General features: G+C 41.8%; 3 protein-coding genes across 4 annotated transcripts in view; 1 reads left to right on the top strand and 2 right to left on the bottom strand.

Moving 5' to 3' along the window:
* Window positions 1–4,255, bottom strand: part of DCAKD (dephospho-CoA kinase domain containing) — a 21,732-nt gene extending 17,477 nt beyond the window's left edge. The window contains exons 1-2 of one of the 2 annotated variants that reach the window (XM_063425554.1): window positions 4,129–4,255; window positions 1,811–1,927 (exon numbers count right to left, since the gene is read on the bottom strand). The gene's annotated coding sequence lies outside the window, so the exon portion shown is untranslated. Of the gene's footprint in view, window positions 1–1,810; window positions 1,928–3,936; window positions 4,064–4,128 lie in introns of those variants that run through there. The other variant, XM_063425553.1, reaches the window with a different exon arrangement.
* A 12,439-nt stretch (window positions 4,256–16,694) lies between these two features.
* NMT1 (N-myristoyltransferase 1) lies at window positions 16,695–36,120 on the top strand. Its single transcript, XM_063459318.1, has 12 exons — window positions 16,695–16,858; window positions 21,467–21,557; window positions 26,614–26,758; window positions 28,810–28,928; window positions 29,755–29,846; window positions 30,078–30,194; window positions 31,232–31,402; window positions 32,130–32,238; window positions 33,304–33,474; window positions 33,646–33,813; window positions 34,063–34,200; window positions 35,756–36,120. Exons 1-12 carry the CDS (start codon window positions 16,749–16,751, stop codon window positions 35,774–35,776), a joined length of 1,452 nt encoding a protein of 483 aa, XP_063315388.1. The 5' UTR covers window positions 16,695–16,748; the 3' UTR covers window positions 35,777–36,120.
* A 2,171-nt stretch (window positions 36,121–38,291) lies between these two features.
* PLCD3 (phospholipase C delta 3) lies at window positions 38,292–116,524 on the bottom strand. Its single transcript, XM_063459321.1, has 15 exons — window positions 116,269–116,524; window positions 91,747–91,905; window positions 81,171–81,399; window positions 80,580–80,709; window positions 70,967–71,192; window positions 49,644–49,845; window positions 47,974–48,118; window positions 46,428–46,580; window positions 44,597–44,680; window positions 44,178–44,307; window positions 43,805–43,921; window positions 42,076–42,242; window positions 41,237–41,369; window positions 40,939–41,088; window positions 38,292–40,335 (listed from the first exon to the last, which is right to left on the bottom strand). Exons 1-15 carry the CDS (start codon window positions 116,393–116,395, stop codon window positions 40,247–40,249), a joined length of 2,241 nt encoding a protein of 746 aa, XP_063315391.1. The 5' UTR covers window positions 116,396–116,524; the 3' UTR covers window positions 38,292–40,246.
* Between the last annotated feature and the right edge of the window lie 27,655 nt (window positions 116,525–144,179).

Raw genomic sequence — 144,179 nt, forward strand, 5'->3', positions numbered from 1 at the left:
TTGCAAAAGAAGTGAATTATCTGTATAAAGCTCCAATTATTTCTATGCAGAGGCATTAAAGCAGGCAAGATCTGGAAGGAGCTTCAAAACCATTACACACAGGCTTTCAAAGGGGGATCCAAAATATACATGATGGGTGGATATCGTTCCTCTGGTCAGCACTTACCACAAGGAGAAGAGTTAAAACTGCAATACAATAACTCTACTGTTTATGTTGCACAGTCAAACTGTTTTCTAATATAGACAACATTTATTGATGGGGTTTTCTGAAGGGGAACCAGGTTGACATGCTGTCTAGGGCTCTGGGTAATCGTAGTCTGGCTCTAAAGGAGAAGTTCTAAAGTGGAATGATTACAAACCATCAACTCTTGGTGTGTTTTAAGTCTTTATTCTAACGTGTTACTTTGATTGTCGACTGGCGTCTGGAGACTTTGCCTCTAGGCTTTTCTTTTTTGGCCTCCTCTTTTTCTTCTATGGGCTTCGTATATTTAGCTGGTTTACAATAAGCTTTAGAGAACTGTATCCCCTGCAGTTCCCGAAGTTTCAAAAAGTCATGTCTCCAGTCATGCTGTGTAATAGTATTCATGATGGGTCTTTTTACTCAAATCAACACCTCTCCGCAGGTCCCACAGGTCTGGCTCTGAGATACTTCCTATAGTGCACCTCAATTGTTGCATCATCACACATCGTCACACATCGTCAATGATGTCACAGCAGGTTTACTGCACTTTACTTCAACTGGACACAGCGTATAAACATTGCTCGATTCCCAATATTAAAAAATAGGCAGCTCCAAAATAAGTTAATAACGTGGAGTTTACAGGACCCACTTTAAGATATGTAGGGTTTTGGTTTTCTTAAATTGATGTTAGCTCAAAGATAGCTGGAAGTTATTCAGAGTATGGGATGCTCCTTAAAGGGTTATTCCAAGCAGCATAAAAAGGTTGGCTCTTTTTAAAAAGTAACTCGCTAGAATGAATGCAAAATACTTTACAAAGAGTGTCCTCTAGTGTTAGCACTGTCAACTTGCAAATCTGAGGACAATGAAAGATATGTGAGAATTCCCACTTAATTCATCATTGGTTATGTTTGGTCTATCCCTTCATGTTTATGCAAGGATTTTGCCCGCTATAAACAAAACAAAATAAAATGAAAAATGTTATCCTTTCATCTGCACTCCACTTCTTTTTACTTTCTTCACTAATTGGGGAATTGTGGAAATTGTAATTTAAGGCTGAGAAAATAGCAGAAGTGCAGATAGTTTTCCCATTTGGCTGTTTTGGTTAAATATTTACAATTACCTTCTCAATTCTATCCAGTTCCCAGTTTAATTCACAGGGTCATTCTCTAAACCAGAAACGATCAGTAACTAACCAGACAATTGTGAACTCTGAATAACCGAATGCTCTGTCCTGTGAATGAGGGTATCCGAGTGTTGTGTGTGGAGGCTGAATGCTGTAAATGTTTGGGAGAGACAGAGTCTGCGTGTGAGAATGTCTATAGTGACCGAGTGTGTGGATGGGGCTGAAAGATGTACGTTTGAAGAAAAAATTAGTGTGTGTGTGCTGGTTGAGTGCTGTGGCTGGATTTTATGTGTAGAGTGGATTTTAAGTGTTGTGTGTGGTGAGGGAAGAGATAGAGTACATAACTGACAGCTATAAAGCTGATAACCTGGTATAAAGACAATTTTATTTTATTTACAATAATTGTGCGTTATAGGAAAAATATGACAAAGTTCCCAATAATAAGATATTTTCAAAAGATGTAGAAAAAGACCTTATCAACTATATATGATGGAATTTGTACTCACCTGGGTAATATTGATTGTATTACAGCTCTGTAGTATACATCCACCTTAGTTATCAGTCATTAAAGGGACATAATGGCTCCAGGGTACGGTATGATGAGCTCACTTGTCCTTGCCTCCCTTTAAGACAAACAGATATTGATTTCATAATTTAAAGGGACACTAAGCACCAAAACAACTTTCGCTCAATTAAGCAGTTTTGGGGAATAGATCATGTCCCTGCAGTCTCATTGTTCAAAGTATCTCCCACTCTCTCTCTCTACAGCCATAGAGAAACACACATACACTATAGACCACAGCCACAAACATACCCTACACCACAAACAGACCCCTCTAGATACATTGCAACCTCACAAACAACTTTGACAGGTCTTGAGCTTCTGTGACATTTCATATAGGAACCAATCAGAATGGGGAGCGTTCAAGAGCTTTTTAGACTGGTTTGGACTAAATGATTTGCTTGGGCTGGGTGAGGGGGAAAACATTTTGCAAACGATGACGACCTGTTGCCTGCTGCCTTTGCAAGCCCACACCTCTTCCCCCAGCACAGACTTTTTAAGTCATCGAGAAAGCCCCAGTGCTAAAGCCATGAGTGCATGTGGCTTTCCAATGAGCTGTAGAACAGCTCACAGGGAAAGGGGAAGACAGGTGCACTCTAGCCTACGCCTGTCACTTTCATTAGCTCTGTGGAACTTTTTGAGTGACAGCCAGTGAGGTGTTCCTGCCTGCAATTATAAAAGTGTCTTTGTATTGTATTGAAGCTTATATAAAGTGTAAAACAGATGACAGACTCCACTCAGATAAGAACTCCAGCAATCTGAAATGCATTATGTGTGTGGAGTGTTCCTTAAATAGTAAGAATAATGGCTGGAAATAATTGTGGGGTGTTAATGAGAAAATAATATAGCACAGTGAAATTTCAGCTGAAAATAGAAGGTTCAGGGAGGATAAATGGTGTAAATAAATGGATGATTCAAGAACGTTAACTATTCTAATAATATATTACAGATTTTACTGAACCACCCACTGAGCCACCAACGACAGCGATGTGAATGGGCTTTTTAAAGAGGGACTCCGGCAGGAGGGTTTGCAGGGACCTTTTGCACAATGTCAATACTTTTTTTTATTGCTTTTTACCCCTGAGGAAGTACCACATTGAGATGGAACATGTTGGACAGATTTTAATATTGATTTTTTTTATTTTATTGTGCCAATAAAACACTTTCCTACACTGCTCACCACTGTAGTTTGTGAGAAAGAAGGGAGAAGATGCACTTTTATCAATTACAAATTGTAACAGTATTATCTACACTAAGCTGTATCCCCATAGTGTTTTTAAGTCTATTTGGTGACCAATTGTGGAGTTCTTCTGGGGAAGCTACCACCAATTACGGAAAAAGTTAAGTAAACAGTAGCAACATTCTATTTTAATGTAACAGTCTATTATTTGGGTGGTGGTCAGATTTTTGTTTTGGTAAAAAAAAAAAAAAAAAATTACAATAAATATCCCACTTTTCTCGCAGATGTGTCACAGCTGACTGTCTGCAAATAGTGTGTCTACCATGTACTTTGAAATTCAGCGATGACAGGGATAACAATAGGACTACAAGTGCCCTGTGTGATATTTGGACTCTGAGCACCAATAGCCACTACAGCTTATTGCAGGGGTTAAAGTGCAGGTTCAGTGAGGTCCCTCCAATTATGGCAAACCTGGTGGGTTTCAGTGGCACGAAAGCCCTACGACATGGGTCATCAAACTCTGCCCCCCCCCCCCCCCCCAGATATTGCTGAACTACAACTCCCATGATTCTCTGGCTATCTATGTAATTACAGAATCATGGGAGTTGTAGTTCAGCAACATCTGGGGGGCTGGAGTTTGAGGACCCATTCCCTAAGACAAGACTCCTTGCACCATAACCACAACAGGTTGTAAGTAATGGTTATTTTGCTTACAGTGTCTCTTTATATGATACCACCAATGATAGAATTTGTGACCAGGTTTTTCTATGTAGTTATTGAAGATCTCTGGAGCCAGTGGAGAGTGCCTTTTTCACATTAATCAAGGAAAGTACTGCCTGTTAGTGAGAGATGTCCCCTCTGGGGGTAAGTGGCAGACACATGGACCTTACCTGGCACCTCCAGACAGTAAAAGGGTTTTTAGTTGTTGTGAGAGTTTCTCTCTGAAGTCAGAAAATATCTTCTCTTTGGAATCAGCAGGATTTGTAGACAACCCATATCTTTTATAAATAAATGTAAAAAAAATAAAAATAATTATAAAATATATATATATTATATATTAAAAAAAATGTTTTTATACTAACACGTTAGTTTGAATAAAATAATTAAAAGCAGCACAAGATATCACACAGGCCACTGCCTTCCACTGAAAATGTCAGCTGTATGTCACTATAGCGCACTACATATCCCGGAAGTCTTTGCGCCCCTTGCCATCACGGCTTCCGCCTGCCCGGGGGATCACGGGATGTTTTGTTGTTGTCAGTACTCAGACAAAGTAATGCGGGCAGGACTACAAATCCCGACCTACCCTGCAAACAAGCAGCCAATAGTAATTCACGGTCCTCCCAGATTCTTCATGATTCGTCGACAGAGAGGTGGTCCCGTGTGATCTGATTGGTCCTGGCACCTGTCACTTTGGGATCAGTGTTTACATTGCAGATTTAGCATGATTATTACTAGCCATTGGTTTCAATTTCAATGGAGGAAAAATATCACCCTCAGTAATATGGAATACTATTATTTCCTGCTGCTGTATTGCCCAAATAAACCTTGTTTTATATAGGTAGATTCTGCATAATATAATAATAATAATTATTGCAATGTGAATATTAAGTTAATTCACTAGTACTTTCTAGAACAGTGTTCTTGTCATACAATTAACCCCTTAACCCCTTCAGGACGGAGTCAATAGTGCACGTTCTGATCAAAACAAAACGTAAACAAAAACTGGAATTTGCGCTATATGTCTGTTCAACCGTAATTCACCTCTTTCATATTAAATGCACCCACACTTATTATATATCATTTTGTTCAGGAGAAACAGGGCTTTCATTTCATATAAAATATTTATATATGAAACAATTTATTATGAATAAAAAAAAAAAACTGTAAGAAATTAGAATTTTTTTTTTTAATTTGTAGTTCCGCCTCACATTTTAGCTGTAAATGTCATAATACTGTTAGGTTTTACTGCAACAAAATGCACATATTTGTAATCAGCGATGTCTCACGAGTACAACAGTACCCCCCATTAACAGGTTTTATGGTGTTTTGGAAAGTTACAGGGTCAAATATAGAACGTTCCATTTTCAAATTGAAATTTGCCAGATTAGTAATGTTACCTTTGAGACGGTGTGGTAGCCCAGGAATGAGAATTACCCCCATAATGGCATACCATTTGAAAAAGTAGACAACCCAAGGTATTGAACGTGGGGTATGTTTAGTCTTTTTTAGTAGCCACTTAGTCACAAACACTGGCCAAAGTTAGCGTTCATATTTGTTTTTGTGTGAAAAAAGCAAAATACTAATATTTGGCCAGTGTTTGTGACTAAGTGGCTACTAAAAATGACTGGACATACCCCATTTGCAATACCTTGGGTTGTCTACTTTTGCAAATGGTATGCCATCATGGGGGTAATTCTTATTCCTGGGCTACCATACGGTCTCAAAGGCAACATAACTAATCTGGCAAATTTAAATGTAAATAAAAATGAAATGCGAGCCTTATATGTGACTCTCTAACTTTCCAAAAAACCATAAAACCTGTACATGGGGGGTACTGTTATTCTCGGGAGATTTCACTAAACACAAATATTAGTGTTTTAAAACAGTAAAACATATTACAACAATAATATAGTCCAAAAAAGTGCAGTTTGTTTGTAAAAAATGCAAAAAACGTCACTTTTACTTAAAATATCATCGTTGTAATACAATTTACCAGTTTTAAACACTAATATTTGAGTTCAACGAAGTCTCCCGAATAAAACAGTACCCCCTATATACAGGTTTTATGGTGTCTTGGAGAGTTACAGGGTCAAATATAGTGCTTGCGAATTAAATTCTCTGCACTTTCTCCCTGTGTTGTCAGGCATGTCAATCAAATTTTAATTAATTAAATGACATAATTATGTAAAAAAATTACTTAAATATACACGTAGAATTTTAATATATATGCATTTATAGGTATTTAAATTCTACGTGTATACTAATGTAATCTTTCATGTAATTATATGTATTTATCTATCTATATATATTTGCGGTTATTTGTATTTTATATATAGATAGATATATAGAGAATGTCATTCTAAGTGTATTCTGTTTCCAATATATATATATTAATAACAAAATACAGTTAGAATGAAATTACATATGAATATATAATTTATTTTAAATTTTGTTTCAATATTTTATTTATTTATTTTATTATTTTATTTATTTATTATTGTAATTATACGTATATATATATAATATATATATGTAGATCTATTATATATATAATATATATATACATTTTATATATGTAACGTCATTCTAAGTGTATTTTAATACTAATATATATACTAATATTAATATTAAAATACATTACGTATGACGTTACATATATATAATATGTATATATATTATATATATAATATATATACATATTATATATATATAAATACTTGTATTTTATTTTAACATGTGTATTTAATTTTTTTTTTACACTACCTACCAGCAGGGGGACTCTCTAATATTTTAGACAGTCCCCCTGCTGGCAGATCCATAGCCAGCTATAGGGGGCCATGTGATCGCTCTTTGAGAGCGATCACATGGCCCCCGGGGGCCTCATTTGCCGGAGGGGGGCTGCCTGGGCTCTCAGGCAGACCCCCAGAAGAGGATCGCGGCGGAGGTGAGTATAGCTTACCTCCTGGGGGCTTCAGCCGTTACGGCGTTCTATGCCGCCGCAACGGCTTTAAAGCCCTTTAAAGCCGCGACGGCATAGAACGCCGTAACGGCGTTAAGGGGTTAAGACCGCAGCCAAATGTACAAGTTGTGAACGAAACAAAATGTAAACAAAACCTGGCATTTGCGCTATATGTCTGTCAAACCGTAATTCACCTCTTTCATATTAAATGCACCCCCCCTTATTATATATCATTTTATTCAGGGGAAACAGGGCTTTCATTTAATATCAAATATTTAGCTATGAAACATAATTTAATATGAAAAAACATGGGAGAAAATAAGATTTTTTTTTATTTTGTTAGTTCTACATGACATTTTAACTGTCAATGTCATAATACTGTTTGCTTTAACTGCAATAAAATACACATATTTGTATTCAGCAAAGTCTCACGTGTAAAACAGTACCCCCTATGTACAGGTTTTATGGTGTTTTGGGAAGTTACAGGGTCAAATATAGCGTGTTACATTTGAAATTGAAATTTGTCAGATTGGTTACGTTGCCTTTGAGACTCTATAGTAGCCCAGGAAATAAATTTACACCCATAATGGCATACCATTTGCAATAGTAGACGACCCAAGGTATTGCAAATGGGGTATGTCCAGTCTTTTTTAGTAGCCATTTGGTCACAAACACTGGCCAAAGTTAGCGTTAGTATTTGTTTGTGTGTGAAAAATGCAAAAAACGCCAATTTTGGCCAGTGTTTGTGACCAAATGGCTACTAAAAAAGACTGGACATACCCCATTTGCAATACCTTGGGTTGTCTACTATTGCAAATAGTATATCATCATAGGGGTAATCTTCATTCTTGGGCTACCATAGGGTCATAAAGGCAACGTAAGCAATCTGGCGAATTTTAATGTGAAAAAAATGAAACACAAGCCTTATATTTGACGCTGTAATTTTTGAAAACACCATAAAACCTGTACATGAGGGGTACTGTTGTACTCGGGAGACTTCGCTGAACACAAATATTTGTGTTTCAAAACAGTAAAAAGTATTGCAGCAGTAATATCGTCCGTGTAAGTGCTGTTTGTGCGTGAAAAATGCAAAAACTTCACTTTTACTGGCGATATCATCGTTGTAATACATTTTACTGTTTCGAAACACTAATATTTGTGTTCAGCGAAGTCTCCCGAGTAAAACAGTACCCTCCATGTACAGGTTTTATGGTGTCTTGGAAAGTTATAGGGTTAAATATAGTGCTAGCAAATTAAATTCCTTATACTTTCGGCATGGGTTGTCAGGCAGGTCCCGCTAATTGTAATTAATTAGGATACCTAATTATGTAAAATTATTACATAAATATATGTGTAGAATTAATATATGTATATATATACATATGTGTATATATACGTATATATATATATATATTTTTTAAATATTTTTATTTATATATAGGTATATATATAGTGATATATACGTATATATTTATGTATATAGATATATATTATTTCGTTCTACGTGTATTTTGATATAAATATATATATATTAATATCACAATACAGTTAGAACGAAATAAAACACATCTATATATTTTTTAATATTTTATTTTTAATTATTTTTTTTATTTAATTTTTTTTACGTATTTACATATTTATTTTTTTTATATTATTTATAAATATATATATAACAATAATTATATATATATTTAATCAGTATCAGTCTACGTGTAATTTGATATTAATATATATATATATAATTATATATATATTAATATTAAAATACACCTAGACAGTGTATGTGTGTGTGTGTATATGTGTATATATATACTTAGATCATATATATATATAATATATATATATATATGATCTAAGTATATATATCTTTTTTTTTTTTACACTTTTAACTTTATTTTATTTTATTTTCAGCCAGCAGGGGGACCAACTGTCATTACAGTTGGTTCCCCCTGCTGGCAATGCCTGAGCCAGCTATACCGGCCATGTGATTGTGAGGTCCTCGCAAGGACCTCACTCTCACATGACCGGGAGGGACCGGAGGAGGCAGATCTGCCGCAGGGGGGCTCCCTGGGAGTCCCCCTAACCGCGATCGCCGGCGTGGGACCACAGAACACGCGAGAGAGGAACCAGAGACCTTCTTTTAGGTTAGCTCCCGCTGTTCCAAGTCCTGACTCCACGATATCTTTGCTTACTGAACCTATGCAGAGAGGGTATACCCGCCTCTCTGAGGAGGAAAGACAGCACAGGAGAAGAGAGGGTTTGTGTATGTATTGTGGAGCCAAGGGTCATTTACTCTCGAACTGTTCTAACCGCCCGGGAAACGCTCGCACCTAAGTCTCTCTAGAGGACAGGCCTTGGGTGTTTCTATTTTGTCCTCTACTCCTGATTATAAAGATCACAGGCTTCTGCTACCAGTTTCCCTAACTTGGGGGAAGGAAGTAGTAAGGGCTATGGCATTGATAGATTCCGGTGCTGCTGAGAATTTTATCGACCAAGCCTTTGCTAGTAAGAACAATTTCCCATCCCAGCTAAGGGAGACACCTTTGGCCGTTGAGGCCATAGATGGTAGACCACTACTAGACCCTGTTATCTTTCGTGAGACCATACCCATTAATTTAAATGTGGGTATCCTACACGTGGAGAATTTATCTCTTCTGCTCATTTCGTCTCCTTCCGTTCCCATAGTTCTGGGGTACCCATGGTTGAAAAAACATAACCCTATTATCGATTGGGAGTTAGGAGAGATACTCTCGTGGGGCCAGGGCTGCCAGGATCGGTGTTTGTGCAAGGTTTCTCCATTAGCTAATATTAACATACCGGAGAATCCTACTCAGTCCACAGAAAGACAAATACCAGACCTTTACCTAGACTTAAGGGCAGTGTTTGACAAGAAGAATGCCGATTCTTTGCCTCCACACAGGTCATTTGACTGTAAGATTAAGCTTCTACCCGGCACTATGCCTCCGAGGGGCCATGTATATCCTTTGTCTGTTCAGGAAAACTCGGTTCTAGAGGAGTATATTCGGGAGAATTTAGAAAAGGGATTCATCAGGAGGTCTTCTTCTCCGGCCCGGGGCTGGGTTCTTTTTCATTAAGAAGAAGGATGGCACGCTGAGACCTTGTATCGATTACCGAGGCTTGAATAAAATAACTGTCAGAAATGCCTATCCTATCCCACTGATTACCGAGTTATTTGATCGTCTTAAGGGCTCCAAAATCTTCACCAAGTTAGATCTCAGAGGGGCTTACAATTTGGTGAGAATCCAGCAAGGTCACGAGTGGATGACGGCATTCAATACCCGGTATGGCCATTACGAATACACTGTTATGCCATTTGGACTATGCAATGCTCCTGCAGTATTTCAAGATTTGATTAATGAGGTACTTAGGGAGTTTCAGCATGATTGTGTTATTGTTTACCTGGACGACATACTAATACACTCTAAGGAGATTGAGACTCACCATAGACAGGTCAGAAAGGTATTACACAAGCTGCTGCAACATGGTCTATATTGCAAATTGGAGAAGTGCAGTTTTGATCAGTCTCAGGTAGACTTTCTTGGATACGTGATTTCTGGGGAGGGTTTTAAAATGGATCCTGTAAAACTTCAATCTATTTTAGACTGGCCCTTGCCCAAAGGACTCAAGGCTATCCAAAGGTTTATTGGTTTTTCCAACTACTATAGGCGCTTCATTAAAGGATACTCCTCTATCATTGCGCCTATTACCAATATGACCAAACAAGGGGCTGATACTAAGTTCTGGTCTAAGGAAGCTCTGGGTGCTTTCAAGACTCTCAAGGAACTTTTTGCCTCGGCTCCCATTCTAGTCCATCCTGATACGACTCTGCCTTTCTTGCTCGAGGTCGATGCCTCTGAGACAGCAGTTGGGGCTGTTCTGTCTCAAAGGTTAGGGGTGGATAAACCGTTACACCCTTGTGGTTTCTTCTCTAAGAAATGTTCTGGGCCTGAGAGCAGATATGACATCGGGGAAAGGGAACTGTTAGCAGTCATTAAAGCCTTAAAGGAGTGGAGACATTTGTTGGAGGGGACCCTACACCCTATTACGATTTTGACGGACCACAAAAACTTGTCCTATATTGGGGAGGCTAAGCGCTTATCCTCTAGACAAGCTCGTTGGTCCTTATTCCTGACTCACTTCAATTATGTACTGACTTACAGACCTGGTTCTAAAAACTCTAAAGCCGATGCATTATCTCGCCAATATGAACCTTCTACTGTACCTGAACCAGTTCTTTCTTCTATAGTTCCGAAATGCAATATCATTGCTAATACGAATCTCAGGATTCATTCTCCATTACTGGCCGAGATCATTAAGTTGCAACATCTAGCACCTAAACAGACTCCTGCGGGCCGTCATTTCGTTCCTCCTGCTCTTCAACTGGAACTTTTACAGTGTTTACATAATAGCAAGATGGCGGGACATCCTGGTATTCGCAAAACTTACGCGTTGATCTCTAAGGACTTCTGGTGGCCTGCTTTACGGAGGGATATTGAGGAGTTCATCGCTGCATGTGAAGTTTGTACTAAAACCAAACAACCCCATACGCTTCCATGTGGATTCCTGCAACCCTTGGAGGTTCCAGAAAAACCATGGTCCTGTTTGGCCATGGACTTTATTGTCGATCTACCTATCTCTAAAAGACAGACTGTTATCCTCACCGTGGTTGACAGGTTTACTAAGATGGCACACTTCATTCCCCTGCCTAAACTCCCGTCTTCTCCCGAATTGGCAGAGATATTCGCTAAGGAGATTTTTCGCCTACATGGGATACCCTCTCAAATTGTATCGGACAGAGGCTCCCAATTTGTTTCCCGCTTTTGGAGGTCCTTCTGCTCTCAACTTGGTATTAAATTAAACTTTTCTTCGGCCTATCATCCTCAGTCTAATGGAGCTGCTGAACGTACCAACCAGAAAATTGAACAATATTTACGATGCTTTGTTTCTGAACACCAGGATGATTGGGTCGGTTTGATTCCTTGGGCGGAGTTTGCACACAACAATCTCGTTTGCGATTCTACTCATTCAAGCCCCTTCTTCATGAATTATGGTTTTCATCCGTCTATTCTTCCTTCGGATTCCCCTTCCCAGGGGGTGCCGTCGGTTGATGTTCATGTTGCCAATTTGAGGAAGTTGTGGGATCAAACTCGACAAATCCTTGTGCACAACTCTATGTTGGTCAAGAAACACGCTGATAAACGTAGAAGGGCGGCTCCTGTCTTTGTTCCAGGTGATAGGGTATGGCTGAGCACGAGGAACATCCGTTTAAAAGTGCCCTCCATGAAGTTCGCTCCTCGTTATATTGGACCCTACAGGGTGCTGACCCGTATCAATCCAGTTGCGTATCGTTTAGCTCTTCCTAATACCTTACGCATCCCGAACTCGTTTCACGTTTCATTGCTGAAACCACTCATATGTAACAGATTTTCCTCCACAATAGCCCCTCCTCGCCCCGTTCAGGTGGAGGGTCAGGAGGAGTATGAGGTTAACTCTATTATTGATTCTCGAATCTCCCGGGGGAGAGTACAATATCTGGTTGATTGGAAGGGATATGGTCCTGAGGAGAGGAGTTGGGTACCTCAGGAGGATGTTCATGCTCCCCGTCTCCGCAGGGCGTATCACTCTCGCTTCCCATCTCGTCCCGGTTCATTCCGCCCGGTGGGCGTATCTGAAAGGGGGGGTACTGTCAGGGTACCTGTGGTCTCTACCTCCGAAAGAGGTAGAGACTTAGCTGTTCCTCCATCCAGACGGTCTGATGGCTCCCTTCCCCGCGGTCTATCCGGTCATGCTAGGCTGGCCGCGAGGGAGTGACTGCCTTTTACAGCATCTAGGCAGGAAGTAGTCATCAGGACACTCCCCCGGAACAACCTGTCAGTCAATGGCTGCAGGACCAATCAGGACGCCTTGGAGGCGTGGTTACTGCTCTGAACAGGGTATTTAACAGAGCTTCTTTCATTAGCTCATTGCCCTGTCGTGGTTCTAGCTTGTTCTAGTCACTCAGTGCTTGTGTATTCTATTATCCCTTTTGGTTTTGACCCGGCTTGTTTACCTTACTCTGCTTATCTCTGTTACCCTTGATTCGGCTTGTCTCTCGCTTACCTGTCTTCTGTTACCCTCGACCTCGGCTTGTCTTTGACCATTCTATACTGTACTACTTACGTTAGTCCGGCCATTCTAAGGTCCGGTATACGTATCTGGCTACTGTTTGTACTCTGCGTGTTGGATCCCTGTCCCGATCCTGACACTAGGAGATGCATCCAATGGGGATTATTAAAGCGTCCAAAAGCCCCTAGGCTTCCCTAGTAGTTCTAGTCCCGAAGCAGGACAGAATGACCCGCTTCTGCGTAGACTACCGGAGGATGAACAATACGACTGTCAGATGCTTATCCTATGCCCTGAATAGACAAGCTCCTGGACCTAATGGACTGGGGATAGTACCTCACCACGATATTTGTGTAAGTGGTACAGGCAAATTTCCCTAACCGAGGATGCCATCCCTAAGTCGGCGTTTGTCACCCTGTTCGGCCTGTAGCAAATTTGGGTCATGCCGTTTGGTATGCAAAATGCTCCGGCCACGTTTCAGCAGATGGTTGACCAGTTCCTAGATGGCCTCCAGGATTATGCTTGCGTGTACCTGGACAACATTGCAATCTTCAGAGACAACTGGGAGGAACACTTGGGCCACATAGGGGCAGTACTAGACAGGACGCGGCTCACTCACCTAATGCTCAAGCCCAGCAAGTGCCATATTGAGATGGTCGAGGTCAAGTATCTGGGAAGGAAAACCCCAAACCAGCTAAAATTGAGGCAGTAGCCCACTCACCAACTCGAAGAACAAAAACCCAAGTCATGGCCTTTAGAGGGACCGCAGGATATTACAGAGAACTTGTCCCGAATTATAGCGCCCTAGCTGAGCCCCTCACCAACCTGACCCATAAGAAGCTACAGCATCAAGTAGTATGGGCACCAGAGTGTGAGCATTCATTCCAGCAACTGAAAACGGCCCTCATGAAGGCCCCTGTCCTGGCAGCCTTCAATACAACTAAATGCTTTCTTGTCCACACAGATACTTCTATGTTTGGATTGGGAGCAGTGTTGAGCCAGGTCGCAGACGGTGGCAGAGAACACCAGGTAGCTTACCTCAGCCGAAAACTTCTACCCAGGGAGATGAGCTATGCCACCATCGAGAAAGAATGCCTTGTGGTGGTGTGGACCTTGAAGAATTTACAGCTTTATCTCTACGGATAGCAGTTCACTTTACTCACGGATCACAACTCTTTGGTGTGGCTGAACTGAGTGGCTGGGGACAATGCCTGGTTGCTGTGCTGTGTGAGCTTGTATGCTTTGTATGGAGACCCCATGCTAGTGGTCCATATATAAAAGAGTGCATTGTTTACAATAAAATCACTTATCACTTAAACTCTTGAGGGAGTTTAAGCATGCGTGGGATAGGCATAAGGCTATCCTAGACTTAAGATAAGTCCAGGGACTAATTAAAAGTATTTTGAAATATTGGGCAGCCTAGATGGGCTGAATGTATCCTATCTGCTGTCACATTCTATGTTTCTATGTTACTTCCAGAATCATGTATCGTCTGATTAATAGGACCAGAGAGCTATATTCACTGAACAGGGCTTCTTCCAGGTAAGAGGGGATTTCAGCAGATATATCCAGCCGGGACATAGGAGCTCCGCTACACCCTATGCCAGAGCTTCCTTTCTACCACCTTAAAACTATTCTGTTCTCCCCTTGGTAAATATTTCTATTGATGACCAATAGCATCTCTTGCTAGTGGCGACTATTACTGGCAGTTTGAAGGCAACTTCCAAATTCTAGTTAATTTTTTTTTTTTACTACACCTGAAGTAGAAAGGTGCAGCTTTAGGAGACTTGACTCAGCATGTTTAACACCTGTTGCCAGGTTTCAAAAACTGATGTGAATACAGAGTTGCTTGTAGTGATAATATAGGAACCAATCAGAACTGGGCGTTTTCAAGAGCCGTTTAAAAAGGGTGAGGCTAAATTATAGCTGGGTGTGGTGTAGTCACTGAGCATATGGCAGGCTTAGTGATGTGAGAATGATGGCTGGTTATAATTGAGGGGTGTTAATTATGTAAGAATATAGCACAGTGAAATTACAGATAGAAACAGAAGGTTCAGGGAAGGAAAAAATTTAAACAAATGGATGATTAAAGAACGTTAACTATTCTAATAATATCACAGATTTTACGGAGCATGCTAATGTTAAATAATTTGTTATCCCCTATGATGTACCTTTTATAATTGAGCATAATGCATGATTTATCATAATGGAGGTAAATGAATGTTGTGGTAAATTGTATGCACTGTACACCTATATGACTAGCAACTGTATATTGGTTATAAAAAATAAATAAATAAAAAGTACACACATATCATGACCCTTTTATGCAAAAATCACACATTTACAGACGTGGGTGTAGAGTGTGTTTAGGGAGAATGGGGCTGTAGTGTGTTTGTGGAGGTAATTGCTATAGTGTGTTTATATGAGGGGACAGGGCTATAGTTGTATTTGAGGGTAATAGCTGTAGTGTGTTTATTTAAGGGGATAGGGCTATAGATAATGTGTGTGTTTTGAGGGTGTTTGCAAGTGCGTTTATTTGAGGGGGCAGCACCATAGTGTGTGTGTTTTGGGGTTAATGCCTATAAGTGTGTTTATTTGAGGGGGACAGGGCGTGCATGTGTGTTTTATTTGAGGGAATGGGGTACAGTGTGTTCGTTTTGGAGTTAATGTCTTTATCGTTTTTATTTAAGGTGATACGGCCATAGTGTGTGTGGAGGGGGGGTAATGTCTATAGTGTGTTTATTTGAGGGGACACGGCCATAGTGTGTTGGGGGGAGGTTGTCTATAGTGTGTTTATTTGAGGGGATACGGTCATATTGTGTTTTGGGGGTAATGTCTGTAGTGTGTTTGAGGGGATACGGTCATAGTGTGTTTGGGGGGGATAATGCCTGTAGTGTGTTTGAGGGGATACGGTCATAGTGTGTTTTGGGGGGATAATGTCTGTAGTGTGTTTATTTGAGGGGACAAGGTCATAGTGTGTTTTGGGGGGTAATGTCTGTAGTGTGTTTATTTGAGTGGACACAGTCAGTGTGTTTGGGGGGGGGGGGTTAATGTCTGTAGTGTGTTTATTTGAGGGGACACGGTCATAGTGTGTTTTGGGGGGGTTAATGTCTGTAGTGTGTTTATTTGAGGGGACACGGCCATAGTGTGTTTTGGGGGGGGGGGGGTTAATGTCAGTAGTGTGTTTATTTGAGGGGACACAGTCATAGTGTGTTTTTTGGGGGGGGAGGTAATGTCTGATTATGATTTAACAGGAGCATAGTCTGTTTTTTTGGGGGGGGGGTTATGTATGTAGTGTGTTTTATGGGGGGCTACAGTGTGTGTGTGTTTGGGAAGAAATGTCTGCACTGTGTCTCTTTAAGGAGTAAGTGCCCCATAGTGTGTGTTTTGGGGGGTAATTGCTGCAGTGTGTTTATTTGAGGGGATTTGGGAGGGGTGGGGGCAGTATGTGGTCTGGCCCCCCAGGGGTAACGATCACTGGCCCCCTGGACAGCCAGCATTGCACTGACTTACAGGTGGGAGATCTAAAATCTCCTCAGAAACGCCCAAGATAACTTATATTTTTATACTAACTCATTAGTTTAAGTAAAATTCGGAAAACCAGAACAATGAATATATAACACAGGGTCTAAAATCCTTCAGGAAACCAGGAGGTGCCACTCCCTTTGACTAAAATTGGCAGTTTTCTGTCACTATAGCGAACTACATGTCCCACAAGTCTTTGCTTCCCTTGCTATCATGGCTTCCGCCTGCCCCAGGGCATCACGGGACTTGTTGTTGTTGCCAGGGCTCAGACAGACAAAGCAAAGCGGGCGGGACTACAAGTCCCGGCAGACCTCGCGGCGGGCAGCCAATAGCAGTCCGCCGCCCTCCACCTTACCCGGCTTTGGATTAAAGATGGCGGACCAGAGTGAGACAGCAGCGGGCGAGCGGCTGGAGGAGGACGAGAACGGCCACGGGCACTGCAGCGACTGCGAGAATGAGGAAAAACACAGCTACAACCGGGGGTAACGACTCGCCTTCCCCGTGTGAGACCCCCGGTCCTCCCAGCCCCAACATTGTCACCCACCGTGTTCTTACAGCACAGTAAACCCGCCTCTCCTCCTCACTGATTGGTGGAGAGAGAGGCGATCCCGTGATCTGATTGGTCCTGGCACCTGTCACTTTGGGATCAGGGTTTATAGTGCAGATTTTGCATGATTATAACTAGCCACTGGTTTAAATGGAGGAAAAATATCACCTTCAATAATATGGAATACTATTTATTGCCTACAGCAAAATAGACATAATAAAAATTAAATATATATATATATATTCTGTATTATTAGATAATGTAATAAAATAATAAATTTAAATAATGATTATTACTAGCCACTGGTTTAAATGGAGGAAAAATATCACCATCAGTAATATGGAATACTATTGCCTGCAGAAAAATAGACAATACAAAAAAAAAAATATATATATATATATATATAATTTCTGCATTATTAGATAATGCAATAAAATAATTAAATTAAATGTTTATTATAATATCATTACTGCAGACTGTATATAAAGTTATTTTATTAATACTACATAGAACATTATTTCTCTGTCATACAGTAAAATGACTGCCTTTCAGATAAATCAACAAATGGCTCTTCCTATTGTGTCCACAGTCAAAAATGTAAAATAGAGAAACACAATTGATTTTGATTTTTTTTTTTATAGCAGTGCTATAAGAAAAGATTATTCTTATAAAATCCTCCTCGTATAATCTTTCAATACAGTTAATTCTAGGCTTTACTAAAGCTGCAATTAGTATTGATCATATCCAGATAAACTGTTTTGGTTTCATGCCCATATCCTGGCATCTCCAATAGCGTGTGAGCACAGTATGCTTAGCACCAGGATACATTATTTATGACTTGCTTATTACATTACGATAAGTGCAGGCCAGTACTTCCCTCTTGGTAATTGTATGGGTAGTATTTGGCCATTATTTCACTGTGGCGTCCTATATTTCACTATCCTTGTGGGGATGCTAGGCATTTCCTTGTTGAGTCTTTATTAGTGGGGGTCCCACACACATTTATGTCACAGCAGAATAAAGTACTCTCCTATGCGGTGTTGCTGAATTGTGAAATATCCAGTAATATTGGCTTCTTTTTACACTGTCACATACACGATCACATTTCCTCTTTCTTTGTTCCCTGTTTAGAAAGGGCATTTTCCAGCACATTTGCTGCTTCCTCTGCTGAGCACATGTATGTGTGTGTTCTTTTTTTTTTTTTTAATGCAGGTCCCATGTCGTCCACATGTCATCTTGGCCTTTTGGTTGTCAGTTCAGGAAATTGAATACTTCACAGAATTTCAGTACTGGGTAGAATTTTCTCAATCTCAAAAGCAGGGCTGTCGTTCTGAATTGTTAGTGCCTAGACTAGAGCATTGTTCAGCGTTGTATAATTTTAATTGGTAACTTGCGTGTTGTAAATTAGAAGCCTAAAACTGTTCATGTGTTATGGTGCCCATGGACTGAATTTGACACCCTTTTTATAGGAAAGTAGCTTTTTAAAATACTTATAACACTTGACAAAGATGGTTGTATGAGTAGCCTTGTTTAAATGCTGTTTGTGTGTGCGCACAATCATTTGCCGTCTCTCCCACAATGCTTTGCGGGTGGGATAGATTGCAAGAATGCTGAGCTAGTTCGTTATCTTTTGTGTCGAAACGCCTGAAAATGACAGAGAAATATTAATATTCACATTACTGTTTATCTAAACACTTTCTAGCACAATGTGCAGCTGATAAGAGAATATTTCAGCAGGATTCTTCGTATTCGGATCTTATTATCTTTGTGTAAAATATTACCAAATAAACAGCATTGATATGTGCGGCAATACCCCAAATGTATTTAGATAAAATGGCGTGACAACCATTCTCCAGAACTCCTGAAAGGCATTTATTTCCAAACTTTAAACCATTGTTCTGTGATCTCATATCTTCTTGGTCATCCAGAAACTTTGTTTGTGTGAGCGTAGAATTATCATTAGGTATCTACTGCACACAGCACGAGATATAGGTCAGCCATTATCTTTGATATCTGAAGTCAATGGGAGGGTATATATATGGGGGAAAAAAAGAAATATCTACCATTCCTAGCCTTATTATTTGCCTGTCCGTGAAAAGCATTGCATGGATCTAATCGAGAAGGCGAATCAGCTGCAATTACAAGACTGTTCTTGTACTGGATTACAGGGAATTGTTTTTATTTTTTTTTATTTTTAAGGGGGTCCTGTAATCTAACTAGAACAAGGCACACCATTTTAATGTTAGTATTTCCTTAGTCTGTTGTTAATGTGATATTTGATTTTTGTCTGAGTCACAATGTAGTTTAATCCTGGTACAGCCAGGGCATACAGTTGTGTTGGACTGCAAAATTTGAGGAAACAACATTGTTTTGTTTCTTCTCCTTTGTATATGTACTCTCTGTTCCATATAACAGGTGCAAAGTATCACACTAATAACCGTGATTGACAGTGAGCCAACATGGCTATCTAAATATCTATCTATAGATAGATAATATAGGGACTAGGTAAACATAACATTAAGTGGACTCTATATGCACCAGACCCACTACAGGTTAATGAAGTGGTTCTGGGTAAAATAGCCTGTCACTGCATGCAATCTCAGCAGTATAAATGCTGCCTATTCTAAGGTCACCCCTAGTGGCTGACACCGCAACAGCAACTAGAGGGATTTCCTGGATGGAGTCTTGCAGAGATTGCGCTCACTATAGAGATGTGTTGACTCTGTAAGGAGATACCTATTTGGCACAGTGAGGGGATATTCCACATATGCACACTAGCCTCCTATGGGTAAGCATTGGATTGGCAGAGATAATCAGAATTGTTGATCTAAGCTGGGGAGAAGGGTCAGCTGTACATAGTCCAGAACTGCGTAGGGTTAAAGGGACACTCCAGTGCCAGGAAAACAATCAGTTTTCCTGGCACTGCAGGTCCCCTCCCACCTCCCATTCCCAGTTGCTGAAGGGGTGAAAACTCCTTCAGTCACTTACCTGAGACCCCCGCCAATGTCCCTCGGCGGTGGTTTCGAGTTGCCGCCGCTCCTCCCCTTCCTTACGTCAGCCGGTGGGTGAGACTGATCCCGCCGGCCGGGGAGACTTAATGCACATGCGTGGCAATGCCGCGCATGCGCATTAGAGCTCTCCATAGGAAAGCATTGAATATTATTTTCAATGCTTTCCTATGGGGAATTGAGCGACGCTGGAGGTCCTCACACAGCGTGAGGACGTCCAGCGACACTCTAGCACAGAAAACCTGTGCTATAGACACGGAGTAGTAGACAGCCACTAGAGGAGGAGTTAACCCTGCAAGGTAATTATTGCAGTTTATAAAAAACTGCAATAATTACACTTGCAGGGTTAAGGGTAGTGGGAGTTGGCACCCAGACCACTCCAATGGGCCTGTAGTGTCCCTAAGTAAATCGCTTAACTTCATATGGGGGAGGGGGGATATCTATATAGTGATTATGACACTAGCATTAGGGATATATATTTGTATACATAGCACTCTAGTGTTCCTTTAATACGTAGAAGTTACAGTTCCTATTTAACATATTGATCTGATTAGCTAACTCCCCTCCTGATTTGTAAAGGCATGGATTCTATCACAAGAGACCATTTACTCCCAGGAAATTCATCTTTTCCGCTTTGTTTAAAGAATCTATCTATTCATGTACACTGAATGAACTGAATTACCATTTTCTTCAATGCTTGATTCCACCCACTCTTCAAACATGTGGCTAGAGCCCAAACAGCTGATACCCCCTGTATCTCTCTGGCACCATCTCTCACTGCATCTGTCACATGCAATAGGTCTTTAAATAGGTCTGTGTCACACCCTCCCAGCTCAGAGGCTCTAATAGGATTAACAGGTATGTTTCACGCATAAGCCCCTTCTTTCTGCTTTAACACTGTATCTCCTATCCGTTGATATCCTGATGCTGTGGGCAAATTACACTTGATTTGCTACATTATCCATGCTTTACTTGTACAGACTTGATTATGTGTGTGCGTTTATGTAAAATAATATATCAGGGCTTGAAAATTATGAGATCACAGAGAATCCTTGCTTAAATTACTGCCGGGTGATATGCACACATGTGGAAGCATTAAAGGCACTCAGACCACTTAATGTCAGTGTAGTGGTCTGGGTGCAATGCCCTTTGTCCTTTGAGCCTGCAGTGTGAAACATTGCAGTTCGGCAGGGTTATCACGCCTCTAGTAGTTGTCAGGAAGATAGTCACCAGAGGTGCTTTCTCTGCTATAATCGAGTAAAACTCTTTAATAGATGGCATGCTGCTCCACTTGATTGGCACTGAACGGCATGCACATTGAATTGGCTGAGATCATCAGCATTGACATTGATTTCTGCCAATGAAGTGGAGTCGCAGTGAAGAGATCGGCGTGGGCTTAAAGGTGAGCAATACTCACCTTTCACACCCTCACATGGGAGGAGGGTACTCCTAGATGGGTTTCTGGACATTATAAGCACATAGTATAATGTACAGTAGTATAAACTATATTTAACTAATAAAGTCTTCTGTTTCAGTGTGGGGGATGAGAGCGGTGTTAAGAAGAAAAAGAAACAGAAACGCAAGAAAGAAAAAGTAGTGGACAAGTTGGAGACTTCTGAGGCTCAGGTAACATGTAGTTGCTCAAAGTTGTGTTGTTTTTTTGTTTTGTTTTTTGTCTCTTTATGATTTGTTTTGTTGTATGCGCATGCACAAAGTAAGTGCCTGAAGATATTTATTCATTAAACAAACAAACTGGGCAGAGGCATCTGCAGTGGGCAGTGTTTGGTAAAGTTCCCTGGCAGGTTGTTTATGAAGAGAGAAATGGCTGTGATCCAAGTCACTCGACAATACATTGTTCCATTGACTTGTAGCTTTGTGCTGATATAAGTGCCACCCCACTGCACTAACACTTGGTGTTTCACCAGATTGGCACTCTTCGTATCAGTCCCATCTAATAGAAACCTACCTTCTCAGTCTCATTAGTCCCCTTGTTTCCAAATGTCACAACCCCCCCCCACAATACTACAAGCCTACAGCCACTTTATTTTTGTTTTGCAGTAGCTAACTCCAAATTTCACTAGCATGTTTACTCGTAGTGTCTCTGTGCTTCACCCTCTGTGTTATACTATCTGCCATTGTCTTTCCTAAAATCCCTAAAAGCCCTCTCACTAAACAAAGTTAATAGCAGTGAAGTGGATGATAAGATGACATGGCAGACAAAAAGGTTAACAAGAGGATCGAGGAAGCGTGAATTCAAATACACATATCAAGTTAAAAAAAAAGTAAACTAGAAAAGACAAAATTAAAAATAGCTGCTAATTAAAACAGATCTTTACACTTGTTCTGGGTGTTAAGAAAAGTGTGCGTGCGTGTCAGAACAATTGATGGGGAACAAGGAGCCAACCAGCGCCTCTCCCCTGCGGGGTCCGCAGTTCCAGAACCCCCCGGGCTGCGGCCCCACTTTCTACACAACGTTGGGTCAGTCACTCTGCCAAGGGGCATTCTTTCCAGCGTCCCCACGTTTTCTCAAAAGCCGTCTGGCTGCCAGTGTGATTTTGTTGAATAGTTTTAGGTCGTATTTGGGCCAGTCGTCTATTGGCCTGCCTAGGAGGTATGTCTAGGGGTCTAGGGCGGGTGCCCTCTTGAATAACTGACCCAGTATGTCTCTAACGTCTTCCCAGAACGTGCGGATGATGGAGCATTCCCACCACATGTGGAGGTATGTGCCCCTAAGGCCACAGTTCCTCCAACATAGATCAGTGGGTGTCTTTCGCATGCGGTGGAGTTGTATTGGGGTGGTATACCATCTAAAGAGGGTCTTAAAGGACTGTTCCTGCATAGACACGCAAATGGATGATGTAGCTGCCGTCTCCCAGATATCCTGCCACTCCACTCCTTCTAATACCTCACCTAGGTCCCTTTCCCATTGGTCAGTGTATGTAAGGTTGCCCCATTCTTTGGTTTCTGAGCATATGTGCGCATATAACAGTGTGATGAGGCCTTTAGGAGATTGAGTTTTGAGACATATGTTTTCAAAGAAGGTGGGGGGTTGTGAGAGCGGCCTTTTTTGTGTGCGGTTGCCTAGCGTAGTCTGCGATCTGGAGGTACCTGAAAAAGTCGGCCGGGGTTAAGTGGTGTCCCTGCTTTATTGTGTCAAATGGGGTGATGGATCCTTCCACATATAGTTGGCAGGCTCTCTGTAGGCCAGTATGTTCAATGTTTCTGAAGGCTTGTGCCACCAAACCGGGCGGGAAGGCCCTGTTTCTGAGGTAGGGCATGAGGGGAGAAGGGGAGGATGATAGTCGGTATTTCTGAGTTGCTTGATCCCAAATATGAATGGAGTTTGTGATGGCAGGGCAGGCTGTAGTAGTATGGGTCTGAGATCCTTTGGTACCCAAATAAAGTATTGTGGGAGGTCAGCTCCCATAAGAAGAGTTTCCAGTTCTACCCATTTTCTCATGTCCATTGGGGAGTGCCACATCACAATCTGGGCCAGCTGGGCTGCAAAGTAGTAATTATGTAAATTGGGAAGGCCTAAACCTCCCGTTTGTTTTGGGCGGTATAGTGTGTGTCTCGAAACCCGGTGTCTTTTGTTTTGCCATATAAAATTGCCAATGGCTCTTTTTAGGTGGGCCAGGTCTGTTTTTGCGAGTGGGAGGGCTTGAAATAGAAAGAGCATCCTAGGGAGAACGTTCATTTTAATGGAGTGAATCCGGCCCATCCATGAGATGGGCTTATCGACCAAATTCTCCATGTCTCGAATTAGGGTGGCTATCAGGGGAGGGTAGTTGTATTCGTGCATCTTGGATGGGTCGGCAGTCAATTGGACTCCCAAATATGTGAATGATTGTGTTGCTATATGGATGCCATGAGCTCTGTGTATGTGTGTTATTACGTCTGGCAATAGCCCTATAGGTAAGGCGCTGGACTTGGACATGTTGTGTTTGTATCCCGAGAGTGGGCTAAATAGTGCTAGGGTCTCCTGTACCGTCCTCATTGAGGTGACCGGATATATGAGGGAGAGGAGGACATCATCGGCGTATGCCGAGACAAGGAACTCCCGTCCTCGAACTGTTACTCCCTGAATATCGGGATGTTTGCGTAGTGCCTGTAGGAGTTGTTCTAGTACCAGAGCAAATAAGAGGGGGGACAGCGGGCAGCCCTGTCTCATACCATTGGACAGTGGGAAAGGGCGCGAGTGGGTCCCAGGGATGCGTACCTGTGCCGAGACCCCATGGTATAGTGCTCGTATTGTCGCAATGAATGTATCTGGGAGCCCCAGGTGGCCGAGGAGGGTAAACATATACGGCCATTTCACCCTGTCGAAAGTTTTTTCAGCATCGAGTGTAACTATGAGGGTGGGGGTCTTATTTTTGTGTTGTCGCCAGATGATGTCGTAATTCTTGCGCGTGTTTTCGAATAATTGTCTCCCTGGGATGAAACCCACTTGGTCGGCATCTATGAGTTTGCAAAGGAAGGGGTTAAGTCTTTCTGCCAATATTTTGGCTAGCAGTTTCGCATCGTGATTAATAAGTGATATTGGGCTGTAGTTCCCTGGGTGTTGCGGGTCCTTACCTGGTTTTGGGATCAGTACTATGTCGGCTAAAGTGAGGTCCCCGTCCGGGAGGCCCCCCGTCCGAAAGTCATTGAATACGTTCGTCAGGTGGGGGGGGGTCAATGTTTCTCTAAAAGTTTTATAGTAGCTGCCGCCTAGTCCGTCCGGGCCTGGGGCTTTATTACCATGGAGTTTTGAGATGGCTCTATCTACTTCGTCTGTCGTGATCTCGGAGTCGAGAACGGCTGTCTCCTCCGGGGACAGTCTGGGTAGGTCTAACTGTCGTAGGAAGGCAGTGGTCATTACGATCTCGCTCGCCCGTTGTGGTGCATTGGTTGGTGAGTGATTGTAGAGGGACTTGTAAAACTCGGTAAAGATCGAGGCTTTGTCAGTTGGGGCTGTCTTTGTGGTTCCGTCCGGGTGTTTCAGTGAGGTAATATGGTGTCGTGCTTGTCTCAGTCTTGGGGTGCGGGCCAAGAGAGTGTCCATCTTATTCGCCTTCTCGTAGAAGGTCCGTTTGGACCAGAGGAGGCTGCGGGCTGCGTCGTCTAAAAGAACCTCCCTTACGGCCCGCCTAGTCGTGTCAAGTTGTGCGAGTGTGGTCTCTGTGGGGGAAGTCTTGTGGCGCTGTTCCCTAGTTCGGAAGGCTTCCATTAGTTCTCGCAGGTGTTTCGTTTTGGCTTTTTTCTTGTGGGTGGCAAGTTGGATAAACGAGCCTCTGATCACCGCTTTATGCGCGGCCCAGAGTGTGCCCTTGGCTATGTCGGGGGAGTCATTAGTGGTAAAATAGAAGGACAGATTCTCCTTAATGTAGGTCACTGCCATGGGGTCGTTTAGTAGGGAGGTGTTGAGACTCCACGTCCATGGAGGGGCTGTCCCTATGTGCTTAAGTGTATATCCGCATGGTCCGACCAGGTGATAGGTCCGATGCTGGTGCGTGCGACTTTGGGTACGGCGGCGCTATTTACCAGGAACAGATCTATTCGAGAGTATGTGTGGTGGGGGGCCGAAAAGAAGGTGTAGTCAGTGTCTCCGGGGTGCTGCGCCCTCCAGATGTCTGAGTCCCGTTGCTCTGATAAATTTATGTAATGCTTTATCCGGAGCGCCCCTGCCCTGTCAGCGCGGTTCCCTGCCTTCGCGCTTCTGTCCGCGGCTGGGCACGGAGCCGCATTAAAATCGACGCCTAGGACCTGTATGCCATGCGAGAGGGATTGAACCTTCTCCTCCAATACTTTCCAGAAATCTCTCTCTGGGGTATTAGGAGCGTATACATTTGAGATGTAGGACTTGCGTGTTTAGTGTGCCTGTGAGGATAATGTATCTGCCGTTGCGGTCTCCCTCGACGGCTGAGACCCTGAAAGGGCAGTCATGCCGGAGCAGGATTGCTACACAATTGCGTTTGTTGACGGCCCTGGCCTTATATACAGTGTTGAATGTGCGGTCCCTGAGAGCGACTGGCGTGTTTGGGCAGATGGGATTCCTGTATAAAGGCAATGTCTGGATGCATGCACTTCAAGTCACGAAACATTAGGCGTCTCTCTTTTTGGGGGAGTTTAATCCCTTAACATTTAGGGAGGTGACATTAAGTGTCATGGTCGTGTTTGTCTGGCATCGCTAATGTGCAGTTTTTGTTTTTAATACTATTTTTTTTTTATTTTTTATAAAGGATATTAAAACGATTCTGTGTGAATGGATCAATAGGTAGTAGTTATAAAACTCTTTGAACACTCCCCAGGATTCCACAAATACAAAAATATCAAAAACAAACAAAAAGTTTAGGTGATAAAACCCACCAACAAACAACAAAAAGTTGTGAATAACACTTACCCCTTATATACACTAGGGTACCAAGAATGTGTGTGTGTGTGTAGAAAAGAAAGCCACAAAAAAAAATGTAATGGCATAAGTTAGTCACAAATGGATTTTATTAAGATTATGTAAATAACAGTGGGATGAATTGTTTATAAAGGAGGGACTCAATGATGGTTTGTCCCTGGTTCTAGAGTGCAGACCTTAACCATCACTGCTGTTATCCAGAAAATCTTGGACTCTTACTGTCAGACTAAATAAGTTCCTTGAGAAAACAGAGCAGAATTCACCTCTTTCCTTTCCTTTTTCAATCTCTAGGTGAGCACACTGCCTGCTGAGAAAATCCAGGAAATTCAGAAGGCGATTGAATTGTTCTCTGTGGGCCAAGGGCCAGCTAAGACAATGGAAGAGGCCAGCAAGAGAAGCTACCAGTTCTGGGACACTCAGCCTGTCCCCAAGTTAGGTAGGAACCAAATATGCAACCCTCCTTAATAAATATAACTTTGGATACATATGTCTGTGTAAGGTATAAATTTCTGTTTTGTAATTGGGCTTCCAGAAGGTATCTCTGTCTTCAAGGTTTTTTTTGTGCGTGCGTGGATATAATCAATATATAAAACCCAAGGTTAGCTTACTGTCAATTAGAATTTGTTTTATCCTTTTTTAAATTTTTAATTTTTGCAGTGCATATTAGGATAACATACGTGCATGTGGTACCCCAAAGGCATTCCACTTGCGTAGTTCAAAATATAGGTAACAATGGGGTATATAGGAACAGTGCACAATTTTTTATTTTTAAATACAAGAGGATCAAGTTTGGAACATGCTAGGTAGGTATGTATAGAAGTCACGAGTTTATATATAGTGAACATGTTAGTCAAACTAAGAACAACTGGCTATGCTATATAGCGATGTGGAACAGTGGGGAGGCAGTGTCAGCACAGCTTAAAATGTGAAATAAAAGGATGATGGTCACTTATTACAGGCTGAGTCTTAGGTTGTATTATGCGATGTACTGGCTCTATGTGTTGTGAGTAACGGTTTCCCTGCAGGTTGTGGGTAGAAATGGGAGATATCCGCGTAAAACATGAGCTTAAGCTTAACGCAAAAATGATAATTACGGACATCTAGGTGTAGCAGAGCATGCTGGCCTCAATCTGCAGTGCAGGCTATATTAGATTATTCAGGCAGTTTATGTCAATCGGAAAAAATAGCTAGGTAGGCTTGTCTTAATTCACAAGAACATTACATTTCTAAACAAGGTAAATGCTAATACTGAGTCAAGCAGGCTAAAGCATGTCTTAGTGCATTGCTTGTGTTGTGTGATCATAATAAGCTTAGCAGTAGGTCATTAAGGACAACAATTGAAAGTATAACGTGTCATGGTTAAAAAATTAAGAAATAAAAGAAAACAAGAGGAGCAAGTTAAGGAGAGCTGCGTGTCTGCCTTCAGTCCCTTTCAGCCCATGCCGGTTCGTGGCAATTTGTCTTCAGGGGTGGGAAGGCAGAAGGCTTTGGTGCGGCAATCGCGGGGCGAGGACCCCCTCAAGCCCCAGGCTCTTGCGAAGGGTGGCATCTTCAGACCACTGACTCGAGGGCTCTGAGAGTTAGAGGCATTCCCATGTCGGGTGCCGGTGGAGCCGGTGTTCCTTCGCCGCCTGTGGCGGGCAGTCCTCCTGCAGGGTGGTTGATGCTGCGGAGGCAATTTCCTCACGGCCCTCGGCCTGGACGGGCTGTGTTTGTGTGGCTAGCTTGGGGACAATTGCTTTGCCCGGAATGGGGCACCTCTTCCCCCCCCTCCCCGTTCCCATCTCCTTTCTTGCGTTCTGTCTGCCCTTGCTGTGGTACCTTTCTCTTTTCCCCGTGGGTACAGTTCAACTTGCTCGTACCTGTCAGGGTGTGCGAGCGTGCCTGCGGTGTTTGCAGCGATTTGTTTAGTCTGTGCCAAAATCGGGCAAAATCAGCTTCTAGACGCCGCTGTACATCGCTGTGGATCTCTGTCTCAGGTATGCAGTTTGGCTCGCATGTCGTGCTTGTCGCTGCCATTTTGGGTACGCCATGTGTTCGGCTGCCCTTGTGCTGCGGTTTGTCGAGTTGTGGGTGCAGCTTGTGACCGCCCCTCCTGTCGCTTGGTGTGGACCGAGATGACCCCCATCGGTCCGGGGGGGGGGGGGGGGCGCGATGGTGGTAACCCCGAGGGGTCTGTGCCCATGGCAGTCAGCGCGGGGAGCAGCCGTCTCCCCGCTGCTCGATCTCCGTTAGGCCTCAGGGTATGTTATCGGGTCATCCCGGGTATCCCAGTCATGGTAGCCTCACTCCAGTGTGCGGCTGTGCCGACTTTTAGGGGATTTTCCCCTGGAAAGTGCATAATAGAGCGGGAGCTGAGGTTCAGCACAACCGCTCAGCCTGGATGCTAGGCTCCGCCCCCCTTTGTTTTATCTTTTGAACTAAATCTAGTGACTTTAAATTCCGTCTAATGTTTCTGTAATAACTGTATATCCCTTTGTTCTGCAGGGGAGGTGGTGAGTTCACATGGTCCCATCGAGCCTGATAAGGATAATATTCGGCAGGAACCATACACTCTGCCACCAGGCTTCACCTGGGATGCCCTAGATCTGGGCGACAGGGCAGTGGTAAGTGAGACAAAAAGTACAATTTACAGAGGGGCAATGATAGCGTGCCTCCATCACCCACCTAACAAACGAAAAAAAAAGGAGTAGGAATCACTTCTATACTAAGGCAGAGAAGTGAATAAAGACAATGCAAATCTTCATTATCTGTAGATACATAAGTAATAGGATGGCAAGAGTCCAAGAATGAAATGAACTAAGGAACAATGTATTTGTGTTCATCATAGACAAATAGGAGTACAGTGTGGTAGAAAGCCTAACGGAAGGACTTGTGCCGATCATGAAGATAAAGGAAGTGTGTGTGATGGAGCATATTTTATATTGGACTCACCGTGTATAAATAGCTCCTGAGTTATGACTCTGCTTGGGGTGTATGTTTAAAAAAAACAAAAAAAAAACATTTATTGTGAATTTGTTTTCTACAATATGATCTAATTTATCTAATTTTCAAGCGACCCTCCAGACGTCATTATTACTCATTTCATTTATGTTGCATGATGTGAGTTGGGGGATTTAAGTGAGAGACCCATGATTGCATTACTTTAAACAGGATGTTAAGCGACAACACCTCTGCTTTATTCTTCTTCGGTTAGTCATTTCTGTCCATTTGATGTACGTATCTATGCAATAGCTCTTGGATTTTGTCTGTACTGTATGCTGCACTTGTTTCTTTTCGTGAAGAGGTGGATGAGTGACTCCAATCCTCAACATTCATTATTTATTTTGTGTGAGCCATCTCTTGCTCTTCTACCCACTTCTCTTATTATTCTTTCTCTCAGCCCCTTTCTTTTTCTCCTCTCTCACCCCTTCTCTCTCTCGATCCCCTCAGCTGAAAGAGCTGTACACTTTGCTCAATGAGAACTACGTCGAGGATGACGATAACATGTTCCGTTTTGACTACTCTCCCGAGTTCCTGCTCTGGTGAGTTTGCAGGTCTCTCATTCCTCCCTGTTTGTGTAAGGGTCTCTTACCTCCATCTATGTTTTCCAGTTCTTGTTTTGTTCTTTCTCTGAGTGCTTCTATCATCTTACCCATTGTGCTTCTATCCTTTTACCTTTTCTACTTTCTTTGTGGCCCCTGTGTGTCTGTAGAATTCTGGATGTGTTTGCTTAAGACTAATTATTTTCTCCCCTCCCATGGCTGTTTCTCCAGGGCCCTAAGACCCCCTGGATGGCTTCCCCAGTGGCATTGTGGAGTGAGAGTTATCACCAGCAAGAAACTAGTGGGGTTTATTAGTGCCATCCCAGCAACAATGCAGATCTATGACTTGTAAGTATCAGTTTATTGTCTGCTTTGTATAGTAGATAAATGGCAGTATTATGGTAAAATTAAAACCGTTTTCTAGTTTAAAACCACAGTATAGGTTCTAATTTGATCCTGCGTCACAGTGTAGAAAGGAGCGTCGGCTGCATCCTCCTTCTGTTCTATAGAAATTAACTTTTTTCCCCTACACATTGTAGACTTGCAATTATGCTATCGTCGTGTATGGATGATTTTGTAAGCGCTGCACATCGAAACATCTGTTCTGATGGTTGACTATGTAGCTGAATGTTGAGTGTCTGGTCATATGGTGTAGTTTAAAAGGGAAACGGTCACTTAAGAGACAAATAAATTAGCTTTGAGTTGTTAGATTTGTTACTCCCATGATGCTGTGTGCGGTGTTGTAAACTAAAGATTTCTGAACGTGGGCTATAGCAAAAGCTATTTTGCAACAATCACAGCCGCAATAATGGAGCTGAGCTGTGGACTGCACATGTGTGGTCTGCAGCTTTTTTGATGCTGAACACCCACCCCAGTTCACAAATTATTACAATTCCCCTCTACAATTTTTATTACCCGGATTCAGCCAAGAACCGCATCTTCTCTGCAGTCAGGCTAACATCCTCTGGCTTCTGTATGGACGGAAGCGCTGCATGTACAGACTCCAAGCACCATGACCACTGCAAATCTCTGAAGTGGTCATGGTGCTTGGGGTTAACCCCTTAATGCATTTTCTATATCATTTATTAAAATTCTATATTAATAGTAAAAACAATGTATGAATATTTCATTGAAAAATCAAATCATGGAATGTATCTGAGATTGATATGGTCATATTTGTATTTATTTTAAAATTTCACTTTTATTTTAAATTTCAATAATGATGGGTAAGTGGGCATTGAGGGCAAGCGCTACCAGATTTGAACAGGGCATCTTTAAACTGGCCCTGATTTTATACATATGGGCATGAGAGTTTAAGCCAGTCAGAATTCCTCTGCTGTTTGCCATTCTGAACTCTGACCAGCTTCTTCCCTTTCTATATCTAGAACAAAGAAAATGGTTGAGATAAACTTTCTTTGTGTCCACAAGAAGCTACGTGCCAAGAGAGTGGCTCCAGTCCTGATCCGTGAAATCACACGCCGTGTCCACATGGAGGGAATCTTTCAAGCAGTTTACACCGCTGGAGTCGTTTTGCCGAAACCTGTGGGCACGTGCAGGTACAGTGTTGTATACGTCTATAAACACCAGTATTAGCCAGGTCACTGCAGATGGTTTTTGAACTATATTTCCCATGATTCTCAGCTGTCAGGGTAGATATCATTTTTGATGTGTAAGCACGTTGGACGGAGTGGATTGGCAAGTACAAGGGCTCTCCTGGAGTCTACAGTCCAGCCCTCACCTGCTGCTAGGCTAATCAGAAGTGGACTTTTGTATGAGCCCATCCAACTTTTATGGCAATCACAAGCGGAGACCACTGGGTTAATTAATTACCAGTGTTCTTATCCTGTCAGTGTTTCTCCAAAGACAGACTGGTTAATGCAGAAATTATTTTCCAAAATTACGTGAGCAGCAGCAGAGAGACAGACCAATAGGCCTTCTTCTTGAACTGTTTGTTTTAAAAAAAAAACAAAAAAAAACTGGTGGAATTTTCCCTTGCTGTTGTGCCAAGACACAGGGTGTGTTGTAAATATTAAAAATATGCAATTGTGTAGAAAGAGACCCCCTCCCACCCAACAACTTGGCTAGATTAGATTGACTTGAAATGATATAATGTTTATAGACTTATTTAAAACAAGTTTGTTAGGTTTCTAAAGAGGCGTTCATGAGACAGATCCCATATAAGAGTACTAGAATATCTATTGGTTTTGTATAAGCAGCATCATTTTCTTGCCCTTCCCAGGCCTGCACATAACAAGTACCCACTTCCCTCTCTTGGTCCCACAGGTACTGGCACAGATCATTAAACCCCCGCAAACTGATAGAAGTCAAGTTCTCCCATTTGAGCCGCAACATGACCATGCAGAGGACCATGAAGCTTTACCGGCTGCCAGAGGTGAGTGTAATTTGACCTCATTCTGGTCATGGGTACCAAGCAAAAAAAAGGGATTTGTAATCACATGTATGCTCACTAGTATTTGTCTTGGGTCATTATTGTGGAGTTTTGGGAAATCCGCTGAAGTGTAATTAGTAACACTTTCAAATAGGAAAACATACTATGTAAATATTCATTTTAAGAGCTTAGTTACTTTGGAAACATTGCAAACGTTCTTGCTTTTTCTTCATAGACTAAACATGACAGTACATGATGATCAGATGAGAGGATGTAATCTTTTCCACAAATCTGAGAATATGAGCACTCTAAGAACAAAAAAATTTCAGAGAAGCTGCCCTTTGGTTAGACCCTGCTCGGGTCTCGCTTGTGCCATTAACCCTATTCCCATTGCCCCAGGGCAGTCCAGGTTTAAAATACTGGGAAGCTCCCACTGGTTGAGAGAGGCAAGTCAGGATGATCACTTCAGACTTTTTTTTAGGGGCTCCTCAGTGAGGTTTAGTCAATACCTCTCTGGCACACTGGGTCCACTTCTGAAATACTAAGGAGAGCTTTAATACATGCAATTAATACAATAGAGAACATGACAACAGGCATAAGCAGGAAAATATACAAATCTGAAGTGAAGTGCTATTTCTAAAACCTTATACCAATTGTGTAATGTTGTTGTAGTCCAATATCTGTGTACCTATTTCTTCAAAAACAAATACAATATACATAGTTCATTCAGTATAGATGTATATTAAATCCCAGAACCTCAAATTAAAACACTCCGTGTTGGAGCTAATGAGTTGGCTCTAACTTGAATGCTTCTGGGTTCGTTTCGGTGTAAACAGAAGAAAGTTCTTATAGATACCGAAAGAAGAAGGGGGAAAAAAAGTGTTTAATTCATAGGTTTCTTTTACCTAAACTTTATATAATGTCCCCTATTGTCTCACAATCATGAGTTTAACCTTCTAAATTAGAGCTTAGAGAAACCTCAGCTTGGAAAAGTGGAAAAGCTTATTAAATGGCATCTTGAGTAGGGGACAAAAAGACTTGATAAATTTGTCGCACTTCTTATTCCAGGCACCAAAAACACCCGGTTTGCGGCCAATGGAACTCCGCCATATCCCCGCCGTGCACAAGCTTCTGGGTCAGTACCTCTCCCAGTTTCACTTGGCTCCTGTCATGAACGAGGAAGAAGTGCAGCACTGGTTGTTTCCACGAGAAAACATCATAGACACCTTTGTTGTGGAGGTAATATTGGGAGGGGGCTCAGAACTTGGCCTAAAAACTTTTCATCTGATAATCAGCCTGCTCACAGTCAAGGATTATACAGACGAGTTCTGCCTCGTCTTCTATACTGAACAAATTACGTGAGGGGGTTGGGCTCCTACATCTTGACTTTGGTGTTCTCCTAACCCGCAGACCCCGGACGGTGAGGTGACGGATTTCCTGAGCTTCTACACATTGCCGTCCACCATTATGAACCATCCTATGCACAGGAGTCTGAAGGCTGCATACTCCTTCTACAATGTCCACTCCAAGACTCCGCTGGTGGAACTCATGAATGATGCTCTCATACTGGCCAGATCTGTAAGTAGCAATGGATTATGCCTTCACACCGAGCTAAATTGTAGAAGATGCCCTCATACTGCTTTGTTTCTAGTAGATGGGTGCAGTATAATCGTGCTGGCCAATTCTGTTAGATTGAGATTTGATTCTGCTTTTCCTCTTAATCTGCTTTAATACTTAAAGGCAGACTGGTAGGGTTCATAGATTTGATGAGCAGACTTTAACACGTTCTATTTTTCCTTTCCGTTTTTTTTTTTTTTTTTTTCACAGAAAGGTTTTGATGTATTTAATGCTCTGGACTTAATGGAGAATAAAACTTTCCTGGATAAATTGAAATTTGGCATAGGCGATGGAAATCTGCAGTATTACCTGTATAATTGGAAATGTCCCAGCATGGGACCAGAGAAGGTATTCATTTTTATCTAGTATTTGTAGTTTGGATTTGTCTATTTAAACATTTTTTTTATTTTTTTTAAAATTATTTATGCATTTATATTGCTCCGTGAGTCTACCTTTTCTGTTCCTTACCAATAAACTGCAGAATCCCCTGATATTCTTCAACCTTACGGCTGTACGTGAGTTTTATTTCAGCTGTTGGCCTTCTACAATAGATAGCTGTCAATTAAGCTACAACTCCAAGATACCTGCTGCTGTGCCAGTGAATACCTTCCTATGAGAGAAATGCATCGTTGCTCTACATGGTTAAAGGGAAACTATAGGCACCCAGATCACTCCAGCTCATCGATGTGGGCTGGGTGCACTGTCCCTGTCCGTTTAACCCTACAATGGTAATTATTGCAGTTATTGAGAAACGGCAATAACTACCTTGCAAGATTAACTCCACCTCGAGGGATGTCCAGGTTGCTAGGCGACTTTTGGTCACAGTGCATGAGAACATCTAGCGTCAGCCAAAACCCTGTAGGAAAGCATTGCAGCAGTGCTTTATACTATGGGGTAGTACTCACGCGCATGCATATTAGGTCCCCAAAGGCTGAGGACGGAGCCTGACACGGCACCAAGCAATATCAGCGCTGGATGTAGGTAAGTGACAAAACAGATTTTAACCCTTTCATTGCGGCGGGGGGAGGCTCAGGAGCGAGCAAGAAAGGCGCTATAGGCTCCCTAGCCTATAGTTTCCCTTTAAGTGAGCATCAAGATTGTAGTTTTAGAAGTGTATGTGTATATATATATATATATATATATATATATATATATATATATATATATTATATACAATTGATCCCCTATTTTTCTTAATGCATTCTTTGTTTTTTTTGTTTTTTTTTTTTAGACCTCAATGCTACTGACACCTGTACATTAAGAGTGTTATTTACTAAAGGGAGAACTGCCAGAAACTCTAAGTGAATTTAAATTTTAACGTCAAACTAGAAGGACTATGAGAGAAAAAAAATCTCCAAGTCTGATATCCGTTCAGTGTAGCTATTTCAGTCTTACAATTTATATTCACTTTGACAGGGCCCTGCCTCACCAGGAAGGGGCTTCAGAAATCGGGGTCTTCTAACTCTGGGAAGGAGAAAAGCGCTCAGTCTGAGTGTTATTTACTCAGGTGAAAACTATAGGGACTTCAAAGTGAATTTCAAAATAGTTCAACTGGAAGCGGAGCTGACTCGGAATTTTTTTCCAATTTAGTTATTCTGGCCTCAAATTGGAAATTCACTTTGAATTCCCGACAAACTTCACTTTAATAACCTTTTTATTTTTGCGCGAGTACACCACACTTTTTTATTCTTTTCACAATAATTCATCGATTTCCTTTTAACACTATTAGAAAAAAAAAATCCATAACACAGGTGTCACTGACAACTTGTATTCAATGTGCAACACATTAAATAAGGATGAAACCCTTTGAATTGCTGCATATACCTTACTACTTCCATACCACTTACTCTGTGCAGTCTCTTTGTTCAGATTTTAACACGCTCTCACTCTTGTCTCTCTGCAGGTGGGTCTGGTTCTACAATAAACCTTCCCCCCCCCCCCATGCCTGAAGGGGTCAGGGAGTGAAATGGTCCATCGTCTGCTCCCCATGCCAGAGATTGGACATTGGAGAAAGCAGCCCCAAGGAGCAGAGAACGGTTTCATAGGCTTAGCCAAGGAATACACTGTACTGATGTATGCAGACTTATGGAAGCGCAAAGCAGGGTTTTCTGCTAGCCTGGCTTGAATTAAGGATTTTTTTAGGGAGTGTTCGCTCCCTTCTTTACCCCCTGCTGTGAATATAACATTGCGCCCACTCTTCCTTTCCTGCTGCCATCTGAATTGAAAAAGAGTTGTGGCTAAATATTAAAGTATATATATTATATATATATATGTACATTGTTGTCTGATTTTTTTTTTTATGTTTAAAGAGATTAGTTTTTTTTTTTTTTTAAATGCAGATTTGTGATTTAGGAGATTTTTCCTCAAAGATTATGTGAAAAACTCATGCTTTTTTTATAACATAGGGTGTATGGCATCTTTCTCTCTTTGCGTGTGCAAGGTTATTATTTATACAGCGCTGTATGTTAGGTGGCGGAGCTCGGGGGAAAAACAAAAAAATGAGCGCATACCTTTCCTTCCTTCTACCAGGTTAAACCGGCTAACAAATGTTTTACCTGTGTTGGTTTTGAGTAAAGAACTGCAGAGACCACCACCGCCTGTGACAGTCTCACTTATTCAGAATTTGTAGTCTCATCTTTAAAAAAATGAAAGTTTTTAAAATGCTTTTGTTATATTTTGCCCAAATTTCCCTTAACCCCTTAAGGACCAAACTTCTGGAATAAAAGGGAATCATGACATGTCACACATGTCATGTGTCCTTAAGGGGTTAAACCCCATTTATATATGTTTTTTAAAAGTAAGATGCACAGCTACCTGTATCAATAAGAACAGAACTCTGGTTTCCGATAGCAGTTACTGGATATTTGCCTATTTTGCTTGGGTGTGTTCATGTCTGTTTAATCCATAAGCACATAACTAAAGTTTGAGTATTCCATGAATCGAGTGCGGAATCCAAAACAGGGACATAAAGGAAAGCATCAAGCAGCTGGATACCTAACGTGTGTTACAGCTTGAGATGCATTAACCTATCTGGCTTTATAAACTTGTTCAACGGTTTCCAGGATTTCGGAGAAGGGGAGGTGTCGATCCCACCTTTACCATCCTGGCCTATCAAAACAAAGTGTGTTTTTTCTATTATAAACTACTGTACTACTACGAAACACTCCAGCTGTAATTCCCATTTCAATCATGAAAAATGCAAACGTGTGTGTTGGTATAATGTGTGGTCTCAAGCAGTACTGTCCCTTCCCATTATTTATTTATTTTAAATGTTTTTTTTTTTATTCCCATGTTTAATTTTTTGCCACCACCTACCTGTCCCTCTGCTCCCCCATTGCAATTTCATTTCAGAGGTGGTGGCTGTTACATTTCTGTAACCCCCACATCGGGTACACCTGGCATCTTCACTGACTTGCCCTGGTTGTGGACACTTCCCAGTGCATGGTAAAACTCCTGCATTACAGACATGTTGGCTTTGATGCTTGTATGCCAGCATCTGAACCTACACTCCTTAGCCAACACCGGTTTAGGGAGTTACAGTATGGGTGAAGAGCACAAGGACCACTGTGTGAGGTTTCTTTTTTTGCTATCCTTTATCAATCGATTCCTCTGCATAGAGGTTTATGCTGAAGAATTGATGGACAGATGGGGGGGAAAAAAATAAAACTATTTTAAATGTATAGATGAAATATGATGTCAGGTGCCCTGTAACAAATGTGTTTATGAGGTCTGAAAAAAGAATTTTAAAAGTAGAAATCCACACCACTCATTTACCTTTCTCATAGAATGGAAGGTGTAGGATGAAAAAAATCTCCTCCCCATTTGCAATGTGTGCCTGAGCTGAACAGAATTTTGTTGTCATTTGCTGAATCTTAAAAGGAACACTATAGTGTTAAGAACACAAACATATCCCTGACACTATAGTGTTCCTTTATTTAAGATTTATAAAATGATGACATAATTACAACTTCCAAACACACCTCTTCTGTCTATAAACCCACGCGGTGCAGAGATTTGAGAGAAAGTCAGCATTTTGAAAATGTTAAGTATTTGGGCATCCTGATTGGCTGACAAAGTCTTGGGAAAAGCACGGGAATTTATTTAAATGAAAAAATAAATAAAAAAATTATCTTTTTGTAGTATTGACAGGTTATTGTGCATATTTTGTAAATGCATTGGTGTATTAAAAAAAATAGATTCCCGGCTAGAGTGACCCTTTAACTGGCATGTGCCATAAAAGGACGACGAATCTTGTGCATTAAACACAAGATCTTTTGGCTTTCTGCTAATTGATCCTAGGATTATTGGTTGAAATGGTTATAACGGCCTACTGATTTGGTTTTCTAACTAACAAGGCCTAGTTGCAACTGGCTTTCATGCGACCTGGAAAATTACAAAATGTTAAATATGTGTAAATAAATGCACGTGGGACCAGGAAAAACTTGAAAATGTACATTTATTACAAAGAGAGAGGATTTCGTCCTGTAGTTATAACAGAGCAAAGAGAACTTAAATAAAACAATACTTTGGTTTTATAGCCAAACAGAGGAGGACGCATTCAAAGTTAATAAAATATAATTCTTATATATTTAGAAATCTTTCTCTGTGCTGTTGTCTTGTAAACATTGATAACCCCCATTAATTACGTAGCTGTACGCTGATTGCCATTCTTTGAGTGATGCAAGCTTCCAAACACTGCTTCAGGCTGACGGAATGTCATCTATAATTTTTGCTATGGAACATTAGGATTAGTGGGACTGTGTGGATTGAGAACGGAGGGACCAGGATAATGGGATTAGGAGGTTAAAATACTGTGAATGTAGATAGGGATGACGGCATTATACGGTAAGAGGCACGGGGCTAACAAGGGGATTATGGGGTTTGAAGTGGTTATGGTGCCAGAGATGGGGGGTTTATGGGGATGTGGTAGTATACCTGCGGCAGATGAGTGGATTATGGTGCTGGAGGAAGGTGACTGGATCTATGGGGTAGTGGTTGATGAAAAGCATTGCAAGGTTAATGAATTAGTAAATAACCCTATTAGCGGGCATATTGGAAAAAATACAAACCTGGACCTTTAATAGTCCCGTACACCTGGTTTAAGAAAGATTCTTCTATGGGAGAACAAATACACAACTCTATAGAGTTGTCTAGATACATATTATATATAAATGAAACCATATTTATTTATATATTTTTGAATAGCCTAACACTCAAGATAATACAGTATTTAGAAAAAATCTTCAATACCACTAGTTTTACAACTTGACTATTTTGGCATAAAATAGAAAATTCACAGATCGATGTACAATTCTCTGATTTTTGTTTTCCACTATACTTTTTTTTTTTTTTTTTTTTACATGAGAACAGGAAGCTGGAATGGTGGCTCCTGGGGGGGATCCAGGTGAGTCTCAAACCATTCAAAAAATGGAGGCTCCTAGCACCATAACAACTACATAGAACTGCAGTTGTTATGGTTCCTAGGCTTATCATTTACGATACTCCAGACCATTTCATGTTTTCTTACATTTCACTAGCCGCACTCGTATGTCAATTTGTGGTCTGGGAAAGAATTATACATCTAGCATCTCACAAGCTAACAATAGTATTTTGTATTTTAAAATATTTAATGTTTATTTGTATTGTAGTATTGTATGGTATATTGTCTGAGAAAATAAACAACTTAACGTCCAAATAAATAGCTTTAAACATATATGTCCTCCATAGTCAAGACATTTGCACAGCATTGTATATACATTTTTTATATACATACATACAAAATAATTACCATCGCCTGACTCATCCATAAAAATATTTGGCTTTACTGTCATGCTAATTATCAAGTAATTTATTTTATGGCATAAGGTTGATACTTTATCTTCTTGTATAGATCTATATACATTTAACAGAAAGCATACCTCTAAAAATATATTATTTGCCTCCTAACCGGTGCTATGTGATGTGTTTATTATAAATCATTTTCATTTGGCACAGAAAGCAACATTTTTTTCTCTTGCAAAACACCACTGGATTATGCCCAGCTAGTTACGGCTTTGGGATTTTTTTTAACACCAAATAGGTAAGGCATATTTTGGTAACACTGATCAGGTATTCTAAAGGTATTTCCTATACGGCACCACTGATCAGATTATTTTTTTTTTTTATTTTTTTTTTTGTTAAACCGATATATACTGAGTCACTAGGTGTTTGACAGGCATGCATTGTGGAGAGAGACCTTGTAGACCAGGTTTGTTGAGAATTAATTCGTTCCTCCAGCAGTGCCTGAAAATCTAAGGGCATACAAAATATTGAGCATCTACCCGGCCACACTTGTTCCGCTTCCTGCAGTCGTCTGAGAAGAAGAGATCAGAACTTTCCACGTTCCAAAAGATTTTCACGGATCCTTGATTTGCAAATGTACAAACAATGTGGCAGGGGAGAGTGAGGTGCCATCCTTGGAGAAAAGGTGTACATGGCGATAACCTGGATAAATAAAGGAAGATGACGCCGATATGTTTTCTGACAAATGTCTCAATGCAGTTTAGACGATCTGACCTGAATTAATAATTCTGCCCTTTTAATCCATGTTAAACCTTATCCTCTAAACAAGTGTTTCCCAAACCAGTCCTCTAGACCCACCAACAGTCCAGGTTGTGTCATTATCTCAACTGGAATAAAACGGTGAAATACATAAATCCTTGATGGTTGGTGGGTCATGAGGACTGGTTTGGGAACCACTGCTCTTAACCTTAAACCACCTTCTAATACCGAATCCACAACATATTGCCCTCTTCCTCCAGTTCAGTAAATATTTCCTATTGGAAACAATTTCTAGTCGTTTGTATCTTGCCCCCCAAAATATGTCCACTCATCTGTTTCATATTTTATCTATCCTTCGAAACTATTCCTTGCTTAGTCCTACACCAAGCAATTTTTACTGCTAAATGTCCAAGGATGTTCCTACTCTTTACACTAAGTCTTAGATTCTCTGAAGGCTGCCTTCACTTCCATCCTTCTTTACACCCATCTATCACTAATTTCCACTCCGTCATCTTTCTACTTTGACCACACTGTCTTCTCACTTACCTTGCCTCAGGCTGGGGAAAGGCAGCGTAAATTGTCCTACAAAGTCATTACTCGAAGTTTTGTCGTAGTCTTCTACCACAAACCTCACAAGGGCAAGTTCAGGTACTAGAACCTCCAACCTTAGTTCTTCATTCCAAAGGGGGTTAAATCCTATAAAAAACGACAACAGAGTACAAATGTTTTGGGGGCACATCATTCTAATTCGAACCTCACTACACCTTGTTAGGGAGTGATTGTATGGCATGACAGCGAATCATTTTACTCAGTAGTGGTTTAACTAAGTTATTCCAGGTCTTACCATTGTTAAGGATGTAGTTTGTCTCTTGTTCTCGCTTCCTTCCCACACTGTGAATCTCCACTCGAACGAAAGGGTCAACAATTGAACTTGGCTTCTCTTTGTTGAGTTTTGGGAGTTGTTGAGCAGAAATAACCTATTTGGAGGAGCAGATGCTTGAACACATTTCACAATTACCATGAAGGTCACAGTAGGACCAAGGTCAATTCATTTAATTATAATTACACTCCCATCAAGGATATCGTAAGAGCAAAGATCTGTTTAAAGGGACACTATAGTCACCCAGACCACTTCAGTTCAATGAAGTGGTCTGGGTGCCAGGTCCTTCAGGTTTTAACCCTTCACATGAAAACATAGCAGTTTCAGAGAAACTGCTATGTTTACATTTGGGGTTAAGCCAGCCTCTAGTGGCTGTCTTCCGGACAGCCACTAGAGGCGCATCTGCGACGCTGGAGGCATGTTATGCCTCCATCGAGCAGAGCGTCCATAGGAAAGCATTGAGAAACGCATGCGCATTCGGCTCCGCTGACGTCGTACAGGGGGAGCTGACGTCGGCGTGGGAGGAGAGGTCACCGGCGCTGGAATAAGGTAAGTGGTTGAAGGGGTTTTAACCCCTTCAGCACCACGGGAGGGGGACCCTGAGGGTGGGGGCACTATAGTGTCAGGAAAACCGCTTTGTTTTCCTGACACTATAGTGTTCCTTTAAATACTCAGTCAACTAAACTGAACTTCATATAAATACACACGTTTAGCTCAAGATAAGAGGTTTATCCCATTAATAGCAGATTTTGCCCATTTGCTGCCCATAGCTGCCATGAAGACTAAAGTCATCTGTCACTCACCCTGACATGGAGAATCTTCATGCTGTTGCTGACTATCTCGGGATTGAAGGAAGTATCTGCCCTCCGTAGAAATTCCGGTTTCAGGATATATCCACAACGACCATTATCCTGGAAACGACCCCGGTTTAAATCCATTTTATATCCAGGGGTCTGGAAATTCAGAGCAACTGGTGGAGACATATTTCATTGGATACTGTTACAATGTGTCCTTCTATTTACTTATCATAACCCCTATCCTTGGCTTCAGCACTAAATTAATCCAGCATAGGGAACTGTGTTGGACCCAGGGCTTTGTAGTGGACTTAGCCACAGAATAGTCCAATGCATTCTCCAATTGGAGTAATGTGTCGGGCATATTGTCTCCCTAGAACCACTACTCAATTATTATGAACTGACCAAATATGGAGGGCTCTGTGTAGTCTTAAAGAGGGCATGTCATGACATTTATTTATTTATTATTATTAAATTATTTAAATACATTTGCTATTTATTTATTTTAATGTGTGCAATGCTATATGGACAGTAATGAATGCAAGAACAAATGTTTTGGCTGCATCTAATGTTAGAAAGCGGCATAAACAAGCTATAATTTTAAAATGAAAGTGACAGTATCCAAAAACTAATTGGATGTGAGGAGAGCAGAAAACCATAGCATCAAAACATCAATTCATTACACTTGTGGGGCAGGGTTGGTGATTGCACAAGTGACATGAAGGGAGGAGCATCACGTTAGAGAAGAGGAGCGGTGGTAAATGACAAAGGAGGATGGAACAATCGAGGACAGACAGTACAATCTAAGTGTCATCAGAATATATGTAGTATTGGAATTCTGTGGAAGATATAAGGTTGCCAAGATATACTGATCAGTACCTAACCCTTGTATATTTTGATAATCTAGTCCAGTCTGGTCATGTCAAACCGCTTAGTAGCACCAATCACTTGTAAGAGCCCAAAGATCTATCCTGCATGTGACAGTAGCTGTTAAAGGAACACTATAGGGTCAGGAACACAAACATGTATTTCTGACCCTATAATGTTAAAACCATCATCTAGCCCCCCTGCCCCTCCTTGCTCCCCTAAATATAATAAAATCTTACCTTTGTTCAAGTCTGCAGCTGCTGGGTCTGCCCCTGATCTGCCTGCTTGACTGACTGACATAATCAGAAGTGTTGTTTTGAGCCAATCACAAAGCTTTACCATAGGATTGGCTGAGACTGTCAAAGAGGCAGATCAGGGGCAGAGTGTTGGTTACACTGTGCTGCACTGCCCCAGGAAGCACCTCTAGTAGCCATATGGGGAGTGGCCAGTGGAGTTATCCCTAGGCTGTAATGTAAACACTGCATTTTCTCTGAAAAGCCACTGTTTTCTACAAAAAGCCTGAAGGGAATGATTCTACTCACCAGAACAAATACAATAAGCTGTAGTTGTTCTGGTGACCATAGTGTCCCTTTAAGAGTGAGGGATACTCTGATACATCTACACATTAGTCATAGATGACTTTACATGAGGCATGAGGAACTAAATAACTCAACTTTCTCATTGCATTGCCCGGGCATGACAAATATTCCCTAACAATAAGTTAATTGAAAAATCACATGGGAATATAACTCTAAAGTGATTATAGTACCCCTCATCATCAGTCAGGCAGATCCTGACTTAAGTTGGTAGAAGTTATTATGTAGCATTAGTTGGCCATCCACTATTTGTTCATCCGTGGCAGTATTCTTACCCAGCTGGCAGCCGGCATTCCACATCTCCTGAGGACTATAATTTGAAGAGTTGGCTCTCAGTCCATCTGGATAAATACGGCTGAGCTGTCGAGTGTTATACCGTACTATGGTATTTCCTGCCAAGGGTTATAAAAGAGTTATTTGATAATTAAGTGTGTTAGTAATTATTTTAATTAATTTCATAATTATGTTTATAAAAGGAGGTAAACTTAAAAGAGGGGTCACTGTCTTTCTAGAGTCAGGTAGTTTAGGTATCTCTCTCTGAAACACAAATCCCCTTTTCTCTCTTTAATGAGAATACAGAACTAAAGACAATGTTTGTTACTTAGCAATTAATATATGTATTCTAAAATATTTTAGAAGTTCCAATACCATATTCTTTTATGAGTCTACGAATTTTATCCTCGCTGAAGGAGCTCATTTCACAAGCACTGCCCGGTTGATCGCGATATTCCACCGTTTGACAATACACCACAAGGTCCGAAAGTTCAGGTGCCGTATCCTGGATTTGGGGAAAAACACAGTGGCCTTCTAAAAATTACTCATTTATTACCAATAAACCAGAAAACACTGAGAATGGGAAACAACTCAAATATGTTACCCACCACCCTTTATTAAGCACTACATAACCCACGAGTTTTACCAAAACTCACCATCCTTCTTTAATTTAAGCACCACTTAGTTCCTCTTTTAATCTCTTCTCACTCCCTTAGATCTTCCCTCATTAACCTTCATCTCACCGTGTCTCAAAACCAATGTTCTCTATTACCAACCTCGTTCCCCCAACTCACCACCCTGGTTCTTCCATCCTCTTCCTCTGGTGATGAACGTTCTTTCAGCTTCTTCCCTTTTAACAGAATCTTTCGCTTCAGAGCCTGTAAGAGAAAATAGAGCTTCGGGAAACGTAGCACTACTATATGCATGTCCCTTTGATGATAAGAAGACGATGGAATAGTACAGAGTTGATCTTGACAAACTTTCAATCCAAGTACAATGAGTTAATAAATGGCACTAACTAATTCTTAAAAGTATAACATAAATCACCAAAAATAGCAGCATCCCAACTTAAAAAAACACTCATAAAAAACCAATACAAAAAAATTAGGTGCGTTGTGCGGGCTCCAAAGAAAACCACTCCTTCAATGGACTTCACAGCAGAAGGCAAGAGGTGGTGTGCTAAATCCATTGGACCGCAATAAAGGTAAGAGATTCTTTATTTAAAGCCAGTACTTAACTCAGTGGTTCCCAAACCAGTCCTTAAACCAGTCTACCAGTCCAGGATTTAGGGATTACCCGGTTTTTAGAAAAGAAAAAATACCCTGACACAACTGGGTAATCCGAAATCCTGGTTTGGAAACCACTGACTTACCTGCTCTCTTTTTGTGAGCGTTATTCCATTTCCCTATACCTGTTTTAATTTTAACACAGATTAATACTATTTATATATATTTATTTATTTGTTTATTTATTTATTTGATGTCATTACTGGGAATTTCTGGAAAGTGTAACAAAGAGGTAAAAAGTGTGTATCACATATTTTGTAAATTTGTTTGCATTTTTCTTAGCAAAGTATATTGCACTTCATCAATATATTACACTTTATTAAATTTATTTAATAAGAGATTTATGTTTAAAGGCACAGTGCATCTATTTTTTTTTAATTTGTGTTTATGTTAAAGCTTTTACCTGATACAGAAATAGCTCTACACTATTAGATACACTATCTGTTAGATAGGTTCGACAATCTAATACTACATTAGGGACACAGACAGTTTCAATGCCGCTCTAGTACAGCAGGTAAACTGTAATAATATTCCAATCCACTTATTACAAGAGTTATAATAAACACTACACTGCTACGCCAAATTTAGTTATAGTATCAGCACTACTGCTATGCAAGGTACAGATACCACCTCACCATTGTAATACTATGACATATAAGGACTTACCATCAATACTGAACATGCCAAGCTAGGCTAGATAGAAATATAGCAGTGATAGTACCGATAAGCACTGCAGGTACAGAGATAGAGCCAGAATTGCAATGCTCTGCTGGGCACAGAAATAAACTTACAGAACAATAAGGATATGGAATTCTCTGCCTGAAGAGGTGGTTTTATCAGAGTCCGTACAGATGTTTAAACAGCAACTGAATGCATACTTGAAAAAACATAATATTCAGGGATATCATTTTTAATTTGTGGGGTAGTAGATTCTTGATCCAAGGAGATATCTGACTGCCATTCTGGGGTCAAGAAGGATTTTTTTCCTAGTTTGTTTCAAAATTGGAAGTGTTTCAAACTGCGGTTTTTTTTTTCCTTCTTTTGAATCAACAGCAAAAACAGATGTGAGAAAGGCTGCACTTGATAGACACATGCCTCTTTCCATCCTATGTAACTGTGAAACGCGCTTCCATGTTAAACATTAGCCTAGGGCAGAAATATTATGCTCACTAAGACAGAAACAAGTTCAGAACTCAACTGCTATGCTTGCTGCAATCATAATCGCCCTGTAGATTACAGGTTTCCTCAGCAGTGTTCCGCAACGATGGGTACAGATAAAAGGTTCTGCACTGTAATTCTTCGCCAGGTGTGAGACTTGCTATATACGAGTTCATCTTACCTCTGGTGATGGTAAGTGATCTGATTCTAGATTGTTGATTGGTGCTGATATCAGCATATCCCCCAGAATGTTACGCAGGTGGTAAGCCATTGTCGCTTGCTGCTCCAACCCGCAGTGATTCTCCAAGGACAGGATGACAGGGAACAGCGAATTCTACCAGTGAGAAAAAATTTATGTTTTCAAATGCCATGTCAAGAGTCTACAAGGTTTTAATTCAATCCCCTAACATTCCATCACATACGTATATTCATTCCTTCTCCTCTTTACCATCCCATGTCTACATTCACTCTTATAAATTAATTCCCTCTACCATCAATACATATTTTTATTCCTTCTCTCCTAAATGTATTCCTCCTCCCCTATACCATCATGTCTCTGTATACGTCGATACTCAATTCGTCTCCCCGTACCATCCTGCCTCTGTATACTTCAATACTCAATTCATCTCCCCATACCATCCTGTCTCTGTATACGTCGATACTCAATTCGTCTCCCCGTACTATCATTCCTCTGTATACTTCGATACTCAATTCATCATCCCACACCATCCTGTCTCTGAATATGTCGATCCTCAAGTCATCTCCCCGTACCATCCTGTCCCTGTATATGTCGATACACAATTCATCTCCACGTACCATCCTGTCCCTGTATATGTCGATACTCAATTCACTTCCCCGTACCATTCTGTCTCTGTACAGGTAGATACGCAATTCATCTCCCCGTACCGTGCCTTTTCTCTTAAAGGACCACTATAGGCACCCAGACCACTTCAGCCTAATGAAGTAGTCTGGGTGCCAGGTCCATTTAGGGTTAACCTTGCCTGCTGTAAACATAGCCGTTTCAGAGAAACGGCTATGTTTACATATGGGTTAATCCAGACTCTAGTGGCTGTCTTATTGGCAGCCGCTAGAGGCGCTTTCGCGCTTCTCACTGTGATTTTCACAGTGAGAAGACGCTGCCGTCCATAGGTAAGCATTGAGAAATGCTTTTCTATGGATTGACTGAATGCGCGTGCGCCTCTTGCCGCGCATTCACATTCAGCCGATGACGTCGGAAGGAGGAGGAGAGTACCCAGCGCCGAAGGAGCCCGGCACTGGAGAAAGGTAAGAATTTAACCTCTTCCTCCCCCTTCAGCCCGGCGAGAGGGGGGCCATGAGGGTGGGGGGGGGACCAATTAACACTATAGTGCCAGGAAAACGAGTTTGTTTTCCTGGCACTATAGTGGTGCTTTAACATCTCCAAACATTCTATATATGACACGTTATTCTCTTTTGTGAGACAGAAATGCCACACGTTGGCCTTGATTTAATATTTTGGGAACAAGCTCTTAAAATAATCACAATCTGATAGAAAAACATTTCAAAGGATTTATACATAAATTATTTAATGGTGACTCCTGTAGATAACTTATTTGAAAAGTCTTCTAACAGATTGGGATCATTTGAAAAGCTTAAAAAATTAAAAATCAAGGTCATAGTTTTCTGTCTGTTTCAATGATTTGCTGTTGTTCACCCAGTTAGAGTGACAAAAGGTGCCCGGTTCTTACCTTAAAAGCATTGTCTCGAATGGTAGAAATGACATCTTTGAATAATATTTTGGAGGTCAGAGTGTGCCCGTGGTAAATGACGGGCTCCCCAGAGGGTCCCTCCCAGCAGTCAAGTTCCACACAGCGGCAGCCCTCTTTAAACGCCCTGCAAGAGATGGATGAGAGATCATTGGAAGAAAATCGCGGGGTCCTTCTTAATATTTACAAGAAGATATAACTTTATCTCATAAAAACAATCAGAAATATGAAAATAATCTGGAATACCAAAAAGGCTCCACATCCAGTTATTGTAAGCACTGGCACAACCATAACTGGTTATTGGTTGCGTCATTTTGAATGGACACCAAGTGCCAACGGTTTAAGCATTGGCACAAGTTTATTATGGGATGCCAAGATTTTTTTTTTTTTTACCCATGCAGTTTAACCCTTAATAAAGCAATACGGCAATCAGTATTTCTCTGCAGTTCATCTGGGTGCTACAGGCGACTGAATAGGTCCCTTACGATGACCACATGTTGATATATGCGCATTGTTTGCTGTACTCATCCCTTCCTGGCAAAGGACGCTTCTCGCTACGCAGGCCATGGGTACGCCATTCTTTGGAAAAGTAGGAGCCTGGCAGAGCACTCAACAGTAAATCTGTTACAGATATCTAGAGAAACTGTTGAATTAACATTTTCTGTACCTAAAGAGCAAGGGGCTGCAAGAGGCTTATAGAAAATTGTGTCATGCTCAGTTAACCCCTGGTGTACCACTGGCAATAATACATTTTTTTATATTTAATTTATATACGGCATTCCCTGATTTAACTAGAGTTGTATAATAAAAGGAAGTCTAGTAAGTACAGTACGAACAGGTGTACTTAGCACTTCATAGGTTACATTGCAGGAAACGGTACGTACTGTAGGTAGAGTAATTATACGGAGAATGTTCATTTATATATATATATATAACAAGTTTAATTAGCAGTTTACTGGTTGTATTAAAGCAGAGGGATGGTATAGTAAGATATTTGGTCATACATTTTATCTATACCATCATTTCATAGTTTAATTATATGCATATTCTATGCATAGGAGCTCATTCATTGGTTGAAAGCTCTCAGTTGATGAATGAGTGGTTATGCACAGAATTAACATTAGCAAGTCTGTATCTCTTTCCATTCAGTGTTAAACCATTTAAAATGTTTTATGCTAAACAGGAGTCCCCAGCAGCCAATCGCCTCTGTGCTGCTTGGGCTAATACGAAAGCATTAGTCTGAGCAGCAATGGGCAGCTGTGATTGACTGAGAGTGTCAGATGACCTCTTTCAGCCTATCACAGCACCCATTGCTGGTATAAATCTGTATGGCTTAAAGGAAGTGTGTGATCTCTGCCTTAGCCACACCTCCAGTATGGGCCGGACTAAAAATAGCTTAACGCTAAATTGAGAGGCTGCGAACAAAGTCCAGGGACTCCAGACACTATAACCAATTCAGATGGTTATCTGAAATGGTTATAGTGCCTAGAGAGTCCCTTTAAGAAGATATTATGAGAGATATGTGTCCTGTATTGCCTAAGGTAAGTGGGAATATAAAGTAAAAAGACACATCACTAAATAAAACAAATTATCAGAGTATTATGTACATCATGACCCTTTTAAATATGTTAACCTTCTCAAGTAATGCTTACATAACATAGGCTTCAGTGCTGCTGTTCCCCACTAGCTGGTGATTGGTCAGATAGGTGTTATGGGAGCTGGAGATGAAGTAGTGGCTGAGGGGCTGTGTCATGTCTTGGTAGACATTCTTGTGTTCTTGATTGAAGACGTCGCCTTCCTCAGACAGCAGGTACATCATAAAACCCTCTAACATCATCAGGTCATGCTGTTTGGCTGAGAGAGGGAGTTAGGAGCAAGAAGCAATGCAAAACACGGCTGTAAAAACAAGGGAGCTATAAAAGTATATCTAATGAATTAAAGGGACACATCAGACACCGGCATAAAATGTATGCACCTAACAGTTTTTAGCCTAAATGATTGTCTGTATTTTTTCAAACACAATTTGTATAGTTTTTGCAAAATTAAAATACATTTGTGTAGCATCCTGCATCTTAACTCCGCCCCCTGTGACACCCCCTCCATTTGAAATCACATCCTTCCTGCTGTTTCCTGTACCTAGAAGATTCATAATGTCATAGCTCCATGAGCACACCATTTCTCGCCCTTCCACCCAAGCTTCAGTACTGGCGCCCACTAACACTATTGTTCATGTTATCTCGTGTCTCGAAGCACTGCAAACGTTTCTGTGAGTTGTATTTCTGATAGCAGTTTTCATAATTAGAAGGCTGCTAACTAATCTGCAAGTCACGAAACCCCGGCTGTGCAAACAGAAAGCTTTGAAATGGGCTGGTCATATATTTAATAAATGATCTATATCAAGCATTACAAAGGGAAGTTGCTACTCTGGAGGTTAGTGTTTTAGACACTCAGTAGGTTCCTCAAAGAAGAACTATGGCTGGACTCCAGGTCAGCACTACTGAACTGCTCTTACCAGGAGATCAAACTCACAAGGCAAGCAAACTGAATAATTTTCAGCATCTGTGTACCGGATGTTTTCTATTCCTGCTCAGGAGTATGGTATTTGATGATCATACAATGAGTTTGCATAACACAACCAAACAATTTTGTAAAGTGGGGTGACCCTGACTATATTGCTATACAGATCCCTCCCTACAGGTGAGGTCTCTTCTAGTCCTTGGTGAGGCAGGAGTCCCTGATCTGTTAACTTAAAGGACCACTCTAGGCACCCAGACCACTTCAGCTTAATGAAGTGGTCTGGGTGCCAGGTCCAGCTAGCTTTTACCCTTTTTTTTATAAACATAGCAGTTTCAGAGAAACTGCTATGTTTATACTGAGGGTTAAGCCAGCCCCCAGAGCCTCTAGTGGCTGTCTCATTGACAGCCGCTAGAGGCGCTTGCGTGATTCTCACTGTGAAAATCACAGTGAGAAGACGCCAGCGTCCATAGGAAAGCATTAGGAATGCTTTCCTATGCGACCGGCTGAATGCGAGCGCGGCTCCTGCCGCGCATGCGCATTCAGCCGATGACGTCGCGAGGAAGAAGAGAAGGAGGAGGAAAGCTCCCCGCCCGGCGCTGGAGAAAGAGGTAAGTTTAACCCCTTCCTCCCCCCAGAGCCCGGCGGGAGTGGGTCCCTGAGGGTGGGGGCACCCTCAGGGCACTCTAGTGCCAGGAAAACGAGTGTTTTCCTGGCACTAGAGTGGTCCTTTAATGTTGTCTCAGGGATTAACCAAATTTTTCTAATTCTCACTTTTCTTGTGCCTACTACCATTATCTTATCCCTTTTTCCCTCAAGCCCAGACAAACATCCACACCCTCACAGGAACGTTAACACTCTACGTTATAACCTGAGACCAGCACTCGGGCCTTCTCAGGCTGCTCTAAAACGTTTCCCTGAGCTTTTTATTGCACCAATGATTCTTGGTGTGCCTATTTTAACATCTTATGTCATTCTATTTATTAGGAGGGGGGGGAGGGAGGACCTTAATAACAAGGAGAATGGAATGGATTATAACTTATGGATTATAACTTTATATGTTCTATATGTACACAAGTTCAGAGCTCCAAGCACCATGACCACTTAAGTGATTTAGAGTGGTTATGGTGGCTGGAACCCGTATGTGCAGCGATTTGCTTTGAAACTCTACACATAACATAGGGAGAGGTTAACCCCTTGTGTTATTCCACCTCCAGCAGCATCATATGTGGTGTCATCAGTCAGCCCAGAATTAGAGACTCGGGCTGACGAATGTCAATTCCCATTGCACAGATTTTCAGTCATTGGCTGAAAGCAGTCAGCTGACACTCTCAGCCAATGAATGTCGACCTAGCCATTGCTAAACGGGTTCTCCTGGCATTATAACCACTACAGCGAGCTGTTGTAGTTCTAACGCTTGGAGTAACTTTTTAAGTTATATAACTTCAGACCTTAAGGTAAAATGTTTCAAAGTTCAGGACTAGTCATTTAGGTAGATGGGCACTGCAATATGTACATGGAAATCAATGTTTTCCTTCAATATAACAAAATGTTACTTCCTGGTACTGGATATAGGCAGGGTATCATTAATAAGTGGCTGATTCAGTATTCAACAATATACTGTAGTATTGCAGTAAGACTCCCAGCACATTACAAATAATTCCCTATTTGATTGTATAAGGGTGTGTGGGAGTAGGGGAGTCTATGCGAACCATGAGACTGTGCACTGCCTGGTCTTGTAATTGATGGACAGGTGGGGATTTAGGGATCCCATAAACCAAAATAGTAGTTATCACCCTCCACTTCACGGCACAGGGAATTATGGAAGAGTTCCTCTACACACTGTGTGGAGGAACTAGGGGATCTATTTGTCAAGCCTACCCACCAAGAACCTGCTAGAGCATAGTGCTTTAGGTATCAACTGGCAATCACACAGTGTCACAGCAAAATCCCCCACTAGGTGTAAGTCCTGACAGTCAAACTGTGCTTAGTCCTTGGGCTCCGGGTAGAACGTTTTTTTCCTCTGTGGTTCTCAGCATCACAGCACTCTTATAGAGATAAGGAGAGCCTGTCTCCCTTTATGCTAGGAGGAAAGCTGCTTAGTGTAATCTGACTCCTACTGTCCTATCTACCTACCTATCTTCCAATCTGTCTGTCTGTCTTTCTATCTATCTGTCAATGCATCTATATATCTATCATCTATCTACCGGTCTATCCATCCATCCATCTATCTATCTATCTATCTATCTTCCAATCTGTCTGTCTTTCTGTCTGTCTAGCCATCCATCTATAAATCTATCTATCTATCTATTTTTGTATCTATCCAAAATATAATTTAAGCTGAACTTGTTTTTCCAACTCGTTATGCTAAAGAAAATGACATTTTTGTTTCAGTAACCATAATACGGGTAAAAGTCTAACATCAACTACACGGCATCTGAATGTGATACTAACGTGCAGAAACCTGCCAAACCAGAACTTGGAACGATTTTTCTGCCTGGATTTGAAGATTCATATGTGAATTGGAAGTAGATAGAGATGATCTACTGACTCAAAATAAAACCCGCTGATAAATGAAAATGTCTAAAGGTCTGTTCATTGCTTTCCTACAGAACTCATTGAACCTCGCATACAGAAAACATCCAGAGGAATATTATTATTAACATTACTAACATAGCACTAACATATTCCGCAGAACTCTACAATTTTAAAAAGGGGATATCAGTGTGTGCCTGACGGGTACCTGTGTGTATCACTGTGTGTGTCTGGTGGGAACCTGTGTGTATCAGTGTGTGCCTGGCGGGTACCTTTATGTATCACTGGGTGTCTGGCGGGTACCTGTGTGTATCAGTGTGTGCCTGGCGGGTACCTGTATGTATCACTGGGTGTCTGGCGTGTACCTGTGTGTATCAGTGTGTCTGTCTAGCGGGTACCTGTTTGTATCACTGTGTGTGTCAAGCGGGTACCTGTGTGTCTGGCGGATACCTGTGTGTATCACTGTGTGTGTCTGGCATGTACCAGTGTGTACTACTGTATGTGTCTGGCAGGTACCTGTGTGTATCACTGTGTGTCTAGCGGGTACATGTATGTACCACTGTGTGTGTCTGGCGTGTACCTGTGTGTATCACTGTGAGTGTCTGGCAGGTACCTGTATGTATCACTGTATGTGTCTGGCTGTGTGTATCACTGTGTATGTCTAGCGTGTATCTGTCAGGGCTCCGCGGGCAGCGGTGAGGGGAGGCTGCAATCCTCTCGCAGCACTCACCCTCGGTCCGTCGCCGCCCGCGGTCCCCTCTCCCCTTACCGTTAAGCGAGCGGCGTCCTCTCCTCCTGACACGCCGCTCGCGTCGTCCTCTCCTCCTCCCAGCGGCAGCATGTCTAACGCTGCACGCTGGGAGCCGGCACTATTATCTAAGCGCCGGGGTCACGCACGTGACCCGGCGTTAAAGCTACAGTGCAACAAACACAGTGGGGGGTATAGATATCCTCCACGTGTGTTTGTTAATACTGATTGGTGGTTAGCCAATCAGGATTCAGGCTAGGATTTAAATACTTACCTTTCCTGTCTATCTGTGCCCTGTTGTGGTCTTTGCTTTATAGTATTGATTCTGAACGTGTGATTTCTGGTTACGTACTCTCTGGCTTGTTATACTGACTTTGTGACTTTCTCCTACCCTTTGACCTCGGCTTGTTTCTCGTTATTCTGTTTTCTGGTTCCCCTTACTCGGCTTGTCTCCTGACTATTCTTTGTGTGCTTAGCCCGGCCACTCTAAGGACCGGTACAGCACACTTTCTGTGTGTGTGTCTGTGTGTGTGTTAGCGTGTTGGGTTCCCCGGGATCGTGACATTACAACAGGGCCATAATGGAACCTGCTGACATACCACAGCTCCTAGTTAATCAGGAGGCTAGAATGGATGGCTTGGACCACCGTATGGATCAGTTTGCTCCAGCTTTGCAGACCATACTGGCTCGTACTGCACACCTGCAGCCTGCCGTCCAGGAGGCGGTTGCTGCTGTGTCCGAACCCATTGCCACTCCAGTACCCGTTCCTGCTCATATAGTCCATATGACACCGCCACAGCGCTATAGTGGTGACCCGGCTTTGTGTCGTGGTTTCCTCAATCAAATTGACATCCATTTGGCAATGAATCCACGTTCCTATCCCACTGACAGAACTAAAATTGCCTTTTTGATAAACCACTTGTCAGGGAGAGCTTTAGCATGGGCTAATCCCATGTGGGAGAATGCTTCCCCAATGTCCTTTGCAGACTTTTTGACCGCATTCAAACGCACATTTGATCAACCCGGTAGGGTTGCTTCTGCTGGCAAAGCTCTGCTTAGGGTCCGACAGGTTAACAGATCTGTAGCGGATTACACTATCGAATTCCGCACTCTAGCAGCTGAGGTGGTTTGGAATAATGATGCCCTCGTTACAGCCTTTCAGGAGGGTTTGGCTGCTTACATCCTGGACGAAATAGCGTCCAGGGAATTGCCTGTCCTTCTGGATGATCTTATAGATTATATCATCCGTATTGATAATCGTATTAGAGAGAGACGTAGTCAGAGGCGTATGTATACACAGATGTTACCTGCTTTACCCAGTACTGCGTTACTGGCATTACCCCCTTCTAGCCAACCTCCCCCTGAAACCTTGCAATTGGGTGTTACTGGGTTAACTGAGGTAGAAAAATCATACCGAAGAAGGGAAGGGTTATGCCTTTACTGTGGGAAAAGGGGACATCTTCTAAGAACCTGCCCTGAATTGCGGGGAAAACTGCAGCACCCAAGGCCTAAAGAGGGGTCGACCTCGGGTGTTATGTCGTTTACCCCTCACGTCCCCATTACTAGACCGTTTATTACGGTTACCCTTTTTGTTGGTAATACTACCGTGATTACCAAAGCCTTGATAGATTCAGGGGCTGCTGACAATCTTATGGATGAGAGTTGTGCTAAAACCGCATCTTTGACTCTGATCCAAAAGGTTACTCCCTTGGCTGTGGAGGCCATAGACGGTAGACCACTGGAGAAACCTCTGGTGACCCATGAGACCAAAGAACTGGTTATGTCTGTGGGTGCCTTGCACAAGGAAAGATTGTCCTTTCAAATAATCAACTCCCCTACAGCCTCTGTCGTTTTGGGCTTTCCCTGGTTGGTTAAACACAATCCGATGATTGATTGGGGTTGTTTGGAGATTCTCTCCTGGGGGAAATCTTGTCAAAGGGAATGTATGACTCGTGTTTGTCCTGTTGGCTTGCTTAATGTACCCACAGCCAAGCCACTTTCTGTTTATGTTCCTCCTGTGTATGCAGACCTAGCTAAGGTGTTTGAAAAAAGGGAGGCAGATAAACTACCCCCTCACCGTGAATATGATTGTGCCATAAACCTCTTACCTGGTACTATGCCGCCTAGGGGTAAGGTATACCCTCTTTCTGAAAAAGAGAACCAGGTAATGGAGGAGTACATACGAGAGGCCTTAAGTAAAGGTTTTATTAGAAGGTCCTCCTCTCCTGCTGGTGCTGGTTTCTTTTTTGTGGCAAAAAAGGAGGGCGATTTGAGACCGTGTATAGACTACAGAGCCCTAAACAATATAACGATTAAAAATGCCTATCCGATTCCCCTCATTACCGAATTGTTTGATCGTGTCAAAGGTTCTAGATATTTTACTAAACTAGACCTCAGGGGGGCTTATAACCTTGTTCGTATTAAGGAGAATGATGAATGGAAAACGGCGTTCAATACGCGTAGTGGGCATTACGAGTATCTGGTCATGCCTTTTGGATTGTGTAATGCTCCTGCCGTTTTTCAGGACCTCATAAACGATGTCCTTAGAGATCTACTGCATGTCTGTGCTGTAGTCTACCTAGATGACATACTTGTATATTCTCCAGATTTGAAGACACATCATACTCATGTTAGGATGGTGCTTAAAAGGTTGTTGCAGAATGGTCTTTATTGTAAATTAGAGAAATGCTTATTCGACCAAACCTCTGTACAATTCCTGGGTTATGTTATTTCTGAACAAGGATTCAGCATGGATCCTTCAAAATTGGAAGCTATACTGTCCTGGCCCCTTCCCCAAGGACTTAAGGCAATACAGCGATTTATAGGGTTTGCCAATTATTATAGAAAGTTTGTTAAAAACTTCTCATCCATTATTTCCCCTATCACTAAACTGACAAAAAAGGGTTTACACCCCAGGGTTTGGAATCCTAATGCTATTGTGGCCTTCGAGACTCTAAAAAAGGCATTTGCCACTGCCCCTGTGTTACACCATCCTGATCCTTCCCTTCCCTTTGTACTGGAAGTAGACGCCTCTGAATCAGGTATAGGAGCAGTGTTGTCACAAAGACAATCGTATGACGAACCCCTCCTTCCCTGTGGTTACTTTTCAAAACGCTTGTCAGAGTCTGAAAAGAATTACGACGTTGGGAACAGAGAATTATTAGCTATAGTGATGGCATTTAAAGAATGGAGGTACTTGTTAGAGGGAGCTAGACACAAGATTTTGGTTATAACCGATCATAAAAATCTATCCTATATCGCAGATGCTAAGAGGTTATCCTCTCGTCAGGCTAGATGGTCTTTATTTCTCTCACGTTTTCAGTACATAATCACATACAGGCCTGGTTATCGAAATGTCAAGGCTGATGCCATCTCCCGCCAGTACGAACCTGTAGATTCTATTACCTCCACTCCTGAGCCCATTGTACCCACAACTAATATAATAGCTACTACCCGTTTGGTTATCTCGTCTCTTTTTCTTGATGGTATCAAGTCATACCAACCCCAAGCACCCTCTGAGACCCCTACTGGTAAGCTGTACGTGAAAGTAAAAGACAGAAAGAAGTTGTTGACTTTATTTCACACAGCCAAAACGGCTGGTCATCCAGGGGTTACCAAGACTTACAAGGGTCTTTTCCAACAGTTTTGGTGGCCCTCACTCAAAAAAGACGTGGTAGATTACGTGCAGGCTTGCCGTGTCTGTACACAGTGTAAGTCCCCTAATGTTAAACCCCTGGGACTCCTTATGCCCCTATCTGTACCCAAGAAACCGTGGACACACTTATCCATGGACTTTATTGTGGATCTTCCTTCATCTGATGGGCAGACAGTAATTTTGACTGTAACGGATAGGTTCTCCAAAATGGCGCACTTCATTCCGCTTAAGAAGCTACCTTCTGCGGTTCAGTTGGCTCAGGTGTTTGCCAAAGAAGTGTTCCGCTTGCATGGTATACCACAAGATATCGTATCTGACAGGGGCCCTCAGTTTGTCTCTCGGTTTTGGAGAGGCTTTTGTGCCGAGATGGGGGTCTCCTTATCGTTTACTTCCTCCTATCATCCGCAATCTAATGGAGCTGCCGAACGAGCAAATCAGTCTGTGGAGTTGTATTTACGCTGTTTCACGAATGCACACCAGGACAACTGGTCCCGTCTCCTTCCCTGGGCTGAGTTTGCCAGGAACACTGTGTCTCATTCTTCTACTGGCGTAAGTCCTTTTATGGTGGCTTATGGGTTCCAACCCGCTGTCCTTCCCGGCAGGGGTGTATTTGCCGCGAGGCAAACAAGGCATTTGCCTTGGGCGGCATTTTCCAGGGGGCGGCAAAAAAAGCCGCCCCCAAACGCCCAGGGCAAATGCCTTGTTAGCCTTGCGGCTAACAGACACCCTGGGCTGGTGGCTGCTGGGCGGGCGGCTGGCGAGGGAGCACTTCCTCTGAGCTATCTGCTCAGCTCCCTCGCGCGCCGCAGAGTGAGGCTGGGAGCCGGAATATGACGTCATATTCCGGCTCCGCCTCCCAGCCTCACTCTGCGGCGCGCGAGGGAGCTGAGCAGATAGCTCAGAGGAAGTGCTCCCTCGCCAGCAACCAGCCCAGCAGCCCGACCGGCAGCCCCACTAGACCCCAGGGAGAGGGAGAACCCCCCCCAGCATTCCCAAAGGTAAGGAGGCTGGGGGGGTAAATTAAAAAAAAACAAAACGAGTTAATGTGAGTGAGTGTGTCTGTTAGTGTGTGTGTGTGTGTGTGTGTGTCTGTTAGTGTGTGAGTGTGTCTGTTAGTGTGTGAGTGTGTCTGTTAGTGTGTGTGTGTGTGTGTGTGTCTGACTGTGTGTGAGTGTGTCTGTTAGTGTGTGTGAGTGTGTCTGTTAGTGTGTGTGAGTGTGTCTGTTAGTGTGTGTCTGTTAGTGAGTGTGAGTGTGAGTGTGTCTGTTTGTCTGTTAGAGTGTGTGTGTGAGAGTGTGTCTGTTAGAGTGTGTGTGTGTCTGACTGTGTGTGTCTGTTAGTGTGTGTATGTCAGTGTGTGTGAGTGTGTCTGTTAGTGAGTGTGTGAGTGTGTCTGTTAGCAGCTAACAGACACACTCACACACTCACTAACAGACACACTCACTAACAGACACACTCACACTCACTAACAGACACACTCATACACTCACACACACACACTGACAGATACGCATCCATTAGCTAACAGTTAGCTAATGGATGCGTATCTGTCAGTGTGTGTGTATTTAGAAGGCGGGGGAAGGGTTGGGTGGGGGTGGCGGGGGGGGGTGGGGGTGAGGGGGGCGCCTGAGTTTTGTCCTGCCTAGGGCAGCACAAAACCAGGATACACCCCTGCTTCCCGGTGTATTCTCCGACAAGGGAATGCCCGCTTTGGACGAGCACCTCGCCTCCTTACGGAAGATGTGGGATCAGGTCCATGCTGCTCTTTGTCGTGCTGCTGCTACTCAAAAGAGGTTTGCTGATCGTCGTAGGTGTGCGGCTCCTTCTTATGCTCCGGGTGATAGGGTTTGGTTGTCCTCTAGGAATCTCCGCCTTAGGGTTCCCTCGATGAAGTTCGCGCCCAAGTTCCTTGGTCCCTATAAGGTGTTGCGTAGGGTGAATCCTGTATCCTACTCCCTGGCCTTGCCCCCTTCCATGTGCATACCTAACACCTTTCACACCTCCCTTTTGAAGCCCTTGCTCTGTAATCGGTTCTCTGGCTCTCTCAGGCGTTCCGATGCCCTCCGCGCGGTCTCTAGTGACGTATATGAGGTGGCTGCTCTCCTTGATTCTCGTTTCTCTCGAGGTCGGTTGCAGTATCTGGTTGATTGGAAGGGTTATGGCCCGGAGGAGCGGTCGTGGGTTTCTGTCTCTGACTTGGACGCCCCCTCCTTGATCCGCTCCTTTCATGCGCGGTTTCCTTTGAAGCCTTCGGCTTCCCGCCCCCTGGGCGGTCTTCGAGGGGGGGGTTATGTCAGGGCTCCGCGGGCAGCGGTGAGGGGAGGCTGCAATCCTCTCGCAGCACTCACCCTCGGTCCGTCGCCGCCCGCGGTCCCCTCTCCCCTTACCGTCCTCTCCTCCTGACACGCCGCTCGCGTCGTCCTCTCCTCCTCCCAGCGGCAGCATGTCTAACGCTGCACGCTGGGAGCCGGCACTATTATCTAAGCGCCGGGGTCACGCACGTGACCCGGCGTTAAAGCTACAGTGCAACAAACACAGTGGGGGGTATAGATATCCTCCACGTGTGTTTGTTAATACTGATTGGTGGTTAGCCAATCAGGATTCAGGCTAGGATTTAAATACTTACCTTTCCTGTCTATCTGTGCCCTGTTGTGGTCTTTGCTTTATAGTATTGATTCTGAACGTGTGATTTCTGGTTACGTACTCTCTGGCTTGTTATACTGACTTTGTGACTTTCTCCTACCCTTTGACCTCGGCTTGTTTCTCGTTATTCTGTTTTCTGGTTCCCCTTACTCGGCTTGTCTCCTGACTATTCTTTGTGTGCTTAGCCCGGCCACTCTAAGGACCGGTACAGCACACTTTCTGTGTGTGTGTCTGTGTGTGTGTTAGCGTGTTGGGTTCCCCGGGATCGTGACAGTATCACTGTGTGTCTGACAGTGTATATCAGTGTTTGTCTGACACTGTATACTTGTGTGTCAGTTTGTGTCTGACAGTGTGTACCGGTGTGCATCAGTGTGTGAATCAGTATCTGTCTGATAGTGTGTAACTGTGTGTCTGATAGTGTGTAACTGTGTGTCTGGCAGTCAATATCCATGTGAGTATGTGAGTGTATCTCAATATATGTCTGGCAGGGTAACTGTGTGTATCAGTGTTTCAGTATTTACCTGTGTGCATCAGTGTGTGTCTGTGTGTATATCCATGTGAGTATATCTCAGTATATGTCTGGCAGGGTAACTGTATGTATCCGTGTTTCAGTATGTACCTGTGTGCATCAGTGTTTCAGTATGTACCTGTGTGTATCAGTGTGTAATAAATAAAAAGAATAAGACAGCGCTAGATAACTTTTGGCAGCAACCTTAAAAAAAGGGAATCCCTCAAACCCTTTGAAATAAGATAAATAAATACAATAAAAAAGGCTGCGCACAAATATAAAATCCAATGGTTAAACAAAAAAGGAGAGAAATAGTCCAGCTATTGTGTCCTTACAAGTGTCCTTGGATGTTGAGGTCTTCTACTTGTATAGTGGTATCACTTGATATGAAAGATAAAAAGGAACAAGGAACAACCAATGGTGTAGTACGTAAAATTCAGGTATAGGTGTGAAAAGAAATAGTATAAAACTCACATTTACCAGAGCTAATATCCAGCTCTGGAGTGAAGTGCGTACAGCGGTTTAATCCCCGCTTATGGGATATAAGGCAGGTTCCTCTCCGTGAGTGGTTTTCGATTCTCGGAATAAAAAGAAGAAACAGCCAATAGTGCTCACTGTGTGGCAATATGAATAAGAATAATAAAAAAAATTTTGTACTTACAAAATTATTTATTTTATTTATTTATTTATAAAATATTTTACCAGGAAAGATACATTGAGATTTCTCTCGTTTTCAAGTATGTCCTGGGTTTTTCAAGTATGTCCTGGGCACACTGCTCTTTGATGACAGCTTGGGTGGATTGATCCCCACCTAAGGATTTCTTTGAGTACAGGAAACTTCCAGGGGTATTCAAGGTTTTTTATAAAACCAGTAAAAAAAGATAAAAATAACAATAAAAAGCCAGGGTAAAATAGAAATTATGTGTCTATAAAAAAGATAATTGGCACAAACAAATGACCTGGCTTTTTATTGTTATTTTTATCTTTTTTTACTGGTTTTATAAAAAACCTTGAATACCCCTGGAAGTTTCCTGTACTCAAAGAAATCCTTAGGTGGGGATCAATCCACCCAAGCTGTCATCAAAGAGCAGTGTGCCTGCTCTTATTTTGTAAGTACAAAATTTTTTTTATTATTCTTATTCATATTGCCACACAGTGAGCACTATTGGCTGTTTCTTCTTTTTATTCCGAGAATCGAAAACCACTCACGGAGAGGAACCTGCCTTATATCCCATAAGCGGGGATTAAACCGCTGTACGCACTTCACTCCAGAGCTGGATATTAGCTCTGGTAAATGTGAGTTTTATACTATTTCTTTTCACACCTATACCTGAATTTTACGTACTACACCATTGGTTGTTCCTTGTTCCTTTTTATCTTTCATATCAAGTGATACCACTATACAAGTAGAAGACCTCAACATCCAAGGACACTTGTAAGGACACAATAGCTGGACTATTTCTCTCCTTTTTTGTTTAACCATTGGATTTTATATTTGTGCGCAGCCTTTTTTATTGTATTTGTGTATCAGTGTGTGCCTGTCAGTGCGTATCCAAGTGAGTATGTGAGTGTATCTGGGAATGTGTATCTGTGTGCACCTGTAAATATGTATGTGTCCATTAGTGTGGCTTGAGGGGGCCTGGTCTGGGGATTATTTAGAGGCGCCAAGAGTTCTAATGGCAGTCTTGATAGTCTCTATCCTTCGTTAGTTATTATATATTCATATTACATACACTTTCTGTGTTTTATACAGTGCAGCACATATACGAAAGCCTTACGACACGAATGCTATACATGAGTTATACCTCAAAAAAATATATGACTCCCAGTAAACTAGATCCTGTATTTTTCATGCTTCCTTGTATTACAACGTGTTTTCAGTACCCATCATTGTGACATATTAAAAAATCTGAATTGTATAACAACCAACTGCACAGGTAACCTTCAGCCTATTTCCCTGAATTATAACCACGGCTAATTAAGGCCATGGTATAATCTGTGCAGAATGCGCACTCGATCTGCCCGCTCCTTCTATGACCTCTGGTCCACTTACTCTACTTTTTGTCAATTCGGCTGTAAGGAAGCAGGTCGAACAACATTCCCGTACAGTAATCTGCAACTTTGGATTAATCTTACAGAAAGCAAATTCCTCCACCCGTTTAGACTTCTGAAAAGGTCTCTCTGTGTTCAGACAGTAACTGTAGAGATCGGTATTGTTTTAATATTTGTTTTTGTAAGTATCTTAAATAAGTGACCTTCAAACGGTGTTTATGGTTACGCATGGACTTTCAACTGAATCTCAATGTATTTTTTCGGTTAAAACTATTTCTAAATATAGAAATACACCACACTGTAAAGTGCACTGTATATTATTAAAGGGACACTCTAGGCACTATAACCAGTTTATCTCTTTAAATTGGTTATGGTGCCAGGACTGGACTCCCCTGGCATTGTCCCTTCATTCAGTATTAAATTATTTTAGAACAGTTTAGCACTAAATAAGGGTCTCTGGCTACCCACAGTCCGGCCCTTTCTAGAAACGTGGCTAAGGCAGAGATTACACACTTCCTTGTAGTCATATCCTTCATATCGTCAGTTGGAGCTCTGATAGGCTAAAAGCAGTCAGCTGAAACTCTCAGCCAATCACAGCTGCTCCGGCTAATACTTCCTCATAAGCGAAAGCAGCACTTTGGGACTGCTGTGGACTCTCGTTTAGCATTAAAACCTAACATTAAAAACTGTTTAATGCTCAATCAAATGATGGCTCCAGGCGACTCAGACAATCTAACCAGTTTACTGAGATGAAGCAGATACCATGCCTGCAATTTCCCTTTAACAATGATCCAAAGCAGGTTTTCTTTGATCTGTTGAGAATGTTTTCGTTTTGGCCCTCAAACAAAAAGCACATGGGGGGGGGGGCGGGGCCTGACAGCCAAGATGGCCGGACGCACAATCTCAGAGCTCCAGCAACACTAAACACAAATAAGCGATAATCGACTGGTTTGCTAACGCTGGCGGCTCAAGGTTACCAGAATCCGTCTCACGAAACCTAGAGGAACAGAATGATACCAGACTGGCACAAAAGTGAGGCGGAATGGCCCGGGCAGACCATGCGGCCGACCATGCGGCCTGTAGTGGAACGGAACCTACGGCCCGAGGGAGACGGCCGATCCCTCGGCAAGGGACCGACACAAAAGCCCAGAAACGGCATAGCCCTGCTGCCCCCCCCTCTGGACCGGCGGGGGATATCCCGGTCCTCGATGGGGGCGAACACCCCCGCAATCAAGCATGACCACGCAAGGGAACCCAAAGCAAATCGGGCCTACCTGGACCCAAACAAGATGGCGGCTCACTCACAGCCGACCCTCACACGTGTGCGCATTAAGCCTCCTAAGCATACATGGATGTTCTATGACCAGATGCGCGCCGGCCTCTGGACCAAGCACCACACCGAGGTACGGACATACAAGAGGGCGATGAGGAAGGTGGAAGCATGGATCCGCCCAGCAACCCGGCGACTCCTAAGCGGGAATGCCCCTCGCACCTCCCAAATGGCTCTCGGGGGAAGACGATGCCGGAGAACAGCAGCACCAGATACCCGAGGCCCCAACGGGCACGTCCCCACGCCTCAGGGAGCAACACGCAGACTCACCAGCACCCCAGCGACCCTCATCCAGCTAGGCGCAACAAAGCACCTGCAAACTTACGGTGTCAGCCGTAACGACGACCAGGGGGCAGCGAGACTCGATGCCGGCGGGAGGCACAGTTGGAGAGCCCCTCTGTGGCACACAAGCGGGATAACACTAGCCCAGGAGGCTCACACACAGCGACCACAGCCCAGCAGAACAGGCGTCGGCTGACTGACCATACAGCCTGACAAGCTCCGATGGCCCACAAGAGGTGTAGGATACACGGACGGCACGTAATGTACACCAGTTCTCAGGCAGAGAAATTAAACTAACTGATCCCTAAGAGTCTTTACGGTGCGACCAGTACCCAGTGGTCACGAAGCAGAATTAACCCTACCTACAGCTAACTACTTTTGTATGAACATTCTCAGCTTCATAATGAGCTCAATTACTAGTTTACCCATGTGTTCATCTTTTTTTTTAGTTCGCTTCCCTTTTTGTGTTAGGTTAAGTTACACATCTATGTGTTCCCTGCCGGGCTCACAGCCCATTAGTCCCCTTTTGCAAAGGGCTTTGATTAATGTTGAATGCTACACATAAGTCGAGAGCACAATCAGCGAGGGTTAAGCAGCCTGTTAACGTGATTAAAATACTCAGACAAGCAGATCAGGACCACCAGGTTTAACCTTTTATTCCTCACACCACCAGTTAAATATGCATACGTTCACAGCCTACTGATAAACACAGTTTGGTAAACGAAGCTTCATCTGTAGATATAGGAAGTGAATGATAGTCTCTGTTAAGCTACAGACCCTGTACTTTAATATATTTTCCAGTATGTAGCTGCCTGAAAATACACACTGTCTTAGGCTTGATAACCTACTCACCGCAGTTCATGTTGGCTATAGCTGTTGATTATTGCTTATGAATATTATTATTTGTTAAAAAAAAAAAAGTGCTTGTATACTTGACTACCCCATTGTTACATATGTCTTAATAACGCATGAGGATTGCTGTTGGGGCACCTCACATGCGTCTGTTCATCTGATATGCACTACAAAAATAAAGAATTAAAAAAAAAAAAAAAAAAAGCACATGGACATGTCATTAAACTTTCTCACGTACACATGACAGTATCTTCAGTGTTTGCTCACCCAAATCCATCTCTACGACTCTAAGAATGTCTGGCCTAGTCAGATATTAATTCACAAGTAGGTATTGCATCCTTTTTGTTTGCCACACGCCCTGTATGCCACATTTAGCTTCCAAAATATATCAATATAAAATTGGTTAAACACAGGATTTTTGATTATTCATAAATTTTACTCGGGTATCATACCTTTGGCCAGGAAATAAGTCAGCTTTACATAATTTATTTATTTGAGAAAATCAAACGCAATTCACAAAATGCTGACATCAGATTTTCTTGCGCTCTAACCAGACAGAAGTGAGAAGACCGACTGCACTGTATTTAACGTTGTATCTCTGTTTGGAAGGTTTGCGGATAGTGCACTTTGGAATAAATGGTGTGTTTATCGAGTGTGTCTGCTTGTACACTAGTTTGTGTTTACGAATGGCTGGGTGTGTCTTTGTGTTGGTAACATATTACATTCCACATAACAGGAGAAACTAGTTTATCGTTTTATAGTTTGTCATCCGTCAAAAGCACGCATAAACGCAGTAAATTCCTTCCACAAGCCATGTCTCCGTAATGACCAATATTTTAAAAACAAACCCATTTTATAGCGCTGAGGTGAGACTGCTAAAGAGTATAGGAGTACTCGTACTATTGCACATTGTAACTTCAATAAAACATTTACACAATAGTGATCTAAAGCCTCGATAATGTCTCATGGTATAATCTCACATGCACTCCATCAGATAACTTTACTGAAAAGGCATTGCAAGCACCATAACCACTTTAGCCCCTTTCAGCAGACAGGCTCGGCAAATGAATTGGAATAAACTGATTGTGCTAGTAACCCATTTTATTACAGAGTTACAGAAGTTTACCTTGAAAATTATTTGACACAGAAGTGGGGGGACGGCAGAGCCACAGGCCTGCTGGTACCATAACCACTACAGCTGGCTATATTGGTTATGATCAGGGGTGTATTTGCCGCGAGGCAAACAAGGCATTTGCCTTGGGCGGCATTTTCCAGGGGGCGGCAAAAAAAGCCGCCCCCAAACGCCCAGGGCAAATGCCTTGTTAGCCTTGCGGCTAACAGACACCCTGGGCTGGTGGCTGCTGGGCGGGCGGCTGGCGAGGGAGCACTTCCTCTGAGCTATCTGCTCAGCTCCCTCGCGCGCCGCAGAGTGAGGCTGGGAGCCGGAATATGACGTCATATTCCGGCTCCGCCTCCCAGCCTCACTCTGCGGCGCGCGAGGGAGCTGAGCAGATAGCTCAGAGGAAGTGCTCCCTCGCCAGCAACCAGCCCAGCAGCCCGACCGGCAGCCCCACTAGACCCCAGGGAGAGGGAGAACCCCCCCCAGCATTCCCAAAGGTAAGGAGGCTGGGGGGGTAAATTAAAAAAAAACAAAACGAGTTAATGTGAGTGAGTGTGTCTGTTAGTGTGTGTGTGTGTGTGTGTGTGTCTGTTAGTGTGTGAGTGTGTCTGTTAGTGTGTGAGTGTGTCTGTTAGTGTGTGTGTGTGTGTGTGTGTCTGACTGTGTGTGAGTGTGTCTGTTAGTGTGTGTGAGTGTGTCTGTTAGTGTGTGTCTGTTAGTGAGTGTGAGTGTGAGTGTGTCTGTTTGTCTGTTAGAGTGTGTGTGTGAGAGTGTGTCTGTTAGAGTGTGTGTGTGTCTGACTGTGTGTGTCTGTTAGTGTGTGTATGTCAGTGTGTGTGAGTGTGTCTGTTAGTGAGTGTGTGAGTGTGTCTGTTAGCAGCTAACAGACACACTCACACACTCACTAACAGACACACTCACTAACAGACACACTCACACTCACTAACAGACACACTCATACACTCACACACACACACTGACAGATACGCATCCATTAGCTAACAGTTAGCTAATGGATGCGTATCTGTCAGTGTGTGTGTATTTAGAAGGCGGGGGAAGGGTTGGGTGGGGGTGGCGGGGGGGGAAGGGTTGGGTGGGGGTGGCGGGGGGGGGGTGGGGGTGAGGGGGGCGCCTGAGTTTTGTCCTGCCTAGGGCAGCACAAAACCAGGATACACCCCTGGTTATGATGCTTCGGATGAGTGGACTTGCTTAATAAACTAAACTGACTGTAGCCATACAGTGGCTGGTATCAACCTACCCACAACCTGGTTCACAGGTATGTGAACCAGACGGTCTGAAAAGACCTGCAAGGCCACTGACATCGCATATATATATACGGTTGCGGTACAGACACTCTATGGGGGTGACACACATTGGGGAGAGCGCACAATGTATTGGAGGAGGCTTTTGTCAAATGTCAAAATAGGGCAGAACTTCCGATAATGATTGAAAGAAATCCAAGATGGCGGCACTGAGTAAAATGGCGGCACAATACAGTAATCTAAATGTCTACATTATATTTCTGTTTCAGGCCTCCCAAATAAATATTAGTATGTGTTAGGATAAGTAAACTTAATAAAAAAAAAAAATCGGTGGAATTGACAAATTGTCCCCTATACAATAAATCTGTGGCGACATCACTATGTGCTTCTATTCACAAGTCTTGAAGACAATTTTTCTGCTTAAAAGGAAGTTTATACTAAGGTAGCGGCACCTATCCCAGGGACATTCCAACTACAGCTGCAAAATAGACATCTTAAGCCGCAAGTTGCTTTGTAAATCCTGGCAAAGAGACAGAAACTGTTATTTTTACAGCAGCCAAGAATGTTATTTGTCAGTAGAATTAGCACTACAGTCCATTAGTATATAATGCAGTGTTTGGGAATACGAAGCTAAAATCAGGATTTGGATTTGTGTCCATGGAAAGCCCTCCGACTTAATCAGTGAATCTGGCTGGCCCTTTTCTAAAACACTATATAATGTATTCAGTATATAGCGGCAACGGGAATACATTTAAAAAAAAAAAAAAAATGAAGGCCTTGATGACAGTTGTATTTAGGAACTTTTCCATTCAATTGGGAAAAAAAACACAATTTTGGCCTGCAATTTTAATATCCCTAGTCTATTCGACACAGTTAAGGTTTTGGTGAATAAACAAGAATATAATTTGCAGCGCAGTTGGAAACCACACCTGTAATGACAGTGGCTGCCATTTTCATTGGTGACATCATGTGTGGGTTGGGGGATTTTAACAAAACAGCAAATTGTGCTGAAAAATTGAGAAACGTAACCAGAATATCAAATACAAAAGTGAATTTCAAGTTTTAGTTCAAAGAATGCGCTCTGGAAAAGTTATCCAAGGTGGATAGGTTTTCAGTTCACTTATTTTGGACCTAACATTTTAAATTCACTTTGAATTCTGACAAAATCACTCTTCAGAGAATAACTCTATAATTGTAGCAACAGTTAGTAGTTCTATATTTGGTTGTAACGGAGTTACAAAATCTTTCTCCCGGGTGTGTCACATTATCTGACAGACTAGATAAGTGTGCTTAGTGCATGTGTCACAAATACAGACTGATTGGGCCTCCCTTGTGTTTGTCTGTTACGTGGGCAGATTGATAGTGCCTCATTTATCCCATGACGCTTTGAAAATGGGCCTGCAAGGACTTGTGCTCTTACAGCACAATACAACAAACAATGTCTGGCAACAGTGGCTGGCAATATGAATTTGCCAAAAGTGATGTATATTTTTATAACTGATGCATCTTGGGAAGATGGTGGCACAATGCACCATGCAATGCATCAATGCATGGAAGTGCAGGCTCAGCATAGGTAAGGGTGTTACTTATTTACTAAGCAGAGAGAAAAACACAAAGGTAGATAAACTTCCAAACGAGGGAAGCCTACCTGGGAGTGGGCCACTGGATGAAGATAAAATGTAAAGTCGGATGTATGATGAACGCACGTATTTACTAAGGTACAATTGTCTATTATTAACTCTAAGGATCCACAAATTTAGCATAATGAACATGTTCTCATCGCATACAGGCTTTACACTTATTTTTAGTGAGACAAAGTGAATCTATACCAGGGGTGCCTAAAAGATAGATCCCCTGATGTTGTACAACTACAACTCCTATGATGCCTTGCATGCCTTTAGGATGACAAAGCATCATGGAATGTGAAGTTTTAAAACATCGGGGGACATACTTTTTGGGCACCCCTGATCTAGACAATGACGAAGGTCCACAGCTTCTAATCGACTGGATGGTCTGCTCAGTTTAGGTAGATAACAGGTAAGTCTATATCGGGCCAGTCTTTGCATGAGGAGGAATATAAGACCATAACCACCCCTCTAGCATGTCTACCCACACTTAAAGGATCACTATACTGTCAGGAAAACAAAGAGGTTTTCCTGACACTATAGTGCCCTGAGGGTGCCCCCACCCTCAGGGTCCCCCTCCCGTGGCGCCGAAGGGGTTAAAACCCTTTCAGCAGCTTACCTTATTCCAGCGCCGGACTCCTTATTCCGGCACTGGTGACCTCTCCTCCCCCGCCGGCGTCAGCTCCCTCTGCCGACGTCAGCGGAGCTGAATGCGCATGCGCGGCAAGTGCCGCGCTCGCATTCAAGCTGTCAATAGGAAAGCATTTTTCAATGCTTTCCTATGGACGATCTGCGCAATGCCTCCAGCGTTGCAGATGCGCTTCTAATGGCTATCCGGAAGACAGGCTTAACCCCAAATGTAAACATAGCAGTTTCTCTAAAACTGCTATGTTTGCATCTGAAGGGTTAAAACCTGAGAGACCTGGCACCCAAACCACTTCATTGAGCTGAAGTGGTCTGGGTGACTATAGTGTCCTTTTAATGATAATGTACCACTGTGTTTTCTGTAGTCTTACCAATTCAATAAAAGTTATTGCTTTATCCCTGTCCAGTCATCCACTCACAGATAGGTTTCCCTAGTTTGGTGGTTTATCAACTTTTTTTTATTAAGAGCGATTCCCAAGAAGTCTCACCAAATTCTGGCACAACTATTTGACCAACTATCTTATTTCAGATGTTGTATATTTACGTCCGCTGCACTGCCTACTCCAACAAACAACACTGCTATTGGGATTTCGGAAAGAGAAACTGTCACCTGCTGCAGGTCATTAATATAATCGGGATATTCGTTTAGCACAATATCAAAGTGCACTATTTACACTGAATTCATTTTTTTTGCATTTTACTAAGGTTTAAACCATACAACATGTTGCTGTAACATGGGTTCTACTGCTTAGTGACTACGAATGTTAATAATACACTTATACACAATGCACATTACTGCAATTTCTCTTGATGTAAGACTCTTTAATGCACTCATTAGCACTATACAGAACTACGATTTCTGTTGCTTTGGGGCTCCATGATACATTTATACATATCAGACATAACAACCTTCAAGAATAGCAGGGCAGCAAAGAAAAAAGGTCTTAAATCCCACAAATCTACTAAACCTTCTATAAAGAGAATATCTCAGGGATAGGTAACCTTCGGCACATCAGATGTTGTTGACTACATGTCCCCTGATGCTTTGCCAGCGTTATAGCTGAAGGAGCATTAGGAAGATATAGTCCACAACATCTGGAGTTCCAAAGGTGACCTAACCTGGTATATCTGATGGCACGAAGCTGCATCTATTTATTTTTAAACTGTATATAAACTAACACCCACACGTGCATAACCCTTGTACCTTTCTCGTTGAGTTCATATTTATGGATGATTCCTTTAGCCCTTTCCAGAGTGACCTCTTCCCCTTGGTGATGCAGGAATTCCTGTAGTTCTTCGGTGGACATTACCCGGTCTTCTCCAGAGTAATGGAAAAATATCTCCTCAAGTTCTGACCTGTGCATCAGCTGAGTACAGAATTCTTCAATCTCACAGTCCTCCAGGGTGTCTGTGTTAGAGCGGTCACATTTCTGGAGGCACAGAAGGTATTTTCGATAAGTAGGTACAACCTCATTCATACAGTGCCATCCAACGAGCACTAATCAAGAAGTGTTCTGAAGATTTGCTATTGGGTTGTCTAAATATCATCATAACACAAAGTAGTAGACACAAAAGTGCTATGTGTGGTTGCCTTATGTGATGATTAAACAACTGCATGTTTGACATTTTAACAAATTTCACGCTTTTCATCCATGGACATTTACTTGTTTGAGGACACCAGTCATCTCAGAAAAAAACATTTTTTTTTTAATACAATAAGCGTTTCAAGTATAGAAAGAAAATAGATAAAAAATAAAATAAAAAAGTATATGTAAAAAAAATTCAAAAAAATCATCCCTAACTTTTGGTCAAACAGTGTTTGAAAACAGTTAGATAGTCTCTATGGTTTTCTCTGCTTCTGTCCATGGAGTGAATCAGGGAAAACCATAGAGACTGTCGGTTTTCAAACACTGTCTGACCGAAGGTGCGTGTATATGGCTGACGGATCCTGTCATATACTAAAAGTAGGGATGAGTTTTTCTACATTTTATTTTACAAATAAGTAATTAAAAAAAAAAAAAAAAAAATTAAGTAATTGATTTTCTTTCAATACTAGATCAAAAGATGATTAAATAAAAAAACCTGATCGGTAAGCTCACGTGGTGCCTGATCGGCGCCATGTGGAAGCGTCCGATCAGTGCGGCCATGCTGCATGAAGGAGAGGTTACTCACCTAATCCACAGCGCCTCTCCTTCTAACTGGCATTGGGTGTAGCGGCCGGGTTCAACGTTATGGCTAACTAAATAGCGCCGCCCCCAAAAACGTCATAGGTGACGTAAACGTTTTCGACGCACATGCACGTTTAGTGTTATAGGTCCCATTTTAACCAATGAGCAGGCTTTGGAGTTTATTTAAACCCAAACCTGCTAGTGTTCAGTGCCCTGTCGTGGTTTCCACTACTTTGGTTATCCGAGAGCGCGTTTGGTACATTGTTATCCTGGTTTTTGATCTTGGCTTGTTCTGACTATCCATATATCTGGTATCCCTGACCGTTTGGCTTTGGCTTTTCGTTTATGTTTATCACTTTTACTTAATTCTGTGTGTTGGGCCACAGCCCCATCCTGACAATTTTTGACTTGAAGATCTCTTTGTTTTGTGTTGTCCACATTTTTCTTTGGAGAAATCTTTTCGAACGCATACAAGGGGTTTGAGGGTTATATATATATATATATATATATATATATATATATATATATATATATATATATATATATAGTTTACATTAAGATACAATTAGCCCTGCAGGAAGTTGAGACAGAATGGGAGCCAACTAAAACCCTTCAAGGATTAATCTTATAAATGGCTCTTAATGCCAGGGGTTCTTAACGCTACGTTTTATGAATATTCCCTTCAGAACAGAACTGTGAAGGCCACAAGTCATGGACTATTGGGAGCCTTTGACGATTGAGATGCAAGGTTGGGAGAAGAAGTCATAGGAACTGTATACTAGACACTTGATAATATATGATTCATATGCTAGCTTATCTCCTCCCCCTTACCTATCAATCCCTCCTAGACTATGATCAGGATATCCACATTAAAAAAAAGTGTACATTGCACTAGACTCAAAGATCTTAAAGGATGTATATGTTCAGCAATGGTCTCCTAGTCTCTGAGCAACACTACGCAGTTCAATTCTCCACAGCAATGACTTGTGTTCAGGGCCGGATTAACATAGGGGCTGATGGAGCTGCAGCTCCAGGCCCAGGCCCATGGAATAGGCCCATTGGTTTTAAAAAAAAAAAACACATTTTAAATTTTTTTTTTTTTTTACACACTACTCTTAGGGTTGCCAGGTATTTCTCATGTATTTCTTAGGGTTGCCAGGTATTTCTCAGAAGTATTTCTCAGGTATTTGAGGCTGCCTAGCCGGTGCCGGTATTGCAGTAATACCGGCAATACAAATGTCTGTCTCAGTATAAACAGATTATTCTGCAATAGCAGCGCCGGCCAGTAGGGGTCGCTGTTTGTGTGGAGAGAGGCAGTGATAAGAAGTTACAGCATCTCCCTCCCTGCCTCTCTCTACTCAGCAGCTCCGAGACATGGGGACGCTGAGACATTGGGACACTGGGGAACATGGGGACCCTGAGCATGGACGTCCGCAGGAATTTTTCCGGGGAGAGGTTGCATAATTGTAATGACATCCAAGCTTGGCACCTTTTTGACAGTGTCATGAAAGGGAAGGAGCATAGTCATTTTCACATAAAGCAAGGAGGAATAGCGTTTTCACAACTATGGTGTCAGGAATATATGTTTGTATTCCTGACACTATAGTGTTTCTTTCATCAAATTACAGGAACATTCTGGTCACCATAACAACTTTATCTAAATGAAAATGCTGTGATGCAAGGAGGCCCCTGGGTGCTCTTTCTTTGAAGGGGTGAAACCGCTCTCAAATGGTTTACCCCCCAAAGGCTTCCTTCAGCTCCAGATCTCCAGGTCGCTCAGTGGTATTCGACTTCTGAAACAGAGTGTCAGGAAGTGCAGATTGACGTTGGGCATGGGTGCCGCTGATTGGCTAGAGTGGTCAGCTGACACTCTAAGCCAATCGCTAGTTCCCGGTTCATAAAAATGTTTTACGTTTTTATGAATGGGGAGCTACTGATTGGCTTAGAGTGCTAGCTGACCCATCTAGTCAATCAGCGGCACCCCTACCCAGCGGCCCTCTGTGTTTCCTGACACTCAGTAAATAAAAGTGAACACATTAACACTGATATTGTTTGTTTTTACCTGGGGAGATGAGAAGGTCCAAAGTTTCCCTGCCAGGCCCAGGTACCAACGCCTTATGATGTGGTGTCCCGAAGGAAGTGCTCCAATCTCATTTTCTTCTCCTTCATTTGACACAGTCTTTTTTGTCTTCTGAGGCTCCTTCTGCTCCTTTACCTTTCTGCTACTTTCTGCTTATTTTGCGCCCTTCTGCTCATTTCTCTTTTTGATCCCTTTCTGCTCCTTGATGGCTCTTCCTGCTCCTTGATGGCCCTTCCTGCTTCTGGCAGACCCTTCCTGCTTCTTTCTGCCCCTTCCAGCTTCTTGCAGCCCCTTACTGATCCTTTCTGTTCCTTCTGATTCTTCCTGCCCCTTCCTGCTCCTTGCAGACCCTTCCTGCTTTTTGCAGGCCCTTCCTACTCCTTTCTGCCCCTTCTTTCTCCTTGCTGCCCCTTCCTACTCCTAGCAGACCCTTACTACTCCTTGCTGACCCCTCCTGCCCCTTGCAGACCCTTTCTACTCCTTGCTGACCCCTCCTGCTCCTTGCTCCCTCTTCCTACTCCTTGCTGCCCCTTCCTGCTCCTTGCTGCCCCTTCCTGCTCCTTGCTGCCTCTTCCTGCTCCTTGCTGCCTCTTCCTGCTCCTTGCTGCCTCTTCCTACTCCTTGCTGACCCCTCTTGCTCCTCGCAGGCCCTTCCTACTCCTTGGTGACCCCTCCTGCTCCTTGCAGACCGTCCCTTCCCATTCCTGCTGCCCCTTCCTATTCCTTGCTGACCCCTCCTGCCTCTTGCAGACCCTTTCTACTCCTTGCTGACCCCTCCTGCTCCTTGCTGACCCCTCCTGCTCCTTGCTGACCCCTCCTGCTCCTTGCTGCTCCTTCTACTTTACCCTCCTGCTCCTTGAAAACCTTTCGACCCCTTCCTGCTTCTTGCTGCCCCTTTCTATTCCTTGCTGACCCCTCCTGCCCCTTGCAGAACCTTTCTGCTCCTTCTACTTTACCTTCCTCTATGCGGTCTCCCCTACCCCCCATCCCTCACTTACCTGCTCTGTGCTGCTCCCCTGCGGTTTCAGTCATGAGAGAGAGGCAAGGATAAACTGTCCCTAGTGTCTCAGTGGCCCCATGTCTCCCAGTGTCCCCATGTCTCTAAGTGTCCCCTAGTGTCCTAGTGACATCAGGACACTGGGAGACATGAGGACACAGACTCTAAGGGACACTGGGAGACATGGGGATACAAACACTAGGGGACACTGGGCGACATGGGGACACTGAGAGGCATGGAGACACAGGGAGACATGGGGTCACTGGGCGACTTTGAGACATAGGAGACATGGCAGTGTCCCCATGTCTCCCAGCCAGTGTCCCTAGTATCTCAGTATCCCCATGTTTCCCTGGTGTCTCTCAGTGTCTGTAGTGTGCCAGTGTCCCTAGTGTCTCAGTGTTCCCTAGACTCCTAAAGTCCCATAGTCTCCCAATGTCTCTGTGTCCCCATGTCTCCTAGTGTCTCAGTGTCCCCTAGTATAAAAGAAAAAATCTCAGGCACTCACTGTGATAGATTTAGACAGGTTTATTAGACACCGCAACATTTAGACCTGTACCCAGGTCTTTATCAAGTCTCCAATGTCCCCTGTGTATCAGTGTCCCCTATGTATCAGTGTCTCAGTGCCCCATGTCTCTCAGTGCCCATAGTGTATCTGTGCCCATAGTGTCTCTGTGTCCCCTAGTATAAAAGAAAAAAATCTCAGGCACTCACTGTGATAGCTTTAAGCAGGTTTATTGGACACCGCAACATTTTGTCCTGTACCCAGGTTTTTATCAAGTCTCCAGTGTCCCCTATATATCACAGTGTCTCAGTGCCCCATGTCTCCCCGTGTCCCCTCGTGTCTGTCACCCAGTGCCCCCAAGAGTCTCAGATTTCCCAGGTCTCCCAGTGTTCCCTAGTATCTGTGTCCCCATGTCTCCCAGTGTCTCAATGTCCCCTAGTGACATGGGGACACTGGGAGACATGAGGACACAAACACTAAGGGACTGGGAGACATAGGGACACAGACATTCCCCCTTTTTGTGTATGTTCGTCCTTTCGGCCGTTCTGGTTATGTGATTTGTGTCAGTAGCCCACCCTTTTGCTGCATCTATAGACTTCCTGCTTTACTGGACACTCCTGTTAGGGGGTATGGGTTTACTTGAAAGATGAAAGCATGAGATTAGCAAAGGGTATGTGTTTTCTCATAGTTGCATCCTATGAGTTTCCCTACAGCATCATCTCCATCAGATACATGACGCTTAGGAGGTAGGACTGTTTTAGTGTTTTTGGTCAATAAGATTTTGTAATTAGGCCCATCATAATTATCAGCACCAGGCCCACTGGGCTCTTAATCCGGCCCTGCTTGTGTTATATGTATCATGACTGGGTAAGTGCCACACGTCCAACCTAAATTTAGCTGCCCTTCTCCTGCCAAGTTAACAGCAGATAGAGGCATCTGCCAGGGGTGGGTTTCAAACTGCTGTGTATGAATATAGCACCTGCTTAAGTTGTGTATTGCAAGATCACCGATAGAAACATGAACAAAAATGACACAGATCTAGTAGTTTTTGAAGTGTATGCTGAAAAGATACATTTATATAACAAAATAAAATAGATGTGAAATTAAAGCCGCTTAACAAATTATCAATAGTGATAAATTTATAGCAGCTATAACACTGTGTGGATACTCGGTACATTTCCACAAAAATAAAGAATATGCCAAATACGATCTTAATGTTTAGGTGATAAACCCCCCAAAAACAAAAGGTGTGAGTGAAGTGCTGTTAAATAAAACAGTACTTACCCCTTAAATACACTTAGGTACCATGAATCTGTGTGAAAATCAAACAGAAACATATAATTGTGCATGAAATATATGTATATAACTGTATTGTGAACAATGATGGTGAGTAATGTAGACTCACATATGGGGGAGCCTTTTTGGAGACAGGCTCTAAACATAAGGGCTTCTGTGCCTTAAATGCGGCAACAGTACCTTCTTTGGACAGCTTTATGGTGTGTTCCTCCGGCAATGATCAGAGAAAAAGACAAAAATTAAGAGCAAACGTGATGCAGAGTTATAGACACAGTGATATGTGTGATATTCCAAAGCTGTGTGCTCACCTTAAATTGGAGCCCAGAAATGACTGACTCCAAGTATTGTAGATATGGTGCGAGAAATGGGGTGATACTGCCCTTGTTTGCAAACTCAGGATTCAGTATATAGAAGGAAACAGCAGGTAAATGTAATATAAGTAGATATTTTGTAAGCAAAATAAAACCAATTAAAAAATAATATCAAGACATCTGTATTAAAGGATTCCTCTTTCCGAGACACGTTTCACCGTGTGAGCTTTTACAATCAGTACATTTCGGTTCCTGGGTACTCCTTTTTAAAGTTAAAAGGTTGACAACCCCTTATAAACTCCCTGACATATTAGGCCAAGCGGAAGTGTTTGCTGTATGCGGTGGCGTAGTCCTTCCCTCGTTTCTGAAGTCCATGTGCTTGATATGACATTTTGGGTTTTTGCAGCATACGACAAAGTCCATGATGCTTCAGAGGTTCTTCAAAATAGTAACAATACGTCACTTCCAGGTAGTATTACGAGAATCAATCACGACCACAGTACTTCGTTTATGGTGTGAATTTAGGACCAAAACTGAGAGATCTTAGGGCATTTCCACCAGATGTGTAGGAATCTGCCCCTTTGTTGTAGGCATCTCCAGCATTGTCCTGTTTCTCCTGGTTTATATGCTCTTCTCTGGGGTACAGTACCACCAAGACAGCAATTTGAAGGATGTTTCTTGTGTACGAGAGGCGACAGAGCATAGAGATACATATATATTTTATTCAAAATTGCACAATTATTTGTTTTTGTTTTTTTACATAAATTCATGGTGTCGGTTTCGGTGATACTTCAATTTTGATAGTTATGGCTCGCTTCAGGTATGATGTGGACCTTTACCGACAAAAGGTCACTCCGGGTCATTCTAAGCTTAGCGTGTCTTTATGCAATCTATAGCTATATACGGAGTAGACCCTTCCGTTTCCAAATTACTTATAAATACTGTTTTCTTTAACCATTCTAGATGATAATTACCACTAGAATAATTCAGTGTCGGAAAACCCAAACGGCACTGTAATAATATTGTAATAAATGAAACAATGACTCAAATAAATATAAGATAAAAGTGTATTGGATGAATGTAACAGAATGCAAAAATAGTCAGTAAATAATTAATCTTACCAAAGTTTAGTGGCTTACAGCATGTATGATGTCCGTGTGCAAGTGAGAATTTGAATGTATGCCTGAGTGAATGAATGTTAAAGAATGACAACGTCCTATCCTTTCTCCTTCAGTTAAATAGGCATTTTGTCCTCTATAAAGCAGCCCCCACCTGTGTGATTTTCCCAAAAAGGTTTTCTAACTTGTTACATGATGTACTGTATTGCATATCTAAGTTTGGGATATTCCCTAAATGGCTCGAGCTTGTAATTAGCTTACGAAGTGTTTTTGTATACATTTAACTGACAGCACATGTGTTTTGGAATATTCTCTAGAAGGCTCTTGCCTGTAATTAGCTTACGACGAGTTTTGTATACATTTGACTGACAGCACATGTGTTTGTTCTAATTTAACTTTAACCTTGTGGAAATGTCATTGAAAGTGTAACGTTTTCAAATCTAAGCAAAAGGGCCTACAATATGAAAATACACCTATTGTATACAGCTAAATGTACATTCGTATTATATATATATATATATATATGCACCATACCATATAATACACATATATATTGCAAACTACACATTAAATAATGATCAATACTCCACACATGGTACCCAGATGTATTTAAGGGGTAAGTGCCATTTTATGTGACAGCACTTCACTCACACTTGTAGTATTTTTGTTGGGATTAATCACCTAAACATTAAAGGAACACAATAGTCACCAAAACAACCTTAACTTAATGAAGCAGTTTTTGTGTAGTGATCATACCTCTGAAGTTTCACTGTTCAATTCACTGCAATTTAGGAGTTAAATCCCTTTTGTTTCTGTTCATGCAGCCCTAGCCACACCTCCCCTGGCTGTGACTGACATGAAAAAAATGGTTTCACTTTCAATCAGAAAGTAGCTTTCTTTAAAAGTTTTTATCTCCTGTTCTGTAAATTTAACTTTAATCACACACAGGAGGCTCCTGCAGTGTCTAGCAAGCTATTAACAGAGAAGGAGGTAAGACGTTTTAAATTAAACAGAATTTCCAATAAAGGAAGTGTAAACATTAGATGACTCTTTGCAGGAAGTGCTTAGGAAGGCTGTGTAAGTCACATGCATGGAGGTGTGACTAGGGCTGAATAAACAAAGTGATTTAACTTCTAAATGGCAGAGATTTGAGCAGTGAAACTGAAGGGGCATGATCTGTACACCAAAACGGCTTCATTAAGCTAAAGTTGATTCGGTGACTATAGTGTCCCTTTAACATAATACACAAAAATGGTGCACTTATAATATATAACAACATGCCAAAGTGACATACCCTATAAACAAATGCAACCAATTATAAAGTGATACAGTGCATGAAAAGTTCCACTTAAAGTGCTGTAGGTGATGACAGCAATCCTCAAAAGCATACACCAATACTTATAAGTATTGCTATCAATCCACTAGATCAGGGATAGGCAACCTTCGGCACTCCAGATGTTGTAGACTACATCCCCCATAATGCTGGCAAAGCATCATGTGAGGTGTAGTCCAAAGCATCTGGAGTGCCGAAGGTTGCTTATGCCTGCACTAGATTAATATATAAATAATTTCACCATTACCTATCATAATCACAAAGTGGTGTAGTGCATGAAAAGTGCTGCCCAAGTATATTGTGTGATAACAGCAAACACACATCAATACTTGCATAAGAATCCTATAGACAGGTCCAGCAAATGAGCTGGAAATGAAATAAAACAAAAAATAAATAAATAGTGCAGCATTGTAACATCTCATAAATACAAGTAAAACATATGGTAATCGAAAACATTACAAAGATGGCGCTAGAGTACCACTCACTTTTTATTGGGGTTTATCACCAAACATTTTGTTCTTCAGTGGAATTTATCACCTAAACATTAACATAGTACGTGAGATATAGTTATATATTTATGGCAGAGGTGCCCAACAGGTAGATTCCCAGATGTTTTAAAACTACAGCCTCCACGATGCTTCGTCATTCTAGACGCATGCAAAGCATCATGGGAGTTGTAGTTCTACAACATCTGGAGATCTACCTATCGGGCAACCGTGAATTATGATACATTTTCTAAGCAGTCTCTAAGTAGACCCAAACCTATTCTATATACCCTGTGCAGGCTAACAAGCTTTCGAGAATATTGAAATACTATTTTTTTCATGACAATCCCAAGAAAGTTTCACTTCTTTTTTTTCTGAAACCGACTCTTCCACGAAAAATTGTTGAATTTCGGCAGAGAAAAGTCGACCATTTTTAGAAAAATTTAAATAAATATGAACAGATTAGAGACATCACTTAAATGAACCTCCCCCTTCTCAGGCTTATAACGAGACTTTAGGGGACTCACCTTAAACAAAGTGTATGCATACATATCGTTCATTTCAATATTTATCATCTGCAGCATGTCCTTCACCTCTTGAAACGTCATCTTTTCGTCACCATCTCTATCAGCTTGATGGAGATAATCCCGGATCCAAATTCAGGGAAGTCAAGGAAAATATAAAACTCGATAAGGACAGTTCTTATCAACCACAGTCAGACTGATATCTATCCAACTGACTTCTTCTTTTCTGTTAATAGCCTGCCTAAGCCTGCAGGGGCCTCCTGTGTGTGATTAAAGTTCAATTGCAGCTAGGGGTGGTATGGCTAGGGCTGCATAAGCAGAAACAAAAGTGCTTTAACTCCTAAATGAAAGCGAATTGAGCAGTGAAACTGCAGGGGTATGATCTATACACCAAAACTGCTTCATTAAGCAAAAGTTGTTTTGGTGCTTAGAGTGTCCCTTTAATGGACAGCTAGGGGCACTCAAGGGAGAACTCCTATCCTATAAAAGCTGCAAACTTGCTCCACACATTATGATCATTCTATTCCACTTAAATCGCCACCTGCAGCAAGTTAAGCCGCTAATTTCATCGCGCATGAAGTCATAAAAGGATATTGTACTAATTTCTCTCGCTGGCTCATTGCCTCGGCTCTCTGTATGAGTTTCCTCAGTCCCTGTACCCAACTTCGTGCCTCATTTTCGGTCGCTGCAGCCAGGTCAAGGTTCTTTCTTCTTCCCATAAAAGCGATACTGAAACAGGAACTCTCTGGGAAGCGTTGGCCATTCCTACGGAGTCCCTCGGACTGACGTCCTTCACAGATAGACTCGATGTGAAGGATGGAAACTAATGAAAGGACAGTCAGGAATTATGAGGGAACAGGAGGAGACATTGTGCAAGGAGAAAGCAGAAGAGGAAAAAAAAAAGAGACAAATGGCACATGGCAGGATAGAGAAAAGGTAAGAATGAATTTATAATGGTGAACAGCAAGTGGAATAAATCAGCCATTCTCGTGAAAACACATTTGCGTGGAGAATCTCCCCATTCACCCAGCTAATTGAACTATTCATCATATCCATTCAATCCAAAACTACGGAACCTTTCCATTCCCTCCAAGACCATACATAAGATTCTCAGTGTAAATATCTTCTGATAACACAAGAAATATTGAGATTGGCTTAAAAAAAAAAAAAATAAATACAGGAATCTCTCCAGCTATTCCAAGTGGCACGAAAATAAGGTTGTAGAAGCTAAACTAAAGAAGCATGACCATTGACGCTAAGAGTAGAAGAATACAGACATTGTGCGCCTTTTTACACCTCACCGCCCACCTTGTGTACTTTTAAACAAACAGTTAACTTCAAGCATGAATTAATCCAGTTCCTGTATATCAGGATGTATAAATCAGACATGTCTCAACCAGTCATTCAGGAGTATAAAGCGTTTGCAACATTTTAAGTTGGTTCTATTTAACATATCGGCAAAATAGGACAGTTTGGGAATATTTTTGAAAGGTAGGCAAGCCATGCAGACAATCGTAAGCTCACATTAATCACCACCACAACACACTGGGCAATGTTAGACCTTTGTAAAAATCGCTGAAGGTCTAAGGCCGCCCTTCAGAGCCGTCAATCGAGCAGCCAAAAGGCTCGGTTTTTGGCTGCTTATATAAATTGAGAACATGCATACCTCCCAACATTTTAAAAGGGACACTCTAATTTTAGGGGTGTGAGTGGGGATGTGGCCACGGTCCATGCTGTTCTGAGAAATGTTAGGTAACTTATTAATAATAATTGTAGATTATGCTAGCTTTAGTGTACCTATAATCTTAATTTTATTAATGACAGGAGGCGAGTATTTGCTTAAGTCTCTCTTTACTAGAACTCCACAGCAGCACAGAAAAACAACCAATCAGATAAAAGTTAGGTACTATAAAACTCCCCTCCCCATGCATCATTTCCTCTTTCAAGCTGCGACAAAACAGAATAAAAGGCAGAGAACATCATGGGGAAGAAACGAAGTCCGAGATACGATGAATATAACGATGTCCACCATGCAGGAGTAACCGTCAAACTAGATAGTGTTGATGGACTGTAAACTGAAACGAGAGAAAAACAGAACCGAACAGGTTGATTATCCAATGAAATGTATCCTGAATAAACATGTAGATACCCAATGTAGCAAACAAAATTAACCTTAATATGTAGATATCCCAACCCTACTTATGATAAAACACAGACATAAGGAACAAGCGACAGGAAGCAGAGACAACAAACAGAGTTGCATACGTACCTGATAATCTAAACTATAACATTAAACAAGGGAGGGACAAGAATGGGTGGGAAATACTCGCCTCCTGTCATTAATAAAATTAAGATTATAGGTACACTAAAGCTAGCATAATCTACAATTTTATAACATGACAGGAGGCTTCGTATTTGCTGTTTCAACGCTCAGATCACCAATCCAACGCTGTTTGTGTCGCTGGTACCCATTCCAGGAGATATCAGAGTAATCCTCATAGGACTTACCAACTGCGATAACGACAGAAGCCGGATCATGAAGATGCCAGTCGATGTAGTATCTCAAGCACGGGAAAAAAACACCATCTGCCGATAGATCCATTGTACGTGGCGTTGCAACCAGTTTCCTAGCAGTCGGTCCATGAACCGGCAAGCTGACCTATCGGCTTTTTTCCCTGTAGTTGTAAAATATCGAAGACCGCTTGCGGACGTAGGGCCGCGAGAAGAAATTGACACACTGTCTCAACTCGTGCCAGGGTCATCCGGCGACATGGTCTTGCAGGTAGATCTTCAACCTCAAGGAATGCGCCTAAGTCCACCACCAAATTGCAAAAGAACCTAGTAGGATCTTTCGTACCCCCCTGGTCTACCTGGTGAGATGTCTCATCCGAAAATAAATCTATAATGCAGGCAAGAGTGTGGTCAAACCAGTTGTATCCTAAGTGATTCCGATATTCCGAATTAACTGTGTAAACCTCGGACCCGGTAGAGAAAAGATTCCAAAAGGACGTCCATTCAGGGTTCCGAACTGAACTTGTGTGGAGGAACGGTGGTCGACTATCCTGGAATAGAGAATCCAGAAATATTCAAAGGGATGAGAAGTGCAAACCGGAGCGCCGATTTCCATCCAGATAAGTCCACGTCTAAGAGTGAAAGATGTCCGTTTAGGAGTCGAGGCACACCAGGTGCCCCCCTAAAATCTCATAGGTCTCCTCGACGGTAGTCGAAAAGTAGGTTAGTGGAATCCAAAACAAAAACGGCTCCCGTGAGGGATAAATAGAGAATAGACGGAGGACCCACCATCTCCGAACCCTGATCACCAGGTATGTGTTCCGAGGAGATGGGGCAGACCTGACATTTAACACAAGATCGTAATGACCGGGGAACTCAAGACAAACCGGGGTGTCCGGTCTTGCCATGTGAACCATGCGTACGGTTATCTTCAGACCGGATAACAGGCCTTCCTTAACCTAGGTACCCGAGCAAGGCAGTGTCCGTTTGCTCCATGAAGGTTTCCGTAACTCCTGTCATCTTGATATGGGAGAAAACTGTCTGCGCGGTTGGTCCGCAATAGTCTGGATATCCAAGACAGTTCTCCGATTTATATGGTGCAGAATATACCAAAACCTGCACTCTCGTAATACCAGAGGACCATCCGTTAGCCGTACCATCCCCAGGAGTGAGTGTACCTAAGTGGTCCGGACCCAGTAGAGGAGATAGAATGGAGGGATCCAGTCTAAAATGTATATCCTGCATGACTAGGCAGTCCTCTATAACGAAATCAGTAGCACGGACATCAGATCTAATTGAATGCAGGAGGGATGCCCCTCTATGTAGACATTGATGTATTGCACAGGTACAAGCCTGTGTGATAAGCAAATGGACGGCACTGTAGAGTGTCGAGTGTATGAGGGAGCCGCGCTCTCTACTTATGTGATCGATTGACGTGATAGCGTCCGGCTGATAGCCTGAGCGGGCCACGCCCGTTAATAACCGTCAAGTCTACATCCGTGACCGGTTCTCTCTATGAGAAAGTGCCCTCCAAACATGTCCTCTGTATCCAGCACAGTATCTGGCCAAGGTTGAGCGCGCCCTCCAATAGCAAACCAGTGTTCGGTCCTGTATCTGAGAGGGGTTCGCTCTCTGTTCCTGAAAATAAAGTATTCTGGATCGAGATGATGGAGGGCCGCACCCTCCTGTGGCCCAATCTAGAGTCCCTAGAGACTCAGGGTGACCAATTGCAGGGTACACCAAATACTAATATCAGCATAAGGCTGATGCCAATCTACGGAAAAAACAACAATGAAAAAGAAAAACTACCAACTGACCGCCCGGATTCCGTGCGTGCGCGCGGGGTCCAGGAAGACCGTTGGTAGCCTGAGGAAAGCTGGAGACGTTCTCCGCAATCCACGAGCGCCCGGGAGGTCGGAGGAGGTCAAGTCAGGCCTCTCGACGACCCGAGCGAAAGGAAAAGGAAGTCAAGAAAAACGAAAAATAACGTAGATAAGAGAAAATTACGTAAATTCTATTCCAGATAGAAGGCAAATAGCAGGCCGGAAGGTAAGACAGGTAAGCCCCACTGAACGGAGGCAGGAGCTAACCTAACGCAGGAAATAATTACCGATACCTCTAAGGATACCGGGATGCAGATCCGGAGGTAGATGTAAAAGGCAAGGAAAAACACCGCATTCTCCTGTAGGTGTCTGAGCACCGATCCTTGCCTGTGCGAAGTTCTCCTTTGAGGTGTATGACCGGTGTCCTCAAAAGAAACCCTGCCCTTCAGGCATGAGGTTTAGGGCCTTCACCCTACCCACCATATTCAGATGGCCGTACAGAGGTGTCCTCTTGGATAGTATGGCAATGGTGTTTGTCTGGACACCTGCCTATATCCATGTCACTGGTGGGCACTGGCATTTCCTGAGTGAAATTCCCCCAGGCTTGCGGCCTAAAAGGGGTTCGGCACCAATAGAGCAGGCCCGTCAGAAGGACACAGGCCCAGCAGGCCAAACTAATGGACACGGGATAGTTGGCCAAGCAAATAGGCACGGACATAGCAGGCCATTAGATAGGCACCGACATAGTAGGCCGAACAATGGGGCACCGACATAGCAGGACGTTTAAATGGGCACAGACATAGCAGGCCGTCTTAATAGGCGCAGACATAGCAGGCCTTTGAAATGGGCACAGACATAGCAGGCCGTGTAAATGGGCACAGACATAGCAGGCCGTGTAAATGGGCACAGACATAGCAGGCCGTGTAAATGGGCACAGACATAGCGGGCCATACTTATGGGCACAGACATAGCGGGCCATTCTTATGGGCACAGACATAGCAGGCCAATCTTATGGGCACAGACATAGCAGGCCAATCTTATGGGCACAGACATAGCAGGCCAATCTTATGGGCACAGACATAGCAGGCCAATCTTATGGGCACAGACATAGCAGGCCGTTCTTATGGGCACAGACATAGCAGGCCGTTCTTACGGGCACAGACATAGCAGGCCGTTCTTACGGGCACAGACATAGCAGGCCGTTCTTACGGGCACAGACATAGCAGGCCGTTCTTACGGGCACAGACATAGCAGGCCGGTCTTATGGGCACAGACATAGCAGGCCGTTCTTATGGGCACAGACATAGCAGGCCGTTCTTATGGGCACAGACATAGCAGGCCGTTCTTATGGGCACAGACATAGCAGGCCAATCCTGGGTCGTGTATCATTGTTATATATGATAACAAGTTATTTATATAGCGCCATCCAATTCCGTAGCGCGATACAATGGGTATTCTGAGTTTCAGTAGAGGTCTCTAAGAATAGTAGATCCTCAGAGCATCCTGTGACATAGGACCTCTAGACACCAACCCTTTAGGCAGCGTAATGCCGTGTGAATAACCTGAACCGGGACTGGCAGTCCCTAAATGCCCAGCAGGCAAATAGTGGTATTCCACCTGTATTGGGTATAAGCGGAAGTTGTTCCAGTGACTATCATGTCTATGAATGTAAGATACACTGAGCAATACTGTCCTTGAGCTGTGAATAGGTATGCACCCGCTCACACAGATCTGTTTGAAATTTCTCAGCATTATTATAGATAACCATCATCATACCACCTGAAGGTATTGTAACCATGAACTCTTCCAGGAGTAGGGCTAAACCATAGCCAACTCAATGAATTCCCCCAAGAACCTGATAAAATAGTATAGTATCAGCGTAGACTGACCAGTTAGAGACAGAGCCAGGTCTGTTAGTTTATATAAACACGCCATGGACAGAGAATTCGTACCAGAGTAGTCCCATCTGAGACCTCATAGATGGACCAGAAAAAATATATACTGAGAAGGATATGAATCCTAGAGCTAACTGGCACTGTATACACCCTGTACAGAGCCTGTATAACAGAGTTCATATAAACCTGCAACTCATAGAAATCTGTGATATACCCCGACAGAGAACGCGCAGTAGTCAGCGATATGCACTGTCCGCAAAACTCTCAGCGATCGGGGATATACACTGTCAGCAAAACTCACATGTCAGTAAAACTTACAGCAGTTTGTGATACACTGTAGGAAAACTAAATCTCGAAGTACACTGGCAGGAAAACCAAATCTGAGATATACACTGTCAGTAGCTGTCAGAAAAACACACAGCAATCTGTGAAATATACTATCAGCCAAACCCAATGTAATCTGTGATACACACTTGTCAGCAAGATTCACAGCAATTGGAATATTCAAGCCAATAAAACTCACAGCAGTCTAGATGCAATCTGCCAACTAAAAGATAAAAGAATGATCCATATCTTTATGATCACACAATGCATATAAAATATGGGGGACATCAGAACATAAAATATACGAATACAAGGCATAATGTGTAATGGCAGTCACAGGTGTACACTGTAATAAAACTAGAATACATATCTGAAGGAAGCGAAGGCAAAACCTGAAAGTAATCCGCCGGCCAGCAGGGTGACCAAAAACGAGAACCGACCACCGGGGAACGGAGGCGGGGCCGCGAGTAGGCGCACTCTCCTCCACCCGGTCGGCTGCCCGCGGCTCTGTGAAGGAGCTGAGTGTGGCGGCGGCCACGTGGCGAGCGGGCGGCCACGTGGGAGAGCAGAGCGGTCGCCGGGTACTCGCGTCCGACCGCGAGTACCTCGGTTGCCAGAGATTACAAAGGGGTTCGGGGAAATCAGGAGACAGCCAGAGGCTAGTCTCCTGAAACCCCTATACCGCGCATGAAGCCCGCGGGAAACGGCGGGACAAAGAGAGTGGGACAACGGGGGGAAGGGGGGGGGGGGAGGCATGACTGAATCCCCAAGAATTCCCTTAAAACCACCATTAAAGGAAAGGAATCCCCAAGGGAACAGGGGAAGCAAAAATCAAAAGGTAGGGGTCCCAATAACATAACAAATATATAAAATACCATATACATAACCTACCTAAGCAGTAAGAAGTAAATATATATCAGAAAAATATAACTAAACACAAAAAATATAACATATAAATATATAGAAGTAAAAAACATATGATAATAAATAAGGACAGATAACAAATAAGTAAATATGCTAAGATACCAAATATAAATCATAATAAAAACCCAAAGCCATCCACTATAAGCAGGAGGCAGTGGTACTCTGACCTGTACTGATGCGGAGCAGCAAAGAAAGAGGAAATGATGCATGGGGAGGGGAGTTTTATAGTACCTAACTTTTATCTGATTGGTTGTTTTTCTGTGCTGCTGTGGAGTTCTAGTAAAGAGAGACTTAAGCAAATACGAAGCCTCCTGTCATGTTATAAAATTTATGCAACTAAAATGTAACATGGAACAAGAGCAATGTATCTTATTTACATAGACTGATTTCTAAACACATTTATTGTAGTTTAAAGACACATTACTGGGAGTATTATTGTTGTGGAGCGCTGTTATACACTCAGACACATTACTGGGAGTATTATTGCTGTGGGGCTCTGTTATACACTCAGACACATTACTGGGAGTATTATTGCTGTGGGGCTCTGTTATACACTCAGACACATTACTGGGAGTATTATTGCTGTGGGGCTCTGTTATACACTCAGACACATTACTGGGAGTATTATTGTTGTGGGGCTCTGTTATACACTCAGACACATTACTGGGAGTATTATTGCTGTGGAGCGCTGTTATACACTCAGACACAATACTGGGAGTATTATTGCTGTGGAGCTCTGTTATACACTCAGACACATTACTGGGAGTATTATTACTGTGGAGCTCTGTTATACACTCAGACACATTACTGGGAGTATTATTGCTGTGGAGCTCTGTTATACACTCAGACACATTACTGGGAGTATTATTGCCGTGGAGCTCTGTTATACACTCAGACACATTACTGGGAGTATTATTGCTGTGGAGCTCTGTTATACACTCAGACACATTACTGGGAGTATTATTGCTGTGGAACTCTGTTATACACTCAGACACATTACTGGGAGTATTATTGCTGTGGAGCTCTGTTATACACTCAGACACATTACTGGGAGTATTATTGATGTGGGGCTCTGTTATACACTCAGACACATTACTGGGAGTATCATTGCTGTGGAGCTCTGTTATACAATTAGACACATTACTGGGAGTATTATTGCTGTGGGGCTCTGTTATACACTCAGACACATTACTGGGAGTATTATTGCTGTGGAGCTCTGTTATACACTCAGACACGTTACTGGGAGTATTATTGCTGTGGAGCTCTGTTATACACTCAGACACATTACTGGGAGTATAATTGCTGTGGAGTTCTGTTATACATTCAGACACATTACTGGGAGTATTATTGCTGCGGAGCTCTGTTATAAATGTAGGAACTGAGGGTGGACCCAAGCCCAAATGAGCTCAGGGGCACCAAGGAAGATTCTATGAGTCTACTCTTGTATGGACGAAAAATAAAAACTATGCATGTATGTCTGTGAGTGTGTATGTCAGTATGTCTGTATGCATATATGTATATCAGTATGTATGTGTATTGTGATCCTTGTCTGTAGATAGCACGGTCCTCTAGGGCAAAAACATGCACAGTCCTTTGGCTTTTATATAATCCAGGCAACTTTATTGTAAATCCACACAGGAGACAGCAGTAAATGAAAATATAAATCCCTTTAAACAAAAACCTAGCTCGTCTGAGCACTAACTAATATCAGGTTCCCTATCTCTCAGGGGTTACACTAAACAAAACAATATTGGATTCACCAACCTACAGTCTTTGTCCACTCTCAGCACTCCTAGTGCTCCAAGCCAGCATTGACTGCTTCCTTCCGCACTCCTAGTGCTCCAAGCCAGCACTCCCAGTGCCTCAAGCCAGCACTCCTAGTGCTCCAAGCCAGCACTCCCAGTGCCTGGTCTCCTTGATTCTCTTACTGGAGAGAACACCCTCTCTCCTACCTGCTTCCTGAGAGGAAGCCAGCAATCCCCCTCTACCTGCCTAGCAGGGAGTGGTTTATTCCCACTGCTACAGCTGATCATCTCCAGCTGAGCAGTGGGCTGGAGACAGTCCAAAAACCCTGGCCTGGATCTATGTCTCCCATGAAAACCACTAAACTGTGGAGTGGAGCATTGGCCCTCCCTTCTCTCCAAATACTCCACCCCAGGGGCCCATAACTAAACAACGCTTTGTGTTGTACAAAACACAAACTACATATACTCCCCCTGGGGTTAAATGGCTTCTCTGCCTTCACTTTATCACAGTATGTATGCCATTATGTATGTATGTCTGTTTGTATATCTGTATGTCAGTTTGTATGTATGTCTGTTTGTCAGTATGTATGTATGTATGTATGTATGTGTGCCTGTCAGTATGTGAGTATGTATGTACATCAGTGTGTGTGTCTGTATATCAGTGTGTGTGTATCTGCATCTGTGTATGTGTCTATATGTGTGTGTGTCTGTTAGTATGTGTGTATCTTTCTGTGTCTGTGTCCTTTTTTGTCTGTGTGTGTGTATTCCTGTGGGCGGGATTTGGAGGCGGGGCTTGGAGGCGGGCACACGGGGGCCCAGACCTTGAGCTGTGTTAGGGGCCCCACAATTTCTGATGGCAGCCCTGACTGCATTCATCCATCTGCAAGCACCGTCGAACCCCAACAAGCCACCTACCTCCACTATGACTAGATTTTCAGTGGCCTCCCGCGGGGTCCCGGCACTTCCTCCCTCGGGCAGGGAAACAAGCCGTCCTACTGATACGACAGCCGCAACCACTATCACACCGAGGGGTTTACCGGCACAAGGAGAAGCAGACAAGCAACCGCCCAAACCCCTGTTGTCCGGGAGAGCCTTACACACAGCAGAGAACTAGCCCAGCACCCAGCAACGGGCAACCTGACAAGAATCTGCAGCTGAAGGGGATATCTTCCACCCATCTCTAGAGGGACTACCTTCAACCAAGACTGTCTAGCCTTCAACTATTTTACGCTCAGGAACTCTGTGCCATTATCGAATGAGAACTGCCACCTGGTGATACACTCCATCCACAAGCTTCGCCCTGTAAACTTGAGTACACATTTTGTCAAACTAACCAGCCTGTCATTAGATAACTGTCTCTCACTGGACTCACAAAAGCATATCTAAGCCTTGTTTACCTACTATAACCAATGCATGCTTATTTAACTCATCTCATTAATGAGATTTAACTAATGATTGCTGCAATATTTGACATGTGAACCAAAGGTGTCCTTGCTGTAGGATAAGATTAGCTGGACGGGATGTTACTGGGCAAAACATATATATCCCTCATCTAAGCATAGTTAAGCGTAACTATACCAAGGGTCCGAAGCTAAAACGAGGACGCTCACTATAACTTTTAACCTTAAGCTATTGTTACCAAGCGACAGAATATTTCATTATAACTAACCAGCATGTACCTAGCCTGTTGTATTAATCTAAAACATGTGCATACCATCTAAATGCTACCTGGCAGCCAAAAACATGTATGTTCAATGTGTCTAAGCATGCTGTTGTGGCATTACTGTCATGCGAATGTTACCCATGCACTACAAAAATAAAGAATAAAAAAAAAAAAAAAAAAAAACTTACTCCAAAAATCCAGATAGCTTCTGAAAAGTTTTGGCAGGAGAATTAAGTCTACAAAATAAACTGTGATTACATATAACGGCATCCCACTCGTACTCACAGATCTGTTTGGAACGTGCCCGTTTTCTGCGGCTTTGGTACCAGATCGTCATTCCGTCAGATTCCAGGCGGTAAAGTCTCTGCTGGCGCCACCCTGCCTTTATCTTCCAGAGCATGGAGCCGTTAAGCATGGTCTTCACATCATCGTCATCCGAGAGAGCTGCAGAGGACAAAATCATTTTTACAGATCGATGAGTGGAAAACACAAAACTGTATACATTTTTTAAAGTCACTAAAAATCTAATTTGTCACAAGGGTAAGCAAAGATAAAATGTGCAAACATTTCTTAAAGGACCAGTTTGGGCACCATAACAACTTCATCAAAATTAACTTGTTATGGTGCCTGGAGGTCCTTCCGTTTTTTGTAAAGAAACTTATTTTTTAAAGCTAGTTTTACGAATAGGGAGTCACTGATCGCTGAGCGCTACCTGATTCTGCAGGAACCTCCGGTTTCAAGATTTTAAGAAAACGGAAGAACAGAGAGGCAGGGAGATTTGGTGCTGGAACACAGATTTTGCGGTTAAACCATTCTCAAACGGTTTAACCCGATAAGGTAAGCCAGTGCCAGGGACCTCCTGGCACTACGACAATTATTTTGTTATGGTGCCCGGAGTGTTCCTTTAATGCACTGAATTTATCATTTCTCATAATGATAAATAATTAAATTGCAAGAAAAAAAAAACGGAAATAATCCTTGCCTCTTTTCCAGCGATGATGGTGGTGGCACATTCAGCGGTCACTCTTTGCTACCATTTACATCCTGCCCCTCTAATGTGACTAGCGCTGCTGGGGAGTACTTCCCCAGGCTGAGCAATCATCCCCAGTGACGCCAACGCATTGTCTTTACAGCCAGAGCATCAGTATCTAAACAGAGTTACATCAGTCACTCTGTTCCAATATTCCCCCACTGCTGTGTTGGAGAGCAGGAGAACCAACTGTAGGAGGGTTCTCTTGTCCTGCATTATCACTCAATGCTTGACATAGAGGTCTACGAGGACTACGTACAAATAACTAATTGACAGGTGGTGAAAGGAGCAGACCTTTTGATATCTTGCTAACCTATACATTTGCAAGCAATTATGCAGCCACAATGTATAAATACTGTATAAGTTTATATAATTTTTTTTTTTTTTTTACGAGGTTGTGTGTACGACAGCTACACTTTAAAATTGATGAACATACTCAGCCTTTAATATTTCTGATGTAAAAAAAATTCTGGGTAAATAATAACACTGAGATAGCAAAACTTACGAACTTTTTTCTTTTAGGGCAGCATTGTCACCCCCTTCTTCCATAGACCTCAATGCTGTACTTTTGCACAGGCGCGAAAATTACAGAAGTACACACTGCAGTATGCAGTGACATCGGCTGCTGAAGAGGAGCAGATGGAGGAATAAGGCGGTGCCTGTAAGGGACAGGTTCTGGTAAGTAAATCTCACCTCCAGTCACCGGACCCCGACTGGCAATGCCACCATGTAGGGTCTTTGCGAATATCCCAAAATCCCCAGATGATGAAAGTTCCGCTTTATGCACCGCGAAAATTCTCTAACTTAAGAAATAACAAAATCTTCCATCTCCCCTCTTCAGAAAAGGCCAGGAAGCATCCAATGCAGTGACTCAGTTTTTAGACCGCAAAGCGTCTGTTTAATGACAAAATATTTACAAAGAGATAACTGAAAGTCATGCGGGAGACACCTGGATAACCACAAAAGGATCCGGGGAAGAGAAAGCCGGGAGAATGATTGGAAAAAAATCAAAACATTGCAGAGACAAGTTAAACGACCCTTCTTGGGAAATTACACAACTGAATAAAACATTGCAAAATCACCTAAAAGTGGCGTTAACCTTTTTTATGTGATGATCTGTTGTCATTTAAAAGTTTATTAATGATTAAGTAATTGATGTCACAATCTAGCTCAGTCCTGGCACCAGGCTTGCCATAAAGGGATACAGCCCATACAGGTGCATGTATATAGTGAGCATTGATATATATGTACAGCTGTGGGTCCCTCAGTGCTAGGTCCCTGCTTTGCCTCCTCCAATGTCATCTGACGTGAGGGGGAGGGCTAATGCGCATGCACAGTGAGCACCACAAGCCCATTAGGCCTCCCCATACAAAAGCTTTGGATCAATGCTTCACTGATGCAGGATATCCTCATAGAGAGCGCAAGGATGCCCAGCGTAATTTAGGCGACCTGGAGTCCGTTAACATCCAAGAAGTGCCTCTAGTGGCTGTCTGCTTGTCAGTCTTAGTCCTGCAAGGTGATCATTGCCGTTTCTCAACACAGCAGGACTAACAGGTGACAGGAACATTGCACCCAGACCACTTCAATGAGCTGAAGTGGTCTGGGTGACGTCCCTTTAAGCATTATAAATGTGTTCTATAGCTAGAATATACGTAACCAAATGGTTGATCCTTAGCTGGAGCACGCAACTCTCAAGATGTGTTACCAGTTCCAACCTTTACGGTAAAAGTATCATGCAGACACAGTATTCATATATGGTGTTTCAGCTCCAATATGATGTTATTTTGTGATCAAATGTATGACTAATGAATATACAAATAATGGGACAAAATATCTCTCTCTCCTCTCTGTACAGAATAGTTATCTATTGCCAACACGCACTGTTTAAAGCTAAATATTTGTCATATTTTTCTAAACCGTCTTCAAAAGATGTTATGGCTGGCAAGTACCCACAGCCCTGAAGCTGCTGTTTTGCTGTGCACACACAACAAAAATTCAAGTTGAATTACGTAATATTGCTTGTGGCATCATATATTTATGCTGACCCTATGTCTCATATCTTTATGGACATTTTAATTTAAAAAAAATAAAAAAATAATGTTTTTGCTTTTTGTGTGGAATCCAATGAATATAAATTGCTGATGGGAAGTACATAGTAAATGAAAAGATGTTCCAAATAGTGTTTATAGAAATCTGGTGACTGTAAACACTTTTCACACTAGCTGGGGAGGGTGCATCCTTGATTATAAAAAAAAAATGAAAAAATGAACCTGCGTTTTCTGAAAAAAATAAAAGGTCATCTGTAGAAAGGTCTGATGATGGTCACATAATGTTCTCTCCATGATCGTAATCACCTCTAATATTTTGCACCAGTCGTATATAATTTAATCCTGGCAAGAGGGTCTAGTTAGGGTAAAATGTCCGTGTTGTCAAAATATAAATCGACGTTGCCTTCAGAACTTTCATACTTTTTGGGAGTTATGCTTTCTCTTTGTGACCTTTTAAGTAATAAAAGATTTCGCTGATTAGCTCTCACCTGGAATGTGCAGCCTGTTAATGGCTGCAGAATAAGTGACGGTGACAGAACAGTGACAGCTGATGGTTTGAGACCTAGGGGATTTCCTATCAACAAGCATACCTGGGAAATTTTGGTTTCCACCCAAGTCAGAAGAATGTGACAGAAAATATCTCCGGTATGGGGATATAGTTGGAAGGTTTGCCCACTTTCACTCTGTCCCTGGTTGTCACCTTTCTCATACTGTCCGTCATTTAAGTTGGGGAGTCCATCTGGTTTTATATCCTAAGACCGCAGTTGTTTTTCCATGGAGGAATAAGACGAGGAGATCTCAAGGGGACTGACCTGTTCTGCAATATTTGGGTCTCAATAATTTATTCCTGTCAACACATGGAATTAATTATGCCAGACAAGGGTAATCCTCGGTCACTAAAACTGTAGACAGTGGAAGCAAAATGTGGTGGCTGGAAATGATTAATGGGGCAATATGGAGTATATGGATGGAATAGAAGCTACATGAAAATGATAGAAATAGGCTTTGTGTCTATGGAAAGGTGGTGGGCCACCCTCCATGTCTTGAAATGGTAGGCTTTGTGTCCCACCACTCTTCACCATATCAAGAAATAGCTGTCTTTATGTGCCACATTCCTCATAGTTCAAATCAAAGTAGTGTTTAATGGATCATTAAGTGAACACACAACGTATAGAACTCACCATGAGGTCTTAGTCATTATGTAAGGAGTCTGTGCCAGCTCCTGTTTGGCTATGCCTCGATGGATTTCATAGGAGAAGAATGCCATCCCCTTCGCATTGGTACCACTTCCCACCATGTCAAGAAATGGCTGCCTTTGTGTGCTACCATTCCCTGACCCGCATTTTTCTTCCTATCTTCACCACTATCATGAATTATGAAATGCATTAACATAACAGGTTTATGGATACTTCCACTATAAAATCCCATGCATGCTAATTTTGACTACAAATACTGTATAGTTAAAGTATTATATACCACCATTTTCAAGAACTAAAGACAACTGTTTTATATCAAATAAGAGGTCCATTCCTATTGACACCACACTGTGCAGTCCAAACATAAGGCTTCCAATTAGTTCATCATGTAATCCTAGAAAACACAATGTTTTCTTGCAGCAAAGTCCCTGAATTCTCTCCAACTCCATCAAGCCATCGGCTTAACAAATGATCCATTCAGGTACCAGGCTGTGTCGGCTGCAGTAGCCTTCAATCCTTTTAATCTTCGCCCCTCCTCACTAAGCTCTTTTTATCCCTTTATCTGACAACAGCTTTTAACTCTTCCTGTACAAGTTCATGTCCTCATTGCTACAAGGAAACAACGTCACCTTTAGAAAAAGAATCCAGTGGAAGTGAATAGTTGAAAGTAATTAGTTCACTTTCAACTGCTTTGGATGCTATAATAATATCCACTAAGCTATCCGGGCTTAAAATTGGTTTGACTATTATAACAATGAATACTATATCAGCTGCAAACCTTGCCAAATGTTTGGATCATAATTGATGGCATTAGCGGGGTGGGGAACCTTCGGCTCTCCAGATGTTTTGGACTACACCTCCCATGATGCTTTGCCAGCATTATGTGTGTAAGAGCATTATGGGGGATGTAGTCCACAACATCTGGAGAGCCGAAGGTTGCCTATCCCTAGTATAAGGTAAGGTGACCCGACTTTTATTTTATAGGAAGAAGGGGTGTCTGCAATGAAAACTATATAATCAGTGTTCTGCATGCACTTAAGGAACACTATAGGATCAGAAACACAAACATGTATTCCTGACCCTATAGTGCCAAACCCACCATTTAGGTGGCTGGCCCCCCTATAAAAGTTTAAAACTCACCTTATTTACATTTCCGCACGGATCTGCTGGCACTGTGTCCGCCCCCTTTGTGACATCATCAAAATGGCGGATTTTAAACCAATCCAATGCTTCCCCATGGGGAAAGCGTTAGATTGGCTAAAATTGTCACGGGGCTGGGTCAAATGCCGTTTTGGCCAATCAGGACCTCCTCATAGAGATGCATTGAATCAATGCATCTCTATGAGGAAAATTCAGCGTCTCCATGCAGAGCGTAGGGACGCTGAACAGCAGGGCTGCTTTTTCGGCAGCACTGACCCAGGAAGCCCCTCCAGTGGCCATCTAAGGAGTGGCCACTTGGAGGTGTTCCTAGAGGCAATGTAAACACTGTGAAAAAACAGTAGTATACCAACTAACCACAAATAGTTAATATGCTAGATTGAAAGGGTCCCAGGTGAACCTCACTAACACCCAAAGTAGTAAAACAGGAAACAACAAAGTGGAAACCACAATCAAATAAGCATACAATTAAAAATACAACCTGGAAAATATATATCCAAAATAAGAATATACTATAAAAGAATATAGTGAAATCTGGAAAGATAAAAAATATATATCATAGAGTAACACAGTACAAATATAGTATTGAAAATGTGATGCAAGTAATAAACTCACAAACGAAAGTGAAAAATCAGGCCTCTCACCCCCCTGGGGTATATGTAGTGTTGGACTTGATAGTAGATCCAAACAAAGGTATATCTTCAAAGAAATTGATAAAAAGAGCCATAAATGGCGAAGTACGTATAAAATTATACAAAAAAGATTTATTGGTATCACTTACAGACATAAATAAGTGGTAGGCATATCTCCACTCTCAGTGGAACTGGATGGCAGTGTAGAAACTGGAAGCACAAATCCAATTGGAGTAGCAGAGACCACAGAGACAATAAATGAATATAAAATAAATAAAATTAAATAGAAACAATAAGAAAGTCCGGTATCCAACGCGTTTCGTCCGAAATATAAAGGACTTCTTCAGGGATGTGTGTGATATGTGACATATCCCTGAAGAAGTCCTTTATATTTCGGACGAAACGCGTTGGATACCGGACTTTCTTATTGTTTCTATTTAATTTTATTTATTTTATATTCATTTTTTGTCTCTGTGGTCTCTGCTACTCCAATTGGATTTGTGCTTCCAGTTTCTACACTGCCATCCAGTTCCACTGAGAGTGGAGATATGCCTGCCACTTATTTATGTCTGTAAGTGATACCAATAAATCTTTTTTGTATAATTTTATACGTACTTCACCATGTATGGCTCTTTTTATCCACTTCTTTGAAGATATACCTTTGTTTGGATCTACTATCAAGTCCAACACTACATATACCCCAGGGGGGTGAGAGGCCTGATTTTCACTTTCGTTTGTGAGTTTATTACTTGCATCACATTTTCAATACTATATTTGCAATGTAAACACTGTCTTTTCTCTGAAAAGGCAGTGTTTGCATGAAAAAAGCCTGTAGGGAACTATTATACTCACCAGAACAACTACATTAAGCTGTAGTTGTTCTGGTGACTATAGTGTCCCTTTAAGATCAATTACATAGTTACATAGGCTGAAAAGAGACGTGTCCATCAATTTCAAGCTCACATCACATGGTTTTTGCTGTTGATCCAAAAGAAGGCAAACAAATGCACTTCCAATTTTGCAACAAACTAGGAAAAAAAATCCTTCTTGACCCCAGAATGGCAGTCAGATTTATTTATCTGATTAGTACTGAATCATCAATCAAACTTATGAAATACTGTTTTAATATGGGAAACCAACTTCCCAAATCTATATATACAAAGACATTAGATGATTACCCCCTTAACAGTATATACACTGTTGCCAATTAACATTTTCACCCAGTTATTCCAAGCAAACCTCACATTTTGACTTGCTGTCATTTTGGGAATATAAATTCTCAAACATACCAGCAGATTCTTTTACTAATACCCATGAACAGGGTATTTTCAGTAAATAGGCATGCTTTAAATTATTTTGGGGAATCCAGACAAGTGGTCTTATGGAAAACAGCTGTTTGCATAGCTAGCTAGTCACCTTGAATTTAAAAGAATTAATTTCTTTCACAAATTAATTCATGAGATTACCTGCAATTGTGCCATGAGTTGCACTTTACAAGTTACAACAAGCCTGATAATTTAATATATCATAATGGTACAGCACACAATGTACTAATGTATATTACATTTAGGGGTGCATTCATATATTTGCAATTAAAGGACCACTCTAGTGCCAGGAAAACATACTCGTTTTCCTGGCACTATAGTGCCCTGAGGGTGGCCCCACCCTCAGGGTCCCCCTCCCGCCCGGCTCTGGAAAGGGGAAATGGGGTAAAACTTACCTTTTTCCAGCGCTGGGCAGGGAGCTCTCTGCCTCCGATCCTCCTCCGTTCCGCCCTGTAGGCTGAATGCGGACGCGCGGCAAGAGCTGCGCGCGCATTCAGCCGGTCGCATAGGAAAGCATTATCAATGCTTTCCTATGGACGCTTGCGTGCTCTCACTGTGATTTTCACAGTGAGAATCACGCAAGCGCCTCTAGCGGCTGTCAATGAGACAGCCGCTAGAGGCTTTGGGGGAAGGCTTAACCCATTTATAAACATAGCAGTTTCTCTGAAACTGCTATGTTTATAAAAAAAATGGGTTAACCCTAGATGGACCTGGCACCCAGACCACTTCATTAAGCTGAAGTTGTCTGGGTGCCTAGAGTGGTCCTTTAAGCTGCAAAATTTAGGCCTATGTGTTTCTAACCCCATAATTATGTCTCAACATTTGAAGTCACAATGTGATTTTAAAGGTTTTCCCATTTAGTAAATAAACCCCTAGTAATTGTGCTAAATATGGTTTCATTTTGTAGAGGCATGAGGGAACATTTGTTGCAAATTTTCCTTAGGCCGAAGCAAGGTTATTTGGTGCCCTGGGCAAAACCTCAGCCTCATTGCTCCTAAATATCCAAAATACAGTTAAAGTATATGCAGCATAACAATATAACACAGTTTCAGAGCAATATGTACAGATCTGTACCAACCGATTTTGACAACTCCACTTGAAGCAATGCTTTAATTATCTGAGAATATACACGGAATGATATGAGTTGACATATTCCTTCCAGCTGATTTTTCAGTCTGAGAATTGCCAAAGGGGATTTTTATATATTTGCCATGGGTTTTATCCACTCAGCACTGTGTCACGTATCCCGAAAATACAAATAAAAAAAAACGTTCTTCATTTTTTTTCCTCCACGTTACGCTTATTTTAATTCATTGTTTTTACAGGCCTTTTCTTGTATTAAAGTGGGTAAATCCCCAGCTGAATTTTATTTTCATAATTCAATTATTAATTTTAAATAAAAAAAAAAGTTATTTTGTTGGTTAAAGTGTATATTTTAAAATAAAAGTTATAAATACTTACAAAATGCTTAGAAAAAAAACACCTCTATTTTATTTTGTATATAGAAATTTTGAAATCTGTGGAAGGTTTGGTAAATCATTCCATATTCTACACACTCCTCCCATAATTCCTGTATCCAGTGATCCAGCGCCATTTTGGGATACTCGTTCTGCTCTTTTGTGTATTTATTTATTTATTGTGTCTCATATTAGGGACTTAAAGGGACACTCCAGGCACCCAGACCACTTATGCCCATTGGAGTAGTCTGGGTGCCAACTTCCACTACCCTTAACCCTGCAAGTGTAATTATTGCAGTTTTCATAAACTGCAATATTTACCTTGCAGGGTTTAATCCTCCTCTAGTGGCTGTCTACTAGACAGCCACTAGAGGGTACTTCCGTGATCATAGCACATGAAAAGTGTGCTATAGCGTCGCTGGACGTCCTCACGCTATGTGAGTACCTCCAGCGTAGCTGAAATCCCCATAGGGAAGCATTGAAAGCATTTTTCAATGCTTTCCTATGGGGAGGTCTAACGCGCATGCGCATTAGGTCTCTCCCGCCGGCGGCCGCGCATGCACAATAGGTCTCACCCGCTGGATGACGTCGGCGGGGAGGAGCGTGGGCGGACCCTGACCCAGCGCTGAGGGAGATCGGCGTTGGATACAGGTAAGTCACTGAAGGGGTTTTAACCCCTTCAGCAACTTAGGATGGGGGTGGGAGGGAGAGGGGACCTGCAGTGCCAGGAAAACTGTTTGTTTTCCTGGCACTGGAGAGTCCTTTTAAGTGAAAATACCCCCAAAAAATCAGAACAACTTTGTCATTAACATGTTTGCGGCTCAGCAAGACCATTGCTTGGCTCTTTTATTTGTACTCAAACAGGACTCTCGATATGTGCATCTCTTGATGTTTGTTTAACAAGTATCCATGAAAGCAACATTTAAGGCCGATCTTCGTGACTTTGCGTGGCTTTGACACATTCCTTCTTGACTTTGTTCTCTCCTTATGCATACCTCCCAACATTTCAAATGAAGAAAGATCGACACTTTAATTTTAGGGGTGTGGGCAGGGGGCCAGGCTGTTCTGAGAAATTTTAGGTGACGGATTAATAATTTATACAACTAAAATGTAAGTTATAACATTATTTACACAGACTGATTTCTAAACACATTTGTTGTCGTTTAAAAAAGACACATTACTGGGAGAATTATTGCAGTGGAGCTCTGTTGTACACTCACATCAACAATATGGAGCTCATAGAAAAGAGAGACATAAGGATAGAAAGATGAACAGAGGGATTTGTGCCAAAAATAGGGACTGTCCCTCCTAAATAGGGACACTTAGGAAGTGTGTTTATGGGTTTCCTACCTGGGCAATATGTGTAAGCCATACTATGAACATAAGCTATCAATTACAGATTGGCAGATATAATAGGTGTGTTCTTTCATGTCTATGTAAATATAATGCGCATGAGTGATAATAGATAAATAGTATATATCAAAACCACATGAAAAGGGATAGCCCCCCAAAAAGGTGAAGTGGTAGTAAACAACCATAAGATACAACCTGGACGTTGAAGGATGGCAAAATGTTATCTACAAAATATAAATGCATAACATAACATAGTGTATACTGTACCAGGCTCTGTATAGTAGGCTCAAGGGTGCCAATTCAGGCTGACGAAATTCCAAACAATAGATGGAAAAAAATTGTAGTAAAGAATATATTTATTGAAGATAAAATAATCGACAGACTCCTGGTTATAAGGGAGTGGAACCCAATAACAAATAATATAAAAAAAGGGGTATCCACTTACCCAAACTGTAATAACCAAAGGAGTAATATAAAACAAAAGTAAAATATACAATCAAGTTAGTAGATAGCAGCAAACGCGTTTCGGCTTGGTAACCTTCTTCCAGTGCTGTTCCTCGAGTCCTCAATGCTTGTTTAAATGCGCCCGGCATATGAAATCACCTGTGCGTGGTTTATTTCCACGTGCGTCACTTCTGGTAGTTTCGGACGATGTCACTTTCGGTTTCGTCAGTTGGAACGCATGGTGGAATGCACATAGCGTTATATCATTTCCGGTAATCGGAGAGAGTTCTTATATATAAAAAAAAGCTCATAATATAAAAAGAAAAAGATGTAAATACACAAAACTCAATAAATATAGAGCCAAAAGAGTGACCCAAAAAATGGCCATATAAAAAGATGGAAAATAACCATGGAAAGTTCCAAAATTCCAAATTCAAAACTTTTTCGGAAAACTCACCTAAATATTCCCCACCCCAACAATCCCCACTTTTTTTAGGGCAGAGACCCTTGAGGAGAGACATGAGAAACTTCCCCCAAAAAAAGAATCTGGCAGGAAGTAAGAGGCAGGGCAGGAAGAATTTTGGAGAGAGAAAAAAAGAGGCAGGACAACAGAACAACAGGAATTTTCAATTTATCCAATAAAGTTCTCACTAATCCTCAAGTAGAAATTTTTTTTTTTTTTTTTTTTTAAAGGCTTAAAATTCGTCCCTTCCGAATATAACCAACCATTCAGGACATTTAAAAATATTAATAAATTTATACGTAATATGAGTATTAAATTGTTTTTTGAAAAATCATCTCCTATAGAAGAAACAATCACATCTCACGAGTTTAATCATACCTCACTAAAAAAGAAATCCACGTTTTTTCCCCCGACATTGTATCAATAGCGGAATGAAAGTTTTTGAAAGGTTGGTTATTCGCGAAGTAAAGAAAATGAATAAGCCTAAATACAACAACATTAGTCATCAACAAAGGAAAGCTATGAAAGAGTTGCAATCAGACACAAGTATAGTTATTAAACCCGCCGATAAAGGCAGTTGATTCTTAATAAGGACCAGTATTACTCAGAAATATACAGACAACTTAACGACTCTACCACTTACAAGGAACTGAAAGGTGACCCCACTAGTCAAATCAAAAAAGCATATTCAAAACTTTTGGATAGAGGTAAAGTGCTGGATATCCTAAATAAACATGAATTTCAATATCTTGATGTTATTTCTTGTAGGATTCCAGTACTTTACATACTCCCAAAAATACACAAACACCCTAAAAACCCACCGGGCAGACCTATAGTGTCCGGGGTTGGGTCACTTTTGAGCAATCTCTCTGAGTATGTGGACAAACAACTCCAACCCTTAGTGATATCGCAGCCATCATATTTAAGAGACTCTACATCTTTATTGAAACTTTTGATGGATATACGATGGGAGAATAACTATCTCCTAGTGACATGTGATGTTACAAGTTTATATACTTGTATATCGCATGTCTTAGGCTGCGAAGCAGTAGAGTACTTTCTAAAACACCAAAGTGACATTAGAGAAGAACAGATTACATTTATTATGGATAGTATTATACTTATCCTTAATAATAATTATTTTTGGTTTGATGAGAATTTTTTTTTACAGTTAAAAGGTAGCGCGATGGGAACCAGATTCGCGCCCAGCTATGCCAATCTTTTTATGGCACGTTGGGAAAACCTCTTTCTTTCAGAGGCTCGCTGGGTGCAAAATCTGGCTCTCTATCGCAGGTACATTGACGACATTTTTTTCATTTGGCGGGGAGATGAGGACTCACTTCGATCCTTTACTGATTTTTTAAATTGTAATCATTCAGATATACATATTACTAGTGAACACAGTACTGAGGGTATTAGTTTCCTTGACTTATATATATATATTGAAAATAAGACTATTCAAACTAAGACCTTCTTTAAGAAGGTTGACGTCAATGGGTATATTGATACTTCAAGCTGTCACTATGGCCCCTGGCTACATAATATGCCTAATAGCCAATTTTTGCGTCTATACAAAAACTGCAGTGATCCTAAATTATTTGATGAACAGGCACAGTTTTTAAAAACTAGACTAGTTGAGAAAAATTACGATGCGAAGGCGTTAGATAACTTTATAAATAAAACCAAAGAAAAAGAACGTAAGGATATTTTGACGCAAAATAGTGAGATACTTAACACAAAAAAGAAGGAGAATTTCTCAAATATCCCAATTGTTCTAAACTATAACGAAAATGCCAAACAGGTTAAACATATTATTAATAAATATTTGCGCATTCTCAAATCAGACCCAACCCTTAAGAATATTATAGGAGAAAAACCGACCATAGTATATAGAGGTGCAAAAAATTTGAAGCAACACTTAACGACCAGCTTTATTAAGACCCGGATTCTTCAACACTGATCCGGGTTTTTATCCTTGTAAATCATGTGTCGCGTGTAAAAAAAACATATTCAAAAAACAAAAAAACACCTCTTTCACTTCTTATCATAATCATCATATTTTCCCTATTCGCCAGGTTTTGACGTGTCATTCCACTAATGTCATATACCTCCTCTGGTGCCCATGTGGTCTGCAATATATAGGAATGACCACTAGAGCATTTAAAACTAGGGTTGCGGAGCACATGGGTAATATCCAGAGGGGGTATATGAAACATAGTGTTTCAGCACATTTTGCTGACAAGCATAGAAGTGATCCATCTGTATTATCATTTATGGCTATTTTTTAAAAAAGATAAAAATTGGAGAAGTCAAAACAATGTGAAGAAGTTGGCAAAAATAGAGAGCAAATGGATTTTTGATGTAGACTGTTTATCTCACAATGGATTAAATTTAGATTTTGAGTTCTCATTTTTTATATTCAATTTTTATATTACATTTATATTTATGTATATATATTTTTAGATATTTTATATATTTATTATTTTATTATTACGTTATCCATTTTTTGGGTCACTCTTTTGGCTCTATATTTATTGAGTTTTGTGTATTTACATCTTTTTCTTTTTATTTAATGAGCTTTTTTTATATATAAGAACTCTCTCCGATTACCGGAAATGATATAACGCTATGTGCATTCCACCATGCCTTCCAACTGACGAAACCGGAAGTGCCATCGTCCGCAAATACCGGAAGTGACGCACGCGGAAATAAACCACGCACAGGTGATTTGAAATGCCGGGCGCATTTAAACAAGCATTGAGGACTCGAGGAACAGCACTGGAAGAAGGCTACCAAGCTGAAACGCGTTTGCTGCTATCTACTAACTTGATTGTATATTTTACTTTTGTTTTATATTACTCCTTTGGTTATTACAGTTTGGGTAAGTGGATACCCCTTTTTTTATATTATTTGTTATTGGGTTCAACTCCCTTATAACCAGGAGTCTGTCGATTATTTTATCTTCAATAAATATATTCTTTACTACAAATTTTTTCCATCTATTGTTTGGAATTTCGTCAGCCTGAATTGGCACCCTTGAGCCTACTATACAGAGCCTGGTACGGCTCTGTCAAATGTGAGTGGTAGTCCATCTTTATTCAGTGTTTATTTGTATTATACAGTATACACTATGTTATGTTATGCATTTATATTTTGTAGATAACATTTTGCCATCCTTCAACGTCCAGGTTGTATCTTATGGTTGTTTACTACCACTTCACCTTTTTTGGGGCCTTTTCATGTGGTTTTGATATATACTATTTATCTATACTCACTTTTATTTAGTGTCTGGGAAACACTGCTTTATCAGCCACTGCATTATATTCACTATATCTCCATTCTGTGAAGCGCCTACACACTATTTTTGATCTTTGTGCATGAGTGATAATGTTCTATGCACCATCAGGGGGCACAGGTAATGCCCCTTTATGGTTCAACTGATAGAAATCGCTTTCTCTCAGCATCACCATAGAGATGCTCTAACTGGCAGCTGAGGCACCGATGTGTAGATGGACTAGGGGTATGACATGTTATATCGCCACCCTCTGTCTCTCACACTATGCTGCAAGCTTGAACATATGGCATCTGAGGTAGGGCTGTCTAGGGGGAGCTAAGGGTTGGGGCAGGGTAAATTTATGGCTGGTTAAAGGGAGGTTGGGATTTGTATTTGTAAATGCCTGACTGTGTGTGTCTTTGGCTGTATGTCATTGACAAGTTATGTCTCTTGTGTGTGAGTGTGTATATTGGTTGTGTCTGTTTGACAAAGTGTGCATGAGTCTCTGGCTATCTGTGTGTATCCAACTGTGTGTCTGACGCAGTGTGTGTGTGTGTCACGTGTGTCTGACAACGGGAATCTGTGTGTGTCTAACATTGTGCACCAGTGTATGTGAGCGCGTGTGTCTGTGTGTGCCTGACATTGTGTATTTGTTTCTGGCAATGTGTATGTGTGTTGTGTATTCTAAAACAGTGGGTATGTGTATGACCGTTTATGTGTGTATATCTGTGTGTGTGGCAAGGAGTGTGTATAGAGGTGAGGGGGCACGGCCAATATTTTTTCTTAGAAACCCTGAGCTATCTAAAGGAAACCGTGGCAAGAACAGTGATGCTTAATGATGGTAGGGGAAGGTAATGGTGTGGTTCTGTACAGCTTCCACCTGCCATTTATGGCTGCATCCTTTTTCGGTAAATCCTGTACACCAGTCATAACAAAAAATACCTGTAGTGTGACATACCACAACATAACATGACACTAATATGCTTCATCTCATTATGATGGACTGTACGATAGCATCTAAAGTCTGCAATGTAAAAAGTCACCTTTCCTGTCTGTCCACCTCTGCACTTACAAAGTGACACAGACATGATATCACAACTGCATATAAGTCTCCTCCTTGCCACAACTCTTCCCGCTCTTGTCTCATGCAGAGGATGGGAGCTGCAGTCTGCACGAGTCTGCACTACAGCCCGGTTACTTCCGCTACTCTTGACGTAATATAGAAAGAAGCTGCAGTATGGAACACTGTGCGTCTCCAACACAGTATGCCTGTTTCTGCTATTGACCCATAATATATATATATATATATATATATATATATATATATATATATATATATATATATTAGAGTATGGGTTTCCATCCGGGTCACCTGATACAGATTATTACGCTAGTTACTTCCACACATATCCTTTCCTAAATATCATATCGGTACTTTAATTAAACTTCCAAAGAAAAAGAGGATATCAGCATAACTATGACCTACTGAAAGTGATGTTTACGCAATTAAAGGGTGAATCTAAGCACTATACCACTTTACATTATTGCACATTTAATGGAGCAAAGAGTACTCCGCACCCACTCTCGGCTCTGAAATTAGCTTATAACCCCACTTTCAGGCTCCCTGTGTCCAAGGACAAAATTGACAGATTGTATGAATTTTGTACAAGTTGTGGCATGCATTCGTGACTGATCTTGGTGATATAGCGATGATACAGCGTTGATATAGTATATGTGGAATGTCTACTGGATGGGCGTTTATGGGATAAGATCAGGCCTGAAGAACAATCTAAGGACCTTGAAAATGCAAACTTTTGATTTAAGCTGTACAATCTAAGGACCTTGGGAGTTATTTTTATTATTTTTGTTTTAATTAATTTATTTATTTATTTCATTTATTTATTTTTTACGTAAATATCTACACGATACATTATAAATTAGGGGCCCATTATTTATTCAATTGATTCTCTTTCAACACGAACTATGAGCACGCCGTAAATCACAGCAGAGTTTTGTCATGCAAAACATGCCCTGTCACTGTGTAGGTGTGCCCGTATCCATATTTGCAATTTGATAGCAGCTCGGAAAGTGGATATTCACATAGATAGTGTTCTCTTGTTTAACCCACACCTGATCTTTTCCTAACGTTTAGACAGAACAGCAGCATAATACACGTCAATGTGTAAAGGTAGGACTGAGAACTTTAATTATGAGAAATACTGCTATAGCTATACTACTATAGTATGTAGTTAAAGGGTAACTCCAAGCACCATAACCACTACAGCCCGCTGGTTTGTCCTCTTGCTGAGTCCCCATCAAGCTGCAAGGATCTTTGCTTCTAGGCTCTCAAACGCCGGGCTTCTGCAGAGCTGCAGAAGCCGATCCATAGCCATACATTGACTGAGACTGTCAGCCGACCAAAATTATTATTATTATTATTTTATTAATATAGCGCCATCACATTCTGTAGCGCTGTACAATGAGAATCAACCAATGAATGTCACATAAGGTGCAAAAAATTTGCACAGAATTGATGTTAGTGATGACGTGCCTCAATAACACTGCTGAAGGTGCCGTTATACCTCCGGCAAGAGATTAAACTCTGGAAGTGCAGTGTTTCAAAAAGACTCCAGGCACCATGACCACTTCAAATCACTGATGTGGTCATTCTGGTGGGAGTAACCCATTCATATTTATCTCAAATTGATTTTTTTTTTTCATCTTGGCTTGCAACATCTTTTTAAGAAAATCTTGATATAACAATTTTTTGTTTTTACTGTTTACAAAGTAATGTATGATTACATATTTCTGTTAAGTTTAACTGAGCTTTTCATGCATTCAAAGTTGATAAAATGGGTGTCCTTATATACTTGACCGCAATCTACCTTTGGTAATTATTTTCAACGGCTGCTGATGACCCATTAATGTCAGCGCAATCACAATTACACCTTTCTGATGTTTTTGAACACTTTTGAAATATACGGTTTGAGATAAAAGGGTTTGATGCCTTACTGTAACCAGTCAAGCTTGAGCGATTCCAATTATTCCGAATAAGATCTATCGAAGCATTCAACAGCTAAAAAGAACTTAATATACCACTGCTAACAATTTTCAACAAATTAACAAACATCCCAAAAAAGATAAAACTTGATTTTGCACAAAAACAAGCACAGGAAAGTTAAAGGAACAAACTCACTCTGTGACAAACTCCCCTTTTTAAGTGAGTTTGCCACGAGTTCCTGGAGGAGCCTGCTTCATAGAGTCAGCCTCCTGCCCACAGACTATGGACCTTGTAAAATGTGATGTAAAAGTCTTAGTTTGCGTATTTGGACTATATGGTTTGGGAACCGAACAGCCGCACGAACCGGAGACCACCCTTGTTAAGCCTAGTTGATACTTTATAGCAATTTCCACCGTAGTGTTCTAAGTATTCATCCGCATTTCCTATGGATGGAAATGCCACGAGGTGGCGGCTATCTTGTTCGCATGAACACAGGCAGCGGTGTTTGGTCGTGGAGTTCATGGAACTATTTTCAGACACTGAAACTCCCGAACACCGCTGGACCGCCTGTGTTCGGTTTTATAACACTTAGACACTGTTCGGTGGAAACGTTCCCACGAACAAGGGAATCAAGCTCCAGGGTAAGATTATTGACTATGTTCGGTAGTTTGTTTTTAAACTACCGAACTACACCGACCAGAAGACCTGATTCTCTGGAACTGGGAGCATGGGAGTCAAATTATGACTTCCATGAAATTCCTGAACCCCTGAACTGATCTGGGTGATTTGTGGATATGTTGGTCATCCAGATCAGGCTATCAGGGGATGTCACTTTTTTGGGGTTTTATGTATTTTTAAGGTGCTTTTGGGGTGTTTGGGAAATGTGTGTTTTTTATGCCTGAGATAATTGAGTTTTGTACAGTGCTTATCTCCCAATTATCTCCCAGGCACAGGGGAGGGATTGTCTTTTTTTCTGGAAGTGTCCTGGACCTGAGAGCCAATGTGTGAGGAACTGACTCTGCTGGGTTTCGAACCCTGATTTACATGCTGCTAAACCTCTTCCTTACCACTACACCAACCTGCCTTTTGCAATTGTACCTGAGATCTGTTAACCTTGACTCTATAAGCATTGGTATCAGTGACAAGTCTCTTCAGCTGTGTCTGGTCATGTGTCTGGTTCTTGGCCTATAAAAGCCACTTCCTGTCTCTGTACCTTTGCCAGATTATTGTGGTTCCTGTACTCTCTAATCAAGCTTGTTCCTGTTTCTCCTACCTGTTGCTGATTTTGCTGCTTCTCCTTCCCACTGACCTCGGCTTGCCTCACTACGATTATCATCTCTCTGTTCCAGTCTCCCATCTCTGCTTAAGACCAGAAGGCCACTCAAGGCTCAGGGGCTCAACCACCTGGGTAACGAGTGGCTACCTCTGGCAGAAAACATTGCTGATCTGGCTACTGGACTCCAACACTTTGTAACATCAATATCATTACACAATGTTATCGTGTGTATTGCTTTACAGTAGTCTACTCTCAGGTCCAGGGGTGAGTGGGGATCTGCATATAAGGCGAGTTGTGGCTGCCATTAAAAGTATTCCAGCTTGTACTCCCAGAACTATGTGTCGTCTGGTTACTGGGAGGGGAAAGGGCTATTCTTTAATCACTGTTCCAGTGTGGAGGATTCAACGGGGAATGTCCTTGTAAGCTCCCAGGACTGAGTGTCGTCCAGTGTCTGAGGGTTGCTAGAGCGAGTTTCCCATTCGGCTCCAGGTGGGAGCGGTTCCAGGGCCCCAGTCAAGCCACGGCGACTGAGGGCAGAAGTGCTGCGGTTTGTCCCCTGTTCCAGCTAGGAAGCGATCCTTTAGCGGAGGTACCCAGTCGGGGTACAGGGAGCTCCGTTACACACTCCATCTCATTGATCACTGTCAGCACACGAGCTAAGCCTGGGTTTAGCTCAGAAAAGCAAACAGAAGTTCTGCTTAGGAACTTTTTGACTCTCTGGCGATGGTAGTGGAGGTGTGGAGCAGAACCTAGATAACCCCAGTTAAGATATCAAACCATTCAAAAATGACTTGACTCCTTACAATGGGAGGCTACCAGGGCACCTGCTGTAGTGGTTATGGTGCTTAGGGATGTCCCTTTAAGTAACAATGACACTATGATCACAGTACGTCTATTTACATGACAGATATAAATGCTATGTGTCCCTCAGGGTTCTGTTCTGAGACGACTTGTATTTAACATATTTATAAATGATCTTGAAATAGGCATTGAAATTCATGTGTCAGTATTTGCAGATGACACAAAACATGTGAGCAGGATATTACTTTGCTGCAGAGGGATTTAGATAGATCGGGGGACTGGGCACTCAAATGGCAAATGCAACTTAATGTAGAAAAAGGCAAAGTTATGCACAAGCAACCTACATTCAAAATAGTAGTTAATTAGGGGTAACAATACACAATAAGAATGTGGGACTTGTTATAGACAACAAACTAGGCAAAAATGTGCAATGTCAATCAGCAGTTGCTAAGGCCAGTAAGGTATTGTCAAGTATAAATATGGGCATTCATTATAAATAATAAAATAATAATAATAATAATGCCTCTTCATAAATAAACGGTAAAACAACACATTGATTAAGCTGTGCAATTTTGAGCACCTGTTCTAAAGAAGTATATTATGGCACTAGAAAATGTTCAGAAGCGGGCAACAAAAGTAATTAGAGGAATGGAAGATTTTTGAGTTTTTGTTCTTTTGGATCAACAGAAAAAACAGATGTGAGAAAGGCTAAACTTGATGGGCACAAGTATCTTTTCAGCCTACGTGGCTATGTAGCTACAATGTGTGGGTATGAATGCCCTAATCATCCAAATGTGATAAAGTTGCTACCTGGGTGTCTACCTTTGGGCTAGTCCTAGTTTAAAGGCATTTTGAAATAGCCATGCTGTGGCAGGAACTGAGTTGGAAATGGTTTCCAAAACAACACTGCTAGCTAACATTTGGCAGCTCGGTTTTCAAGTCAAGACCATTTACTGTTAAACGAAAAAAAATATATAAATTTGGCACAACAGGAGAACATTAAAATCACTTTCCCATTTCTCAAAGCTTGTGTGGACTTTTTTTTCTTCCATTACCTTTGCTATATATCTGCCAAAATGACACATGTCAAAACGGTGTGGACGTAGTAATTACCCTACCAAGGAGCCTTGGAGCCTGACGGGGTCTCAGTAAGTCTCTAATTATTATGTACACTAAAAGGCAAGGGTGATAGTCAAAATCCAAAAATAAATTACAGCATTAGAAAAAGTTGATGTTGAAAGCATTTTTAAAGTGAACTTGTCATGAAAAAAAAGTACGTTACTATTTTACAAGTAATAACATTTAATGTACAAATGATAAATTGTAAGGTAAAAATGCTTGAATATACATTATAGATGTTACTAGTACACTTCACATTAAAAGGAACACTCCAGATTCCAAAAGAACTTCAGCTGCCTTGCTTTAGGGCAGGCTTCCCCAAACTCCGGCCCTCCAGATGTTACTGAACTACAACTCCCATGACTCTCAGCCTATCTATTTCATTCATAGAATCATGGGAGTTGTAGTTCATCAACATCTGGAGGGCCGGAGTTTGAGGAAGCCTGCTTTAGCGGTTAATTTGCTGTCCCCTCTTTCTTATTTGATAAAAGTGGTGATTTCAAGAAATACCTGAATTTTTATAAATTTTTAAAAGTTGCACCCTCCAACCCGTCAAACAGCCAGAAAAGTGGTCTTCCGTACTCACTTTGAGCATTCATTCATTCATAGCAGGAGGTAGTGCTTCTCGTGGAGGAGCATTGCATTCACTGGGGATATTTATCGAAGGTTTCTGAAAAGTGACGCTCACATTCTGTCATCATTTTGATTATATTTATCAAAGTGCTCTAAACGTGATGACATTTGTCTTTGTAATAAATTCTGCATTTTTTTTCACAAACATTTCTATTTCAGAAGACCCTCAAATTTAGAGTGGCAGAAAACAAAGGGAAGTGAAACATAACACTTTTCGTCAGAAAAGGTTATGAAAAATTCTGGTAAAATGTGTATATTAAAAAAATAACAATTAGGCACTAAAAAAAACAGCATATTTAAAAATCCGGCCGATTTAGTAAATTGCACCAGAAATTCACTGAGAATTAGAAGTTCCACCTACACTTTGATAAATACCCCCCAATGTGTCTCTATGTGAAGCATTCTATTGGCTCAGCATGGAGACCTCAGCGCATGCACCATGGAATCCCAATGTTTCTCTGTGAGAAGCATTGGATTGGCCCAGGAGAGCCTCACTAGGAGGATCTCCTAATGTCAGGGCAGAGTTGTGGTGAGGAGTGCTGAAGTTGGGATCTTATCCGTGGTAGAATAAACGTTTTCCATGTGTCGACAGATCTTTGTCTAAGGGTTAAATCTTTGTATCCTTGTTATTAGACAATAAGGAGAAGTTGTATTTGTAATATATAGTAAGGGTTTATTACTGTGTGATAGCAATGTGTTGAATGTATCTGCCATCTGCCAGCCAATCCAAGTCATCCAATTAATTTCAATAAGAGTGCAGAGCTGTGATTATATTCCATAGGTCTCTACATTTGTGTAGAACAGGCCAACTTCAAGGACCTCTTGCAACGAAGGTTACAAGTAGGTCCCAAGAGCGGTTCAACCCCAAAGTCTGCAAGCCAATGAAAAATCCCTCGGCCTTTCGTTCCCATATGCTCTGCTCAGCCCATGTACTTACGCTCAATGTCCGAAGCTTTGAACGGGAAGCCTCAGACTGGGCACTTCTAAAAGGCTGAGAGCATCAGCTGACATACCTTCTTCACTCATTTTTCACAATGGAGAGCTACTGATAGGCTAAGAGCATCAACTGACTCTTTCAGCCTATAATCAGTGCCCGGCCTTTTTAACCCCTTCAGGTAAGATGGTGTCTGTCTTACCATTGCAATGAAGTTGTTATGGTGCTGGAAGAGCTCCTTTAAAGGGTCAGTCCAAGCATCATAGAATATACTATGCTCACTCATTAAAATTATAGCAGCAGCAATTTGGTAAAGTTGGTGCCACTATAAGACAGCCCACTGGGACTGTCACTCAGGTACTCAGAACACCTAATTTCAGGCTGCTTATATTAATGTTGTCCCTATTATACCTGCAGCATATATGCTACGGACTCTGCGCATGCAGTCTGCTGCTCAGCCAATAGCAAAACACAGCCCCTTTTGCTAAACTGTGTCCCAGGTTGTGAGTTAACAAACAGCAAGTGCCCTATAGGTGTTATCACTTCACTTAGTAGTTCCATTGATTCTAAGTAATAAGTGGGACAAACTATGTATACCATAAACCTCTTCTGGACAGAGGTTTATGGAATAAGATTAGTCACCGGAATGAGACACTTCTGATTGGAGCATCTCATCCTGGTGAGAGGGACCTGCCTGCAACTGCAGATGGACCCACTAAGAAGTCCCACATTGCAAATTTTGCATCTGTGCAACTTTATTTATAATGTTTTTATTTTTAATTTTTTTAATGCCTAATCTATATTGAATTTTTTTTAATGCATTATAAATATTTATATAAAATAAATTTTTAACCTAAAAAGCCCAAGGACAAAAGGGATAGTGTTTGTAAAGGAGAGTGAAAGCGTGAAAAGCAATTTGAAAAAACTACTACTTGACAGAAAGGGTAGCAGACACTAGGTACAACATTCCAGTGGAAGTGGTAAAGGCTAATGTCCCAGGTTATGCAATGTTATAAAATGTGAACTTTCGGAAATTTAAATTGCATTCAAAGTGAATTTCATATTTTGAGCAGAATAGCCAAACGAACACTTTATTGAATAACCTTGACATGATTCAAGAACTCTATAGCTCTTGGGATGTGTCTATTGCAGGGATAGGCAACCCTTGGCTCTCCAGATGTTGTGGACTACATCCCCCATAATGCTCTTACACACATAATGCTGGCAAAGCATCATGGGAGGTGTAGTCCAAAACATCTGGAGAGCCGAAGGTTCCCCACCCCTCCTGGCTAACAAGCAGACACAATCAACCAGAGATGACTTAAATGACAGACTGAATAAGATGTTCAACTGGTCACAACTACCACTAAATACTTTGAAACCACACAGAACAATACCGACAAATTACAGTAAGCTGTGTAATGTTCAATATATCCACAGACACATCATATCAAACTTCCACTATAGCAATATTTAAATACCAGACCACACTGCAACTCCCACAAACCTTGGCAAGGCAAGACAACAACAGGTAGGTGATGAAGCTACTTAGAAGGTCCACTAAGTGGCCACCACTTACATACAGTGTTAAAGCACACAAGGAAGATATATAAATATTGCTATTATTTATACGTATAGCGCCAACAAATGCCAAAGAGGTGTACAATGTGGATTTGTATAACAAACACACTAAGGTGTGCACAAACAGGAACTGAAACAAGTTTACATAAACATTACAATCCATTAACAGTATAGATAAATGTATGGTAATAGGGGAACTCTAACAATACAAGAGTTTCCCACAGAGCTATGTTTATTGTATTTAAATCTGGATTGTTTACTAAACCTACCTATTGATCAGTAAATTAAATTCTCTCTTTGTGACCACCAGTTCTTTATTTTAGGATGTATTTACTTTCCACGTAATCAGTTCAGACACAGTGAAAATCTGTTCCAAGCAAGAGTTTTAAAGTCCCTTGCAGGTCTAACTTTTTACCATCTATACTCGAATACAGTGCCAGGTTCAACTACACTTTAAAAAAAAAAAAAAAAAATGAATAAAAATCATTCTGTCATAAACCTGTGTATCATTGCAATTATACACTACTAAGTAGAAGATAGAGTATGTCATTGTGCATCCATTCCCAACCTTATATACAGGTATATATGTAGCAGTACATGAATATTCACTTGGTATTATGACACTTTGGGTGTGAGTGCAGTAAGTACTGTTTGTGCTACTAAATATATATAATTTCACAATTAAGCCTAGTGTAATAGCTATGTAGGAGTTGCCTGCTCTCATAATTAACTTGTCAAGTTTTGTACCAAATGTTTGGAAAATTGACCCAAAAACTAAATCTACACTATGTGATTACAATTGAGTGGGCAGAGTAGGCTGCTGGAGATCGATTGCAATTCCTGGCACACCAAGGGTTAAGAACCTTGTATCTGATTGTAGACATTCTAGCAAGACATTCTATGGGTTTAATGAATATTCCACATGTGATGATGGGATTCTATTTGTCATCATTCCACCCCTCTTTAGTTTTTAAGATGACCCTTAATCCTCCATGACCTCCCCCAACCATAATAAACAGACAGACTGGCACCGGGATGCCCTCCCCACCCTGGCATTCCAGACAGTGCCCACACAGACCTACCCAGCTTCCTGAATGCCCTCAGACCAGGGTCCTTGGTGACAGTTTGGACCTTCTGCACCACCACTTCTGGTTCAGCCTGGTACTTTTTCTTTTTGCCTCCACACATTGTGGACCACAAGTCGGACATGGCATGCCTTGTCCTGGGTGCCCACGTTCTGTATTCCTCCTATATGTCCTTATTCCTTCCCTTTTCACTCTGTGATTTATTTTTCTATGTATCTGCTGCTTTGTGTGTAAGCTGTCCTAAGCCAGCCTCCTCCTCCTCTCGCTCCTCCTTAGCTCTGATTTTCCCTGTCTTGGCTCAGATCCCTAAAGTGGAGTCGGTTTTCAGAAGCAGTGACTGTGTTTGGAACCCTTGGATAGTCACCCCTCCTCCCCATCCACCATCCTATGCATGCACCCCCCTCCTTAAAGAGCTGGACAAAACTCTTTAGTTTTTATGTTAAAACGATAAAGACACATAAACACAAAGGTGGAGTGAAAAGTTTATGAAATCATTCTAGAATGAATTTGCCATGTGAAATTATATTAGGCAGTCATAAATTCCCTTTAAATCTAGGAAAATGCATGAAAAACGTCAATATTATCAATTTTATTTAACTTACTTTTTATTTTATTTTATTTATGTTTCTTTTTTTAAAAATAAATAAATTTAAATGTATTTATTTATTTATTTGTTTATTTATTTATTTATAAAAGGTATGGTGCAAAGGGCACATTGTGATCCTTACTGCAGGTATCTACTGTTATATAAGGGGTCAATTCACTCTATGGTAAAGTCAAGCTTTAAAAAAATCTTTTTTTCTTTTTAGCCCAAGCTTTTAACACAGCCCATATTGCTCTTTAGTGACTAGATGCCTATATAATTGGAGATTAAAGCATCAGTTGGGGGAAGCAGCTCCTCACTCAATGACACGAGCCTGGAAGCTGCAGGGGGTTTAGTGTTTGGGAAAGATAAAATCTTTATAAACTGCTCATAAAAATTGTGTTGGAAATTCCAACCCAGTCAAAGGATATCTTCCGTGGGGACTTCTTTGTCTTGTGTATTTTTTTATGTTTGATTAAAGGCAGAGCTATTGCTGTCAAGCCCTTAGCCGTCACTAGCCATCACACACACAGCATCCACTACACAGACTTCATCCACTATAAATACACAATGACTCCGCTTCACACAAACACACACACTACAAGACATCCAGTCCACTATACACACACACACTACAAGACATCCACTATACACACACACTACATGGCATCCACTATACACACACACACACACTACATGGCATCCACTATACACACACACACACACTACAAGACATCCACTATACACACACACTACATGGCATCCACTATACACACACACACACACTACATGGCATCCACTATACACACACACACACACTACAAGACATCCACTATACACACACACTACATGGCATCCACTATACACACACACACAGACTACAAGACATCCACTATACACACACACTACATGGCATCCACTATACACACACACACACACTACAAGATATCCACTATACACACACACACACACACACTACATGACATCCACTATACACACACACACACTACAAGACATCCACTATACACACACACTACGTGGCATCCACTATACACACACACACACACACACTACAAGATATCCACTATACACACACACACACACACACTACATGACATCCACCATACACACACACACTACATGACATCCACTATACACACACGCACACCACAAGATATCCACTACACACACACACACACAGACACACACACACTACATGACATCCACTATACACACACACACTACATGACATCTACTATACACACCCACACACTACATGACATCCACTACACACACACACACACACTCTGCATCCACTATGACTATACACATACACACAATGTGTCCACTACACACACACACACACAATGCATCCACTATAAACATACACACTTGATCCACTTTACTCATCCTTGTAGGTGGCCCTGTGGGTGGACTCAGAAGTGGGCCATGAGCCGTGTAAACATTTCCAATGGCAGCCCTGGGTTTAGGTAAGTAGAACCTACCTTCCCCTGCACCTCTAGGATACCGCACAGCAAGTGGAACAGTCATCATTTGTGGTCTTTAAAAATATGCAAAAACCGCAGAAGGTGACAGAGCCGCTTTAATGGTGGTCCAGTGGTAGGGAGCCATGCAATATGTTTCCACTTACAACTCCAGTCATCGGGAACACTGGGCGGCAAAGTTGTATTGTGGCTAAGATTCAGACCGCAGTCTCATGCGAGAGAGCAGGGGATGGATAAACCTGGGGGGTGGATTTTGGGGACAATATAAGGTCTAATTTTTTTGGTCAGCGGCAACGTTCTTTATACTGCAATGGATAGATAGGATCATTGTACAGCGCTACGGAATGTGATGGCGCTATATAAATAATAAAATAATAATCATTGCAAATTAATTTATCTATTTGAACAGGAAATTAGCACACACAGAAATTCCACCTTGATAATCAATTTATAATCAGTTCTAGAGAATTTTGAAGGCGCGGAATTATATGCCAGATGGGGTAATGGTTAGATGTGAAGGGAATATTAAGACTGCCCTGAGGATAATACGGGTACAGCATTATATCTAAAACAGGTATTCATTGCATGTTGTATCATACTTATATATAATAACATAAACTAGAGGTGTCAGCTTTGATCAGTAGTGGAACAAGTGAACTCAAAGTCAGAGCAGGATGGGACTCCACCCATTCTGAAGATGTTTTGCTATGACATCGCAGCTGACCCAAACTCAAGAACTTTCCTAGTTCTGTCCATTTGCAGTTGCATGATGGCTACTGAATGAGATAGGGCAGGGGTCCTCAAACTGCGGCCCTCCAGATGTCGCCGAACTACATTTCCCATGATTCTTTGAATTACATAGATAGCCAGAGAATCATGGGAGTTGTAGTTCAGCAGCATCTGGGGGGGCGGAAGTTTGAGGACCCGTGAGATAGGGTTATTTGTTATTATGTATAAAGTGGACGTTCGTTCATGTTTTTTGCAACTTTAAGACTCAGAACGTTCGCATTTCCAAGTACCACCTAAATAGAAGGAGGAACACAGCATCTATTGACATTCCTGGTCTGCCAAATACAAGCGACTAAACTCACACATACTTCATCTCTTTGATCTCTAAATGTCCCCGCCGGCACTAACCTATGGCAGCACACCTTACTATTCACACTGACATTTCACAAGTGCTTGAAGCTGGTGGAAAATGGTTGACCCAAATAAGCAAGCACAGTGAAAACTTAGAAAATCATTAGTAAGGGGGAAAATGGGCAAACTCAACTCCAAAAGAGGTCGTTCTAGTTTAATCACCAATGTAAACTGATGGCCGCCAATAATCAGGATTATTTATTAAACTCTAAAAATATCAGCAATTCAGAGTATATCCAAAGTGAATTTCACATTTTAGAACAAAACAGCCAAACTAAAAATTTAGCTGACTTAAAGAATGTTTCCAATTCGGTTATTTGGCTTAGAATGTGGAGTTCAGGGGGGCAGGTCCTGGGCATCATGGCTGCTGGCCGCACATGGAGTGAGCTCCCAGCTTGACTCACATACTCCGACTATTTTACTGCAAGCCAGATCGCCACAAACTACTTACCCAGCTACATATATATATACGGTGTATACCCTTTAAAGTGGAACAAACATACACTAAAAGGTGAATAACATATATAGGATAATTTACCTATATGTATCTCACACAATGTAGATAGAAAGGACTCCTCCCAGAAAATACAAACAGAAAAAATATCTACAGAGGGAAAAAATGGGACAACTCATAGAATAGTATGTCAAAACCAGTATATATTCAGAATTCAAGGTTGCACTCACACTAATAAGTTGATTGTAGGCATGTCAAAATTTATGAAGATAGTATAGAGCTGATGTGAATGCTTCAAACTCCAAGAGAGGGCATGTGGGAAACAAAAAATATAAGTAGCAATAAGTGCAGATTTTAAAGACCATCCACTGCGCTTAGATTAAGTAACACTTACACACTTGAAGTGGTGTTCAGGCATATAATGGTCTCAAGAGGCTGTTACTCCAATGATGGAAATTCACTGCTTGATGATGGTATCAAAAATGTATTAAATATTACAAAATCAATATAATCAAAGGATTAAAATAAAATCAAATATGAATCCCACAGGGGCCCAACCCTACGCGTTTCGTCCGGTAATCCGGACTTCCTCAGGGGTAACGTCTGTTAAATCCTCCGTGTGAAGTCAATCTGATGGTTCGCTTCCAAGTCTCGGTGTGGGCTGAGTAAATGAACTTGGATCTGGGACTGACAACACGCTACCAGACCATAATACCCCCAAACTTTTCCAGCTGCCCTACACTCTGACCGCTATCACGGGTCGGCTATATCAGAACTTGGCCTCATGAACTGAGATATGTTTCTCCCTAATGTCATTATGATGATGCAGCAGGCTATGCCGCACACTTTTGTTTTTCTTTGGTTTCACGTTTGTGTTCACCTGTATTAGCCTTAAATTCTAGGTTCAGCTTTAGAGGAACGGCACAGTAACAATGATTTTAGCACGTCTCAGTATTTAATCTCAATAATTTAATTAACTCAAAATAGTTAACCAAGCATGTTAGACTCTCTAAACCTCATCTCATGTTGTTTTCTAGACCACAATATTGTTTAATAAGACATGTCTTCACTATCAATTAGCCTTGTGTATCTACTCAGGCTTTACTTACTTTCATAGGTTTATCAACATGTCTACGACAATGCAAAGCTTAGGCACTAATTACTCCGGACATACGCTGTTTAGCCTGGACGGTACCCTAAGCATACTATAACATTTTAAAAACGTGCCAATTATGCGAATGCCACAATACTGTTTTGAATGTCTTGTTCTCTTTCTGTTTGCGGAAGCTGTTGTGGCTTACCAAACATTGTGTTATCTCTTTGCACTCTATAAATAAAGAATTAAAAAAAAAAGAATGTGGAGTTCTCTATTAATTCCTGACAATTCACCCTTTAACGAATATCCTGTCTGTTTTGTAAAAGAACGTGCACAATTATACCCTGTTCGAGCAGTCTTAAAACATATTTCTACCTGAATGTCCTTCATTACCTGCATATCCCCTAGTCTACAGATTTCCCTGAGCCGAGAAACTGCCTTAGAATCCTCAGTTGACCCTGGTAATCCGACAGATTTTAATATGAACACTGACATGTGCTATAAACCCCTTGGTGAGGTTTATGGGACATGTACAGTAGTTATCTCGTAGTTCCACTATCCTAACCAATACAGCAGCCCACGTATCTACTCCAGCTGACTATTGCTCATTTAAGGGAAATTTCAAAGAGGAAGCACGAATTTAGGAAAACTGATAATGGCGTCTATTCACTTGCATAAATGTTACTGTGTAATCATTTTCTTTTCAGCAATGAAAAACAGCTTTCATGTACTTAGTATTCTGTGGAAGACATTCGACAGAGATAGCTTTGCATTGAATGAGAGATACAAGTAAGAGGGACCATAGTGCATTTTTATTAGCCGTTTAAAAAAAAAACTAAAAAAAAAACATGCATTTGGAATTTTTTTTCTAAAACAATCTGGATTTTTTTTTCCCGTGATGCTCTGTCAAATACCATTTTGTACTTTCGGTCCCTGTAAGATGGGGCCTGCCTTTACCCTATAACCCTGATTTCTTCCTTCAAAAATACACTAATCCAACAGGTAGAAACACAGCAGGTATTAAAGCCCAGGTACGAACATCAGATTGACATTATACCTCCCAACTGTCTCTATTTAGGAGGGACAGTCCCTATTTCCACCTCCACAGCAATAATAATCCCAGTAATGTGTCTTTCAACGACAATAGATGTGTTTAGCAATCAGTCTGTGTAAATAAGATACATTGCCCTCACAATGATGTTGACTTGCTGCCTACATTATTGCTATACACAGGGTATGGATGCCAAGCTGGGTATAGTGCACCAAGCTGCCAGGACCATATTACCGCAGTACCAACCATAGCCCCCTGGTGGCAGCCCTACTGAACTGTAAAATGTAGAATTGGTGGGGGTGGGAGGGAGGTTCTTTTTTTTTTTTACAGGGAAACTGTCACTTCGAAAAATGATCAATACACATGACTTAATAATGAGTTTTAATTAGGCATGAAAACTAAAACTAAATGTAGAAAACAGCACACCACTGTATATACCTTTATCGTAGAAGTGATTACCTCCATCTTAGCTACCAGAGCTGGCGTCCTGATGATCGGGACGCCATTGGCAAGGAGATAAAGGGGGCAGGCCAGTGATGGGATTGTGTCAGTAGCTCTACCACCATAGCAAAGGAGCGGGCCCACATAGAAAGTTAATGGGAGGTCAGCCTGGTGTGAATACACACAAGGCTGTCTGCTAATTCCAGGGACTGGCCCACTGAGCGCAGGACATGCTGTGATTGTTGGGGACAGTTCGCTGGTGTCCCCAAAAGTGGGATGGCAGGGAACTAAGGTGGGATGGCGGGCTCCCTGCCTATCACTCAAGTTCCCCAAAAAGGAGACAACAGGAAACTAAGGCGGGATGGTGAAAATCAGGACTATCCCGCCAAAATCGGGGTGGTTGTGAGGCATGCACTACTGGTAAACGTGTTCTCAAAAAGTATCAGAATGTTGGGATTGTGATCACATGGAAATGGTTATTCACCAAAGTGAGAATTCAAAGTGAATTTCAAATTTAAAGTCAAAGTAACTAAAATGAAAAAAAATCTCTAAATCAGCCAAATCATGCTTCGGTTCGGCTGCTTTGGCCTTAAATTTGAACTTCACTATCCGCAAAGATCACGAAATGAAAGGAATGTAAATGTTTTCTACTGTATATAAAAGCAGAATAAATAGTGTGTACAGAGAACTTCTAATGTTTTAATGAGAAAATAAACAGATCTACACGGATCTAAGAAAAAGGCAGAGCGAGGTTTAATGAGACGGGCTGTGTGACTCTCACGTGTTCTGAATTAATGGGATGGAATCCTGCATAGTGTGCCTGAGACGTCGCAAAAAAGATCAGTCATCACTTTGTTTATACTCAGCTGGAAAAAATATTTTGGTCACAAAGTCACAGTCATATTATTACATAACTTCCCTGGAAAACCAACCTAAATCCCTGCTTTGCGTAACTGCAATCTTGCTTCTTATTACCTGAATATATACTATAACTCCCCCTATTACTCCATATAACCTCTCCCTATAACTCCTCCTATTACACCATATAACCTCTCCCTATAACTCCTCCTATTACTCCATATAACCTCTCCCTATAACTCCTCCTATTACTCCATATAACCTCTCTCTATAACTCCTCCTATTACTCCATATAACCTCTCCCTATAACTCCTCCTATTACACCATATAACCTCTCCCTATAACTCCTCCTATTACTCCATATAACCTCTCCCTATAACTCCTCCTATTACTCCATATAACCTCTCTCTATAACTCCTCCTATTACTCCATATAACCTCTCCCTATAACTCCTCCTATTACTCCATATAACCTCTCCCTATAACTCCTCCTATTACTCCATATAACCTCTCCCTATATCTCCTCCTATTACACCATATAACCTCTCCCTATAACTCCTCCTATTACTCCATATAACCTCTCTCTATAACTCCTCCTATTACTCCATATAACCTCTCCCTATAACTCCTCCTATTACTCCATATAACCTCTCTCTATAACTCCTCCTATTACTCCATATAACCTCTCTATAACTCCTCCTATTACTCCATATACCCTCTCCCTATAACTCCTCCTATTACTCCATATAACCTCTCTCTATAACTCCTCCTATTACTCCATATAACCTCTCCCGATAGCTCCTCCTATTACTCCATATAACCTCTCCCTATAACTCCTCCTATTACACCATATAACCTCTCCCTATAACTCCTCCTATTACTCCATATAACCTCTCCCTATAACTCCTCCTATTACTCCATATAACCTCTCCCTATAAATCCTCCTATTACTCCATATAACCTCTCTCTATAACTCCTCCTATTACTCCATATAACCTCTCCCTATAACTCCTCCTATTACTCCATATAACCTCTCCCTATAACTACTCCTATTACTCCATATAACCTCTCCCTATAACTCCTCTTATTACTCCATATAACCTCTCCCTATTACTCCATATAACTCCTCCTATTACTTCATATAACTCCTCCTATTACTCCATATAACCTCTCTCTATAACTCCTCCTATTACTCCATATAACCTCTCCCTATAACTCCTCCTATTACTCCATATAACCTCTCTCTATAACTCCTCCTATTACTCAATATAACCTCTCACTATAACTCCTCCTATTACTCCATATAACCTCTTTCTATAACTCCTCCTATTATCCATATAACTCCTCCTATTACTCCATATAACCTCTCGCTATAACTCCTCATATTACTCCATATAACCTCTCCCTATTACTCCATATAACTCCTCCTATTACTTCATATAACCTCTCTCTATAACTCCTCCTATTACTCCATATAACCTCTCCCTATAACTCCTCCTATTACTCCAAACAATCTCTCTCTATAACTCCCCTTATTACTCCATATAATCACTCTCTATAACTACTCCTATTACTCCATATAACCTCTCCCTATAACTCCTCCTATTACTCCATATAACCTCTCTCTATAACTCCTCCTATTACTCAATATAACCTCTCACTATAACTCCTCCTATTACTCCATATAACCTCTTTCTATAACTCCTCCTATTATCCATATAACTCCTCCTATTACTCCATATAACCTCTCGCTATAACTCCTCCTATTACTCCATATAACCTCTCCCGATAGCTCCTCCTATTACTCCATATAACCTCTCTCTATAACTCCTCCTATTACTCCATATAACCTCTCCCTATAACTCCTCCTATTACTCCTTATAACCTCTCCCTATAACTCCTCCTATTACTCCATATAACCTCTCCCTATAACTCCTCCTATTACTCCATATAACCTCTCCCTATAACTTCTCCTATTACTCCATATAACGTCTCTCTATAACTCCTCCTATTACTCCATATAACCTCTCTATAAGTCCCCCTATTACTCCATATAACAATAGGATATAAGATCACCATAAAATGTTCTGTATCCTCCCAACACAACATGCCACCATATAAAAATAAATTGCCCCCTTGGTTATTTGAAAAATCTGTTTTGTGTTTTTTGTTTCCTGTGACCTAAAGAGTTAATTGACTTGGTTTTTGCTTGGAGTAGTTTAGTTGGATATAAAACTCTTTTAATTTGTTTTTCCGATGCCCAGATACAGTTTCTCCCTTCTTCTAAATAACTGAATATCCCCCAGCCGTTCCCTTTTAAACTCTCTTAACAGATACTTAACAAAAGATCAAATCACACCCTACATACCGCACACGCAGTGAAAACATTGCCGAGAAAGGATGGGCTATTAAACGGCACAAGGGCTACAGAAGTATAAACAAACTAAGAGACATAATGTACATGTTTTATTGAATAGCACTGCTTCTATTACACAGAAAGGAGCTATCACTCTATATGTCTTCCGAGCATTCAATCACTATCTGAGAGACCCCTACATCTACACACTTAAAGCTTTGCAACTGATGTACAGAATGAATGCATTATTTTAGGCAACTTAATCATCGAATGATTTACAAATCAACACATCATCGAGCTGAGGTCCGAATCTCAGATATACAGTATAGGGACACTATAGTCACCTGAACAACTTTAGCTTAATGAAGCAGTTTTGGTGTATAGAACATGCCCCTGCAGCCTCACTGCTCAATCCTCTGCCATTTAGGAGTTAAATCACTTTGTTTATGAACCCTAGTCACACCTCCCTGCATGTGACTTGCACAGCCTTCCATAAACACTTCCTGTAAAGAGAGCCCTATTTAGGCTTTCTTTATTGCAAGTTCTGTTTAATTAAGATTTTCTTATCCCCTGCTATGTTAATAGCTTGCTAGACCCTGCAAGAGCCTCCTGTATGTGATTAAAGTTCAATTTAGAGATTGAGATACAATTATTTAAGGTAAATTACATCTGTTTGAAAGTGAAACCAGTTTTTGTTTTTTTTCATGCAGGCTCTGTCAATCATAGCCAGGGGAGGTGTGGCTAGGGCTGCATAAACAGAAACAAAGTGATTTAACTCCTAAATGACAGTGAATTGAGCAGTGAAATTGCAGGGGAATGATCTATACACTAAAACTGCTTTATTTAGCCAAAGTAATTTAGGTGACTATAGTGTTCCTTTAAATAACAAAGAAATACTGGCTCATCATTTACTAAAATTCCTTACCGGCTGTCTAGTAATGACAAATCAATGACTTTCTCAATTATGTGAGAGTCAATCAAAGAGTTCATGATTAGTTTGTTGTGTTTATTGGTTTTTTTCTATTTATTAGCTTAACAAGTGGCTCTGTCACAGCCATATTTTTTTTTTTCACATGTCCACTCCGCAACTTTACAACTCCCAACAGTCCCCGTAATCAAATAATCGCCCGTTTGTACATCGTATTCCTTATTGTTTGTGCTACTGGATCCTCATTCCAGGTACCGCCATCTTCTAATTACTGGCAGTGATGTAACATCGCTGTCTTATCCTGCCCAGAGCATGCGATGGGAATTAATTCCCTTGCATGCGCAAAGGAAACCCGTACCGTGACACTGGATAATGTTGCAAGGTGATCTTGCGAGGCTACGGAGGAAGGACAGGATGAAAAGTAGAGTATTGTGGAAAAAGCTTTCTTACAAAGGAAGTTGGGCTTGCCATAAGCACCAACCGTTGTCAAGATTAGGAAAAATGCATCAGACAAAGTAGTCCCTAGTTTGCCTTATGTTTTAAAGAGAAACAGAAAAGACAAGTAAAAAAAAAAACTGTTTACAACAGCAGAGAGTGCTTTGGGACGTTTATTGGCACAGAGCTTCAGGACTGAGTCAGTAAACCAGAAGGCCATCAATGTGTGGTTTTGTGCATCGGCTGGTGGCCCACCATATCAATGGTTTGCACTGGCCTGCTAGGATATTTCCAAGTTGATTGCAATATCTCTGGCTGACAAGGCTACCTCTGTACAATGAGTATGTACAATGTCTTTGGAGGGGTCTATGAGTGACCTCGGAGGTGAGATGAGATAGTGTTCATTAAATACCTGTTGTCATTTGTGGCTATGAAGTTATGGGAACCTTGTGATTCCACCGTCATACTGGTGGAGTTTGTAGGGATATATGGCAAGTTCTTCGTGAGTAGGGACAGACCTGTGGGTTTTGATCTCCAACCTAAACGTTGTCATCCCCCCCTGCCTTCTCAAATGTTATATCTATTTTGTAGGAGCCCTGAATGCACCTGGTCTATTAGAAAATCACAGAGCTCCACTGTAACAAAGCTTACTGTAAGTAGCACCTTTCCATTTACTTTGAATAAATGCAACTCTTTATTCTCGGTGAGCTACGCCGTGAGCTATCAAAAGGTTATGAAGTCACAAAAAATTCCCGGACTGTTTTGCCCCATAGAAAACCCAACTATAACACAGGTGTGTTCTCCGTTGTCTGCTTCGAAAACATTACACAATGTTGGTGGTTGTGCTTAGTATTTGTTTTGTATCTTTTCATTTTTTTTTTGCAAGGCAATGCACAGAAAAAACAATATAATCAATACAATTTGGAGTGAAAAAATATACATAAAAGACGTCATTAATTGAAGCCGAGCATTGGTTTTCTTAATATTTATTAAATATTTCAATAGAAATATAGCCTTAAATTACAGAGCAAACAGAAACCTCACAATTTGTGCATTCTAGAAGCTCCAAGTGTGCATTCTAAGTTTTGCCCAGGGAGCTCTAAAGGATTAGACAAGCCACCAATAGCTCTGGGGCCTCAGGCATCAAATAATTGCAAGAACTTTTCACATATCCACAACCTCCTGTGCCCTATCACAGTTCCCTCTCTGATTGATCCACACAAAAGGTCTGAAAATCACTGCAAGGCCCCTAAACGCAAGGGGCCCTGTGATGGGGAATCTGTTTGTCTTTGCTATGGTCCGCCTATTCACGGAAGCAAATATGAAATATTATAGAAAGCATATAATATTTCCAAAGACTTCTTTATTGGTACCATCGCTACAAAATAGCAACTTGAAAAACATTCAAATAGCTCACTAATAGGATTTGGTCCTTCTGTTCAATTCATAAAAACAGTAATAAAATTAACAACTCAGATTGGAGAGTTAGTCTGTCAGGGTTAATTACTAAAGTGAGAATTCAAAGTGAATTTTAAAATTAAGGTCAGAATAGTTTAACCAAAAGCATAGCTGCCAATTTTTTTTGTTTCAGCAATTTTGTTCTTAAATTTAAAATTCACTTTGAATTAACACAGTAAAGGAATTTAAGCATGTGTGGGATAGGCATAAGGCTATCCTAACTATAAGATAAGGCCATTATCAGGAAGTATTACTTTACTGAGAGGGTAGTGGATGCATGGAATAGCCTTCCAGCTGAAGTTGTAGAGGTTAACACAGTAAAGGAGTTTAAGCATGCGTGGGATAGGCATAAGTTACATAGTTACATAGTTACATAGTTAGATAGCTGAAAAGAGACTTGCGTCCATCAAGTTCAGCCTTCCTCACACCTGTTTTTTGCTGTTGATCCAAAAGAGAAAAAAAAAAAAAAAAAACCCCAGTTTGAAGCACAATTTTGCAACAAGCTAGGACAAAAAATTCCTTATTGACCCCAGAATGGCAGTCAGATTTATCCTTGAATCAAGCAGTTATTACCCTACATTGAAAGATTATATCCTTGAATATTCTGTCTTTGCAAGTATGCATCTAGTAGCTGTTTGAACATCTGTATGGACTCTGATAAAACCACTTCTTCAGGCAGAGAATTCCACATCCTGATTGTTCTTACAGTAAAAAAACCTTTCCTTTGCCTTAGACGAAATCTTCTTTCTTCCAGTCTAAACGCATGGCCTCGTGTCCTATGTAAAGTCCGGTTTGTGAATAGATTTCCACACAATGGTTTGTATTGGCCCCGAATATATTTGTATAATGTTATCATATCCCCTCTCAGGCGACGTTTTTCTAAACTAAATAGGTTTAAATTTGTTAACCTTTCTTCATAGCTGATATGTTCCATTCCTTTTATTAATTTTGTAGCCCGCCTCTGCACTTTTTCTAGTGCCATGATATCCTTCTTTAGAACAGGTGCCCAAAATTGCACAGCATATTCAATATGTGGTCTTACCAGTGATTTATAGAGAGGCAAAATGATATTCTCGTCCCGAGAATGAAGGCTATCCTAACTATAAGATAAGGCCAGGGACTAATGAAAGTATTCAGAAAATTGGGCAGACTAGATGGGCCGAATGGTTCTTATCTGCCGTCACATTCTACGTTTCTAATATGTTTCTAATTAATTTAGTAAATAACCCTGTTAGTGTGAGAAGAAGACTGAATAAGAAAACGAATCTGTAAACTATTTCTCATTCTAAGATAATAAACAGAAATAAATGTTTTAGGATGTCGAACTGCCATCTGTGTTATGTTGAAAACGAACATAATTTGTTTGGATGTGCCAAAATAGTCAATGTTTCAAAGGTCGGGGCACTGAACTGCATTTGCGTGAATTTATTTTTAAAATTCTTTTTTTGTGTGTGTGTTCAGTTGAACATAAATAATGCATGCTAAAGGACACAATGTTAACATAACAACTTAGCAAGAGCAAGGTAAATAAACCTATAACATAAAACCATAAATTGGCAAAAAAATTGGCATTGAAAAAAAACAACATAAAACCAACTCACAATATCATAAATGATAAAACACTATTAACATATGAACAATTTAAGTAAGCACATATATGAGAGCTAGTACAGCTCAGCTCTTCTGAGATATTCCAACAAAAATAAAAAAGTATTACAGTCCACTGTGCCGCTTGCACCAAAATGTTTATTTTGAAAGAAAGCAAAGTAAGAAAGTTGCCACTTTTTTCATAAAAACCGGCTTGCCACAGTTTGAGTTGCAAGTATGGACCCTTGAGTCTTGGTTTCTTCTGCTTAGCAGCTGGGATTTGAGAACCACCACTCTCAGTATCGATTCCTGCATTTTCGCCATTTCCACAATTCACTCGATGCACAGACATTTTTGGACTGTGTGATTGACTTAGAAATGATTGGAGTAGGGGGCGGGTCCTGGACATCATAGCGGCTGGACGCACCCCGTGTGAGCTCCGAGCTCAAATCTTAAACAAAGCCTGATTTTAGCGTACCAGCCAGCCATATTGACAAAAATAGGGACTTACCTGCCTCTGGAGCAGGCCAAAGAACCCCGGGTCTGCTGCCCGCGGGTACACTACACATCCGACGTAGGTCGGAGGAGTGAGGCCCAGTACGGCCGCTGGGCGCGGGGAGCGGTGTGACGCTGTGCAATCCCAAACTTACCTCTCAGCCCTGTTTCCCCCCCACCCCCTTGGACCGGAGGGGGTCATCCTGATCCGACCTGGCTTGTCCCAAGCACATCAGCCTAAATCTCCAAACTACAGCCCAGCAAAGCACACAAAATGGCGGCCCGAGACACCCAGCGGGAACCAGCCACTAAGCAATCTGAAACAGCGCTTCTCACTCCTGCACAACTAACACAGAGGAAGCTGGACGAAATTTTCGATTGCTTCTGGGCTCAGCTGGAAACCCGCCAAGCGGCAGCAACACACAGAGAGGACGACCGGAAGGTTCGCGAACGGGCGGTGAGTGGGCCGCCTCTGATCACCCACGCGTTACACGCAAACGAGCCTCCCAAAAAGAGATCACCTAGGCCGAGGGCCGCCAGGGGCAGACGGAGGATCGCCCAAAGTCGGCGGCGGATTACCACAAAGACCTCGTGTCTACCCCATGCAGGGGAGGACTGGGACCCCAGGAGCCCCCACGTCCATGGTAAAAGGATGCTGGCCTGTCAACCGGCCTGGAGCGGGAGGGATGCTCAACGGAGCCGCCTGAATGCTGCAGCCTCCCTAGCCCTCGAAGTGCAGGACTTTCGATTCCCAAATTCGGGCATAGGCTGAACACATGACTAGCTTCTTACAGCCGCACCACCACTGGAGACCTAACCATTAGTGGCAGCTGTCATTGATGGGACTCGCATCACTCACTAATGCCAGCCTAATTGACTTTCCAAAATGAAAACAATCAGCGCCTGCCGAACGCTCCTGTTTATGGTTTACTTATGTTTTGCTTATTTTGTGCTTCCTATGTGCTTCAGGCCTAATTGTTACTCAGATCACTGTCTAGCATAATACACTGAGGTAGACACATAGAATGTTTACACATAATCGTGCACATACTCTCGTTATAGACTCACGAAAATGCTAAAACTATACATGCTATGCATAAATCTTTAACCTAGTATACTTAGTGAGTGCTACAATCGAATAATCGCATAGGCACAACTTGTACGAACAGCCAGGATTAACAGCTTTGTAGAATCTTTGTTAAAAACGACACCTACTTCACCTGTGTATCTTAGTAATATGCCAGCACTGTGGATAGTAATTGACACACATGATTGAGCCCGTCTGCATACTAACCATACTGTACTGTTAAAGCTTCCCTGAACTAACCTGTTTATACTATAAAACTGTGCTAGATAATCTAATGCCCCGCATGTTAAGCGAGGAGAAACGCTTGGGGACTGCTCTTGGGGCACCTCGAACCTGCATGTAACGTTCATTTGCACTGCAAAAATAAAAAATAAATAAATAAATAAATAAATAAATAAATGACTGGAGTAATTTCTCCTCTCTGGAGTTCTATTCAAATATGTTCTACATTCTAGGCCACAGTGAACCTCAAGTCCCTCAGCTTGTTTGTCCCACTCTTTAAATGGGGATCATACAATTTTCCCTTCCTTCAGTGCAGCAGTGCCAGGTCATAACATCTGTGGATTTGCAAGATACATGTCTTCATATTCTGGTGCATCCAGATCATCACTGTTTCCTGCAATTTGCCTTTCAGTGCCAACATTACCAATTTGTCTCCTAGCCATTTAATCTGGCCCTGACTCACAAGGTGTTCAGTTTCATCGTGCCCAGATAGCTTGATGAGTTCTTTGGGAATTGTCCTGTAACTGGATGATATTATAGAATAGGCACCAGTTATGATCTGGAGGTGTAGCAGATCCAACAGTATGTCTACTTCTTAGTCGAGCACTGAAAATACATCAACCTTCCCAATAGCACGCTGATGTCTCATATGTATGTTTAGTGTTAGGACCAATGATCAATTCTGGTCTCTGGTCTCCATGGAGGTATAACCTATATCTTCAGGCTGTTTGCTTGGAGAAAATTTGCTCCACTTGTTCTTGGTTGAAAACTCTGCCTACGGTGGATTGCCTGGCGGTGAATTGCATGGAGGTCCTGGACCTTACGATGGCATCCTCAGATGCAGTTCCATTGGCTAAGTTTTACTTGTGTCCCTTTGGAGGGGATAAAAATTATGGGGAAGTCTTGCATTCAAAGCTATTTTGGATATGGTCATTGAGACTTTGCGTCAGGCTTGCAAACACGTAACCAGTCAGACTTACCACAAGGTGTGGCATACATACTGCAACAGAACCTTGCAGGCAGGTTCACTATCTAGCTACGGCTAACGTTATATCCAGAGATTACAGGTTAACAAAAATATTTCATTTAAATCAGGATAAGCAAAGCACCCAACTGGGATCCAGCAAGGATTTATTCACTAAAATGAATGAAGTGTGATAAACGGAATTCTGATGAATCCCCAATCTCCATTGAAGCAAAAGAGGATTTAACTTGGTAGTGGGACTAACTTTGTGACTAGCACTCCAGGCCTTATGAATGGAGCTCTTGGTTTTTCTGTTCGCTTATGTTAATTAGCATGACTAAATGCTCCTTTAAGTGGTAATGGTTTTGAAAAAATGTATGGTTGAGAGCAATCTGTTCACTCTCATGATGAGCCTTAATAGACAAGTCATCAACATTTAAATTCAACCCTCTCTTAGTTTGAAAATATAATGTCTTACTAGAGAGAAGACTAATGTAAAACCAGTGAGTCTGTTTTGGGATAGGTTACATATAAAACTGCTATTTTCAGTTCTTTTTATAGTTTTAGAGGTGTCACTCATTGCTGGGAGTGGTGTAAATAAGGTTCACATAATGATACAGACAGAGTAAAACCATAAACAGCATTCAAGGTTATTCACTGAGCAATAACTGTTTTATATATAAGCTATGTAGTAAAGGTAATTAGTCTCCTGATTTATGAGGTCTTCTTTTTCGGAGAATAGTCAACGGATACATCTGTCCAAAACCACCCAAGGTTCTCTCTTAAAGGACCACAGAGGGCACCCAGACCACTTCATCTCAATGAGGTGGTTTGGGAATAATGTCCCTTTAGTTTTAGCCCTGCAATCTAAAACATTGCAGTTTTGTAAAAACTGCAATGTTCCATTGCATGTTTAAACACATCTCTAGGGCAGTGGTTTCCAAATCAGTCTTCACGGCCCACCAGCAATCCAGGATTTATGAATTTCCCTTTTTTATTCCATTGGAGATACTGGACTGTAGGTGGGACATGAACACTGGTTTGGGAGCCAATGCTCTGGTGGATGTCTTTCTGAGGCACTTCCCCTGTGAGAACAGAGTCAGAATCGTTTCTCAGTCAATTGTTGATCCTAGATTTGCCGCGCATGCACTCTAGCCTCCTAATACTTCCCTATGATGAACTCTTTTATTGGCTGAGATCTTCAATATTGATGATTTGTTGCAGGAAGATGGAACAGACATCACTAGAATAACATGACAAGGGAGTGAATATAGGCAGAGCTGATCATTTAAACCCCTCATGGGCAAGGGAGCAGACAGCACAATATTTAGATTAAAACTATAGTTTTAGAAATACATGTTTGTATTCCTAATGCTACGGTGTTCCTTTTAAGCAGCACTTTGGAGATTTTTTGTTTTATATAATGACACAATCTGATGATATTGAATCACATATTTAGACTGTTAAAATGTCATTAAAATTCCAATGCGAATGAGTTTATGTTTTTCATGAATGAATTTAAACATGTCTTTGACTGCTGCCTGCTATGCTGTTTGATCTCAGAAAGTGTAATGAGAAAGTTGATTTTGTCCCATAAACTACTGTGCAGAATGTGTTTGAGGGCCATATATACAGCATTACTTTATCACTAATATATCAATAGACAGTTGTGAGAGCATAGAAAATTTACAGTCTGCAAATGTATAATTTGACCTGCGAATTCTATAACCTCTCCTAGTTCTTTTTCCCAGGTGTCCGCGTATGTGAGTGTGCCCCATTCTACAGTTTCTGAGCTAATGTGCGCATATATGTGCGCAGACTTTGCAACTCACTTCACTGACAAGATCTCTACAATCAGAGAAGAGATCTCTCATCTTTCTCCTCCCCTTGCAATATGTCCCCTAACTTCACTCCCTCTGCTGTTCTATGTTCATTCGCACCCGCTACATTGGAAGAGGTTTCTGCTCTGGTCCAGTCCTCCCGCCCCACCACCTGCTCCCTAGATCCAATTCCCTCGTATCTCATCCGTACTCTGTCTTCTTATCTTTCTCCACCTCTCACTAAAATTCTCAATCTCTCTCTCTCCTCTGGTATATTTCCATCGCCCTTCAAACATGCAACTGTAACCCCAATTCTAAAGAAGCCCAATCTTGACCCTAACTCCCCATCCAACTATCGTCCTATCTCGCTACTGCCTTTTGCATCCAAGATCCTTGAAAGAATTGTGTATGCGAGATTGACAGACTTCCTCGAATCAAACTCTCAGCTAGACCCGCTTCAGTCTGATTTCCGCGCTAAGCACTATGTGGAAACGGCACTGACCAAAGAATCCAATGATCTACTCGCTGCAAAATCTCGTGGTCACTACTCTATCCTAATTCTCCTTGACCTGTCTGCGGCTTTTGACACTGTTGATCAGCAACTGCTTCTTCTCATCCTTAGCAATATCGGTCTACAAGATATTGCTCTCTCCTGGTGCTCCTCCTACCCAGGACCGGATTAAGAGCCCAGTGGGCCTGGTGCTGACAGTTATGATGGGGCCTAATTACAGAATCTTATCGACGAAAAATACTAAAACAGTCATACCTCCCAAGCGTCATGTATCTGACGGTGTTGGAGGGAAACTCAAAGGATGCAGCTATAAGAAAACACATACCGGTACTCTATGCTAATCTCTTTATCTAATTTATGCTTTCATCTTTCAAGTAAATCCATACCAACAGCAGTGTCCAGTAAAGCAGGAAGCCAATGGGCGGGGTAAAAGAGTAGGCCAAATTACATGACCAGAACTGCCAGAAGGGGCAAACATGCCCAAAAAGGGGGTATGTCTGTCCAAATAATTGGAAGGCCAGCCTGGCATCAGTGTCCCTATGAATCACAGTGTCAGTGTCCACATGTCGCCCAGTCCCTTAGTCTCCCAGTGTCTGTGTCCACATTTCTCCCAGTGTCCCCATGTCTCAGTGTGTCCTGTGTCACTAGGATACATGGGGACACAGAGACACGGGGACACTGAGACACATGGGGCACTTGTGGATACAGACATGGGGACACTGAGAGACATGGGGACAGACATTTGGGGACACTGGGAGAAATGGGGTCACAGACACTAGGGACACAGATATGGGGACACAGACACTGGGAGACATGGGGATACTGAGACACTCGGGACACTGGCTGGGAGACATAGGGACATGGGGACACAGACACTGGCTCGGAGACATGTGGACACTGGGAGACATGGGGACACAGACATATGGGGACAATAGGAGCCATGGAGACACTGGGAGCCATGGGGACACTGACTGGGAGGCATGGGGATACTGGGAGCCATGGGGACACTGAGACACTAGGGACACTGGCTGGGAGCCATGGGGACACTGAGACACTAGGGACACTGGCTGGGAGGCATGGGGACACTGGGAGACATGTGTCCCAATGTGTCTACCTATGTCTCACAGCATCCCCATGTGTCTATGTCCGCATGTCTCACAGTGTCCCCTAGTATCTGTGTGTCTCATGTCTCACTGATGAATTTCCCCTCATCCCTCACTTCCCTGAGCTGTAGTCTGTCTCTGCAGGCTGGGAGCAGCTGTCTGAACTCTCTGTACTGTGTAGCTGCTCCCCTGCGTATCAGTGAGTAGAGAGAGGCAGGGAGGGATATGCTGTAACTTCCTATCCCTGCCTCTCTCCATACACAGTGACCCCTACTGGCCAGTGCTGGTATTGCAGAGTAATCTCCGGTTATACGGAGAAAAATATTTGCATTTGTATTGCTGGTAATACTGCAATACCAGCACAACCAGGCAGCCTCAAATACAGGCTGTGCCTTAAAATACCAGTCTGAAGGAAATCTTAAGAGTAGTGTGTAAAAAAATAGGCCTATTCCAGCTCCATCCGCCCCTATGTTAATCCGGCCCTGCTCCTACCTCTCCAAGCTCTCTTTCAGTGTTTCTTTCTCTGTCTCTGCTTCTTCTCCCCAACTCCTCTCTGTTGGTGTCCCTCAAGGTTCAGTCCTTGGTCCCCTACTGTTCTCCATCTATACTGCCTCCCTTGGTAAACTCATTAGCTCCTTTGGCTTCCAATATCATTTCTATGCAGATGACACGCAAATCTACCTGTCCTCTCTTGATCTCTCCCCATCCCTCTTGACTAGTGTCTCTGACTGCCTCTCTGCTGTTTCTAACTGGATGGCTGCCCACTTCCTTAAACTAAACTTGACCAAAACTGAAATTCTGGTCTTTCCTCCCTCAAGTGTTGTTACTCCTGTGTCTCCCTCCCTCCAAGTCAATGGTGCTACCATCAGCTCCACCACGCAGGCTCGCTGCCTATGTGTTCTCTTTGACTCCGACCTCTCCTTCAAGCCTCATGTTCACTCTATCGCCAAATCCTGTCATTTCCATCTCAAAAACATTGCGCGCATCCGCCCCTACTTAACGCCAGATGCGTCTAAGGTGTTGGTCCATTCCACTGTACTTTCTCTCCTTGACTACTGTAATCCACTTCTCAGTGGTCTTACGTGCTCCCAACTTGCGCCGTTACAGTCCATAATGAATGCGGCGGCGAGGCTCATCTTCCTGTCCGCCCACACCTCCCATGCCTCACCCTTCTGTCAGTCCCTACATTGGCTTCCTATAAAATATAGAGCTCAATTTAAAATTCTGGTTCTTGCTTTCAAATGTCTACATAATGCTGCTCCCACCTACCTATCCTCCCTTATACACAAGTATGTCCCGTCTAGGCCCTTACGATCTGCTGAAGACTTACGTCTATCTTCTGTCCGTACTCCCACCTCTGATGCTCGCCTTCAAGACTTCTCGAGGGCTGCACCATTCCTGTGGAACTCGCTTCCTTCCTCCGTTAGATGCTCACCCAGTCTCCACTCCTTCAAAAAATCATTAAAAACCCACTTCTTCATAAAAGCGTATCAATTAAACTCTTAATAGCTCCCAACTGATTCCTATTCTGCAACTGTCACTAGTCTAATACTATCCTTACCTTTTGTGTCATTTTACCCCACTCCCTCTAGCATGTAAGCTCATTGAGCAGGGCCCTCAACCCCTCTGTTCCTGTGTGTCCAACTTGTCTGGTTACAACTACATGTCTGTTCGTCCACCCATTGTAAAGCGCTGCGGAATTTGACGGCGCTCTAGAAATAATATAATAATAATAATAATAATAATATAAGGTGGAGATAAGGCCTGGTTGTGTGGATTCATTTAGGCACATCTTCTCAAAGAAGGACATGCGGCTTGTGGCTTCTGTTTGTATGTGCGGATATTTCACAAAATCCTTGATCTGTAGGAAGCGTAAGAAGTCCGCTGGGGTGAGGAGTGTTGTCTGTTTTAGGTGTTCAAATGTGATTAGTGTGTTATCGGTAAACATGTGGCATATTCGCTGTAGCCCTGCCTTTTCTAAATTGGTATAGTCTCTTGGTGTCATCCCTGGGGGAAAGGCTCTATTTCTCAACAGTGGGGTTAAAGGAGACGGGTTGGATGCTAGTTTGTATTTGTGGGCCGTGGCGTCCCAGATTCTAAGGGAGTTTAGTATCGTCGGGCAGTTTGTGCGTAGGATCGGTCTGTTCCCTTTTGGCACCCACATGTGGTATTGAGGTAAGTCTGCTCCTGTTAATAGAGATTCAAGGTCTACTTACCTCCAGTGGGGCGTGCCACATTGCCACTTGCACAAGTTGGGCTGCTAAATAATAAAAATAAAGATGCGGTAGACCCAGGCCCCCTCTCTGTTTCTGTCTGAATAGGATGTTTCTTGATATTCAAAGTCTTCTGTTTTGCCATATAAAGTTTCCTATTGCCCGCTGTAGTGGTGCTAGGGTGGATTTGGTGATCTTGATGGGTACCGCTTGAAAGAGGAACAGTATGCGAGGCAAGATATTCATTTTTACCGCATGGATACGCCCTATCCATGAGATAGGCTTGTTTATCCATTTTTCGAGGTCTGAGGTAAGTTTTGCCAATAGAGGGGCATAATTCAGGTGATATAATTTAGTCGGATCGTCTGGTAAAAAGGATTCCTAAGTACCTGATATGTCCCTGCGCTATGGGTATGTTATGGTTCTCTCTTATCGCCGCCGTGGACATATTGATTGGGAGAGCACTGGACTTGTCTAAGTTCGCTTTGTAACCTGAGAAGGCACCGTACTGAGAGAGGACTTCTGTGAGAGCTTGCATCGATTCCTTTGGTTGCGTGGCGGTCGAGAGTATATCATCCGCGTATGCAGACACCAGGAAGTCTTGATCTCCTATGTTGACTCCGTGGATGCGCGGGTGTTTATGTATAGCCTGCAACAGAGGCTCCAAGGTCAATGCAAACAGCAAAGGGGAGAGGGGGCATCCTTGGCGTGTACCATTGTATAGGTTGAAAGGTCGGGGCCAAGTACCGGGTATTTTTACTTGCGCCGTGACATTGCTGTAGAGTGCTTTTATTGAGGCAATGTATTTGTCAGGGAAGCCTATGTGTTCCAAGAGAGTAAATAGGTAGGGCCATTCAACTCTATCGAAGGCCTTCTCGGCATCGATTGATACCACTAGGGTGGGTGATTTAGTTGCCTGTTGTCGCCAGATTATATCAATGTTTCTTCTAGTGTTTTCGAAGAGTTGGCGGTCCGGAATAAAGCCTACTTGGTCTGGGTGTATCAATGTTTTCAATATCGGGTTGAGGCGGGCTGCTAAGATTTTCGCGAAGATTTTTATATCATGATTGATGAGGGAGATGGGCCTATAGTTCGTTGGTCGTGTGGGGTCCTTGCCTGGTTTTGGGAGGAGAATAATGTTTGCTAATGACATTTCTTTTCCGGGAGTGCCGCCTGTCATAAGTTCATTGAATAGCTGTGTTAAGGTGGGTGATAGTTCCTCCCAGAACGTTTTATAGTATCCTCCATCGTATCCATCCGGGCCCGGTGCTTTGTGACTTTTAAGGTCTGCTATGGCCTTGTCTACTTCGTCGTTGGTGATGCGGTCGTTGAGTTGTAGCGCTGCTATTGTCGATACTTTTGGCAGGTCCAAATCCCGAAGGAAGGTGTGCATTTTGTCCTGTGCTGTTGCCATCTGCTCCGCGTCCTTTGGCGTGTGGTTATAAAGCGTGCTGTAGAATTCCGTAAAGATCCGAGCAATATCGGTAGGTGTGTGTTTGAGGGTACCGTCTTTGTGTTGGAGTGCTCCTATGTGGGATTGTTGCTGTCTCGGTTTTAGTGTTCTGGCCAGTAAGGTATCTGTTTTGTTGGCCTCTAATTAAATTACCTGCTCTTTTTTGTTGTTTTTTAGGTGGAACAACATTAAGTGCTATAATCCTCAGAGCTATAATTACTCTAACTGCAATCACAACTGGGAGAAGTGGGACCTTGGTGGTGACAATACAGCTACTGGCTCGTATACCGCCACAATGATTTTCTGTATGTCGGTGTATCAGATGTGTTCGCATACATCATGTGCTTATAGTGTATCTTTTGGGGTAAAATCATACATATCAGGAACTCACCACTATGTGAAAGCTGGATCCAGGCAGGTAAGTAGGAGATCAAAGACCAGTACCCAGAATTTTCCAATCTGTAAAGAGAGAATAGGTAAGACATGGGAAATTTAAAAAAGAATTGGTTCGAAGAAGGAGTCGAATAATCGAAAGACAAAATGAAGAGAAGAGATAAACAAGCTCAGAGTAAATACAAAGATAAGGAACACAGTCATTTATGTGAATAGTCCAGGGGTAAGGAACTCTCCCCTGATGCTTTGCAGTATTATAGCTGGAAGAGCATAATAGGGGATGTAGTCGACAAATAGGCAATATATAATACAAGTGCTTTCTGATATTGATAATGTGGCTCCATAATTGTAACTATCCAAATTTTTACAGATTGCAGCTTGAAATACATATGCAAGAACTGTATTGGGTAAAATAGACATTGTAGTGTCAAATAGACTTGTGCAAATGGAATGAACAAGTTGTGCAAATTCCGCAACCTCGAATTGATATGTAACTAAATCACAAAACAAACTAAAAAAGGAATGAACGAGCCGTTTTGTTTGTTTTCCTGATTTGGAGTTCTGTACATGGAGCCCCAAACGATAAAAAAATAAAAAAGATGATTGGTGATTACGAGACAGTCACAAAATGTTAATTTTATTCACAGATTATGTGAGAAGAAGGGAAAATGGAGAGAGAAAAAAAATCTATATTTATATATTACACATTTAATAAATATATAGCACTTTTACTGCTCCTCTTTATTTCCCCTCTGGTTACTTCTTCCGTTTTGATCTGTGCCTCAAATGGCGTTAGAATATGTTTATCAGAGTACTGCACAATATTCACATAATATACTTTCCCCCTTGAAGAGGCTCGGCTTCATTCCTCGTTCTGGCAATCTGATAGCTTATCTGCAGATTATGATTGATCAATGTTTATGGCATTTCAGGATTTATCTCATTGACATGTATGCAAGCTTTTAAATGGTATCCTTTTATAGGACCTATACCTGTTAGTTTGCAGTCAGACAGTTTGTCTAATTACTGTATAGATGCCCTTAAAGTCACAGTTTCGTTGATAGCTCAGATTGTTTATCTTTTGGCTGTAGGTGCCCTCGAAGGCACAGTACTTAGGACAGGGATAGGCAACATTTGGCACTCCGGATGTTGTGGACTACATCCCCCATAATGCTCTTACACCCATAATGCTGGCAAAGCATCAAGGGAGGTGTAGTCCAAAATCTGGAGTGCCAAAGGTTGCCTATGCCTGATTTAGCATGCAGCTACTAGTTATGTACGTTTCATTTAATTCTATCAATCAGGTCTTGAATACAATTTATAATTTGTTGTGTGATTATAGCAACATTTCAGGTGCTTGTTTCTAAGCTGTTTGAGCTACTGTTTAAACTTGCACCAATTACTCCCAGGAGATATTGTGACTATTTTTATTTATTTTTTGGGCACAAAAATATTTTTTTTTTGTGATACTTTGTTTAAGTGGTAACAGGAGCACTTTGTTAAAAAGCTTTCAGAGCAGCTGTTCTAAATGTAATCGCATTTGGCTCCAAGTATAAAGATATTATTTCAAAGTATTTCTTAGTTCCTTAAATGGTGTGAACCGTAGACTTAATCAATCCTGCTGACTGCAACCTACTATTATATGTTTGACACAATTATTTTGTGTTGTATTCGAATTTAATCGCACCTTTAAAAAAAAAAAATTAAAAAAAAATTACAACTTTTATTTAAACCAGGATTCACTGACAGAGTCTGTGGCCAATCTAGAATTTTCTTTGTTTATACATTTCTCTGAGTTACCCCCTTTTTTTGTCCAGTAACCTTCACTTTTTTCTTTTTCAGTCTTTATTGCGTTAATATTTATATTAAGTATATATTTAGCAGTAATACAGTACATTTTTTGCAAAATTTTGGTAAATCCGAATTGCTTTTCCCGAAACGAAATTCGTCCAAACAGAAACACCACATGGACAAAACCCAATTCTCCCAAAACAACAAAACTTTGCAGTACAATTCTAATTTTTTTGGGCGTCCATAAGCCTAGTGCCTAAATTACATTTTACCCAAAGGATTCTGCAATTTGAACCACGTTGTCAGTTACTCTGATTTAAATCAGCAAAGTGGGATAGAAAATCCCTTCACAGGTATTAATTGCAAACCCCCTTACTGCCCCAAACACTGCAGTCTCTGGGTGATCTTTTATTTAAAAACAGATGTTTGGACACTCAGTAATAACCTGCAGAATTCCAGTTGTAGGTCATGGGTTGCCACAAAATAGATCTACACATGCCACAGAACTACAACTCCCATTCTGCTTTGCCAGCCTGAAGGCTGAGTGTTAGTTAGCGACTAAGGCTGATAGATTCCTTTTTAAAGGATGCTTGATAAAGGCTACATAGCAGAGCCAAAACGTTGATTTAATAAAAGTCTGTTAACTATAATTTATCAGAGAGCACAGGAATCTGTTTGCGTGTGATGACCTTTGGGATTCGCCTCCCCACCTGGCCGCCCCGAGTTTATATTTAAGATGTGCGCGTCCTCTACTGTCTCGAGATGTTTGGATTTATCAGTCCATACACTCTCTTGTGTACCTACTTGATAAGTTTGTCTTCACTTCTCCACCACAATTCACTTCCCTTCAACCCGTCCATGTGTTTTTGCAGATGTGAGATGCCTGCCTGTGGGCTGAGGGCATGTTTTTTGAGGTCTCTGTCTAACTATAGAGAATGTGCTGATTATGCAGTTCTGTGGTGGATACTATTATCTACAAGCTAGGAGAGGAACACTGGGACGTAATTTGTGCATTAACACATGAATGAAATGTCACAATGGACTGATGAGTATTGCCAGAGCTTATACAAAATACAGATTAATTAACAGCGTGCACACAAAAATACAGTTTTAAATATTACAAGGCTACTCAAAATGACCTGTCTTAGCAAACAATTATGGGGATTCAGTTCCACTGTATGGCCATATTGTGTTAAGCCCACCACTATTTCACAGTACCCCAATATCGGTGGGTCCTACACTAAATTCAACCTGGGAGACAAATTAAATAGTGCTAAATAAACCAAAGTGCATTTAATTAATCTGTTGTAAGAGCATTGTGAATATATATCATGCAAAATGTTATAAAACACCCAATTCCCCAAAATAAAGTTTTTAAACTAAGTGCTTTTTTATGTATATACTCACAATGCATGTCATATATCTGCTGTACATCAAAAAAAATTATATTTAAAGACAGTGATATCCAAAACCACTTCAAAGTTATACTTTCCTATGGTCAACTCGGGGCATCTGAAGCTGGGATGCAGGTTACCTTGCTCAACCCAAAAGGAATCTGCTCTGGAACTCCTAACGTACATAGTTTAAATAAAAAAAAATGAAAAAGGGGGAATTGGGTGTCCCCCTGGAACATACATTGCCAGACACCATTGATTTCATATGAGATAAAACCTCCAGGGTAGGGTTGTCATCTAGGGGTCCAATCTAGCATTATACCCAGTGAAGAAGGTATAGTTGTGGAAGATGAAGGGCCATATATACTGGGACAGCAGAAATTCAAGTAAAGGAGTCAGATCTGAAGTTCATGGATGGTTGTATTTGTAGTCCCAAGAAGAGTCACGGTCAAAATAAGGGCAAAGAATTTGGCTACTTCAGCAAGTCCCATTGCTGACAAGTGTATAAAAACAACTGCCGTCTCCAGATCGCCAAGGACAGACAAGGGTAGTAGAATGACTTAATAAATTA

This window comes from Pelobates fuscus, chromosome 6 (genome assembly GCF_036172605.1).
Source record: "Pelobates fuscus isolate aPelFus1 chromosome 6, aPelFus1.pri, whole genome shotgun sequence".
Lineage (NCBI taxonomy): Eukaryota > Metazoa > Chordata > Amphibia > Anura > Pelobatidae > Pelobates > Pelobates fuscus.

Coding starts and splice junctions, on each gene's coding strand:
- NMT1 (XM_063459318.1), top strand. CDS start 16,749: ATGGCGGACCAGAGTGAGACAGCAGCGGGCGAGCGGCTGGAGGAGGAC. Junction 26,759..28,809: donor TCAGCCTGTCCCCAAGTTAG/GTAGGAACCAAA, acceptor TTTGTTCTGCAG/GGGAGGTGGTGAGTTCACAT. Junction 34,201..35,755: donor CCAGCATGGGACCAGAGAAG/GTATTCATTTTT, acceptor GTCTCTCTGCAG/GTGGGTCTGGTTCTACAATA.
- PLCD3 (XM_063459321.1), bottom strand. CDS start 116,395: ATGTCCGACTTGTGGTCCACAATGTGTGGAGGCAAAAAGAAAAAGTAC. Junction 44,681..46,427: donor ATCACTTACCATCACCAGAG/GTAAGATGAACT, acceptor TTTCTCTTACAG/GCTCTGAAGCGAAAGATTCT. Junction 40,336..40,938: donor TTTCCCCAGCCTGAGGCAAG/GTAAGTGAGAAG, acceptor TTATTTATCCAG/GTTATCGCCATGTACACCTT.